We start from the raw sequence: 103,417 nt of genomic DNA on the forward strand, positions 1-103,417 counted from the left end.
TAAGTCAGATAAGGGAACTGAGCCAATAAAAATACAAACAAATACACCTTCTTTTTTGCCAAATCAGCTCCCAGTCTGAGGATGGGGGCAAACAAAATAACCATCCTGTTTGCAGGAAGATTTGTACCTAACAGGTCTGAGCTGAGGTGTCCTTAACTCAAAGTGCCTATTTCTCTTCACACTCAACCAGTACATGTTCTTAGACATTCAGTTATGTATGGCTGATAACCTGTATGGTCTCTCTGGCCTGCATGGCTGGTCCTAGAAAATGAAGTAGGGCTGGTCGTTGTCCAAAATGTTGCGCGAAATCATGTGGCTGATGGACGCACCTCTGTTCTAGGGCCAGTCTTCAGTTAGAGTGGTTTGTCCTTCTGTTTGGATCTGCAGGAGGGCCAAACCCCAATATCTTCTGCTTCATCTGTCAGTGTCATGCTAAACTTTCTTATTCCAGAATGGTTGGGGTGTTTATCGCTGGTGGGATGAGTCTCCACGAGAAATCATGAGAGATCTGTCCATTGCCATGCCTCTTTCCCAGCACATTAGAGCTATAGGAGGAAGCCACAACATAGCAGGATATTTCTACAGCAGAAACTGGGGATGAAGAAACACGCTCAGCAGCTCTGTACAAACAGACTCTGAATTCACAGAGGATGAGGAAAATAGGTTATTGGTCCCACCCACAGTCTAGAAGCTGGAGACAAGTAGAAGATGGGAGAGATGGGAAATGCTCCCCAGTACGTTGTATTTTGTAAAGGGGACGACAACTTTTGAAAGAAGTCCTCTGGAAGAAATCTTCTGGGAAAGAGCTCAGGGACGTTAAGGGAAGAGCAAATCATGTATGCAGTTCTTGCAAAATGACTTTCAATTAGGCAGCTGCACGTCTTTCTTTTCCCCTTAAATATTGCATCATTCTTAAACAGTAGCTTTTAAACTCCAAACAAAGGGAGTTCTCATGCTATGCAAGCTTTAATCTCAAGCTGTACTCTTAGTTCCAAATTGTTAACCATTGTTAATTTGAAGTTATTTTTACTTTAGTGACCAAAACAGCAAAGACAGGAAAGAATTGTAATTTTGCATATCCTCCAAGACCAATCCCAAATGCTGTATAAAAGTCTTCCTACCAGCACTCTGACTCATAGCTATAGTGCTTGGGGCAAAATGCTAGCAGGAGAGGATGTCATATTACTATTGATATTAAACCTCAAACCTGCACTATATGTGGCACCTTTTTCTTTAAGAAGACATTCTTCTGTTTCAATAATAGTATGACCAACTAATACAAGAACTGGAGAGTGAACAGAAAAAAGCTTATTCTTTTTAACCCCCCAGAAAAGTGAGTATTCCCATTTAAAAAACCCCTGGTTTTACCAGGGCTTTGGGATAGCCTGTGCCTTTGTTACATGAGAGAGACTTAGCAATTCCCACGAGATTCTCAGCTCACTGAGATGTCACTGGTGTGTTTCCAAAGACCTTGTAGTCCCTGATGCATCCTACTTGAGGAAGTAAGTAAGTGAAGAATTATTATTCCCTTTTATGAATAAGGAAATAGAAGTACAGCAGCATTAACTGACTCACCCAGAATCTGTCACAGATGCGAGAAGGGATTTGAGTCTCATTTCAGGGTCATTCATTCTGCTATCCTTCCTTCTTTAGGTGTCCACATGACCCTATTAGCCATAACCATGGCCCATTTTCTACTGGCAGAACTTTAAATAACACGGTAAAGCTTTCACTGCCGTGTTTGCAATCCTATCGTCTGCAGCACCGAAAACCAAAGAATTGATTTAATTTGAAAAAGGCTGCAGAGAAGAGTGGTACTGACAGATCTCTCTTCATTAGCCGAGAACAAACAGCACAAAAAAACCCCAAACAGCCAAGATGGTTAAGGAGATGTGAATTACCTTTTAAAAAGCCTTCCACTTCAATAATTTAGCATATTGCAAGGAATGTAAAAAAAAAAATTTGTTTCTTTGAAAAAAATCCTTATTTATTTAAGCCTGACACTAATTCTGAATTTTTCAGACAGAAGATGTCGTCAAACCTAAAAATACGTGGCAAAAAGGCCTACAGCAGCAAATCAAAGCTTGTGAATTAGCACTGGAAGTTTGCTTTATCGAATCGGAGGAAAATCTGCAATGCTGGTGTGGCTTGATAAATGCCATTATTTAGATAATTTTTTTTTATCTTAAGTTTTCATATTACACCCTATCACAGTTGTACTTAGGTCATTTTTTTTTAGATTAGCTCTGTCTCTTCTCTACCTCAGAATTATCTCTGTAAACTTTTTTTTAGACTGAAGAGGGCATTGAAACAAATAACTTCAGTCAAAAACTGAACCTACATGGTTTTTCGCATAACCATGGCATCTAGAAACCTGAATCAGGATCGTGTTGTACTTGATGCCATCAACCCCCCAAATGATCGATTATCCCACAGAAGTTACATACATTTTGTACATCCTTATGGGAGGTAATGAAATGTCTGACCTTTGAGAAAGAACATATTTTGTGATTGAAATTCTCCATCTGAGTGCTGTCCAATAAAACAAATCTGTTGACTGCCGAAAGTTGAGCAAAATGTCTCGTTTGCAACTCTCGCTGCTGCTTTAGCTGTGGCAGCGTCCACCAGCAGGCTGCATTTCTCTTTTAGGGCTGCATTTCTCTTAGATGAGTTACAGAGTCCTGCCTATGGTATATAAACCTTTGTAATACCTGATGTCATACCCGAGTCCAACGATCAATTGCTTTTTATTTACTCAGTGCTACACGGTGCCATGTTCCACCCACAGCTTTGGGAACTTTGCCTTTTCTCTTGCAGTCCTTACGGAGTACACGAAGCACAGCGAGACATCCTGTAACTTCTGGATCGCGTTCAGCGTGTCCCCACACGGGTTTACCTCCAGATCCTGGAAAGCGTGGTGCTCCCTAGTGAGCTTCGCGGCCGGGCTGGGGAGAAGCCTGGCTTGCTCTGCTGAGAAACCATCTAGGGATTTTAAAAGAAGCTGCAGCTTTTTGTATGGTGCTGAAAATAATCCCTTCTGATTGTCTCGACAAACAGCTTCAGGTAGAACAGAAGACACAGAAGAGCCAGGTAGGACAATTTCTTCATTTCTCCTTCTAGAAGAAAAGTGTAAAAACTTGCATAGAAGCCCAGATTTTGGCTGTTTTTTCCTGTGTATTTTTTTCCTTTCACGTACCGGATTATTCTGCATCTGTAAATGTTGGTTCTTGACAATGGGTCTTGTGTCTAAGTTTTCTTTATGTAGTGCCAGCTTTCATGTGTCAGTGACACCCAAAGATAGAGTGAGTTGGGACCACTGCAGTGAGGCTTTAGCAGAGCTCTCCAAATTCGGTGGGAAAGCACACGTCCATTTTACTGGCTTTGGACCTAGGCCCCTCTTCTCTCTCTGTTTAAAACTTCTGAAGGGAGGGCCAGGCTTCTCCTTCTCTGTGTGCTTAAATCCAGAAGGTGCTCCGAGCTCTCCCTATCCTTGTTACAGGCAATCGCATTTTAATTTAACAGTAAAGGCATGAAACACGGGAATGTCTTGCCTCCATCATAAAAAGATTTGCATCATAACTGACTGTCTCTGGAGAAGATGTGCTCTAGCTCAAACTGGCAGGTGGGCCAATTAATGAGGCTGTTGTATACCAAGTTATAAATGGCCTCACTGCCTTTAAAACTGGAGGGTGCGGGACAATAACGGAGCGTTTGCACCGCTTGCTTAAGACCCTTATGTAGGTGTCACCGGCCATTAGGTTTCACCTGGATGTGCTTTCACTTAGCACGGTTATTTTTGTTTCATTGAACTAGTATGTGCCACACTGTGCAAAAAGGTGAGGCCAACTCATGGGTGCCTGAAGACTTTATGAACGTGGACAACTGATTAGATGGAACGTGTCCAAAATATCTTCTGTGCTACAGAGAAAAATAACCCCTTCCCTCCCAAATCCTTCCTTATCCGACATAGGAATTCTTCCATCGTTCCCTCGTGCTAGTTTGACTCTCAACCAGGAGTAAGGCTGGTATTGTAAGTAAGGCCGTGTATTGTGAGTAAGGCCATGTATTGAAGGAGGATTTTCACCTCAAAGCATTGCTCTTCTCTCTCTGCCCACGAAAACATGACTATTCAGGTATCCTGACTCAGGCAAAAGTCCCACAGGAGCCAGCAGGAGATTTGCTAAGTGAGGCCACGAGGGGAAGAAACCTTTTTGTTTTAGCTAAAGTTAATTTGCTGCACTAACATTGATGTATACCTCTGCAAATGATAAATTAGTTCAAAAACAGTATTGAAAAGAAAGGTTAAGGCCATATTATTGGTGATAGAGGCACTTTATCTCTTAGTGTTACTTGCCTGCAAACTATCAGAGCAAAATAATCCGCAGTTCACATTACAGAAGTAACTGTTTATTTCCTTTCAGGCAAATGGCTTATTTTTCTTACTGATAAAATCTCTCTGTGGATCTCTTATTTAGTCAACTGTGTGACTTCTGCACTTCAGCTTTGGTTCTAGTTGTTAGCTTATTCATGACCCACATATAGTTTAGCATCACTGAAAGTCACTATTCCAAGCTTAAGCAAAAAAATAACTGGAAGGAAGGGAACAGTACGTTAATTTGCTGATACCAAAGTAAATCTTACTGTTTGCTGGGAGTATGACTCTCTTCAAGTCAGCCTGGAAACCTGCTTCCAGTTTCACAGGGAATAGTCCATCACCATCGGACAAGACAGATCCCCAGGGCAAGACCAGCCAGTTGGTTGTCTGCGTTAGAGGGACTACTCTGCTCGCTGGTGACCCACCTTCCACGCACTCAGCATGGCAGGGTTTAGTCTGGATAGCCATCCAGTCCCTCACACTCATGGGTCCAGTCTGGGACCCATAAATGTTTGCCTGTGCTCAGCATTGGCCCCAGGAGGAGCAGGATTAGGTTCTTGCACGTGTGTAAACTGATATAGAGGTGATGATGAAAAGCCACCTGAGTCCCCAAGACTCATACAGCAGGAAAGCGCAAAAAGGTGAGTTCTGCTCTACTGTCTGTAGCTACTGTATATATGTAAATATATTTTTATATATATTTGAAACTGAATTTCCCATCTGAAAGGTTGAATTATGCGGTTTTAGCAGTGCTTCCAATGCCGTACTCCAAGCAGGAGCATTGAAAGGAGGAAACACAAGTAGATCACAGTCCATTAAAGACTTTGCTTTTCCAAGTATGGTGCAGTGACAGACAGCAGTGTGAGATGCTTAGACTGAGGGTTGGGCAATACTATGGTGGATGCAAGGTCAAAGGTGGGTGCATGCCTTGTAGACAGGGCCAATAACTCTGATCTGTAGATAAACAGGACTCCTTTTCCCTTTCCCGGACTCACTCCAAGGGGCTGTGCAGCTCCCTGCCCACCTCCATAGGTTATTCAGTGTTATTCTTTCATTCATTGCTTCCTTCCTACTCCATTGTTCATGTGATCCTGAGTTTACTGGGACTTGCAGCTACTGCAGGTTGCAATTTCAGTGGCCACCTGGATTACCTACTAGTTTAACATTAAGACCTTCACTTTCTTTCCCCTGCCCTTTGATAAGAGCTGTGGTGTGCAATTTATACCGTTGTTGTCGTCAGGACTGTTGCCAATCCTTTCCCCACCTGCCATTTCACTTCTTGGACAAACAAGATTTAGTTTACTTTTCCATCGTAAATCTACAGCTTTGGCTTTACGACAGTACAAAAGATATTGATACAGGTGTGAGGGGAGTGAGAACAATGGTTTTGCTTAATTTATGCTTGGTTGCAACAGAGTGCTGCCTTGCATCCCAATTAGGATTGCTCTCTCTGCTCTTCTCTTCTAGACCTGCCCACCCTTGGTGCGGTGTCCTTGTAGACTCTGGGGATGTGGTCTCTGCCTCAGAGTGTTTCTTTCCAAGGGCTCTGGCTCTGCTCCGGGGTGGGATGGCCAGAGCGGTAACTACCTCACGCGGCTCCTGAAGGCTGCTCCCCCATAACAAAGCCATCCAAACTGATGTGTATCTCCTCCCGAGTTGCTCTAACTTGTAGGAACTGTCATGCAAGCATAAACTGAAATTGATGCTGATTTATGTTTATTTGCGGGGCTGTAAACCGTGACTACTCTGATTAACATCCTCTTCAGCTGTATCTGCTGCAAGACCAACCAATGCCTCAGCTGCCTGTGTTAGACTTCCCAGGTACCTTACAGGAACCCCCAGGCTCCACTCATAGCAAATGTAGGCATCTACCGGTAAGCACATTAAACTGACTGTTTTCCAGTGCTTTTCATTACCATTATATCCATCAAGCAGTGAGTTTGTCTTTCAGTTTAGGTCTGACTCTAGGGCTGTTTCACTTCATCCTAGTAAGCTCCTAAATTTTCTTCTTTTCATATGTGAATCCTTTTGCTTCTGCTGCTTGGCCTTCACAGCTCCATAAGTGCCTTCCTTTTTCCTTGGAGTCTTCTCCTTCAAGTGCTGTCAAGTGCCTCCAGGGAGGCCCCTTCTTGTCTCGTTAACAAACAGAAGACTGGAAACAGAAACCAAAAATAGACAAACCTGACCAAAATTGTAGGACACTTGCAAGCTTCCAAGAAATAATTCATTCAAAAACTTTCCACCATACCAGGTATTGATTAATGAAGCGATACACGCTTTGGTCTATTTAAAGTTCATGCCTCACTGGTATGATTGCCTCATGTCACAAACATTTTTGGGAGTCTCAAGGTACAGACATGCTACCCACAACTTTACTACGTGCCAAAGAGGTTTCCCAGCTACAGCTGGTCACCAGACACTACTTGTGACTCTGGCTGCTTGTCAGAGATCATCATTCTCTGGATTGGCACCACAGTTTCCCTTCTGGTCAACCCTTGCTGCAAAGCTGTGCTGCAGGTGGGCTGGCCAGGCTAACATGTGCTTTCCTTTATTTGCTGTACTAACAAAATTTCTTCTCAGCCTTTTTCCTGGAGTAGTGTAAATATGCTTTTCCCAAATATGCTCCACAAACTCACTTGGGACACTGCCTTTGAGGAACCCCTTTGTGTCTTATGCTACTTTTTCTCCTATGGCCAAAATAGCAATCTGACTGTAGGAAAAAATTCATGTCCATGCCTTTCTGGGCAGACACAACCTGTTGAGCAGATGGCATCCAAAGAGACACTCAGACCTCTGTCTGAGCTGTTTACATCTCTCTACCACGCTCACCCCTCAAAGCTAATCCAATCTTGCTTTTTCTAAGAGGAATTATGACTTTCACTTACTGACACGAGGCATTTATTCTGTTCTGATTATGCCATCGTTGCAAAGGTCTTTAGGGATTACTTGTGTTTTCTACTACTTTGCGTCATTCCAGGGAACTTGACTGGATACCAAAGGTCCTTAGCAGACATTTCTTCTTCACCCAAGCCCTGCAAATATTAGCTCTCAAACTAGCCTACGCAGTTACATGGGCAGCTGTACACTTGGGGTACCAGTAGCCTAATGTGGAGCTGATAGGCAGAGCATTGCAGAGCCCTGCTTCTGAGATGTGCCACGTCTGGGATGAGGAGCGCTTTGTCACTTGCCAAGATTCAAGGTTGTAAGAAAGCTAACAACACAGATTTGGAAATAATGGAACATGGCATAAAAAAGAAGCTTAAATAACAAGACACACCCTGAAGATTATGCTTAAGAGTACAGTTTTTCATCAGCTGCACTAAGCCTCATGTAGCCTCTGCCTCTCTTTCTATTATTTTAAGTTGGGATGTCCTGTCATTATCTGAAGATTACCTATCTCCTTGAGGGGAAGAGGCACCGAAAAAAGGTTGAGCTTTTATTTCTGTGCCACACGAAGCCAGAGGGCCATAGGTTTTGGGGGTTTTTTACTTCCTTGTTAAGAAAACTCCTTTCTTTATTTCTCCTGACTAGGCATTTGGTGCCACACAGTACTGCTGAAACCTTACTTAATTCCCTTTCCTCTCTCAGAGTCTTTGATTAAATTTTTTGTTGTGTGCCTTCATTAGCACATTCCTAGCTTCAGGCTGTGTGTCATTGCCTTCTGGAGATACACCAGTAAAACCTTGATCACTCTATCAGAAACAGCAAACGCTGTCTTTTCTTACGGGGCCCACAACTAGTTTTACCCTGCAAGCAGCACATGAAAACCAAACACGGTATGACAAATTGTAACACTGGGAATAGGGTGTTTAATTTAAATACCTGCCTCCCTTTCTATATATCTCCTCGATTTTAAAAGGATCTTCTGTGATACTGCATCACACCCCAAGAGGTGAAATGGCAACAATTAACCTCAAATAAGAGCTATACCCCCAGCATCCTTGTGGCTGTGTGCACTGCAGTACCCTCGCCCCTGCATTTCTCACCGACTTAGCTGCTGCTGCCTTCTCCCCCTCCAGGTTCTCCTAAATTATTGTAGTGCTTTTGGGAGAATAACATGCCCTCCTTAAGTCTGCCATCAAGTCCTGAAGGCCCTGTGCACCCATCAGGTTACTCCTCTCTTTCATATGGCTGCAGAGGGATTTATGTGCGTAACTTCCATTTAATGGGAATTTATCGTTTAAACGCCCAACTGTCCATGTGCACGGAGATGAGAATAATACAGGTCTTTGTTCTCAACTGTGTAAGTGCAGAGGAACATGCATTTCTGTTAAACACCTGGAGAACAGATAAAGGAACAATCTAACATAAAATAAACTTGCTCTGAATAAAAGCAAAGGCTGACAGTGCCAGGACCTGGCATGCCTGTGCTGTGGCTGTGCTGGCGCAGCCGCTGTTATATACGGCTTATTTACTGCCAAGGTGATGTTGCAACTGAAGTGCAAACTGTTGGTAAAAATGTCATGCAGTTTCCTTGGGGAAATCTCCAGGGAAATCAATGGTTTAATGCCTATTTATGCCAGGTTGTATTAGTCCAGACATTTTAGATCTTTGGTTAATTAGCTAAAATTTGATGTTTCAGAGGGGAGCCAAATTCCCTCTTCTCGATACATTAGGCTCCCTGGGCCTTGTTTTATAAGACGGCTATTTTTTTTTTCCTGTCTCTGTCCTGACCATGCTCCTCTTCCACCAGGCAAAGGTTTCCTTATTATTCTCAGAGCTCACAGAACTTGAGTTATGACAGGTCAAGAAGTCACCCAGTCCCAGTCATCAGTGCTAGAATAATATACTCACACGTGCTCCTGTCCCCTTTTGGGACCATGCTCCTGCAGAGATTCTGGTGCTGCTGCTCATCCCTAAAGCAAACATCAGTCAGTCACCCCTGAGCTCCCCCTGACCTCTCTGAAGTGGGCCATCTTGTCACCATCTAGCCAGCAAAAGCTATAATAATATAATAAGGACCTAACGCAAAAAATACTACTATAAAATATACAAAAGATCATTGATACTAGCGAGAATTTCATGGAAAGCAGCAGGTTGCCTCCATATTTTTCCTGGCAGGATAGATGTGACTGTAAACTGGAAAAGAGACAGAACAGATATACATGCACATGGTGTATTTAATTTGGAATTATGGTTGAAGTGTTTATGAGCATAATGGATATGACATGATATTTAAAGGAATCCTCTCAGAATGCCACTGAGTTTTCATCTGAAGGATAATTGACTGTCAGAGCAATATATAATGCAAACCGTGAGGGGCTTAAAGAAATAAATCCCAGATCTCTTGGGTGATGCTGTAGGGAATGCAGAAGCAATCCGCTCCCTGCAGATGCAGGGATCGCCCATCCTCTCCACACATGCTTAGTGCAGAAGACTGTGGAAGTGGCAATGGGGGACAGGGCTGCACTGCCGCAGTATGAAACAGCCTGTCCAGTGTGGTGGACACTGCTCCTCAGCGTCCCCTGTGATTACCATCTGGAAAACTGAAGGGCAGGTCTGTTGCAGCCCTGTCCTCCTTGGCCTGCTGAGCTCTCCTAGCACATCTGTTAGGCACTGGTGCTTGCTCTCCCTTGGCAGTGGAGTTTACAGAGAGAGTACACGGGCTAAGCACAACCAGGGCTAGAGCTTCTCTGGGAGGCTGCAAGAGATTAAACATTGTTTAGCCATTATACGGCCCTTTGGGTGATGTTATACTGGGCCAAAAGTGCCATTTCTCCCGTGAGTGCAGCCCATTTTTCCCATATGCACAGCTCGTGGGAACACTCTGTAAAATGCTGAGGCTTTCTGTTGGCTCTGCATGGGTTGGATTTCCTCTGTGTGTTCAATCACGGGGTCCCACTGAGGGGTATCCTAATTCCTCAGTGGTATGAGCTGGGTTTTTTGATGTGTATCTGAGGAGCATGCATGTGACAGCGTTTGAAGTGTCACCAGATACAGCGTATGTGTTTGTGGCAGCTACCGCCTTGCAAATAACAGCAGGAGGTCTTGTGTAATATCCGTGTTACAAAGGGCGCTTTAGCCAGAGGCTCTAACAAGCTGGGCTGTTGCTTTGCCCTCAGCTATTGATTTTTCTATTCACGTAGGCATGATTAGCTTTTAACGAGCCCTCCCAAGCATCCCCCCTGAGATTCCACTTTGTTCACTGATGATGATTAGGAAATACGTGCTAAAAGCAGTGTGGACACATCTGGGGTTTGCTGCAGCGGCTGATTAATCCCTGTGCTTTCCCCATGCAGTCAGGCATGTGCAGTGTCATAGGCAAATGAAGAGACACAGATTTATAGTCCAAGAATGTAATCCTGAGACAGGTGGATCTCCATCAGCTCCCATTGATTTCTGTGTCCATCAAATCACCTAATTTCTCATGGGATTGCAGCTGTCCTGGTTTCGGCTGGGATACTTAATTTCCTTCCTGGTAGCTGGTACAGTGCTGTGGTTTGGATTTAGGATGAGAACAAAGTTGATAACACACCGATGTTTTAGTTGTCACTAAGCAGTGCTTACACCAGTCAAGGACTTTTCAGCTTCTCATGCCCCGCCAGCGAGAAGCTGGGAGGGGGCACAGCCAGGACAGCTGACCCAAACTGGCCAAAGGGATATTCCACACCATACAACATCACGCTCAGTATATAAACCGGGGGGAGTTGGCCAGGGGGCTGTCACCACTGCTCAGGAACTGGCTGGGCAGTGGGGGGTGAGCAGTTCCATTGTGCATCACTTGTTTTGTATATTTTATTATTGCTATTATTATTATTATTATTATTATTATTATTATTATTATTATTTTCCCTTCCTTTTCTGTCCTATTAAACTGTCTTTATCTCAACCCACGAATTTTCCTTTTTTTTTTTTCTCTCCGATTGTCTCCCCCATCCCACTGCGGGGGGGTGAGTGAATGGCTGTGTGGTGTTTAGCTGCCTGCCGGGTTAAACCACAACAACAGCAAACATTTCAGGTACCCAGGAGACTTCCCCCCTTGCAACAGCCCCTTCCCTACCAGAGCAATGAAATTTTTGGTCAGAAGGGAGTTCGTAAACACAAGATCCCGAATCTGGTGGGAACTGGACCTCAGAGACGAGATGATCGTGGGCCTCATTCCCCGCAGAATTGAGCTCAGCTTTATCTCCCCTTCAGTGTAATCTGAGCAGCTGAACCCAGATGAAAGCTCTTTGACCAAAAGGTTTTCGGCTCTGCTCCGTCTCCTATGGGCTGCAAAGGGGATGATTGAGAGAGACTATTTTAATTTCTGTTTTAAAACATCAGGAGGTGTTGGTGCCAGGAAGATGAGATCAATAGTCACCAGAGCAAGTGCTGCTTTCTTTTTAAAGGCAAGAGTCTGCGCCTTTGTGGATTTCTTGCCATTTTCCCCAGCTGATCATTGTTTGTTAAGGAGTTGTTTTGTCTGGAGTACTGGGCAAGGGGCTCTGACGGAGACAGGGAATTTCTAGTCATGCATCCTTCCTTCCCTGCTGCAGGTAAGTGGCACACCACCGAATCCTGATCAGTATGAGTCACGTTATTCTGCACACACCCACTGAAACTATTTTCTGACCATTTCCATTTGGCATGTACCTTACAGCACTGTGTCGGCTCCCAGGTGCTGGAGTAACCGGTGAGGTATGGGAATATTTCTGCATGAACCTGCAGTGCTGAAGCTGCACACTTCAGTTCAGATCATGCCCAGGCAGATGGATGCACATGGGTAGGAATCCAGGGCATCCCTTCAAATTGAGTTACTTTGGATTTCTACCAGTATATTAGTTCCTTGGAGGAGCAGTTAAATGAATTTGGCTGAGTTGCTCCCAACAGGCAAGGACAGCCCTAGAGCAACTGGTCACTTCGTGACGTTGCTTCCTGTGTCCATTTCATTTTCCTCCCACAGTCTGGTCATGATAACAGGAACATGTAGGATTTCTTTTTCCCTTCCTCTGCAGTGTCGTGGTGTGCTTTCTGCTGCCAGTTGGACAGTTTCACCTGCCACATCCTCCACAGGGATCAAGGACACTGCCAGTACACTTCATCTTTCCTCACCTGTGATACAGTATATTTTGGGACCTTTGGTCTTCCGTTATTCACTTTATGATTGTGCTGGTGTTTCCTGGACTATGGCAATTTGCAAATTGGATGTTCCTCCTACACTATATTTTTTAAACAGCTCTCTGATATTCAAGGGGTGGGCATCAATGTCACAATTTGTTCCTTTCAGTCCTGTATTTCTTATGCATCCTACACTGACTTTCGACAGCAAGAGGATGCAGAAAGTCTCTCATAGCAAGGGCAGTTGGGACAAGATGCCCATCTGACCCCTTGTAGCCATTGCAGGTGCTCATAGCAACAGATGTGTCAGTCGTCCCCAAAGTGAGGTATGCTCCTTATCCTTCCCCTACACAAGGAGTTCCTCACTGGCCAGGACTAGTCAGGAAAGGGGAGAAAAGTTGGGATGAGGAAAGCATAGGCTGAGGGAGGAGATTCGGTCGTCTAAGGCTGACCCTTGGTGGTTTGTGAGGAAACCCTTCAGCACCATGTAGAAAGGCTTTCTGGAGTTGTGACTCCCATGGTGAGTATGAGCAATGAGCTTGCCTTGTTTTGGGAGCTGGAGATGATGTCGTTTGGGTGGAAATGATCCCTGGACATTGCACCGGTTCTGGGTGTGGGGGGAGCCCAGCTTGGTTCAGTCAGCCACAGCTGCTTCTCTGCAGTGAGAGGTACCAGCTGTGGTGGAGCAGATCGAACTTCAAACCTTGCAGTTCACGAGTTGCAGACTGGAGTTGCAAGACAGTAAGGGAAAGCAAAGATCATCAGTGCTCCTTTTGAACCATCTAGGATGTTTGGGAAAGCATCTAAAGTTGACAGTAATTTTAAAAATAGCATTGACTCCACAAGGACTGGAGTTTAGTTTAAGTCTACACTGTGGGATGCTCTATACTGTGGGATGCTCCAGGGTGTGCTTCTCTCCTGTTTCTCCCCTATCCTCTAGTTATCCTCTCCAGTTGCTCAGGGGCATGTTAAGCCATTCAAAGCCTTACTAGGTCACCAGGCATGTTTGGGTCTTGTGTGCTCCAGAGAGGGTCCTCTGCTCTCTCAGCTTTGCTGTTTGGAGGAAGAGCGAATGTGGTCCGGAGGGTGGGCTGAGGGCATCCCTTGAACATCAGTGTCAGTAAGTCTTCAGTTTTGCTTCTGATTGTAGTTGAAAGCCAGCACAGGCTGAACGACTGGAAGTCATTCTCCCAGATACAGTCCTAGGATAAGGTCTTAATGGCACGAATTTAAATCCATCCCACTCTAAGCTAGCCCTCTGTGACTAGTGGGCAGTTGGGAAAGTGGAGGATTCAGAGGTGAAGCACCATGGTTTGGAGGTAGCTGCCTGGCCAACAAAACAGCTCATTTACTGGAAAGGCAACAGACTAAACTTCTTCCCACAACTATGGGTCACAGCAAACTCACTGCTGCCTTGCTGCAGCCAGTCACCTAAACCTCTGCCCAAACCATGCTGGCTGCAGTGGGAGCTCAAACACCCAGCATACACGTACACCCTTTATGAAGGCACTGAAATTTAGGCAACTGACGTTGCAGGCTGCAGCCCTCCCCGATGTGTTCAGCAGTTTGCAAAGGAGGATGCAAATGGTGTGAGTATTGGGAAGATGCTACCCAGGGACCAAAGTGTAAGACAAGGACAAGAGACCTCAGAGCTGAGTTCATAACACTGAGTAACTCCTGCTCTTCTGAGTGCTTCCACATGTGCTGAACTTCCCTACGTGAGCAGGTTCACTGAAGTCCGTGGGGAAAGCATAGCTGAGGAAAAAGTCATTGCCAATGAGGTAGATTTCAGTGCCAAGAAAAATCATTAACAAAACAGCCTACCCAATTTTTAGTTATTTTAAAGTCTAAACAAGCCCCAAGGCCAGCTGATTTTATGGTTGGGTTCACTCTCATGTCAAAGGAAGGAGATGAACCTAACTCTAGGAAGGAAGAAATGACTGTGGCCGAGGTCAAAGTGGTAACAAGCAAGTATAAAGACAGCAGCAAAGAAAGTGGGAGTAGCGTGGAATGAATCATCATTAGCTAACATATTAAAATGGTGGGAGGGAAAAAGCAGAAGAAAGTTCTAAGAAGAAGGAAAACTCCAGAATGAAGCAAGAACAAGGGGTTCTCCAAATATGCTGAAGGACTGAAATTAATCCAGATCCTTGTACTTTTAGTTGCAGAAAAAAAACGTGATACCTGTGTGTGTTGCTGTTGAGATGGGGTGTGGGTGGTGGGAACATGAGAAATGGCTAGTGCAGGGGAAATTCCTTCTCAAGTTAGATGCTTTTCAGTTCAAAATCATCTGAAAATGACCTGGGTCTTGAGGAGATTAGTGCTACATGTCATGTCCCATGTTGCCTGTTTGTATGGGTTCTTTGTGTTGGAATTAGGAATCCAGTTCAATGAATGTTGTCTCAGATAGGTGTAACTTGGAAGAATAAATAACCCTGGAGTCATCGCAAAGGGGCATAGGCTCTCGTCTTGCTTATGGTGCTACAGGGTCCCCTTCACGGCCACCCTGCACTTCAACCTTCGTGACCACTGGAGTACTACCATTGCAGCATCCAGGGTCCTCCATAGCTTTTCTCTTGAGAGGACTTCAGAAAATTTCACCTTCTAGAAAATACTCTTTGGCAAAGCCTTGTGTCTCATGTTACTATAATTAATCAGCTGATTAATGCATGCAAGTGTTTGTGGGGAGGTTTGAAATTAATTCTAACAGTGTTCACATAAATCCAGTGGGAAAACACAGAAGATGAAGGAAAAAACAGAGATAAATACATATAGAAATCTTTTATGTTAAACTTTCTCTTGCTGTCTGCAATAAATGGGCACGTTCCTGGCAGGCATTACTGTCAACACAACTTAGGGAAATAATATGGTGATCTTAGAATAATTGCAATTCACAGGTATAGGGACGCAGAAGGTGGATTAAAGTTGTAGTTGGCCCAGTTTTAGTCTTGTAGTGTACCTGGAAGGTAAAATGCCAGGGGACTGGCATATAGGAGGGCACTGTATTGTGAAAGGTCCCAGAATTTGGGAAAAAAAGCGACTGTGTGGTTCGTTGAAGGTGGCAGAAAGAGTGGGAAGGTCGTGAGGCTCACGAGAGTGCTGAGGGTTTTTGGTGAGGAGGGTGCCCTTGACAGCGATGAGGCCAGGCGGGTGTCCGAGAGACCAAGGGGAGGTCATGCTCTCAGGGATGAGCAAGCCCTGATGTTTTGGTGCCGAAGCGATCCTCCGGCTGGCTGGAGGAAGCTCTGTGGTTGAGTTATGCAATTGTGCTCTATGAGGTTTTTCTCTGCAGAGTTTTTGCTACTCACAACTGTTGGAAAGTGGATGAGGTGGAGCCTTGGGATCAGCTTGTAGGACAGTGTCTCTGCGTTTAAGGAGTCCTGACGGACTTCAGCATTACGGATGCAGAGAGAGGGGCTGCTGCTGAGGAATGGATCTCTTACCAAGTTCATCCTTTTTTAAAGCAATTTGATATGTTGGACTCTTTTACTCCCTTGGTTTCCTTTTGAAAGCTTCCGCGTCGGCCGGAGGTAGGTAAGGCGAGCAGCAGTTGCCTCTGGAATTAATTGGGGTGCCCCAACCCTAGGTGCTCTGCTTTTCTGCTTTACACTTTCGCAGCTTGTTGTGCTGAAGCATTTTATTTTTAAAGGAGCTACTACACTCTCCCTATCTACAGGAAACAGAATTAAAAAAAAAAAAAAAAAAAGAAGAATTTGGCCAGGAGCCAAGGCCAGTGACTGAAGTAAGACGTAGGGAACTTGGAGTAAGTTTAGTTACCGGGACATTGCATGGCAGAGCGGGTCTGCGGTGGATCTTAAGGGGCTTGGAGACAAGCACGCGATGCCCGTTTCACAGCGCAAAGAAGCTGTGCTTTTTAGATAAATGTCCTGGCGCTGCGACTATGAGCGACTCTGTTGGTCTTGGGAGGGGATAAACCCGCGTGTAAATGAGAAGAGAGGAGTGTACCGGAGTGCTATGGACGGCAGCAACTTTGTTGCTGTGACTTTTACAAGCCGTCAAGGGTAAGATTTAACGCTTCCCTTCCGCTTGTTTGTTTGCTGTGTCAGTTTTGGGGGGCAGGAAACTTGCCATTTTTTCAGACCCGAGAGCTTTGCGAAGCTTAATCAAAGTGCTTGGGGTTGAGCTTTTTCTGCGGGCGAGCCGATAGACTTCTGGGTGGAGTGAGCTGAGCTGTGCATGATTTCAAGCAGCAGCAGCCGCCCGGGGAAGCTGCTATTGTTTGCATTGTTTCGGGGGGAGCAGACGGCATTTCTGTTTGGGAACTCGCTCTGCCACAGCTGTTGATCGGTAACTTGAGCATTGCAGCTAACTTACCCAAAGGAGCTGAATGCAAATTTTTGACTGCCATTCTGGTGTCAGTTTAAAGACTGTTTTAATGAAGACAGATGGAGGATATTGGATCATTACTTTAAAACGTGGCAGATAACAGACTGAGTCTGTTGCCCAGCAATTACAGCTAATTGCATTGGCACGTTTGAGTGTAGGGGGTAGGAGCACAGAATTTCAGGAGTTTCTGTATGTGTAGCTTGGAACAGCACCAAAAAATAGCTGGAGGGCTGGCTCACCTCATCCAGGATACCTCTTCAGGTATTTAAAAAGCTGGGGAGGTTTCAGGGATACTTTCGAAGTCTTTGCACTGAGCTAGTAGATTTAAATCAGAGTCACGGCTCCTTTTGTAAACCCTGATGCCAAGAGTGACCATTTATAGCTTCTTAAACTTGTTCCAGGTTGAATTCAGGCAAATCTGATTCCAGCCCCGAAAGAGTGTTATTCTGGGATTAAAAAACCACGTTTTGGTTGTCTGTCCTGTAGCTCGCTTTCTGTGTTTCCCACTTGCAAAGCAGGGAGTGCTACAACACATGCTACTCCCTGTTTTGCTCTTGAGGTGTTCAAACACAAGAGGATGTAAGGAGGGGTGGAGAAATACAAATGCTAATGTATTTCAGTGTTAAAAGATGATTAGTACTAATTATTTCTAATGGCTGAAATTTTTGTGTTTGCTTTCGATAGGGGAAAGCAAATGCATCATACTCTTTGGAACCAAAATTTGAACAATTTGACTGAAACAGTTAATACACCAGAAGTTTAAAGGGGTCCCTTTGCAAACGTGCCTTTGAGTGGCACACTGCAAGGTCAGTCCATGCCAGGTGTGCCAGGCCTTTACATTGCTCTTGCCAGGGCATTAGCAAACACTGCACCAACTGTGATGTCCTCCTCTGCGATCCCTGGGAGTGAACATGACTCTCCTGATTTAGCCCCTGACATTGTGCACCCCCTTAGCAGGCATGCAACTAAGGCATGGAGAAAACAGGGAGTTTGGGGACCTAATGTATTTTAAACCTTTAATATTTTCCCAGTTGTGCCTCCAAATCTAGTTTAAAGTGATACACGTTCAAAATCTGGGGACTTAGATTTGGTTCATCTCATCATATTTAACGGCATTACTCCACCAAGAGCACTAGGCAGCACAGGCAGTCTTGAACCTTGTCTGTCACAATGCCCAGTGCTTGGGATCTGCTTTCTCATATGCTGAGCTATTGGTTCGATATTTAGTACTTTAGCATGAAAAAAAAGAGTTCTAAGACCTGTGGGTATTTGTGATTGTTACATCAGCTGAATGTAGATTAAAAAAAATTACCTTATAAATCTTGGTGAGTGAAGGCATGGCATGCTTTCTGAATGTTTACCTGGACGGGACTATTTAAGCTTTTTAGGGTGTATACATACCACACTATGTTTGGTGGCCAAACTGACTGGAGAAATCTTGTTCTCCTGCTCAATTCCCCTGGACTCTGCATGCTTGTTTCTAGTATTATAGCACAATTCACTGCCCCTCAGATCTCCTAAAACCACTGCTTGGGCAGGAATTTCGGTCTGTACCAAACTACACCCCATGATCTGGATTAAAATAACCATTCCAAAAATGATTGTATTTACCATGGATCATTTCACGAAGTCTGGGAACAAGGTGATGGGAGCAGAAGCACCAAGTATTTTCTATTCCATATTTATCATTGAATCTGATGGATCCTGTAGCTAAGTCCAAAGAAACGGGGCCAAGAAATTAGCCATGTTTTCCATCTGCAACATCTGCTCTCCATTCACCCGAGTTGTGCCATGTCTTTTCTCATTTTGCTACTCATCACTGCGGTGGTGGGAAGTGCTTCCTTCCACCTCCAGTTTGCAGTACAGCCCTTAGCGAGCCGTGGTTTTGGATTTGGCTGTAGCCTTTGCAAATTCCACGTTCCGTAGATCATTGCAACCTGCCCCTCACGCGGGAGGAGCTTTCCAGTTGTGTTCTCAAGCCAAAGCTGTCTCTTGTCTTTCTTAAATAAGGCTGAGCTTGGTTTGTGAGAAAGCATCCCTTCCCTATTCCAGACCCGTCAAAGTAGGTCCTCGCTGTGGATATTGAAGTGCTCAGAGCCCATGATTAAACTGTCAGTAGCCATAAAGCAGGTGGATTTTCTTTGCAGAAGTGTAAGCTGTAGCTAGATAGTTTGTAGAGCACTGTGGATACAAAAGCCTTCTACAGTGAGAAGGGGTAATTTATTCGTAGCTTATACACCCAAATCCCCATAAATGAGGAACTGGGAATTTGATCTTTAAGTAATTTTTGCTATAGGCTCTGGAAACATGGGGAAGTAACACATGTCCTGTTAAGCAGAGGAGCTGGAGCTGCGTGATTACTCAAGTACTGTGAGCCACGGTTCATTACTGAACAGCGCAGGGTACCTGGAGTAAACAGAAATGAAAAAAAAAAAAAAAACCCAAAATAATTGAGTGGAAAATGGAGGAGCAAAAAAAAAGTCCAGAAGGGCTGACACAGGCTGTGGAAGGCAACTTGAGGAGATTCAAGCAGTGCTTCACTTTGCATCTGAAAATAGCTGGTGCCAGGGAAAATGAAGGCAAACAGGAAATTGCCTTTATTCTGACTATAGAAAGTTTCCATGTGTTTTATGGGTTTTCAATTAATTCAGGAATAGGAGGCTGTGAAATTGTCTTACCAAAATTTGAGAAGTACTTCATGCCACATGAAAATGAAACATGAGAGAGAGCATTTTTTCCAGAAAGCGCAAAGGGAAATTAAAACCATAGCAGTGTATGTGAGTGATATGAGGCTGAAGACCCATAATTGCAATTTTGGAAGGGAAACTGAATCTCAGATTTAAAAAATTGAGTGATATGTAAAGAAAACTGAGCAAGGACGTGAATTTTGATTACAAGTGGAATCTGGGAAAAAAAAATACCGAGGGTGATTGTTGATGGATAGAAGTGCAGAGGTGTTGGACCCTGCAGGTAGGATCTAGAGTCCAAAATACCCCAAGAAAAAGACCTGGGACTGAAAGGCAGGCAGAGCTAAGGTCAGCCAAGAGACCACATCTGACACAAACGGCGGCGGCAGTACCTGGAGCACCACCAAAAGGGACAACTCCACCATCATTTGCTTATGTTTGTTTTCACACTTGCAGCCAACGGTCAATGAACTCTCAGACTGAAAACAGACACCTGGAAGCGTGAAGGTGTACTGGCACAAACTGGGCTGTGAGCAGTCAGGCACACACAGAAGCTATACCCAGCGTGAGAGTGGCTTGCTAGGTAAAGGAGTATGAGGATTAGATATGTGAGTCAACAACAAAGCAGCAAAGGAAGATACTTGTAATATTATGAAAGTAAAGGGTACACCTTAGTGTAATATGGGTGTGTCAAGCCCTTAATGCCATCGTGTGAGTGCCCATTGAATACTGACACATTCTCAAATGACATTGTGGTTTGGGCAAGCCAGGAGCTGAGCTTTGCATAAAGGATCAGGTCAGCTTGGGAAGGATTCGTAACTCCTGGGCTTTAACTAAGTAAGCAGCTATGATAAATCTGTATGATGGAAATGTCGTACCAGAGAGGTAATTGGTACAAACGCATATGGCAAAGTTATCACCACATCTGCCCTAAAAGGCAAGGTTTTATGGGAATGGTGAGCCTGTAAGGATATTTGTGCTGGCCATGATGGTAACTTAAATTTGCTGCTGAGTGAAGATGTTCAATGAATGCAATCCTAACCAAATGGGCTGAGAAGCTGAAGAAATTAAAGATGCCCTCCATGCCAAAATAGTGTATTGTTACAGTCTTGTTGTCATACTGCGGTCACGCCAGAAACCAGTGATTAAAGAATCACAGTAATTAACAAAAGCCATGTGTCAGAGCTGAAGGAAGCTTCAGGTTTTTGTTTGTGAGACACGGATCTTAATGCCATTGTTTGTTTCATGTTACTACTGCTGAAAGAAGGCTTATAGCCACCCTCTTCTCCGCTCCCCCACAAATATAAACATCCTTTTTTTCCCTCTGCTGAAATTATATGCCTTGTCAATTCAGTACACAGCTGGGAGAGGTTTAGTAGTTGCAGATAGTCTTTCTAAAACATTTGGCAACTACAGCAAAATCCGGAGTTCAGCAGTATAGCCATATGATGATTACAACCAGCCAACCTTTTGCATCCTTGTGCTGCCGGTGGACTGTGGTTGTCAGATCTGTGGCTCCTGGTGCTCTAGGAAACCTCTAAAAACCAGGTCTTTACCTCTGGGTGTGTGTGTAGCGTGTCTTGCTCATCCCACCAGTTTATGGGGAATTCTCAGTCCTAGTTAGGACAGTTTTGTAAGACATAATAGTAATTCTAAAACATGGAAGAAATATGTTCAAAATGATAGACTGAGGTCAGTCAGGGATGGAAAGTAAGGTTGGTCAGCAGGATTGAGAAAGCTTTAGGTTGTGACATTGAATATTGTTAACTTTAAGTGGTTTAGCTCTATGGACAGAGGAAATTTTGGGGAGAGGTGTTGCCAAAGCATTTGTTCTGGTGAGCAGAAGCAATTGGATCTACATGAGTGAATAGAAAAAGGATCTCTTTCAAGCATAGCAGGCACAGGGGGGTTCCCGAACGCCGCGGTGAGCAGCAGGGAGCGCCGTGCCAGGGCTGCGCTGTGCTCAGGGTGTGCAGCACTTAGCTGGCTGGCTGGCGTTTACCTGCTGCTGTTTGCCTTATCTCAGGCTCATTGAATTGCAGCTGCTAAATATAGCTTTGCTTTAGCATCTGGAATAGAGACCTGTGCAGAAGCGTTTGACCTATGCAATGATTGTAGAGTTTTCCTTAAAGTTTACGTTCATTTTCTGAAAAGGCATGAAGCCCAAGCTTGCACTGGGCATGGTCCGGTGATGTTGTATCAGGCTTGCATTTGGGCAGTGACATAGGCTGTATTTGCATTTGCGTGTTTCCAAAATATGATATATTTGCTATACTTGTCTCCTTAGACACCCTTGCTCTGCACAGATAGCATAGGATAAAGTGCAAAAACTTCATTCTGTCACCTAGAAAACTTGTTCTAGATAGATTACGATTCCCTCAAATGTCTCAGTTTGACTCCACTGGCCAGTTAAGCGACTGGTACAATGTTCCTGTTGATTCAGGCTCCCGGTCAGCCAGGCACACCGGGCAGTGCTGGCTTTTCCTATGTTCACGGATCTTTGCAGGCTGTCAGAACCAACATCACATTAAGTCCTTTAAATAAACTGTCCGATGCTTGGAACAGCAAAAGTTTCATTACTGACACATTTTGATGTGATTTTGCTTAACGCTCGATTCCTCTGCACATCAGGATATATTCAGTGCCTTAAATGCATTTCTGGCGCCTGGCTTTTGGCTTCTGGGCCAGGAAGTTTGCAGCCAGCAGGGGAGAAGTTTTACTCAGAGCCGTACAGGCTAGTCCACCCCAAACATGGAGGGTGACCAGCAGATGGACAACAGCGTGAGCCAGCACATGTTGAGCACAGACAGATGTACAGGAAACTAGTGTTTCCTGCTGCTTCCTCCTCTTCAGGGAGGCTGGTCTTGCTCTGGGTAGTCACACAGTTCCTCTGTACCTTAAGTACAAGCCTTGTGCGTGCATTTCTCCTTTTCATGTAGGGCCAAGGTAGTAGGAATGTCCTTTTCAGTCTCTCCTCCACCGGTCCCTTCGCTGTGCCATGTCAGATGAACAGATCAAAATGTCCAAGGTAAGGTAGCCCACACTGACGCAGTGCAACTTGCAAACCTGAGATTGTTTTGCATTTTAAAACACGCTACGTGATGAACTGTAGCTGTTGGCCACGGTGCTTCGGAGTTTGGTTCTCCCACTTTATGGGCACAGAATTACATGCGAGTGGTGCATCGTGCCATGCTGCTGGACTAGAAACCCCCACTGTGATTTACCTTCTCTTTTCTCTTGCAGAAGTTCCATGGAGTTGGACTAAAATAAAGTTTTGGGATGTCTCTATTTGGATTGAAATTTGGAAAGAAGAAATTGAAAGGTGAGTGTGGTCTGGCAATGCCATTGTCACGGGTGACAACCTAAGGAATGTAAATACAGCACACGTGCGAGCCCTTGAGAGCGTGCTTGGGAGCATGCCCTACACCTGCAGAGCAGGCGGAGGAAGGCACACTTTCTTTACTTTTCCTGCATTTTGTACTACCTCGGGGGCGTGCTGCAGACTGTGTGCCAGAGAACGGGGGGGACATCTGAAAGAGAACAGGCTGCAAAGTTTGTGCTCTGTCATGGCACGACTGGCTTGGGGGAGCTGGGTTTTGGTGTCTTTTCTACAAGGATCTTTTGGGGGAGAGGGTGGATGAGCAATGCACAGTGCCCTCTTTCAAGCTGTTTCTAAAATACGCTAGAAGCAAGTTAGTGTAAAGGTCTGATGCAGACTTTTGATGATGAAATGTGTTAATGGCAATGGCCCGGATCTTCCCTTCAATGAGAGGTAGGAAGAAGAGCAAAGTACAGAGATGCACCTGAGAGCACCCCAAAAGCTCCTGAGGGCAACACTAACTCTGGAGGAGAAACCAGAGCCTACATAATTCCCTCCCTGTGAGCTCCATGTGGCACCCAAATAAATGGGTGTGGAGATAGGGAGCAGCCACCCTCTGCAGCATGATCTTCACCGCACTTTGCAGCAGAAATCCCTGTGGAGATCAGTGTTTGGAAGAAGTCCAGCAGGAGGGCTACTAGTGTACCCTTAAAGTGGGCCAGCTTCCTACAGCCTCTTAGGGCGCATCTTCACCAGGCTTTGCAGCAGCGTCGCTGAACTGAGTCTTGTGTTTCATCACTTCACCTGCAGGCCCAGGGTACGATCTCTGCTCAGGCATCCAGGTCCGCAGACGCTGGGAAGAGGGAAAGTCTCTAGCCTTTCCTTTCCAGGGTGTTCCTCCCTGTAGTTGATGAACGCAGAGATTAGTGCCCTACTTGTATTTTGACATGAAATTATTTTTTTCCCAACCGCTCTGAGCTCAGAAGACTGAATAGCTTTTTCCCAGGGGTTTATTTTTGCAATTGTGCTGCTGTTTCCCCTTCCTGGTGCGGGGCAGACTGTGAGCCCTAGTCTTAAGACAGGGGCATCCGTTTGCTGCTCCGATAGTCCCAGGAGAAGGAGGTTGTGATTGCTCCCGGGGAAGGATCTCTGCCAGCCGGAGGCCTCTTTCTCCGTCTTGGCTTTGGAGATGAGGGAGCACAGGCTTGCCTGTGAGTCGCCATCCACCCAGGGCATCCCCACTTGTACAGCAGTAGTTATTCTAATTATCAAAAAGATTATGTTGCTATATTAGGAAAATTTTGTGTTTTGCATGGCCCTGTACCTGTGTTTTAGCAGAGCAGTGTTCAGCCCCCCCTTCAACCAAGTGCCTAAGAAACTCAGATCTTTCTAGATATAAAGGAACATACTTTATAGGGAAAAATAATTTATTTTCACATTTTATGTGCTTTTGATCACCAGTTCAAAACCAATGAATTCAAACTGGAGGAAGTTCAGAGAAGGATAAGGGAAGCTGGGGTGATAAGGGAATGAGGAGCTTCTGTAATAGGAAGCTAAAAGAGCTTTTCCTCCTTTTTTATTTTTAATTCTTTTGCCTTGCAGCCCAAAAGCTGAAAGGGCTATGATTGCTCCTTGCAAACATTACACTGGAGTAAATGCCAGGTTTGAAGTGCTATTTTAATCCAACAGTTTATAAGCCTTTGTATTTGGAGAAGGCTGTAGGACTGTGCTGCCTGAGAGCAGATGAGGCTCTTCGGGGAACATCCCATGCACTCATCTTGGAGGGACAGTAATGTTCATGGAAAGACCAAATTTCCATTCCAGGAACAAAGCTGGATGGCAGTTAACCTTACTGAAGAGCCATGCTTTTGGTATGACTTTCATGGGAGAGAACGGATTACCTCAAACATCAGCTCTTGAAACAGGGATCGGGATTACCCCAGTGAGAACCACTAATATTTTGCAGTTTCTCCCCAGCAAGACATGGCTGTTTCCACATGAGCTGAGATGCAGGCAATATTAGGAGAGTGTTTTCAGGATAAGCATAACTTAACAAGACAGGTTACATGGTCTAAATTTCTTGGAGATGAGAGTCAGTTTTTTATAGTTTTATGTTCTTTACAAGGAATCAGGGCTGTAACCAAAACTCAGCTTCACAGAGCAGTAGCATGTGGTGCCGTGTCAGACATACAAAAACTGTTGCAGGAAACCAGTTCCTAGATGACCGAACTTTAGTGAAGCTCTTCAAGCCCAAGTGGGGAAGTACATCTCTTAGATAAGCAGCAGTAGCGTTTCTGTGGAAAAGATGCTTGAGATCTTTTACACCGAGGTTTAACCTACAATTAATATTGACAAAACAGAGAGGAATGGTGAGGCTTTCGATTCGTGGAGTGTGTGGGAAGAAATAAGGATCATGCCTTGGCAATAGTTGATAAATGTGGAATATCTCTGATCACTGGCTTGATCCCATGGCAGCTTAACTCAGCACTGGAGCTTCATAACTTGAGGATGGGGATGGTCAAGTACCATCTATGAAATGAACAGAAATAGGGAACAGGGAGAACTCATCTACACAAATAACCTTATCCCAAGGTGTGTGGTTCCAGTCAATGGCAATAACAGTCATTGCTGCAGCTTCATTTCCATAAGCCCAGCCTAGGGGCACTGTGAGAGGAAGAGGAAGGATATAAATTGAGCCAGGGCTTTTGGAAAGCTCCATTGGGTTTTCCTTCTTCCTGCTAGGGACAGCCTGCTCCAGGGCAGCTGGTTTTTGAGCAGCCAGGCTCCGGGCAGAGCTTGGCGGGGTGAGCAGCTCCCTATAGAGAAGTGTCCTGGTTTCGGCTGGGATAGAGTTAATTTCCTTCCTGGTAGCTGGTACAGTGCTGTGGTTTGGATTTAGGATGAGAACAATGTTGGTAACACACCGATGTTTCAGTTGTCGCTGAGCAGTGCTTGCACTAGTCAAGGACTTTTCAGCTTCCCATGCTCTACCGACTGAGAAGGCTGGAGGTGCACAAGGAGCTGGGAGGGGGCACAGCCAGGACAGCTGACCCAAACTGGCCAAAGGGACATTCCATACCATGGGACGTCATGCGCAGTACATAAACTGGGGAAAGCTGGCCGGGGGGGGCCGCTGCTCGGGGACTGGCTGGGCATCGGTCAGTGGGTGGTGAGCAATTGTACTGTGCATCACTTGCTTTGTGTATTATTATTATTTATTTATTTATTTATATTTCAATTATTAAACTGTTTTTATCTCAACCCACGAGTTTTCTCACTTTCACTCTTCCGATTCTCTCCCCCGTCCCACTGCGGGGGGGGGGGGGGGGTAAGCGAGCGGCTGTGAGGTGCTCAGTTGCCGACTGAAGTTAAACCATGACAAGGCGGCAGCCCAAGACTGGCCCTACAGACTTAAAGCTTGGCTGCCTTCTTGGACTCCTGTTCAGATCTGATAGGAAATGTCTTACCACAACAGACATTGAGTATGAAAAATATATTTATTTTTACATAATCTCCCATGAGGGAAATAACTGTGAATTGAAAAACTTCTCAAAGTTCGTTTCAGAGCTGTATTTATTTTTATGATTTTTACATCACTTCCTATCACTGTGTATCACCGTTATTAACAACATGTGCAATTGTGTCAAGCTGTGGCATTACCAGCATGTCTAGGAGATACTGTTTTCTAGGAAAGGAAATTATATGTGCCAGCCAGTCACTGTCAGACTAGTTTTTAAAATAAAAATAAATTACTATTTCAGCTACTTCATTTGGCATGCTGATATTGGTCAAAATATTGTGAACTACTATTACAAAAAACAGCATACAAAGTGATATAAAATTCTAAACCAAATTTTAAAAAATAAAATTTTCAAAATTAAAGTTTTCCAAAATGAAGAAGAGACGGAATTTCCACTGCTAATACATTTGAAAAATGCATACTTTCATTTTGAAGTGGACTGAAAACAAACATGAAAAGAGGTAGATGCTTCTTGAGAAATAATCTGTTGCAAGGCATTTCTGAGACGTGGTGAGTCCCCACCCCTTGCCCAGAGCCAAGGCAGGTGGGTGAGACATCGCCGGGAGGAGGAAGCAAAGGACAAACCAGGACGGGTATTATTGCAGGAGACGGGGGAAGGGAGAGACGAGGCAGCCTCTGCCCCTTCCCAGAATAACCTAAAAGGGAATGTTTTCTGTTTTAAGGTTACCTAGCACTTCTTCCAGGCCTGTGTCCCAAGAGTGCTGTTTGACCACAAGTGTAGTACACGCTGGGCAAAGCCGAGGCATCCTTTTGGAGACCTCTTTTCTTCTTTCCTCTCTCCTTATGGTGATAATATCAAATACTGCTTTTAGAAAAGGGCAGGATCTAATATTGAACTTTATCTTCATATTAAAAATTTACTGGACCTCAGGCAGAAATAACTCCAGTTCACCCTCAAGGTTTTTGATTTCAGACCTTACATCTGATGTATGAAAATGGAGATATGTCAGTACATCTCCTAAGTGGGCCCTCTGATAGTGATACCGGAAAAAAATTCATTTTGTATTAATACCTGGTCCAGGGACATATGAAATGTTTTACCTGTGTTGGCAGATTCCAGTTGCTGTGTAGTGTTTGTTTAGTGCTGAGCCTAGTACCAGGCACAAAAGACACAATCCATGACCACAGAAGTGTATTTCTTGCATTTCATTTCTTCAGGAGGAAGGAGGATTCTTGTTCTTTTGAGGCAAAAAGACATGATAAAGAAGTTCTTTATTTAATAATGGAGGAACAGGCAGGAGGGAATAGGGCTAAACCCATTTATGGTGGTGTATCTGAATGCTCTTGCCGCAGGTTGTTTTCTTAAATTAAATCCCTCACACTCAGTACAAGCTAGTCCACTTCAGAGATGAAAATGCATGTGATTGCCAGCATAAATTCTCTCCAGCCACAGCAGCCAGAGAGGCTCCATGAAGGAAGGGGCATCTACACGTCAAAAATGTGCGGTTTTGTAACATGGAGCCCTGGAGAGCCCCTCCTTTGAGTCAATAATAAAAAACCACTTTTGTTTGCCAGGCAGCTGGGCACGTTCCTGCTCCGAACAGGGCTTGGCTGTGACCTTCCCCTTCCCCGTTTCCATTCCACCAGGTTCTCACCGCTCCTCCTGCCCCAGCTACGCTCGCTGCACCCTGCCAGGCTCTGGCTGCGGTTCAGGGCAGGGATGGGCTTCGGTTTCGTGCTGCAGAGCAGCTGGCACGCCAGCACCAGGCAGGTTACAGCATTAGGTTGACACACGGGTAAGGAGGGTTCGGCTTTTGTCTGTGTCCCAGACTGGCTGTGAAATGTAGATATTTAACCAGTGCGAGCCTCAGACCCGGCTCTTCCCTTCACCCGCGTATCCTGTGATCCATATTAAATGTGGAGCTTGCTGGGTAAAGATCCCTGGCTTTGGTTTTGGGTAGAGTTCGCTCGGTGCACCTCTGATCCCAGCAAGGCACTGCTGTATTGTGAATGTGAAATCCTATGATATCGCTGCTATAAAATACAATCCTGTTGTCTTTAACCCAACAGTAGGGACTCTGCCCTGGTACAGTGCCTGCAAATTGAGAAACTTGGTGCATGGTTCCTTCATCTCTCATGATTGCAAAAAGGAGCAGTTGTTGCTTTAAGGTGAAAGGAGATTTTGGCTAATAGCTTGTATAATAACCTCCGTAGGAACAGCAATTTTAGTTGCCTAATACAGAATACGACTTGCGCTCTCCCATGGAGTTGCCTTTCAATGGACACTGTAATTCTCTTTTTTGTGGGGGAGGATAGAAGTACCAACGCACCACGGCAGATTTCAGTTAGTTGTGCACACAGAGTAACAGTCCAGCAAAGACCAGAAAAAAGGGCTAGGATTCTCTGCCTGTGAAGAGATGGGTGATCTCCTGTGTGCTGGATGCGAGGTGGCACTTGTGCCACTGCTGAGAGGTGATACCAAAGGCTGGGTCACACAGTGATGATGAAGTGCCCATGTTGCAGTGTCAACAAAAGTAGAGGGGAAGATGGAACAGAGGGGAAGGAGGCACATCGTGAGATCTGAAGCAAAGAATGTGCTGTGACCGGTGGAGGTCTTCTGAGTTATAGCCTGTTGTGGGGGAGACCTGAATCACTGCTGCCTGAAGAACAGGCTCAGGAAGGTCAGGTATATGCCCTTGGGAGCAGAAAAACCGTGTTACAGCTTTCACAACTTGGTAAGGTTGATAGCTTTCCCTTCTGCAAGGGAAGCTGGGGAGAGGGGCCCAGCTCCTGGATGCCACTCCTTGTAGCTGGTCCAGGGCAGCGTTTGTGCTCTTGAGGTCGCTTGTTTAAAGGGTGGAGTAGAGATCATTATTTTTGCAGAGTTTATGTTGTCTCTATTCTGTTGTCAGGCTTAGTTATGCTGGCACTCCCCTAATTGGTCTGTGTTCATTTCACGCATCATATCAGGCCCTAGTTTGTATATGACTTGGCAAAACCACGCAGATCTTAACCTCCTCTTTCTTGGAGCCACAAGACCTAGTACCTACAAAACTTTTCCAACAGCCAGTTGAAGCATTGCTCTTGGCACATGCTCCTTAGCATAAACTAGAAACAAATTTCCAGGCTGTCTGACCAGATCGTGAATGTAACCTTTTGCAGGACTTTCCTGTGCAGCAGTCCTAAATGGAGAAAGCTGGTGGCCTGGCCAGTTACATTTATAGCTGATTTTTGGCATGGGTTTAATTTTATTAAATACAGATGTTATTCTGTGGTTTAGCTCCTAAATCTGTCTGCCTGAGAAAACAGCCACTTTCCCAGTGACTTGGTCTCAGTGGTTAGACCAAGAACTGGGCACTAAGCCATATTTATGTACACTGAGTTTCCACTGATGAATAATTTAAAATAGTTTTCAATGGCAGTGAAATGATAACTTGGAGCACAAATCCCATTCCTTCTTTCCAGTGATTTGTGGCTGCAGTTTGCAGAAACAGAAAGTTTGAGTTGCTTAGAGATATAAAAAAGTTTCAAGAAATGAAAAACTTCTCATCTGATAGCCCTTCAGGTTTCCCCTCCCTTTTTCGTCAATGCTTTCAGAATCAGCAGGGCATGATAAGACATGCGTGCTTGGATCTACAGCCAAAATACCCGCAGCTGTGGTTTCCAGGTGAAGCTGGTGTAATGCTTGACTTTTCCCTAACTTTTTGTTTATTGTGATCATCTAAGAGGCTTCATCTCTGTACAAACAGTTCCAGAAACAAGTAAGAGTTGTCTGGTCTATGATAGTTGAAAACTGCTGGTTTAGGAGGCACAGCAGTAGGACCTCTCGGTCCTCTGTTGGTAAAAATAAAACCACTGAGCCAGTGTTGCCCTGTGCATGTGGTCAGTGGTGGTTCTCCTTTGGTGTATCCAGAGGACAGAAAGTTCTGCTTGCTGATGTTTTTGGATGAGGCACCCTTTGCAGTTCGTTGTGGTTGTTCTTGCTTTAGCCAAAGGTATCGGCTGTTATCCAGTAAGGAAAATTAAAATCTTGCCACTAGAGATTAGCCTCGTATTTTGGCCTTTAGGGTCACCGCCTCTGAGAGGGATGGATGGCTGTGGCAGGCCAGAGACTTTCCATTCAGTTCTGAACCATGTTCATAGCTATCTGGGGCCTTCAGAAATGGGTTGTCCTAGAAAACCTGCCCTTAGGTACCATATGATCAGGCACAGGAGGGCAATGCCTTGAGTGAGTTTCACTTGCTGTTCTGTTTCACGTCCCACTGCTTCATGTTTCTGTGCCATCCCTAAGCTGTTTGCAGCTATTTGTGTGTCTGACATGCAAGCCATTCCTCTTGGAGAGTGCATCTCTCACCACGGTGAGAAGCCAGGCTCCTTTCCTTACTGGAGCAGATACATGCGTGGTTTCTTTCCAGGAGCATTTGAGATCCTTGAATTCAAATGCACGTGTCAAGTGCCTCTTCCCTGGCCACACAGAACCTGGGGGCAGGCTGAGGAAGGGGGATGGCTCCTCACTCCCCCAGTGAGCCCTGGGAAGAGCAAAGGAGCTCACAGCATGTCCAGCTGCTGCTAGCAGCACTTGGATTTCTGTTTCTATGTGCAGTCCCCTCGAGGGCTGCCCTGCCTATGAAAAACAGAAAGTCACTGAGGACTTTAGGGCCTCTCAGAAGCTGCCATGTAACCCTGAGGCTCTGCCATGTGCCCTGTGTCTCACGTGCTGGCAAGGGAATAGATCCCCAAAGGGCTCCAGCCCAGAGTAGCAGTTCTGGATGTCCTTGTGCCTCTCCATCCATCACGCATTTCCATAGCTCCTTCTGGCGAGGCAGCTGGGCAGACCTGCCGGCTGTGAGCAGCATGGACAATGTTGTCCCCTGCGAGTATTCAGCCTTTCGTTTCAGGGTCGCCGCAGGTCCGTGGCTTGCTTGCGCTGCTCCACATAATGCGCGTGGTGCATGCAAACAGCTCTGCCCCTGCCTGCCGGTTCCCCTTCCCAGGAGCAGCACGGGCTCTGTGAGCGTGCCTCTGTAGCCCGGTATGTTTTCAAGCTTTGTCATCTATTTCTGTTTACATTAAAGCCATTTATCTTTTCTGTGGCATTATTCCAGGGTTAGACTTGGAGCCCCTGGGGAGGGGATAAGAGTAGCACTTACTGTATGGGAGGAAATGTGCGAGTGTTGGGAAGTTCTGTTTTTAACAAATAGCTTTATCTTTCGTCTGCTTTGATAATACTGGTTGTTCTCAGGAAAATTCCTGAAGGGGCACATAACACAATAGCTGAAGCCCTGCAAGCCTGGACCTCTTGAGCTCTGCTTCTGTTTTCCTCTGGGATACCAGACAATTTACTCTGATCTCTCTGTACATTGTTCTCCCCATTGTGAAAGATGAGAAAAACGTGTCCGAGGAAAGCAGTGAAGGATTAAGCACTTTGAGGGTCTTGAATGAAGCCTCTGTGGTTGGTCTGAATCACCCAGTTGGGGCAGATGGGAGCTGATTCGAAAATGCTCGACACAGCTAAATGTGCCTGAAGAAAGGGAAAAGCACATTTACCTGCTAACATAGCTTTACATTAGTAATTAGAGGGCTTGATGAAAAGAGCCCACAGAGAGAGACAAAAAAAATGGAGATCTGAAAAACGGCTTAAAAATTAGGGATGCTGTGTTATTTATAGGTTTATTGGAAGGAAAGGAGGAAGGATAGCAGTTCAATGCACTGAATAGCTTAGATGCTTGCTAAGGCAAGAGTGAATAAACAGGAAGAACTAGATGTCCTAACACATCATTTAATAGGTGTGATAGACACGTGCTGGGATAACTCATGAGGCTGGAATATTAATAGAAAATAATAAAGCTTATTCTGGAAGGGTAACAGAGGTTTTCCTTGTATGTCCATGTGCTCTGAGATCCAGCGTGAAGAAAGAGATGAACAAATCGCAGATCTCTGAGTAATGCGACAAGGGTAAAGAACACAGGCATAGAAAACTAAGAAGGGCAGTCTTTTGTGGAAAAAAAAAAAAAAATAGTTTTCTGAGAGACAGGGCATGGTGGTAAATGAAGAATTCTAGCTATGCAGAGGCAGAGTTGGAGAGGACCATAGGGGAACGTGACCTGTTCAGCTGGCACAGTATTTTGGTGCAGAAGTGGGTAATTTTTTGGAGCTAGAAAGGAGCCTGTTCCAGAACTGATTCCCTCCAACAGGGAGGAGCTGGCTGGTCCTGTGAAAGCAGGAGGGAGTGTAAACGGGAATGATTATGAAATGACAGTATGATACTTAGGAAAAAGTGACAATAGCGAAGTGTTCAAAATGGATTTCAAGAAGGAAATCTTCAGTAAATATGAAGAACTAGTAACTGAGATCTCATGGGAAGGAATCGGGGCTGGAGGAGAATTAAGCAGAGCTGTCGTTTCCTTATATAGTTGATATTAAGGGCACAGGTATAAGTTATCATCTTTCAGGGAAAAGCTCAGAAGGGTGAGTGAAATGGCGAAATCACAAGCTCGTCAACTCACTTCAGGCAGAGGAAGGATGCCTCTAGAAGGTGCAAAGCAGCTTGTTTTATCCAGCGCAAACCGTGTGGCAAAGGCTCAAAGTGAGAAAAAGCTACTGAGGACAATAGGCAAAGGGCAATAAAAGTTGTTCTGTAAGAGTTGGGATCTCTGGGGTTCTGTAACCCTTCTAGTAAGACAGAGATCAAAGACAGTTTATGTCTGCTACTCAGTGAAAAAAGCCTAGCAAATAATGCTAAGAAATCTGGTTTGGGGGTGGGGTTTGGTTTTTTTTCCAGACATCTAAATAACAGTTGCCAGAAACAGAGGAGAAGGGGAGAGGTTTTGGGCTGGAACAGAGAGGGAATGGGTTGGCTAGGTAAGGCAGAGCATGGCCTGGAACAACGCTGCCTTTGAGAGTTTCTGGTGCACAGACAGGCAAAGTTCAGAAGACTGTGAAAAGAGCAAGCATTGCATGTATCTTGAAACGGGAAAAAGAAAAGCTGAGTGATTATCGATGTATTGGCTTCACTTCTTGGGTAAAGGTTGAAACAATCCAACAAACTACTTCAAAATAACTAGAAGTGTGTGTGTGGGGAAGAGATGATTAACAGTCAGCAGTCCTGAAAAACTGCATCAAACCAAAATTAATTCTGTATTAGTGGTAGCCAGAGGGCTAGTGAAAAAGCCTTAGATAACTGTCATGTAATTTGACTGTCACTTATGGCATTTTTACAAGTAAACTGGAGATACATGCTTGAGATAAAGTCACCACACAGTGAGTGCCAGACTTTTCAGAAAAAAAATACACTGACAATAGTTATCAATGACTGATTATGAAACTTGAGAGATTCATCAGGGATGTATTCTGAGTCTGGTATTCAATATTTTCTTCTACATCTTGGCTGGCAGAATAAAGAACACACTTAGTAAATCTGCGAATGGTACCACGCTGGCAGGAGCTACAAGTGCACTGAAAGATAGGATTAGAGTTGACTAGTTGGAGAAATAGTCTGAAAAAATTTGGATGCAGTTCAGCAAGGGCAAATGAAAGATTTGCATTGCCTGATGAGGCATTGGCTCTGCCAGAAAGGATCTGCCAGAATGGATCATATTCTGGAACACCGTCAGCCACATGCTGGTGGTGCATAAGGATATTATTTTAAATTATTTCTAGGTGAATTCCCATGTCAAATATGCATTGTCTACAAGATTGGTAGAGTGTCCCTTGTGCTCCGGTCAGCTTTGGTAAGGCCTCAGCTGCAAACTATGGCCCATTTTGGCCACTGTACGTCCAGAATGAGGTGAACTAGCTGGGAAGCCCACTGGAGAGCAGCAAGAGTGATGCTACTTTGACAGACAGACCCATAAGAAGTGACTGAAGAAACTGGAGTTGCTTACCCTTGGGAAGAGAAGACTACAGTAAGGCATAACAGCCTTCAATACATAATGAACTCATCTGTGCTCTGCATCCTTGGCAAGTAGAAGAAGGAACTGAGGGGGAGCAGAAGAGCACTGTTGACCATCCCAGGAGAAGATATAATTTGTTTAAATCAAAGTAATGAGTTTTATGTCAGATAATGAGCAAAAAACTCCCCCAGGGGAAGGACACTACAGTTCTGAAATAGGCAGTCTGAAGAACCGCCATCACCGGAGCTTTCTAGGATATTCATTGGGAGTGACAGGCATGACCCTGGCTTGAGGTAGAGGATAGATATGATGACCTTTTGAAATCCCTTCCAGTAGTTTTTGATTTCATGATAGCTATGGTGGTGATGTCCCATCTGTGGGATGATGCTAGGAGATGCACTTGTACTGGAGGAAGGGCGCTAACGGTAGGCTGATGGCAACAGCCCCAGAGACTTCAGGGAGAAGAGATGGAGCAGGGCAGGAATAGTGAGCACCACTAGTTAAGTGGTAATTCTTACCCAGGAGAAGGTGAATAACCTGTAAAACCAGTGCTGGCATTGCAGTGGGTTGTGGGCAGAGGAGACTTGGAGTATGGACTTAGAGTGCTATGGTACCAGTCCACAGTGCTGCTCTATCACTGTCACCAGCCTTTTCAATTCCCTGACATGGGGCGGTTAGCCCAGAGCACAGATTCCTGGTGACATTACCTTTTAAGCAGCTCTGCTTGTGTTTTCTGATACTTCATTCGTATCTGTATTGACTCTGCTTACCTTCAAGCATGTCTGATGTGTTTCCTCTTCTTTACAGAGGAAGAGAGACAACTTCAAGCAAACAACCGGGATTTTAATCTGCAGTTTGAATATGCTGTAAGTAACCAGCATATGTTGTTTCATGCAGATGTAGTCACAGATGTAGCTGCATCTGCTTCATGTCTTGAATGTTGTTTCAAGAGGGTGACGTGACTGCATGCTAGCTATGACTCTGCAAACAAGGCAAACATGTGCCAGATGAACCATCAGAGACGGTTCACTGTTGAGTCAACCACAGGGAGCTCTACCTTTGGAGTCAACCCTGCGAATGGGCAGTTGAAGGAGAACTAATGCTGGAAAAGCATAACACAGTGACTTTACACACTTCCAGAAAATTATTTGTGAGTCAAAGTGTTTGTGGGATCAGGCTCCAAGGCCTTTCAATAAAGGAACCTGTGGGGAGTTTTCTGTTGGAAACATGTCTCCATTTAAAGTAAAACATGAAAGGAAATGTGTCAGTTCCTCAGCTCTTGCAGTGAAATCCTCTCTGGCAGGAAGGTTTTGAATCTGGCCTTTCTGGCTTCCTGACAGCTTTATTTCCAGCTCCTTAACAGCCTACTTAGGTTCACACTGTGCCATGAAATCTGTGACTCCAAGGAGCATCATGACACGGCCTGGCTGTGACCCAGGTCTGCCAGGCTACGGTGCCAGGCAGCCCCTTTGGCAACTTGATTTCCAAAGCTTGTGGACCATTTGCTGATGCTGTGTGCAGAGGAGGGCTAGCTCAGTTGCTAGACCTGTGCTGCCTGGCTGCAGGGTCATCTCTTCCTTGAGGTGATTCTGAAGCTGCATTCTTCCAAAGCGTTTGCAGCTGCCAACTGATAATTGAAATGAATTTTGTGAATTTTTGTCTTCTGCATATCTGAATTCTAGTGGTGAAATTCATCCTCCAGTTTTACTCAGAGCTCCTTTGAATCATGTTTTGTTTAGGAACATCACAAGTATTTTCTCGGTAAAGAACTGGAAAAACTTGAAATTTCAGATCACTGTAATTTCTCATGAGATAGAAAGTCTGACTTGCCAAAAGCTTTGACTAAAGATCTTAATGTGGCTGATCTGTTGGCAACATGAACTGGATGGTTTTCAGTGGTCACCTTTCATTCATGAACTAACCAACACAGGTTAGAGACTTCCTAGGTACAGAGCTGCTGCACATGTCCTGAATATGAAATGCGTTGTAGTTAATATATGTAAAGGACTATGCAGCACGAATGCCTTATCAAGCCTGGTGATTTAAGACTGGGAAAGCACATTTGATTTGCACAGAACCTGCCAGTAGAGAACTGGGATGGGTATTGCCACTATGTACGGATTTGTGATCTTTCATTGAATGACTGCAATGTAGACTATGTGCAGCGGTGGGTCAGGGAAGCCGGAGGGAGATGCACAATGATGTCAGGATAGAGACAACAAGTAACTCTTCTGTTTCTGAGCCTATTTCTGTGAAAAGCCATTCATAAGGCTGACTTTGCATGTCACTGCTTCCCAGCTGACTGCTTGCCTGCCCAAGGATTTGCAAATAACCAAAATTAAGGAGAGCTCTGGAGGGTTTCCATGAGAGTCTATTGATTAGGTGTGAAAATAGGGGCAGCCAAAAAGCCAGCTCAATATAATCTGTTAAAACTTGGCAGTGAGTTTCAGTAATCCACCCCCTCATTTTAGTCAGCTGTGGCTCATGATTTCTGGAGTGCAGTGTAGACTGAGGCTTAGGGAATCTAGAAGACTGTCCAGAAAGAGCCAAGCCTTGAAGTGATGAGTGGGTGGTGAGGTACTAAAAGACTTTAAGTGGTGATGCAAGCACTGCCTTAACTGTACGGGGCTGCACATGATGTCCTGGGCTGCTTATTTCCGGTAAGTCCTGGCAAAAGTTCAGTTTATTAAACCCACATTATCATGGTGTATGAAAAGGACTAACCTTGCTCATAAATTACTTCAGATCCCATGCTATAGACTGCTGGGTGCATCTGGAGATGCCAAAAAGGGACATAGTCTCCCGGTATCCTCCCATCAACATATGCATGATGCTCCTGCAAGTTAGCTCTGCTGGTCCTGTAGTCCACTGCAAGGGTCAAATCTGGGCCCCTTCCTCACGCTCAGATTTGTCTGAACATAGTGGGGTTGCACTGCTAAGCACTAGGATGTGGTCCAGGGGGACCAAGACTGTCCGAATGCCAGAGCCTGCCCTAGGGTGCTCAGGCACAGCAGCTATTAGGCTCAGTTGTCTCTCAACATGCTGACATTTTCTGGACAGAGTAATTTCTATCGCCTGCAGTCACAGTCCTCCCTCAATGTGTCTTACCACCCTCATGTATTTAATTTGACCTGTGTACAAGCAAACAACAGAAGTGTTTGGACTGTCTGTGCTTCATTGTGGTGCTCAGCTCTTTGGGACATGAGAATCGGCATACATGGGCAGCCACACGGTGATTTGAGTCTTCTTTATAGAGCCAGAAGGAGAACAGCTGTCCTCCAGCTCTCGGTCCCACAGTGAGGACCATTAGTCCTTGTCCTCCCGCACAGGAGTCTTGTCTTCTCTTGAAGCACAAGGAAGGTTGCACCAATAGCTATTCCAGCCAGATAAAAGGGACAGCGGGCAGAAACTGGAAGGAAACCCAGCAATAAAACAAAGCTTAGAAAGTATTGTAGACAGTGAAAGCCACAGGAGCGAGGTTTACTTTACTTGGTAACTTAAGGCCATGTTAGCCATAAAACCTATAGAACAGGTTCTTGTAACAAGAAGTGAGGCGGTAAATGTTTCCTTAGGGTGAGGCAGTTGCTGAGAAAGGCCAGTAAGGAAAAGAAAGGGAAATGCAAACAGAGGTGCAGTGTATTGCCTTACTGCTGCAGCCAGGCAGCAGTTGGTGTGAAGGTTCAAGCCTTTCACTAAGAAGAGAGTGTCTATTATGTAGGCACAGGTCAACAGAGATGCTTTATCCTCCTTTAGTCTCAGTGAGAACAGGGAAGTGGGAACATACAATCAGGGGTGGGTGTGTTGTCCCTGAATAGTTGGTGGTTATCTTCCCTTCCCAGTACAAAGTCTACAGGATATCTGTGAAGGGAGAAAAGAGGAGCTGAGAAAGACTTGAAAACTCTATTGTGTGTGGAGTCTGACAGAGTCTGACATCAGCTCTGGCAGCTGCTGAAAGCTGGTCCTCCTGGTATGAAGCAAGACTCCTGAATACGCTCAAACCAGCTTTGCAGGAACCTGACGCTGCACCGTGGAAAGCCGTGTCTGCCAATGCATGCAAGGGCATGTCCAGATCCATCACATGTCCTTGGACTTGCAGGAGACTTCAGAGGGCAAATTCCCTCCCAGAGCTCATCAGAAAATACGTGAGAGGCCAAGCTGCAGTCTGTCCCTGCCACACTGCTCCAGCCACGGAGCCTCTTTAGCTGAGCACCGGCTGGGCAGGAGGGTTGGACAGTGCGGGAGACTGGACTGGTAGGGTAGGATGAGGATAAAAAGTGGATAGGAGCTGCACGTAGTGGAAATCCCCTTAACACAGAGGCTTCACGGTGAGGCCAAGGGACAGTTTCAGAGGAAGAACTGAATGTGCCCTGTGGGCATATGAGATGTGTCATGTAGTGGGCTGGAAGATCAGGGTGGTCTCCTTCATCTGGGTGAACAGAGGCAGTACAGACTGAGAGGGAAGCGTCTCTTATCTGAAGAAGCCTCTTACGTGTCTTCTGATGATTTTTGCTGTGATTAAATAATAAGAGGTGCCTGTGGTTAAGGGCAGCAGCTTCAAGCAGTGGCAGTGCTTGGGTAGGTCAGGATTTATTTGGACTTAGTGTGAAGACTGAAGCTGAAACTAGAGCTCTCAGACTGGTGCAACTCCAGACATCCTTGGCCTTATCCTGCACAGCAAGAACACAGTAGCTCAGAAAAATAAAACAAACTTTAAAACGAAGTGCTGTGCAGATCTGGAAGGGCTGAGTGTGAAGGTAAGTACTACCCACCAGCTCACAAAATTAGTTAGGAATGACTCAGAAACCAAGTGTGAATGAGTGGCATGCAAAGGCACTTAGTGCAGCACAAAAACGGACTCAATATAGGTCAGTAAAAATGAAAAGTCAAGTCCTAATCCCGTGTTTATCCACACTGCAGACAGGAAGATCCTTCCTGACTTCAGTAAGATATTTGCCTGTGTAAAGACTGAAATAAAGTGAAAAGCAGGGTGCCAGATATGGTCCAGCAAGATTTAAGGGCTTTAATCAAGGTTCTTACGTGAGGCAATTCAATCTGGCTGCACTCTCCCCAGTCTGTCTGCACTGTCCCAAGCACAGCTGCAGAGGGGACTGCCCCGTGTGGGTCCACAACGATGGGCTCTCTGTCTGTCAACACTCTGGAGAAGAAAATATCTTCTGAAGGCTTTTAATGTTTGCTCTGATCCCAATTCCTTTTTATTTCTTCGCTTTCACATTGGAATTTAGCACAGCTGCACTGGGACGTCACGAAGGGCTGTGAAAACAGCTTTGAAATTGGCTTTCAGACAATAGGAAAGGAAATGTAGGGCCCATGAGTCAATGACAAATTTCATCTTGGATCAGGATCTAGGGTCAAACCAGCATCCTTTCTGCAGGACCAGCAGCGACTGGTCTGCTTGGACTCTGCTTTTGTTCTCCCTGGTTGCCTGAGGGATTCTCTAGTGAAATAGGAGGGATGTATATAACTTCTTATGGCCAATACACATTGCCCTGGGCTGGATTGGCAGCTGGGTTCTTATCTCTTTGAAATTTAATCGGAGAGCAAGGAGCTTCAGTAGTGGGCTCGGACTCTTGTCCACACACACCTCCTCCGCTTGTGTGCTTTGATCTGAGAAGGATGCCTGGTGGGTTATCCTCAAGGGCCTTGTCAGTGTGGTCAGGATGGTGGCAATGGCTGCCCTCTCCTCCTGTCTCAACCTGCAAATGTTTCCCAGTGTTCACCACGCTCAAGGCTGAAGGGAGTGTAGTCTGATCATGTGAAAAGTGGTCTGAGTAGCCCCTGAAGGAATAGCTACAGCAGCAACCTGCCCTGCTCCTTCTGCATTTAGGAAGCTGTTAGCTGGATTCATCTGAAGACCAGCTGAGGCACTGTCAGGGAGCAGCCAGAGCAGGGCTGCCCTACGGGAGCGGACAAGCTGGGAGCTGAGGGTGATCCCAGCATGGGCAATGCCTTCACTGACCAGGGTGCAGTCCCGCAGCATTTGGTCGGGGTGGACAGAGCAGGATACTAGTAATGGGGCCCATCCTGACCATCCCAGACAAGGTGAGGTGATGAACCAGGTCCAGGGTCCATCTAGGGAGCCCAGTCAGGAGCAGTGGGAGAGGGGGCTGAAGACAAGACTACACCATAGGTCCAAGGTCCATCCAGGAGGCAGAGCTGGATAGGTCCATCTGGGAAACTAGGACAGATGTCAGGCTGGAGACTGGTACTCCTACAACATAGCTCAGGCAAGGACTGAAGGCCCATGGCTGGGCTTAAGTGAGCTCCTGAGCCCTCGACAAGAGTTGTGGATGGAGACGCCAGGTGAGGTCAAGGCCCTTAAGGCATATTAGGGCCCTGACAAGCACAGAAAAGTTGAGCTGTGCCAGACATGAGCTGCAGTCAAGTCCATAGACTCCTTTGGACCAAGTGCTCCACTCGTCATCTTAGCTTAAACCTCATGGAGACAAAACTCCTACTGTACTGGTTGGGAGTCTGGTTGTGTGAGACCTTAATGAACAGGGTATGGTGGTTTGGAATTTGCCTCCTCTGCACCACTCAGCAGTGCTCTGCCCTCCCCTTCCCTTCTCCTCTCTGCCTGGCAGCAGCTTCAGGTACTGAGCTGAGCAGGAGAAGAAGGCAGTGTAGTTGAAGGAGATGACTAAGAGACAAGATCTTCAGATCCTGTACTTGGCCTGTCTGTGAGTGATGGCATGAGGTCTTCAAGCCATGCCACCTCCATCTGCCTCTGTGTCCTTCTCTGCACCACCATGATGAGGACACTCACCACAGTGATGACTAACTGCTCTGTAACAGGATGACACCAGGCAGAAGGAACAGCATAGGAAAATACAACCAGTGGCTACATTTTCCTAGAGGTTTTCCTGGAATACCCAATGTGTGATGGGATCCTGGAACTCACTTCATTACTGCTGCCAAGAGGGGGCTGAGGGGTTACATATGTAAGAAATTCCCAAAGATGTTAAAAAGAAAAAAAAAAAGAAGAAAAAAGAAGAAAGAAGAAGAAAAGAAGAAAAAAGAAAGAGGATTGTGGGTTGGATATAGATCTTTTTATTTCTGGTGTTTGGCCAGTCTTTTACTTCTGGGAGTCAGGATGAGGTCTTTACAGGGACCAGATGAACCCCATCAGCATCCTGTTGGCCTTTCTCAGTCTTCTGTTGAGTTGGGGCTGCTGCCCACCATCAGGAATAAGGCAGTGAACTTGGTAGGCTTAAAACTGATCTGGTCTGACTATTCTGTACTCCGTATGAAAACAAAGCCTCCGTGGCACCACATGGCCTGTTACATGAGTTTATTAAATACACCCTTGAGCACATTCACAGCCTGATGGTCACATGCTCGGCATGCCAGGCGAACCCCCACCCGGCCTCCCTCACCTTCCCGGTTGCCTTTACACAACAGATATGGGGCCCTGGAACTTGAGGGCCAGGCAAACGAGGATGTAGACGAAGGTCCATCCGGGGGGTCACCTAGGGTGAGGCAGTCAGCCCCACGCATTATGACTGCCGCTGCTAAGAAAAAAAGGAGGGTAATTGTCATAGGCGATTCCCTTCTGAGGGGAACAGAGGGCCCGATATGCCGACCAGACCCATCCCACAGGGAAGTCTGCTGCCTCTCTGGGGCCCGGGTCAGAGACATCACTAGGAAGCTCCCTGGTTTGGTACGGCCTTCTGATTACTACCCGCTGCTGGTTATTCAGGCTGGCAGTGATGAGGTTCCAGAGAGAAGTCCTGCAGCGATCAAAAGGGACTTCAGGGCACTGGGGCGACTGGTTCAAGGATCGGGAGCACAGGTAGTGTTTTCCTCTATCCCTACAGTGGCAGGGAAGGATACTGAAAGGAACAGGAAAACACACCTGATCAACACGTGGCTCAGGGGCTGGTGCCATCGGAGGAATTTTGGGTTTTTTGATCATGGGGAGGTTTACATGGCACCGGGCCTGCTGGTGACAGACGGAGTCCAGCTGTCTCACAAGGGAAAAAGGATCATGGCTCATGAATTGGCAGGGCTCATTGAGAGGGCTTTAAACTAGGTTCGAAGGGGGAAGGGTATAAAACCAGGCCCACTAGAGATGAGCCGAGGGGTGGCGTGCCGATGCCGGGGGCGAAATCGATAGCCCAGCTCAAGTGCATATACACCAATGCACGCAGCATGGGCGGCAAGCAGGAGGAGCTGGAAGCCATTGTGCAGCGGGAGAGATATGACTTAGTCGCCATCACAGAAACATGGTGGGGTGACTCTCATGACTGGAGTGCTGCAATGGATGGCTATAGACTCTTCAGAAGGGACAGGCGAGGAAGGAGAGGCGGTGGGGTGGCCCTGTATGTTAGGGAGTGTTTCGATTGTATAGAGCTCAACAATTGTGATGATGATACGGTTGAGTGTCTATGGGTAAGGATGAGGGGGAAGGCCAACGAGGCAGATATCCTGCTGGGAGTCTGTTATAGACCATCCAACCAGGATGAAGGGGCGGATGAAGCGTTCTACAAGCGGCTGGCAGAAGTCTCTCAATCGCTAGCCCTTGTTCTCGTGGGGGACTTCAACTTCCCAGACGTCTGCTGGAAATACAACACGGCAGAGAGGAAGCAGTCTAGGAGGTTCCTGGAGTGTGTGGAAGACAACTTCCTGACACAGCTGGTAAGTGAGCCTACCAGGGGAGGTGCCTCACTCGACCTGCTGTTTACAAACAGAGAAGGACTGGTGGGAGATGTGGTGGTTGGAGGCCGTCTTGGGCTTAGCGACCATGAAATGATAGAATTCTCGCTTCTTGGTGAAGTAAGGAGGGGGGGCAGCAAAACCACAACCATGGACTTCCAGAGGGTGGACTTTGGCCTGTTCAGGACGTTGGTTGAGAGAGTCCCTTGGGAGACGATCCTGAAGGGCAAAGGGGTCCAGGAAGGCTGGACGATCTTCAAGAAGGAAGTCTTAAAGGCGCAGGAGCAGGCTGTCCCCATACGCCGTAAGAAGAACGGGTGGGGAAGACGACCGGCCTGGCTGAACGGGGAGCTTTTGCTGGGACTCAGGAAAAAAGGAGAGTTTACCACTTGTGGAAGAAGGGGCAGGCGACTCAAAAAGAGTACAGGGATCTCGTTAGGTCGTGCAGAGACGAAATGAGAAAGGCAAAAGCCCAGCTAGAACGCAATCTGGCCGCTGTTGTTAAAGACAACAAAAAAAGTTTTTACAAATATATTAATGATAAGAAGAGAGCCAAGGAGAATCTCCATCCTTTATTGGATGTGGGGGGGAACATTGTCACTGAGGATGAGGAAAAGGCTGAGGTACTCAATGCCTTCTTTGCCTCAGTCTTTAACAGGCAGACCAGTTAGCCTCAGGGTACTCGGCCCCCCGAGCTGGAAGACAAGGACGGCGAGCAGGATGAACCCCCCGTAATCCAAGAGGAAGCAGTCAATGACCTGCTACGCCACCTGGATGCTCACAAGTCTATGGGGCCGGATGGGATCCACCCGAGAGTGCTGAGGGAGCTGGCGGAGGTGCTCACCAAGCCGCTCTCCATCATTTATCAGCAGTCCTGGTTAACGGGGGAGGTCCCGGATGACTGGAGGCTTGCCAATGTGACACCCATCCACAAGAAGGGCCGGAAGGAGGATCCGGGGAACTACAGGCCTGTCAGCCTGACCTCGGTGCCGGGGAAGATTATGGAGCGGTTCACCTTGAGGGCGCTCACAAGGCATGTGCGGGACAACCAGGGGATCAGGCCCAGCCAGCACGGATTCATGAAAGGCAGGTCCTGCTTGACCAGCCTGATCTCCTTCTATGACCAGGTGACCCGCCTAGTGGATGAGGGAAAGGCTGTGGAGGTGGTCTACCTGGACTTCAGTAAGGCCTTTGACACCGTCTCCCACAGCATTCTCCTAGAGAAGCTGGCAGCTCACAGCTTAGACAGGTGGACTCTGCGCTGGGTCAAAAACTGGCTGGACGGCCGGGCCCAGAGAGTTGTGGTGAATGGAGTTACATCCAGTTGGCGGCCGGTCATGAGCGGTGTTCCCCAGGGCTCAGTACTGGGGCCGGTCTTGTTTAATATCTTTATCAATGATCTGGATGAGGGGATCGAGTGCACCCTCAGTAAGTTTGCAGACGACACCAAGTTGGGCGGGAGTGTTGATCTGCTCGAGGGTAGGAAGGCCCTGCAGAGGGACCTGGACAGGCTGGATCCATGGGCCAAGGCCAACTGTATGAGATTCCACAAGGACAAGTGCCGGGTCCTGCACTTCGGCCACAACAACCCCATGCAGCGCTACAGGCTTGGGGAAGAGTGGCTGGAAAGCTGCCCGGCAGAGAAGGACCTGGGGGTGTTGGTCGACAGCCGGCTGAACATGAGCCGGCAGTGTGCCCAGGTGGCCAAGAAGGCCAATGGCATCCTGGCCTGTATCAGGAATAGTGTGGCCAGCAGGAGCAGGGAAGTGATGGTGCCCCTGTACTCGGCACTGGTGAGGCCGCACCTCGAATACTGTGTTCAGTTTTGGGCCCCTCACTACAAGAAGGACATTGAGGTGCTGGAGCGTGTCCAGAGAAGGGCAACGAGGCTGGTGAGGGGTCTGGAGAACAAGTCTTATGAGGAGCGGCTGAGGGAACTGGGGTTGTTTAGCCTGGAGAAAAGGAGGCTGAGGGGAGACCTCATCGCTCTCTACAACTCCCTGAAAGGAGGTTGTAGCGAGGTGGGTGTCGGTCTCTTCTCCCAAGTAACAAGCGATAGGACGAGAGGAAATGGCCTCAAGTTGTGCCAGGGGAGGTTTAGATTGGACGTGAGGAAAAATTTCTTTACTGAAAGAGTGGTGAAACATTGGAAGAGGCTGCCCAGGGAAGTGGTTGAGTCCCCATCCCTGGAGGTATTTAAAAGACGTGTAGATGCAGCACTTAGGGACATGGTTTAGTGGGCATGGTGGTGTTGGGTTGACGGTTGGACTCTATGATCTTAGAGGTCTTTTCCAACCTCAATGATTCTATGATTCTATGATTTCTGCGTATGGCATCTGCGTGCTTTCAAATTGCACTGCTGCAGTTAAGCAAAGTGCCATTGAATTGCGCTCCCGCCGCCTCCTTGCAAAGCTTTATCAAAGCACCTGGGAAAGCCGTTTCTGCTTCTCAGCTGCTTCATCAGTCTGTACCTTGTGCTACACAGGTACCTTGTGCTGCACAGGTACCGGTGAAATTGCCAGGTGTTGTGGCACAATACCTCCCTGTGGGATCGCGAAGGTTTTGTTAAAATTTGCTTTGGGCCAGGTTGTCCAGCTGCTAGAAACTAATATATCACTGAGACATGGGTATAAATTCAGATGGTCAATACCCTGCCATACCCTGCCTTTTCTGGGTATCACCCTTTAGCCCCTGTAATCTAGCCACAAAAGCAGCAGTGCCTCCTATTTCCAGTGACTTTTATGGCGAGATGATTTGTTTGCTCAGCGAACAAAGGTAGGAGCCATCTGCTGAGCATTTGCCTGCAGTCGGACGTCACAGGCGGGCTTCTGAAAACACCCCCAAAATAACAGCTCATCTGCCAGATCTGGACTTGTGTAACTGTGGCGCGATGAGCACTATTCTTAGGGACAGCATTTCAGTGGAGTCACACCTCCAGGAGGTGTGAATCTAGCCCCTGAAAAGAGCAGATGAGAATAATCCCTCACCCACAGACAATGTTGCTCTTGTGTCAAGCTTTGCATCTGGAGAGCTTGAGGCTGATGGTGGGCAACCACTCTCGAGCCTATTCATTTAGGACACGGGCGCACGTGGGGGCTGCCCATGGTCAACCAGAAGTCTAGGGCAGATCTGGGAGTAAGTGTAAAGCTCCCAATTCCCATCTTTGTGCTTGGCCCATAGAGCTGCTTTTCTTAGATGTTTGATTTCTATAAATCTATAGGAGAACCAGAAGTTCCTGTAAGGCCTCTTAATAGCTGCTTCAAAGATATTTCCTCTCCATCACTTTTCCCATATGGGAGTCTCCCTCACTGAAGGCAGAGCATGGGGGAGGTAAGGCAGATGACGCGTTAGAAGCATTGCTTATAAAATGATGGCTGTCTGTGCACTGTTTAACACACTGCAGTACTGCAGGTTCTTGTAGTACTCCTCCTACCCCAGAGTCAGGTTCTGGTACAGCTCTAAAGGAGTGACAGTGTGTGATGGTGTTAAGCATCACGGAGTAGGATAAGATCAAAAGCAGAGGCCAACTGAGATTTCCCTGTAGTCAACCGAGAGCCCGAGCTGTCAAAGTGTGCAGGCCTGGAGTATTGCACGAAAACATAAATGATACCTTACACAGGGCTTCAACTGTATCTGTGATGTGGGAATGCAGAGCTTTGAATTGGAAAGGCTGAAGTTTTCCCCAGTTTGTTTTTATCATTTAATATTGATATTCCTTTAGCCCCTGAGGGCCATGAACAAGTTAGTTGTTGAATTAGAAATCTTCATAGTGATTATGAGGAATTCTTTTTTCCTCATTTCCTTTTTAATTATAGATTCTAGACTAATGAGAAGATCCACTATAATACTCCCTGTCCTTACCCTGAGGTCCCAGTGTCCCAAAAGACAGTGTGTATCAAACAATATCATGATCCTGAACTACTACGGAGAAAATATTGGATGTCCAGATTCCTGCAGTTAAGCATTTGGAAGCTGTTATGTCTGGGTTTTTTACCATGCCTAATGGCAATAGGAAACAAAATGAATGGCTCTGGTTCATTGAGTGGTTTTCCTGACGTAACTAATAGACAGAAATAGAAGGCAGGAATTGAAATAAACCACTCCTATTCTTTTCTTATCCCCCTCTGAGATTTTTGCAGGCAAAGATCTATAAACTTTATGTGAGTGTTTACTGAGTAGTTTTTCCCATGTTGTATGTGACCCTCCGAAATCTGTTGACGCACAAAGGTCGGGTCCCCTGTACTTACTTTTTCCTGCAGCTACTGTCTTCTATTTTTTTAAGTAAGTGGCCGTGATATTTTTTCTTCAGATTAGTGGGCAGGGAGCATCTTTAGATCCATTTTTTATTAAAAAATCTGCAGGACTCTCTGTCTGGTGGACCCAGACTTGTCAAGCAATTTAGTTCCCTGTATGTTGGGTTTGCAGAGGATGCTGCTATTCCATTGCTTCTGTCTTAGTAGTGTCCGTGGAGCCTGTGTGCAGCACATATCCCATGGTGAAGAATTTTGAAATAAACCACATTAACTATGTGTCATGACATTTAGATCACAGGCAGAGTTAACCACACCCGGAGATGGCTACATGATGCCAGGAGACAGGCAATATTGTTTATATGATGATCACTGATAAACATCTTTTCTTGCTGGAGTGCAATCAATGGGAGGATTTGGCTAGCTCTTCCATGAAGGGCGTTTCCATCTCTGCTCTTTTAGAGACTTGTTCATTGGCTTCTACAAGGGATAAAACATGAAGTTAATGCTGAAGAATGTTGCTGTACTTTGTGTCTGGACATACCAAAATCCAGTAACTGCCTAAAATGGAATAGCTTCCCCCATACACACCTTACGGTGGTAATCTTACATAATCAGTTTAATGGTGGAAAGATGCTGATGTGTATCAGTTTAGGTGTCTGGATTAATGCATGGATTGGAAGTGGCCTGTGATTCATACCTAGTAGCTCCTGTCCTCCCACCAGCTTAGCAACATCTAAAGGCTATTACAATACTACAATCACCATTTTCTCTTCCATTGAACCAGCAAATCCATTACTGAATGAAGGTGCACTGTGTAATATCTGCCTCCTTGTGCTGTCACACCTTAGGTTCTCTGGGAGGGGGTTAATAGGCATCTTCTGGAGAGCTTCTAGGGGGGAAATTTTAGATGTGCTGGCAACAGATGGCATACATGCTTCCAGGACTGTCCTGGTTTCGGCAGGGATAGAGTTAATTTCCTTCCTAGTAGCTGGTACAGTGCTGTGGTTTGGATTTAGGATGAGAACAATGTTGGTAACACACCGATGTTTTAGTTGTTGCTAAGTAGCGCTTACACTAGTCCAGGACTTTTCAGTTTCCCATGCTCTGCCGACTGAGAAGGCTGGAGGTGCACAAGGAGCTGGGAGGGGGCACAGCCAGGACAGCTGACCCAAACTGGCCAAAGGGACATTCCATACCATGTGACGTCATGCTCAGTACATAAACTGGGGAAAGCTGGCCGGGGGGGCCGCTGCTCGGGGACTGGCTGGGCATCAATCAGCGGGTGGTGAGCAATTGTACTGTGCATCACTTGCTTTGTGTATTATTATTATTATTATTAAATTATTAAACTGTTTTTATCTCAACCCACGAGTTTTTCTCACTTGTGCTCTTTCAATTCTCTCCCCCATCCCACCGGGGTGGGGGGAGTGAGTGCGTGGCTGTGTGGTGCTCAGTTGCCGACTGAGGTTAAACCACAACAAGGACTAAACCTGGATGAGTTCTTGAAAAACTTCATATGAAGAGAAAGTCTAGCACACCTAAAACCTGAAGGGACAGCCCAAGCTGGTGGGCTCAGTGTGATGGATTAAGCCTGTCTTATCAGGTAGCAAGAACTGGACCAGAGTGCTCTGATCTTCAGGGAAGAAAACACCCAGTTCTGTAATGTTGAGCTTGGGTCTTTCTCTGGTTTGAAGAGGGCAGATAGGGGAGCAGCCATCGCTTGTGGCTGGAGGGGCCGTCTGCAGTCAGAAAAGGAAACTGGAAATAGGGAACAAAACTGCAACTCGCTTACTGAAATAGTGAGTTTTTATATTAGTGGCTGTTTGCACACCACCACATTCAAGTGATCTTTGTGGAATAGAAACAAGCCACCTCTCCAAGTTGCTGAGCTGAGAGGCTGCTGAATCAACTGAAAATAATGTCATGTTCTGCTCCTGGGAGGACCTATAGCTCCTGTGCGGTCGTCCAGCCAAATGGTGCTTCAAAGTCTCAGACAAGTTATAGATAATTGGCCTAGTGTGTGTTTTCTAACACTGCTTTGTAGATGCTACCAGCAAAATTGTTGTGTCCTGGTTAGTTTTTAATTCAATTTGTGCATTGCATAAGTAGGAAGGCTATTAATAAAGGGAATATGCATCTCTGTTGGTGAGCGACTAAATGTACCTGCATCTACCTGCAGTTGCACTGACAAACTGAGCATCATGTTTTCACCAGTTCCGAGAGGAATTCTGTTTGTTTGTCCAGGCTCAGCATGATTGTGTGGGGGAAAAGGAAATGTTTTTTGAGCTGCTCTTGGAAACAATGCTATTGCTAAATATAAGCAAGTAAAAACACAGTTGAAATGGGTTGTGCTGTAATTTTGTTTCCTGTTTTACCAATCCTATTTATTTTCCTTTTTTCCCTACAGAACAATTCAATTAAAACATCGAAATACAACTTCTTCACTTTCCTGCCTCTCAACCTGTTTGAACAGTTTCAGCGAATAGCCAATGCTTACTTTCTTTTCTTGCTGATTTTGCAGGTATGAATTCACTGCGCTGTTTCTAGCAGATTGTGTTGTCTGTTATCAAAGCCGGTCTATGTATCGATAGTGGTAATAAAGTGCAAGCTATATCCCTGTTATGAATTAGCGTCTTAGTAAAACATTAGAGTAGATAGCAAGTAGGGCAGAAGAAAAGCAATTTCCTCTCTTACCTTTGGATACAAAGGTTTGAACTAAATTAAGAAAAAAAATTAATTAAAGTTTTCAACAAATTGTGTACCTTTTTCATGCCCTGTCCTACTATCCCTTTGTGTCTACATCTGAGTGCTCCCGGCCGTCCTTGGATTTGCATTACTTATTCCTCCTGTAGCACAAAAGGAAGTCGTCTCTCAACCATAGGTTTAAAGGCAAATTCCACTGACAGTCTCAAAGGAAACAGCAAGAAGAACAAATTTGTAACCTGTACTGTTTCCCTGGGAAGGAAGGAGTTAACATGAGGAAGGCTGAAGGTTGGAGTTAGTTTGCATAAAGCTGAATATTGCTGCTCCCTGCTCAGGAGGGTGAGGAAGGTGTCTAATATGGAGCGTACCAGACACAGGCAACACTATTGAACCCTGCGGCTCATAATGGCATTGAGTTGCACTTTGCCCATCGCTGTTGGCAATACTACTCTGTCTGAAAGCTGAACGCACCAGGGAAATTGATATCAGGATTTCTGCCCCTTTGCACTTTGCTAGAATATGGATAAATGCAGTGTACTCTGTTGTTGCTGAGCCATACTGAAATACACGTTATCGAAAAAAGGGTATAATTCTGATTATGTTTCAAGTATGACATTTTAAATTTGACCATTTCAGTGCACACACGTTTGCAAAATTACCTTTTTCAAATGCTCTTTTTCAATTCAGCTCAAAAAAGCATAGGCAAAATTTTGTTAAGTCTCTGGCAAACTACATACAATCTTCTTTGCTTATTTACAGGGAATGAAATTGGGAAATTTCAGCCCACGTATATTTTTCAAGAAACTAGTGAAAGTGCCTTTCCAGCTAAGCTGACAGCACTGTTCCTGTGTTGTTGTACTGCACTCTAGCTGTTTGTCTATCAAATTCATAGTATTTCAAACTATTTGCCTGAAATTATTCTGCTGTGTCTTTTGCTGAACCATCTAGGAGTGACTGTATATAAAAGCATACAGCTTTTTCTGCTACCTGCATCAAGGTAGGCTAAAGAGGGCAGCTATTAGTCTTTTACATTTACATGTTCCTCCATTTAGTTTTTGCCCTCTTCTGCCCACTCACTCCATCCCTGTAGCACTGGGAGTATCTCTTCCTGCATCAGGAGTGGATGAGATGGGTAGGCTGTGGGGACTCTGCCTCCCGACTCCTTTGGCGCAGCCCAGTAGGACATGCTTATTCCCAGTTAGGTGAGAAGGTAGCAGTTACATGTCTCTGCAGCCTCCACAACTTAGCGGGGCTGTGCTTGCCTCTAAACATCATTCCTCCTGGCTGGGTTTGGTGGTGCCTGTAGGATCTGGGTTGTCACAGTGCAGCGGAAGGAGCAATCTCAAAGAACAGCTCTCCACCCTTAAGCAGCTGCTTTAGTGGCAAAAATGTCAGCTTCACAATGCACATGGAGTTGACACTGCCCACATCCACTCTGATGGACACAGTGATGCTGGTATCACATCGCTTCCATCATTAGTGCTGTTCTTCTTGAGGAAGGGGAGAACTATGCTGGGGTAAGACATCTCTGCATCACTGAAGGCATGACAGAGTCACCTTCAACTCTTGGGTCCTCTCACTGTTAAAGATGTGGGAAACAAAAATGGCTCTGTTAATCTTGGAAGAGCAAGGTCAGCCCTGGCAACAGCTGTGTGTTGTTTATTGATAGGAAGTTTACTTCAGCAAAATGTGAAGAGTTACTGAAACAAAAAATAGGAGCGTTTGAAGGCTCTGCACAGCAGGCCTTGCTCAGATAGCTCTGGGTCCCTCACAGCAGGCTTGCCCATGTCAGTGCCTCCAGAGAAATCCACTGGGGTCTTTGCAATCTTAATGTTGCAAACAACAAGAAAGAACAACCCACAGCACTTCCTGACAGCTCCGTGTTTATATCCTAAATTACAGCTTGTTTTGTAAGCAAAGCGTGGGTTCCCTGGCTGTCCCACCTTTGTGGGGTCACATTATATGTGATAGAGCTGCATTTCTGTCTTTATTCTGTATTCAGATATCATAGAAAAATGTTATCTGCAGCTTCCACAGAAAACAGTGTATTATTTCCATCAGTTTGCTGAACTGACAGGAAATTTCTCAACTCAGATCTTTTCTTCCTACAGTTGATTCCTCAGATTTCCTCGCTGGCCTGGTTTACAACGGTGGTGCCCCTAGTGCTGGTGCTGGCTGTATCGGGAGTCAAGGATGCCATCGATGATTTTGTAAGATCTGTATTGCTGACCTGTACTTTGGAGTTTGCCTGTGATTCTTCAGCACAATGACTAAAGCAAACCGCTTAAACACAGCCAGTGGCAGGCAGTTGGAGAACTGGTCTGTGGCCAAGATGGGCTCTGAGATTTGATCCCCAAATCAATGGTTCATTACCTAAAAAGGAGCTAGAATTTCCAAATTGCTGAGCAGCCCAGCAGCTCCACTGACTTTGTCTGAAACTGTTCAGCATGTCTGAAAATGTGGTCACCGATAGGTATGTCTGGATGCATGCACAAAAGTCTATTCTTAGGCCTCCACTTTGGAAAACTCATCTTCTGCCATCTAGCTGCAATGTAGGCAGAAAAAACATTTGGTAGAAAGTAAGCATACAACCTGTGTGTGATTTTTCATACTCGCACAGCTTTGGCTGAAGTCTGCTCCCATCAGACTGTCAAAGCCCCACTGACTTCACAGGGTGATGTTAGAGCTGAGTTTAGCATCTGATTTTCTCTCATTAAATAATTTTTATGCTCTATGGAGACTCAGTGCAATTTTCCAAGTAGGCAGGTGGGAGGTGGCGAGGTGCTCTCCCAGGGAGCAATGCCAGAACATCTGTGGCCACTTCCCATATCAGAGCAGAGGAATGGATTTCTCTGGGTGGTTAGCTTACACAACTGTGACGGGCAGGACCAACACCAGTTGAGTCAGGACTGTGCTCAGTGACATGTAAGGCTCTACCCTCCTTCTGCCCTCCAAGAGCAAGCCCGGTGTTGCCTGTTGCTCTTTGCAGTCTAGTTATGCCCTATGCTACTAGTGTAAACATGGGCTCGACTGTGACTCAGTTGTGACTCTAATCTGCCTGACCCATTCACCCAGCTGGGTGAAAACCTAGAATGTTAATGAACTGCCTACAGCTCTTGTGTGCTTGGTTTCCTGGAAATGCCTTTTAACGTACTGATCCAATTTTCAGAATCGACACAAAAGCGACAAACACGTCAACAACCGCCCAGTCCAGGTCCTGATCAATGGCATGTAAGTCCTTTTTCTTTTGCTGTAATTTTGACTGGGAAGAGCATTTTATTAATAATAATTTTTTTCTGTGTGATTCCCAAGGATCGCTAAACAATTTAAAATTGAATTGTCTTTCACACCGTTGGTTCACCGTGTAGTTCTGGACTATGTGTCTGATTAATGAACCCAAGACACAGTACCACAATCAGTGCAGACGTTATGGCTGTGACCTTGCACTGACAAAAAGTAAACTCTTCGGTTCCTGGGTATATATTTTTTTTAAATAAGTGATACTTTGAGAGTATTGTATTATTTTACTCCTTGCCCTAGAAGTGACAGGCAAGGCTATCTTCCCATATCCATTTATATTCATAGCATTTATTTCTGCATTAAGCAAAACTAGGCATTATCAACAAGTTATTTTAAATTAAGAAGTAGGAATAGTTTCCTCATACATGTCGTAATACTTTGAGTGTTTGTAGCACTTCTGACTTAGATGTGCTCAAAACATTTCAGCTGTGTGCTTTGGACGTTGTACTGCTAGCACTGTTCTTTCCTGCAGAAAAAATAGCAGAGGCTTTGGCTTTTGTGGCAGGCAGATGTGCTGTTTACTTGCGGCTCCATGGAGCCCAACTGTGCATAGGACATAGCTGTAGACAGCTGTGAAGTTTCTCGTGACTTTTTTTTCTGTACTATAGATAGCAGTATGTTGTGTAAACTCCAACACATGATCAAAGAGTTAAAAACATAACTGGAAACTGAAGAATAGGAACGTACTTTTTGTGCTTTCTTCTAAGTAAACCAGTTTCTTAGTTTACTGTGTATTAGTTGCTGTGTCTAGGAAACATACATTGAAATAGAATTTTTCTAATGTTTTGCCTTTGTTCAAAAACTGGAAACCATAGGTCCTGCCCAACTCTGACCCACATTGAAAAAGCAAGGCTGAGCTGAACTCAAGCTTGAATACCCAGCCCTGCTTTGATATAGCTCTTGATATTTCTTACCTCTAGATTTTGCATATACAGCTATCGTGACTCGGTTACGTTGGTGCCTGCAGTTTAGCTGGCTGTCTGCATGCACATCTTGCTTAGTGCTGTGAAGGCCACTGCAGACGTGGGCGTAGCTAGGCACATGCACAGCCAAAGCACCCGCATTGACCTTCCTGACAGCCAGGCCCACACAGGATCAGATCTGTTGCTCTGGCCCTTAATACCACTTAGAAAAGCTAACACAACTGGCAATTTTCCCAGGTGTTTGGGAAGTCTGTTACACAAAGTAGAGGGTTTTTTCTGAGACAGTGTGGCCCTTTAGGAGAAGGAAGGGAGTAGTCAGTCCAGACAGAAGGACAGTGCACATGGACTGTGCTGCTGTTGTGGGGATAGGTCTCAACCCTGCACAGGTCACCCCAACCACTCTTACCGCTTTTTTGTATTGTGGTGGTCCCTTAGTTTAGTATGGATCAGGCCACATCATGGCAGACCCTGCTCCATCTTATCAACAGCCCAAGTCCTGATGGCATCTACAGTCTAGCTTCAGGAGCAGGGCCGAGTATCCTACTTTCCCAAGTGGTGTTTGCTTTATGTGCCTACTTACTAGGAGTTTTCTTGCAGGTTAAAAGATGAAAAATGGATGAATGTCCAAGTGGGGGATATAATAAAACTAGAAAACAACAACTTTGTGACGGTGAGTACAGTTTCTCTCCATCCTGCTCACAGTTAGTCTCTGTAATTACTCTTACCACTCACAAGCAAATGAGTCAGCAGTGATGATAACTGCTTCAGAGACCTGCAGTGTGCAGAAACGACAAGTAGCATTGCAGTGCCATGCCCTCTGACTGTGTGAACTCATGCCAAGTCTGTCTGTCCGTGCTCAGGCCGATCTACTGTTGCTGTCGAGCAGCGAGCCGCACAGCCTGACATACATTGAGACAGCTGAACTGGACGGGTAAGTGAGCCGGGCCCTCGGGTGCAATCACTGTTACCAGTGCAAGGCCAAATCTTCTCTGGTGACCCTGGGTGCTGCAACCTTAGCTTTTGTAGCAAGAGTTTCCTAATACATAGAATGAACTTTGGGTAGGTATCTTGAAAATAACATCTTCTGGTGGATACTTTTGCCTCTTTCAGTGCAAATGTCTTGTGAGGAGGGGACTTTTCCTTTTATTTTTAGTGACAGTTCTTCTAACACTGAGAGTTAGTTTGAAATGCATTCCTGCAATATCCCAGGTCACTGGCAGAAGCTTTCTGTTTCTTGTGTCTCCCTTAGTCTTTTCTCTTAGCCAGATTATCTGGGTGAGATAATCACAATGAATAACTCCAGTAATCTCCTTTGGACTGCTATACCATAATATTAATGCATGCCCACTGCAAAGGCTTCCAAACGTTGCTCATGCCAGGGCACAACTGACCACAAGTCAGAGGGCTGCAACTAATTTGTATTAATTGGAATAAACTGGATCTGACCTCATCTTTATCACTCAATTTGCATTACCTTTTCTGCATTGCCTGGAGCTAGCATCAGCTTGAAGGACTAAGCAAGACCAGAGAGATCAAGAAATCATGTCTCTCCCAATACCCTACAGACAGCCCTCTGGGCTTTCCCTGTCTGATTTCTGCTGAAAATGAGCTTGTAGTTCCTGTACATGCAAGTGCCAGGAGGCCGAGAACAAATGCAGTGTTTCTTTGACATTGCGTTTCAAACTCCCCAGCTAGCTAGTCCCAGGACTTGAGTACTCTTCGGGACCAGAATACCATGGGAGAAGATCCAGAGCTCTCCTATGTGCTCAGATACCTCAGGGTTCAGTGTGGTACGAGTGGCAGGACAGACAGCGAGCTGCTCAGCGAGCTGAGATGCCTGGTCTTGCACTTTGTCATGAAAAGGAGAAGACAGAGCCACCTCACTCTCTTTGGTAGCACGGTACCATGTCCAGAATTCCTCTGGCTTGCCTGTCTTTGCAACTGAAAGAGACAACCACACCCTTTGGCCAGGTAAAAAAGGCCGATGTCAGGGTCCATCAGATGTCTAAGGAAGAAGTCTGTCCTCAAGAGCAGAAGTGACTTTCAGGAAGAGCTTTCAGTTCACAGAAGACTTTCAGTTCATGTTTTTGTCTCATGTTATTTGTTACAGTGAAACAAACCTGAAGGTGAAGCAGGCACTGACAGTCACTGCAGAGCTTGGAGAAGATCTTCAGAAACTGACAGAGTTCAATGGTGAGTCTACATGGAAAATTCACTTTCCAGAGGATTTGCCCAAACACCAGAGTCCAGAGAGTGCCCGGGAGTCTTCCTTCCAGGCTGTCCCCTGCTCCCTGCTAGGAGTCGTCTGGATGCACCAGCAGGAAAACAGAATGGGTGCATTGCGGTCTGTACAACAGATATAAACCACGTACATGGAGAAAGAGAGCCCCCTTCACTTGCAGGTCTCGGTGCCGTGCATGACTATAACCTGAAACTGCGTTGGTGGGAATTCTCCTTCTCGCTGCACACTTTTCTTTAGCATCTGTCTGTACATGTTGAGACTAACCACCTCAAACTTCAACATGAGAGTTCATGTAATTGCACAGTGGAAACTGTTCTCCCAAAACTGCATGCTCGGTTCGGATCTCAAAATATATATCTGCACTTTTACATTGATGCAGCAATGCTGATGCATCAATTACATTTAGCTTCTGTGCAGTGGCACTTTCCAGACACCGTGGAGACCTGAGGACTAACTGTGCACACAGGACAGGTGACTACTTCCCAGCCTGAAGCCTTGCCCTGCTGGCATTTCTCTCCTCTCTCGATGCCACAATAAAGACTATTTTAAGATATTTAAAGACAAGCGGTGCAGATGTGGTTAACAGGCAACATGTCCTTTCTTAGCACTTTTGTATATCAAATATAGAATAGAATAGAATAGAATAGAATAGAATAGAATAGAATAGAATAGAATAGACTATTTCAGTTGGAAGGGACCTACAACGATCATCTAGTCCAACTGCCTGACCACTTCAGGGCTGACCAAAAGTTAAAGCATGCTGTTAAGGGCATTGTCCAAATGCCTCTTAAGCACTGACAGGTTTGGGGCATCGACCACCTCTCTAGGAAGCTTGTTCCAGTGTTTGACCACCCTCTCGGTAAAGAAATGCTTCCTAATGTCCAGTCTAAACCTCCCCTGGCACAGCTTTGAACCATTCCCACACATCCTATCACTGGATAGCAGGGAATGTATAGCAGGACATACACAGAAAGGAGCCAGACCTGTCAAAACCAGAATACTCCATGCTCACACATCATCTGTCTGCAGAGAGAGTATGGGGGAACAGACCAAGTGGTGTTAGTCACGCTCCTCAGTGCCCTGCTGGCTTAGGTACGAGGGCAGGATTACGAGAAGAGTCGGTATGGAAAGGGGTGGAGTGAGTGCTGCTGTCCTTGGAACGTCTCAAGGACTGCAGGCTCTCAGGAAATATTTTTAGGTAAAGAGGAAAAATATTTTTTAAAAAATTCTCTTCGAAATAACTAGAAGATTCCAGGACAAATGGTGGGGACGTGGCAGAGAGTTAGCATAGCTGCGACTGTCTCTGGTAGAGTCATCCAAAGGCATGGGCTTGGATGGGCTTTTGCTTTCTACATTGAGGTTTTATGAAATAACGTGTGTGGTCTCAGCTGAGTGTCAGCTCAGTACATCAAGGTTTCTCTGAAGTGATGGCTGAGGTTCTGAGTGTTTTAGGTCTTGAGAAATAGGTTTTTACAGGTGCAGTTAGATGCTTTATGTTAATAGTCAGAGTGGCATGCCTTAATTATTTTCCTGAAGAGGCTGCAGTGTGTATCAATTTGTAAGGAAAATCTTCATCTTAAATAATCTTTCAAGCATTTTCTGTGTAATGCTTATCTAAGGATACTGCATTCCTGAAACTGCATAATTAAAAAAGTGTTTCCAAATATTTTGGAAAATGAAAACTTTTTTAATCAAATATTTATTTGTCCTTTAAATCTCTATTTTAGTTATATTGTAAATAAAAGTGGCCTCTTCACAATACTTAAAATTAATAAAATGTTTCCCAGGATGATTTATATTTGGCAGAGTACTGGGAAGAGTGCCTGGAATCAGACCCAACCTTGCATTTCCCCAGCAAACCTCTGTAGAAGTATTTAAATATTTATGTAACTCTTTACCTAATTACTTCTTAAGACAGGAAGAGAGGAAAGGGTGGAGCAGCTAATACAGGCACTCAGTGGAATGCTTAATGTGAGTTATGATGTTTGTTGGCATCGCGATGGTTCAGATAAGGAAGATGCTTGCAAAATGCTGAACTTCTTTATTTGATTTGGGGAACTGGAAGATGAGAAAGGAAACAGTAGTTTTCGGTTACCTACTACTTATCACAGGTAGACTTGGCAGTATTTAACTCTTTCAGGTGAATCACATTCAGGTATCGTCTTGCTGTTAATGGGAGGAGGAGACAGGAGGCACGGTGCCTTGCTTGAGGCATCTTCAGCTGCAGAGTTACTGGGGCCAGTGCAGGTGTATTGGGTGAATCTCTAGAGCTTCTCGCTTTTTTGTGATCGGTCTGATTTGGATTAATCTTTTCTGATCTCAAAATCAGCATATCAGTAACCCAGACCCACCCGCTTACTGGAAAGCAGGTGTGGATGTTGACATACAAGGTGCTCACACGAGCGTTGTCCCACAGCTGGCACGAGAAGGGGCACAGTCTTCCTGGTGGGGGATGGTGCCCTGGGTTTCGTTCACCAAAGTCTCGTTGTGCTGTGTTTCAGGTTGCGCTGCAAGGCCTCTGTTTTCTTTGTGCTTTTCAAGGGGTTGCAAGGGCTGCAGTGAGATGGGTCTGGTTACTGTAGACTTTTAGAAATGACGGAGTACAGGTCTGATTGTTTTTGGATTAACTAGCTGATAAAGTAGAAGATCAGCATAGTTGTTAATATGAGCTCTGATGTCACATATGTCACAGAATTTCCTAATTGTTTCACCTTTCAAGTCTGATGTTTTGTCTGCCCCAGAGTAGAACTACTTTTCTATGAAAAGAATGAATCCATTCTTGATTTTAAAATTTGCAGTGGTGGGGACTACCGCAATACTTAAAGTTGTACTTTTCTTCTGGACTTCTCTGGATTTTGTTTCCAGTCTCTTGAGCCCGGTGTGTTTTATCTGAGAACAGCTGGAAGAGCTGTATTCTTTGCAAATGTTAGTCCTTCTGTAGGTATTTGCAGCCTGTGATCAAAATAACATCAATGTTCCTGTTGATTAACTGAACAGACTGAACTCTTGGATTCCCTTTCAGTAAGGCGTATTTGTATTTTCCAGTTCTTTTCAATACATCCACAGGGCTCTGCTTTGAATCTTTAGATGTCAGGTGCAAAAGTTGATTTAAATAATCATTTTTATACCGAAGTATCTGTGTTTCCAGTTTTGTGTGAACATGTTTTATTACAAGAAATAAATGTAAAGTGTGGAAATAGAAATAGAAATAGGCTCTCCAATCATTCACAGTGTCAGCTGCATGGCCAAAGAAGGTAGCAGTATCTTTTTTCATGTGCCACTGGGACTTAAGTTATAAAACAGATGAAATTAAAAAACAGTGAACAAAGACACCTCACTTAATTACTCTTTTGCAGCCTTCAGGCTATGATTTTTCTCGCTTGGGCTTCTGCAGTTTTAAAGAAAATGGAATAGGAATTATGTGAGGTCAGCACTTTTAGCTAAAGTTATCCAATGACATCCTACCACTATGAACTTGCTGTGAAAGGATTATAAATATGTTGCTGGTTCAACATTTCTTCTCACCCACATAAAAGCTGTGGAAACTTTGCTTTGTACTCTACCAGTAAAAAATTGCCATGTTCAAAGAATAGGATAAATCCAAGTTCATTGTTGTTCAATGGACTATGACATGAATATGGGGAAAGAGCAATACCCCAAAACATCAGTAAATATAGGACACAGGATGGGAATGACAGAGTCAGGAGTGGACTGCAGCTACAGTGTGAAATATTCCCTGTCTGGAGAACAGCTGAGAATGCCATATTGACTGACATCTTTCTGGGCCAAGATTTCCATTTTTGCTTTTACCTTCCTTTTACAGGTGAGGTCAAATGTGAGGCACCAAATAACAAACTGGATAAGTTCACAGGAACTCTTACTCTTCAAGGAGAGAAGTATGCCCTGGACAATGAGAAGATGTTGCTGAGGGGCTGTACTATTAGGAACACAGAATGGTGCTTTGGTCTCGTTATTTATGCCGGTAGGTAGAAAAATTGACGTGTGAATTGCAGAGCACAGCAGCACTAGCATGGAAGTACATCACACCCAGTATGCACAAAAGAACCAAGTATTTTCCTCTTCGGAAAATATGTTTCTACCAGGTACAAGAACAAAAGCAAAACAATACATGAGATCCCTTGGCTTAACTCTAGGCTAGAAATTATGCACATTACAGGGGATTTTAATCTGAGATTTTTTTATAGCCGTCTATAAGAGAAAGCTGGATTGCAAATGCTACATTACAACTTCCGTCTTGATTAAGTGCTTTAGTAAGCAGAAGTAGCCTTTTATTTCAGAAATGCATACAGCAAAGTACATGAGAGAAGTCTTGATCAATCAATAAGAAAGAATAGAAGAATTAAATCTGTTTAAGAATTAAAGCTGAATTAAATCTGCCTTTACTGGCCCACACTGGGCCAACTGGAGTCCTTCTCTCACCAGGCTTGTTCAAAATTTTTCACTCTTAAGTGTATTTGATTAAAAATTCCACATAATTTCTATGTGGAATTTCTATGTCTATGCTTTTTATGAGCACAGACCTTCTATTGTTTCTATACTGCTGTAGACATGTGAGATGATGTATAATATGTCACCAATAACACAGCAGTATCAGGTATTCTGTGAAAAGTCATTAAACCTGAAAGGGAGGATTGACTGTTGAAAGAAGAGAGCAGGGTCAAAATCCAGAATTAACAGCTTTATGTGACTCCATATAATCTAAGGCAAGTGACTTAACCTTTTACTGCCTAAGTTTCCCACCGACACTGTAAACTGTATGTACCTGCCTTCAAGAAAGCTGTGATGGGTATTTATGCTGTAAAGCACAGTGGGGCCTCAGAGCGAATCAGCTTTGTAACAGCTAAGCTTTATTACTAAAATTCACGAGTGTGTTTCATCTCCAGGGCCAGACACCAAACTAATGCAGAACAGTGGAAAAACAACTTTTAAACGGACAAGCATTGATCGGCTCATGAATGTCCTTGTGTTGGTGGTAAGTCTGATTAATGTGTCTTCATTTCTTCAGATGTATTCATCATTTACAGATGCTCCATCTCTTTGTCCACACAAATGAGAGAATATCAGAAGTGGCTAATGATAAAAAGAAAAATTATGTAATAATGTATTAGCAGCCTGAGTTCTGCAGCGCCTCTGCCAGCCCATCTTGCAAAGCAAGGCCATTACATTGACAACATTAAGGACCTTTCTTCTGAGCTTTTCATTTGCTGTGCTCTCCCTTGCTCTGCACTTTTTTTTGTGAGAATCACTTTGAAGCCCGCAAATGCCTTTTTTCCCTAGTAATTTTGTCATTTTCTATTTAAATAAACATTAGCAGTTCTCCCTCTTCCTCCTTTTTTCTTGGCATCTCTGGTGATATCTGCATAGGGGTTGGTAATTGAGTTTGTTAATTTACATGATGCCAGCTTCTGACTTAACACATTAGGGTAAAATATTAGACATGGTCTCATTAATACTCGGAAACTGGTGTTTTTAGCAGCTGGGAAATTTGAGAACACTAATCTTATATAGCAGGCACTGTCCTCAAATTGGAAAACAGATCTTATTTGAGGGTTAAGCTTGGCAGTGGTTTTAACAAATGGCAAATACTTCCAGGCAGAGGCAGTGATTCTTTCACAGACTCTCCCAAGATTTTATTGCTTGAGTTCAAAGCCACTCAGGGAAGGAAGACATACACTCTGGCACTACTTTACTCAATGATGATTGAAGAAAAGCTCTTTAGTTTCAGGCTTTTATTTTCCTTTGGGTGCAAGTTTGTCATGCTTTTTCATGCATGCTGCACCACCTTCAGTTTATGACACTGGGAAGGTCTGGTGGCCACTGTTCCCTCTTCTTCCCTCCTGCCCTTGCTCTCCCACCCAATCTGACAGCCAGGCTGGGGCCAGGATCCATCCCCAGGCGCTGCAGCAAGCCCTGGAGAAGGTGTCCAACAGCAGTCTGTCCATCACAGCAACGCTATCCTGAGCTATCCTGAGCTGTCCCTGCTCTCCATGACTTCATGCCTCCTCAGCACTGAGGCTTATAGCACAAACGTCTCCAGGGTGGCACCACTGTCCAACCTTGCTACTTTATCGCTAAACTGGAGAGGTATGGATTTGATGGGTGGACTGTCCAGTGGGTGAGGAATTGGTTGGATGGTCGCATCCAGAGGGTAGTGGTCAATGGCTCAACCTCCAGATGGAGATTGGTGACGACTGGCATCCCGCAGGGGTCTGTATTGGGACCGGTACTGTTTAATATCTTCATCAACGACATAGACAGTGGGATCAAGTGCACCCTCAGCAAGTTTGCAGATGACACCAAGCTGAGTGGTGCATTCAACACGCCTGAGGGACGGGATCCCATCCAGAGGGACCTGGACAAGCTGGAGAAGTGGGCCCATGTGAACCTCATGAGGTTTAACAAGGCCAAGTGCAAGGTCCTGCACCTGGGTCAGGGCAACCCCCAGTATCAATACAGGCTGGGGGATGAAGGGATGGAGAGCAGCCCTGCCAAGAAGGACTTGGGGGTACTGGTGGATGAAAAGCTGGACATGAGCCAGCAATGGGCGCTCGCAGCCCAGAAGGCCAATCGTATCCTGGGCTGCATCCAAAGAAGCGTGGCCAGCAGGTCGAGGGAGGTGATTCCACCCCTCTACTCTGCTCTGGTGAGACCCCACCTGCAGTACTGCGTCCAGCTCTGGAGCCCTCAGCATAAGAAAGACACGGACCTGTTGGAGTGGGTCCAGAGGAGGGCCACGAAAATGATCAGGGGGATGGAACACCTCTCCTATGAGGAAAGGCTGAGAGAGTTGGGGTTGTTCAGCCTAGAGAAGAGAAGGCTTCGGGGAGACCTTCTTGCAGCCTGTCAGTACTTAAAGGGGGCTTATAAAAAAGATGGTGGCAAACTTTTTAGCAGGGCCTGTTGCGACAGGACAAGGGGGAATGGCTTTAAACTAAAGGGGGGTAGATTTAGACTAGATCTAAGGAAGAAATTTTTTACGCTGAGGGTGGTGAAAGACTGGCCCAGGTTGCCCAGAGAGGTGGTGGATGCTCCATCCCTGGAAACATTCCAGGTCAGGTTGGACGGGGCTCTGAGCAACCTGATCTAGTTGAAGATGCCCCTGCCCATGTCAGGGGGGTTGGACTAGATGACCTTCAGAGGTCCCTTCCAACCCAAACTATTCTATGATTCTATGATCCCAGCCCCTGTTCTCCTGCTTTTTTCTCAGGATCCCAAAAGCTCTTTAGGTGGGCCCAGGGATGGGAGATATTAGTGGACAGAGCCAGTTGTGCCTCTGTGAGACTGAAATTGTACCAAAGCAGCAGTGGTTAGCCCAACTCCCAGAGCTGTGAAGCAATGTTCTGAACATCTACATATGCGTATTTGCTGTAAAGCAGTGCCACAGCACAGAAAGCCACTCCAGGGTCATCTTCAAGCACTCTTGAGTCCTTGCCCCGTGTACAGTAAGGACATGCCCTTGACTTTAGTAACCTTACACCAATCTCCGCCAAGTGAAAATCTTGATTATCATCATCAGCTTGTTTTCCTCAGTGTTTTCTTCCCTTGCACTTAAGGGGACAGCAAAACCAAAGAAGGTTTGGGTCTCTTACATTAAAAATTTTGCAAGCATTTGAAAAACTTCACATTTTCTTAGGTGTTCTGCTATGCACTAGCCGGAGAGCAGGATGGGCTGTGGGGTAGGGCTGTGGGGGATCCACAGGGCACAGAAACGGAGTAGAGAAAAACCGTATAGGGAACTCGGAATTTAGCGTTCAATTAAGATTTGCCAAATCTCCTTTCAATAGTCAAGGGTCCCACCCAGAGCTTTCAGTCTGTTTGGCCTCCCTTCATGAACACAAACGAGATAAATTTACCTCCTGGCTCTGTTTTAAAAAACTGAGCAAGTTGCAGACGATTGCATCAGCCTCTGCCTGGGTTCTTGGGCACTGATGGAGCCAAGGGTGTGTTTTTCTCCTTTACACGTTTTTAAGGCATCTAACATTTTGGTGTCTAAGAAAATCTCTGTCCCACCCTAAGCACCAGGCTCCTTGCACACTCAAGGGGATGTGGCATCAGGTCCTTCCAGCTCGCTGGGTGGTCGAAGGTTACAAAGCACGGTCATAAAAAGAGGCAGTATATTGCATTCTTGAGTTTGGAAATACAAAGCAGCCACAGCTTGCTATAAATAGTTCATTTTAAGTGTAATTAAACTTGTTCCATGTTAACACTGGCAAAGCTATTTTGTGTTTAATTGTCCATAAAACTTCCAGGCACAAAGCAGTGTTTAAGCAGGGCTCGCCAATGGAGTCCTGGTTAAATGTTGCCCTGGTCTGTCCCAACAAGGGTTAACCAGGGGTGAACCTTTCCAGATGGCAACCATAGCTGGTTTTTCACATTTGGAAGTGTTTCTCAGGAATCTGAGAGAGAAGTGAATGTTCCTCCACTGGGGACGCACCCGCCAGCTCCAGGAATGCTTTTTCCTCCAAAACTTGCTTTTTATCAGGCTTGTGGGAGCATGTTTTCAGAGAAATAGGGCTGTCACCTTCACCTCTTAAACAACTTATTGCTTCAAATCCTGGAGGAGAACTGAAAGTGCCAGTAAAGAAACCAAGACAGTTTTAATTCACAGTCCAACAGGAAATGTTTGTCAAAAGTCACCTCCTCTTTACAAAAAATCCTACTCAGTCCTGCAGAGGATCTTTTGCAGGCACCGCATGGGCAGGACCTAGAGAGGATGTTCACGCTGGGAAGCCCCATGAGCATGCACAAGCCTACGATCAGGGTTTTTTCATGTCCTTCTCTTGCAGAGCTGTGGTTATGATTACAACACCCTGCACACAGTTGTTTTGCTGCACAGAAATTAATCTCTGGGGCTGCTGTTAATGGCTCAGTCTTTTACATTTGTCTCAAAGCAAACAGCATGTTAGTGAACTTTGAGTAAGCACGAGTATCGTACACAAGTTGAGCTGTTAGGGACGAGAGCGTTGACATGCAAAATGCACATAAAGCAAAATGTGCATAAAGCAAGTGCAGTCGTAGACAAGAGCTGCTGTGATATGGGAGAGTTCAGTTGCTGTCTTGCCCCATGTGTATTTCTGTTGCTAAATCATACGTTGAATTTCCTACATGGATTGTGATATTCTACAAACTGACAATTTTTAACCTGTGGGGCAGCGAGGAGTCATTCAGGGTACAGTGATAAGATAGAATAGCCAGCTGGCTCTTCTAATTAATTTATTTTACCACAGACAAGGTCTGCAGAGAGAAGTAATATCTTTTACTTGACCAACAGAAATATCTACAAAAATGGACAGGCTTGTCTATTTTCTCTGTCTATGTCTATTGGTTTAATAAAGGACATTACCCGTCCCCAGCTCACGCCTCTCATATGTCCTTAAGTCATGATGATTACAAATGCACAATTCAAAGTCTGTTTTTACTGCTGGTCACAGAGGTTTAAAAACACTGCACCACATTCCTTAACAGCAAGCAATATTGTCTCCATTTCACAAGTGGAGTAACTTATTGGGCCTCCCACAATTAAATAGAAAAGCTACTACTGATGTGGGAAATAAATGTGTCCCCGGAAACTCAGCCCAGCACCTTTACTTAGTGCAGTCCCCTTTTAGCAGCTTCTTGGTATCAAAATTCAAGTTGGACGTATGTGAACTTTTCATCAAGTGATTCAAATCACTCCATAAAAGTATCCTTCCTCCTCTCACAGATTACCTCAGCAATACAACTATCAGCTTTACCAGCAATGTTTCTATGTTTGTACCTCAATTATCGTTTTTTAAAAAGGTTGATTACAGTTGTAATGTGATTGTTACTGGGTGGCCTTATACATAATGGCCCAACTTACTCATATTTCCTCCCTAATGACCATACTTGCAAGAGATTATTTTTAATTGCTCTGTTGTGCAACCTGATGATTCCATATCTTTACATTTTTATGAGGACGTTGGTTGTTTTAAGTTAAATATTTGGAGAAGTCCATATCAACAGAACCATTTTTATTACCATTTGTCCAGGAATGATGTCAAGCTAACTTCAGTTTATCTTTCCCTTGATCACCATTTCTACCTTTCAAATATTGGAATTGTATTAGCAGATTTTCAGTATGGTGGAGCTTCCCAGTTTTCAAAGCATTGCTAAAAATTAACCTTACTGGTTAAAAGAATTTCTCAGCTAGTCCCTCTAAGCTTTCATATTTAAATTACCTGGGCCCACTGGATTGAAAATGCTTATTATTAGCCACATGGTGTTCCTTGTCACAGAAGATAATCTGTCTTTTCCATCTGCTACATCATATGGGATAGATACTTCCTTCTGCTTCCTTCCTCCTTCATTCATGGATGACTGTTGTCTTGAACATGTCTGCCTTTTCCATACCTGCTCATGAGTTTACTGTTTTCTTTTCTTGATATTTTATATGACTATTAGATATTCATAGTTCTCTAATTCCTTGCAGTTTATATTAATTCCTATAACTTCCCTTCTTCCCCTTCTTTTTTTATACTTTTCCACATAATTTTATTGCTATGTTCTTGTTTTCTTTTAATCAAAAATTCTTTATGACGTGTGTAATGTTTTTGTGTCTATTACATGGTGTTCCTGAGCAAGTCCCAGTTTTCACTAGGGTGTCCCACTTTGAAATTCTCTTCCCAGTTGCTGTCCCCCTGATTGCTTTAGGCTTCAGGAAATAGGCTTCTCTAAAGTCCAAGGATACACATCACTGATTAGTGTTGCTTTCTGTTTGTTCAAAGGAAATGTAACCAGATTGTGATGGCAGGTACCAAAGCAACCATTTGTTCTGAGTCAGTGATTAACTCTCCTTTAACCATCAGAATGATACCCAGTGCTGAATTCCAACCTGCACAGTGCTGGATTTTCTGTGTTAAAAATTTTCTGTAGTAGTTTTTCAGAAATGGTGAGGAAAACTATGGTACATCCAGCAAATGGCCAGGTAAAGTCCTCCAGGCAGTTTCTATTCCCAAGTGTGCAGCCAGATGTTTGAGGACCCACAGCTCAACTCACCTCTAACGAGATTTGATGTTCTGCAGCCAGCTGCCCGTGAACACCCTGGTTTAGGTGTCTGCTTGGGACTTAAATCCCCAGCTGTTTGAGGTCTTGTGATTCCAAACTGCTAGACTCCGCACTGTGTAATTTTGTCCTTGAGGTAAAAGTGTCATAACTTTGCTGTTTCTCCTCCTTCACCGCTAGGAACATTTTCCTGTAATTCAGGCTGTCCAACCCTATCTAATTAGTTTCTTCTGATTAATCTGTACATAGTAAATTTCTTGTTTCTAAAATGCAATATTTTTGGGTTTTTTTGCAGATCTTTGCATTTTTAGCACTGATGTGTCTTATCCTAGCCATTGGCAATGGCATCTGGGAGTATGATAAGGGCTGCTACTTCCAGGTCTATCTGCCCTGGGCAGAAGGTGTCAACTCTGCCTCCTACTCTGGCTTCCTCATGTTCTGGTCATACGTGATCATTCTAAACACGGTGGTGCCAATTTCACTCTACGTCAGGTACGTGCCAGAACCTCCTTTCATGTTTCATCTTAGGAGAGGTTTAGCTTTTGCCTTAGCTGGGAGCAGCATTTTCCCTAGACGCAAATGCAACCCCATTGTGGACGATCGCAGACAACCACAGCGATGCTTTTCTTCTTTCTGCTGCCTTCGGAGGTCTTTGTCGGGGCTGGAGTGGGGACAGCAGTGAGCCCTGGAAGACAAAAGGCTGATTCTGCAGTTAAAGGGGAGGTGTAGGTGTAGGATGCTATAGGAGTAAGACTGGAAGCCTGTTACTGGCAGCGTCTTGCTCTCTCCCACTTGCACTGCCCATCAAAGTCAATGGCACGTTCTTTGAGGTGGTTGCAGGGCTCACGTGAGGAGTGGATTGCCAGGTAAGTAGGTGTAATCAGGTTGAGGATCCAAAGTACTTGGTGCTATATGAGCAGAGTGAATGTCGCCACTTCCCAGAGAACGTAGTGCTATGTTAGTTATTGCAGATAGGCAAGCTGGGGTAGAGTAGGCAATGCGTCCATGATGCTCTCAAAACCTTGAGGTTGGGGTGTAGACTGAGTAGGCCTGTATAGTTTATCATTGCACCTAACTCTTCAGACAGCTTTGCTACTGGGACGCTCTTTTGTCTCCCATTCCTGTCCAGTATGTCACACCAGCGGCAAAGTGGAAATTCATATTGTCTGAGAGCTGATATGGCTCCCTGGTTGGATTGAGTTACACAATGACTCCCTTGTTGTGGAGCTCTGGGTTGTTTGAGCTCTGGCTGTGCTCATCCCCTGGCACCTGGCTCAGCCCAGCCCAGAGCCCTGCTGGAAACCGTCCCCATCCGAGTACCACTCCCAAAACTGCACCAAGTGAAACCCACTGCTCCTGCCTCGCTTTTCAGTCTGAAAACTTCTGAAACTTTTCAAATACATTTTTAAGATGTTGTTTTATAAATAAAGGAATTTGCTATAAACCTAACAGATCATTTCAGCGGGACTTGCTTCAGCATTGCTTACCACAAGCCATTTAAGGACAACCTGATGAGTACACCCTGTCATTACCTTCAAAGTTGTCTTCTAATTGCAATCACTAATGGTGGTGCTGAAGATAAAGATCTTCTCCCTTAAACTAATGAATATTCCATCACCTTCTCTTTCTGTTTCACCAGTGTAGAGATTATACGCTTGGGTAACAGTTTCTACATTGACTGGGACCGTAAAATGTATTATCCGCTGAATGACACGCCGGCTCAGGCCCGTACCACTACACTCAATGAAGAGCTGGGGCAGATCAAGTACATCTTCTCAGACAAAACAGGAACTCTCACTCAGAACATCATGTGTTTCAACAAGTGCTCCATCAACGGCAAATCCTACGGTATATTATCTATTTGTCTTATTCTCTGAGTTTTATTCCATTGTATGCCTCTTCATCCACAGAGGCTAAATGTGATACCCAGAAGAGAGTGTCTTGTAAGAAGCTGCAGTGATCAAGTGCAGGGCTGCCCATCAGTGATGCCTGGACAGCCTTGATTACATCATTTGCATATCTTAATATCATTCCCCTGTCCCTTGTTTCCCCTTTTTGCCACCCTTTTACCTCCCTTTTTCTGCCCCTCTTATCATCCCAACTAAAGAACCTGCACCTTATTACTTTTTCCTCATTGGTCCCAGTTTTACTACATCTGTACTCAAATTTGTTTCTTTCTGATATCACTACCTAGGTAATCTCAGCCTTTTATGGTATTATTGACATGGTTACCCGGGTATTGCTAACCCTGCAAAACACAACACATAACTCACATAAGTAACTTCCTCCTAACCACTTGTGAAATCAGCCATCCCTCATGGGGTTATCTGCAAATTTTTTCAGCTTCTCACACTGTTATCTCTCACATTCAGCAATTTCTCATGTCATGAGGAGCGGTTTTCCACATCCCGTTCAAGTAGCTGAATCTTCAGTCAGCACCTAGTCAACGGCCTGGTCATTTGTCTTTAGCCCTGACATACTTCACTTACCAGAAGAGAGAAATATTTGTAGGGGTTTGGAAAAAATGGGAAACAAAAGTTGTTAGCAAAAAATTGTTACTGTCAATGTAACAGTCATTGACTTAAAAGGCTTGCTCATTGTATGGCCCCGGGCGGTTTTCTTCATACTACTCAAGAGGTGCTAACAATTCACAAACTGACTAATTGATTAACATCATTAGATTCCCCCAGAGAAATCAGTCACCCCTTATTTGTAGATTGATGCTTGTTTTGCCTGTGTCAGACCTGCTGATGGACTAGTGTGCCAGAAAGCTTGTCTTTTTTTCTCAGTGCTGTCAGGTGGCCTAATAAAAGAAGTTGTTTCTTCCTATAAATCTTGTGTTGTGTATATTTGGAGACCACCGTATCTCAAACAGCGCTACTATGCTAGCCAACATCAGTGCTGCTAAACAGTTTGAAAAATACTCATTCTGTTCATTCATGTGTCCTTAGTTGACTTTTCCGAAGTGGATGTCACCACTAACATAGATATAGGGTGTGGGTTCAAGAAATGAATGGGAAATATGCAGAAAGAAGGCAGACAGTCTATTGCCTATAGTTTTCTAAATGCTTAGTTTCTTCCTAGGAATGTACTTCTTCATATTTGCTGCTCAGGGGCATTTGGGAAAGCCATGCCAGAAAGGATGAATTAGTTCTGCTGCCGGGGAAGGTACTCTGGAGGCTTAAGCTTCCCATTGGGAAGGAGGTGTCCAAAAGCCTCTTGGTTACAGTTCTCAGGGGATCAACTGATGTGCATCTCAGGAAAGATGACTTCTGAGTTTCTTCTACACCCTCAGGGCTTTTGTGAGGGAGTACCAGCACCTACAATTGACTTTGGTCACAGCTGAGATTGCTGGTGCAGGTATGGATCTATCATTCATGTAATTCACCATATTTCAATCTTATTTTAATGAATTGTTGAATCTGGCTGGGCTGGGCACAGTCCAAACCTTCCAAGTGAAATTTTTCTTCAGGCAGAACAAGTTTCAATAGTGTTTCCTGGAGACGTCTTCCATTTTTGTGACCAGATCATCAGTTCAGGGAAAATGAATAGAGCAGCCTTGCTACCTAGACATAGGAAGAATGGGCTTTGACAACTCCTCCTCTGTGGCTGTCTGGGGACTGTTGCAAACCCAACATGATCCAGGAGCTAGATTTCATTTCACATTCTGAAGGGAAGGTACAAGAGAAGTCATCCCCTGAAAGCACCTTCGCTTCCTACCTAGTACTATCTCCTTTCTGGGTTCAGCTTGACCCAAGTCTTCTTTACCCAAATGCCAGTCATTTTTATGGTAACTGCTTTGTGTTTCAGGCATCTGTCAGTCTCTGGATTTTGTCATGGATTAACATAGAAACTGATTGATACGAATCATCAGTCTCCAGTGCCCATGTCAAGATAATTATGCTTACTGAAACTTTTTAATTAGATACTAGCTTCAAAACACTTTAACCAATTTTTGTGGTAGAGAAGCTCAGAGACTGCACTGATCCGGAGTTTGTGGCTATAACCTCAGTCTTTCTTGCTTGCAGGTGACGTGTATGATACGTCTGGGCAAAGGATAGAAATAAATGAGGTAAGTGCTCAAGTGCTATCAGGATCTCTGCTTTCAGTGAACCTGCCTGCCTAAGTGCTAGTGGACACAACCCACCCAGGCGCAGGTCATGCTCTTGACCCTGCAAGAGCTGATGTTCTTGACCCTGACAACAGGGATGTGTGTTCTTGTGGATGTCAGAGGATTGCCAGAGTTGCATTCCCTTCCAGTAAGCCTGGTTTAAACCTGCAGGTCGGGTAGCCTGAGTGCCCACTGTTCCCTCAGCTTCACATGACATCCTAGTGCATGTAGAGCTCCTCTTGAATACTTGGACATTGATGTTTGTTGGAAACTTGGACATTGGTGAATTTTATTATCCTTGGCAGTTAATTAAAGCTTTGGTGGGGAATCAGCGAGTTCAGTTCATATCCATAACAAGGTCACTGTCAAATTCCCCTAATATCTGGACACTGAAAGTGTGAAAAAGGGTGACTTCTCCGTTTCTCACTAGCCTCTGCTTGCTGGCACAAACCCACATGTCTTGGATTTCTAAAATGTCTGAAAACTGCTTGCAGTAATCCAAGATACAAATGGCAAGATGATGATGAAAATTCCACTCCTCATTCCAATGATTCATTTCCAGGCCTTTTAAAACTTAAATTACCCACTGAAATGGGCTATTTGTGCCGAGTGCTGTGCCTCCAGACTGCCCTCGCTCAGGCAGCAAAATGCAAAGGGCTGACTTGCTTGGGGACACATGCTAATCTCCTGCCAACTGGCTGCCCGGCAGCTCTTCCTGCCCATGATACTCACCGGAGCAGCGTCCTGCTGCCCACACATCCACGGTGTTGCAGTCCCTGGACCTTGCTGCGCAGATGAGCGTGTATGCTCTTGCAGTAAGTGCTAAATGTCAGCTTGCGGAGGTCAAAAGGATGACTCCCATCCTGGAAACTCTGAGCTCACTGGGGATGGGGTGGGAGTCGGAATTGTCCTGGGCAGGCTCGGCAGCGCATTCCTCCATGACACATCATGCTGTGAGCTTCTGGCCATTTTTCTAGTACTGCTTGGGGCTCCTTGTTTTTAGATAAAACAGGCAGTGCCTGTGGAGTTGAACCTTTACATCACTTGTCTGTCATCTTTTTTCCATATTAGGATTTTTTCTTGCTTTGGGGGAATAGGGTGGAGAACACAGCCTTTTGAATTGTTTTAAATTGGGCTTCCACATTCCCCTATCACAGGCAGCCATTGACATCAGGAGCATGATGCCTCCAAGCAGGCATGTGTTGAAGGCAGGCATTTCTTTGCTATAGAAATCCTTTGGCGGGGATCCTGTAGGAGCATTTGCTGTCGTACAGAGAGCTAATCAGGTTTTCAGCCTGAGTGCTGCTCTGAAAGGCACCTCAAGTGTCTGTCCTCTCCTGTGATTCAGTAGCTTTCATGAACTCCCACTTACTTTGACTCACCAATCTCTGTCATGAACAGCCCTGCAGGAGAGGGCCCTTTGTAAAGGTAATGAAGAGAGAGGGGCTATGATGGGCAGTCATTGGTGTACAGGCATACGACACAAATAACACCGAGCCATATTTTTGCAGAACACAGAGAAGGTTGATTTCTCATACAACCAGTTAGCTGACCCGAAGTTTGCCTTCTATGACCATAGCCTGGTTGAAGCTGTGAAGCTGAGTGATGTCCCGACGCACAGGTTCTTCCGGCTGCTCTCACTCTGTCACACAGTGATGCCAGAAGAGAAGAAGGAAGGTGAGGACTGTTGAAGGCACCAAACTGAGTGGTTATGTTCACCCTGCAGCACAGTATGTCTTCTCTCCACAGAAGCTGTTATTGGTCCTTTTGGCTCCCTGGTGATTTTCTGTAGTATATGGCAACACACAAATCAATGTCTTTGGAGATGCCACATGGGAAGAGAAAGGACCAGGGCTTCCACTCCCTGTGTGTTCCTGTGGTGGAGCTGACGCTACTGCAAACACCACATCTCTGGAGTGCAGAAATTGCAGGTGCCACAGCTTCCCTGAGGTGGCAGATGGCTTGCCCCACTCTTTCTCTACTCCGCACCAAGTCCCATAAAGCAAAGAGCATAGAGCACCTATCCACTGGAGACTTATTAGCTCCACTCACCCAGTGTTCCCACAGGTACTGGGTCAGTCTCATCAAATCCCAGACAGGGTGAAAACTGTGCTTTAAAGGCTAGAACCATTAATTGACACATGTAAGGTGAAAATACTGATGAGAAAAATACATGCAGATGTAACTAGAAGGGGTTAAACCCAAGGAAGTTGTCCTCTCAGTGAGATCTGTTGGACTCCAAAGAGAGTGATAAAAGACCCCAAAAGAGTCTAGGAGGCCTCTTGCACTGTCCTGGAGGATGGGATAATGGGACTTGATGGAGACGTGTGGACATAAGGTGCTTTTTAGTGCTGCACCTCTGGGGATAGACAGAAAAGCAAAGAGTTAACTGCTATATAATGTCTTTGATTTTGTCTTTGTTTAGCCTCAGAAACAAGGCATAAGCCACACTGCTTTTTTTTTTCTTGCGTGTCAGGTAACTTGGTTTATCAGGCCCAATCTCCTGATGAGGGAGCCCTCGTCACTGCTGCCAGAAACTTTGGTTTTGTGTTCCGGGCTCGCACACCAGAGACCATCACTGTCGTGGAAATGGGAGAAACAAAAATCTACAAACTCTTGGCTATTCTTGATTTCAACAATGTTCGCAAGCGAATGTCTGTTATTGGTATGTTCCCTTTGCTCCCTTCTTTCCTTCCTGACATTTTAGGCTTTCAAGTTGGCCCTCATTCTACTCCGATGCCTTTTCCTAGGAGACGTCCTTTGCAATGCTTTCTGAATAACATTTACTTCTGAGCACTTGAGATGGGCTGCCTTGACTTTTCAATTACACAGCAACAGTGCTAGATAAATACTTAACTTAGGTAGGTGGGAGAACATCTTAACATCTGGACCACAGTGATGGAGCAGCCTCCTGAAGACACTAAGCTTTTTACATATCTTACTTCCCTCATGACAGTGCAGGAAAGACCTTCCTTCTAATCAGCTTTAAAATTATCAGCAAAATCTCAGAAAGTGGGAAAGGAGAAAGCAAGGACGAGTAGAGAAGCCAGCTTTCCCAAAAGGAAAATGGAGAAATGATTCAAGAAACCTCGTGTAGCCTTTATTAACCCTCCAACATCCTCAGATATTTCAGGAATTGGAATATCATAACTGTAGCCAGAGAGTGGTAGTACCTATACCGGTAGGAGCAGTAAGAACAGCAGAACCAGTTCTCTAAGAACAAGTTGTTCTTGACTTTTGAATGCAGATGTCCTGCCTGAAGTGCTGCCTGTAGGAACCACGTAGTCCAACAGAGCATCTGCTCAGACCAGTGCAATCTGGGTACAGCTGCCTGTGCTGCTACCACTAAGGTGGAGAGTAGTTGCATTATCTTCTTTTCTAAGCAAAGCTTGTCTTGATTCCTGGGAGTTTGCCAAAACTTGGTGGAGTTTGGACACCTCTAAAAACCATTCTTTGTTTTGATGATAGTGCTGTGAATCCCAAGTGTCTCAGTTGGGGATTTGTAGCATTTCTTTTCCTCTTCCTCGTAGTGCGGAGTCCAGAAGGTGACTTGACTTTGTACTGCAAGGGGGCTGACACCATTCTTTATGAACTGCTTCATTCATCCTGTGACTCTCTCAAAGAGGAGACCACAGAACACCTGAATGTAAGTGTTTCCTTCTGCACAACATCTCTGCATTGGATGGTTTCCTTTTCTCCTGGTGTGGAAATGTACTTTGTATTGAGACAAAAAACAGATTTCAGAAGCAGCACCCAAGCACTAGGTTTTTAATTTTTTTTTTCCATGAGGAATGGAGAGGAAAATAAATTTACAAAGCCTTAAAGGTCTCAAATCAGTTGCCTAAGCATGGGCACCAGGTGCCATTTGAACTGCTCTAGGGTATCCAGGACATCTGGACACAGATGGCAAATGCAATGCAGGACATTCAGAAGACCTGTATTCCTCTGGAGTAGGAGCTGGAAGCCAGGCAGGATAGGTGAAACACCTGAAGTGGCACAACGCATCTGTGTTTTGGCAACTAAATTCCATCCAAGTCTGCTATTACTCTACAATGCACGCACCCGATGCACTCAAGCATGCCTTGGATTGGGATAACTTGGGTGATCAGTAAAGGGCCACAGAGGGGTTTACCTTCTTGAATACAATTCAGATTGCAGTGATTGTGATCCAAGAGGTGTCAGTCAGAAGGGACTGGGCGGGCACTGGGACATACCCACCTCCCCTTCTTCCAGACCATACAGGGGCATATTGACTGGGCAGCAAGGAAAATGTGTCACTCAAACTTGTGGCCTTTTATATTGTTGATGGTGTGCAGCGGGAGGTGGTTAGTCACCTAGCTGGATGTTTTGGCCAATATTTACTCCCTCTTGCGATGCCAGATGCTGCTGGTACAATGCAGAGCACGAGATAACAGAAAGTTTTGCCAGAGGGGTTGTGCAGTAGCACAAACATCTCTGCTCACTGCCTGGGGGAGCCAGAGAAAGTTGCTGGCGAAGGAGAGGGCAGAGCAGAGCTGTGGATGTAGCCTGTTCCTGATGCACCCTTACTTCAAGCCTGGGGGAACACCTCCGTTTTCACAAAGGGATGTCTGTTATTCCTCCAAACACTGAGAGCCATACCATCAATCATACCTCTACAGAAAGCACAGTTACAAGGACTTGCTGAGGTGTCATGACTGACTGTGCTCACGCTGTGCACTTCAGCCAGCATTGGTACCCTAAAAATGTTGAGCCCAGGTCCAAAATTCAAGGCTGTGTTCAGTGTTTATTTAGGTCTCATTATTCTGAACCTTATGTTGAGAAATACAAATCTGGGAAACAACTGCCTGGTTTAATGTAAAGCTTTAGAGCCAGAAAGTAGGAAAGCTCTTTTGAATTTGTTCTTTGTAAGGAGTATGGACGGCAACAATAAAGTGGTCTGGAACTAGTTTTTAAAAAGTACCCCAAGGTTTGTGGCCTAAATCATGATCTTTTCACCTTTCCTCTGCAGACTTTAGGCAAGAAACTTTTACAAACAGCTGTTTGCTTTCCGAGGGCCCTTTGTAAGCCCAGGTGAGCAGACTGTTCTTCTTTGACCTATTCTGCCTCACCACTGTCTCACAGGAGTTTGCTGGTGAAGGTCTGAGGACACTCGTGGTGGCCTATAAAAACCTGGATGAAGACTACTTTCAGGACTGGATCAGGCGTCACCATGAAGCAAGCACTGCCTTGGAAGGACGGGAAGATAAATTGTCAGAGTTATATGAAGAGATTGAAAAAGACCTAATGGTTGGTGTTTCAGGGAATCTGGGCCAAGCTCTGGGGGAGGCAGCGAGGATGGTGGTTTGTCAATAAACAGCTCAGTATGACTTCAGTAAACATTGCTCTGCAAACAGCCCAGTGGGTTGTGTGATGGGAGCGGATAGGAATATGGCAGTCCTGGGTTTTCACTGGCACCTCCGTCAGGAGCCCATAACTGGGGTGTCAGCCACCAGTGCAGGGGAATGGTTTTATTTTAACTCACGTGGGTGTCGGAGTAGCTTTCTCGTGATGAAGTGACATACCAGAGCCTAAGGGAGATGATGTGGACACAAATATTTCATAGCTATCCTTTGTATGTGCAAATGGCTGATCTATTTATTTTCCTGTCTTTGAAATAGCAGGCAGTGAATAATCCCCAGTGCCCCTCCATTTCAGAGAGCATCTTCTTTGTTCTTGCAGCCCTGGGCAGGATGGGGAGGCGATGTCCATGAACATGTTTGTGTCAATTTGAAATAGGGCCAAACTGTGATCTTCAAGTCGTTCTTCTCTCCCTGAGTGTTGTTACAGCTTTTTGAATGCTCTGGGGGGTCTGCCTGTGTTTTAGAGCTGTGAATAATGAATAAAAAGGATGTGTGGGATCTGAGGGGAAGCAATTCAGCTTTTGCACTCGCAGCAGTGCTTTTCTGAAATCTCAGAAATTCTGGGAGCCGCACCGTTGCTCCTTCCATTAGCTGTACGCTCAGGATGCCACAGGGCCTGGGAAGAAGCAAGTGTGAACCAAGGAGATGCTGACCTCTGGAAGTTGCATAGTCCATGGGGCAGAGCCTACTGCCCTTCTGGGTCTCAACAGAGGAGCAGAAAATGCTGATCCTCCAGTCCAGAGGACTGTGTGACCGACATTGTGCAAATGCTCTGTGGGCCGTGTTCAAAGCAGGAAAGACATGGAGATTTAGGAAGTTAAGGGGCCAGCTGCTTTGCAAGAAAGGGTTATGAAGCTCATGGCCTGAGTAGAGAAAATGTCATGGGCTCACAGTAGGAAGAAGTGTGGCTCAGAAGAAAACACTGTTTACACAAGACCCTTCTCTGTACTCTGTACAGGAGTGACTTTACTTCCCGAAGGTGCTGTGGGAAGAACAGAGGGTGGGTGTAGGAAAACCTGGCTTGTGACAGAGAGCGGGTGTGACAGCCAGAGTCAGCAAGGCAGTAGATGGGTCTTGTGGAGGTGTAGAGGACTGCCAGGTATCATAGTCCGGTTGATGGGCAAGAGCGGAAGCCCCTGTGTGTGGCAGGCTCCTGCTAGGGGCCCTTTGGAGGGAGTAAGGATATAAGGACACAAAGGGGTGGAACGTGGTTAGATTCACAGAATAGTAGTAAAAATACTATTTATCATCGATTGACCTAAAAACTAAGGAAGATCCACAGTCAGGAAGGCATCACGAGTGTCCCTCCAGCTGCTCTTACACCAGATCATGGGCAGACAGGCAAAGGCCTGTCAACAATACTATTGTGCCTTTCTGCAGCTCCAGAAAGACAATGGCTGTGGGGAATGCAAGCCCCTCTTCCTGGGCACTTTTGACATCAGTGTCCATCTTTGGGCTTCCAGCTCAGACTCAGGCTGCCAAGGACGAGCAGGTGCTCCCAGGAGGTGGCTTTGTATGCTACAAGCATTTAAGCTCTCGCTAGCTGGACCAGGGACTACTGCTGTAAAATGTGGACTGTGCAGTTTTGAGGACCCTATAGAGAAGTTCTGTCAGAGCTGTTGTCTACATTGATAACACTCATAGCTCATGAATGGTGAACATCCCAGGAAGTCAAAAGGGATCTTGGGCTTAAAGCCAACCTCTGAATTTAGTCTCCCAACAGCAGGAGGTAGGTGGTAGCAGATGCTGTCTAAACCTGAGCTAGCAGTGAAACCTTCATGTCCCTTTGATGATAGGTTAAAGCCACCAAGTATCTCCAAAATGCAGAAAAAGCAGTAACTTTAAAATAACCAAGGTTTGTGTCCTAAGCAGTCTGTGGTTTAGTTGTGTGACAGAGTGGAGCAGGGGTGATGACAGGTCTGTTATGGGCTAGAGAAGATGTTTAGCAGCCATATGACAGCTGCAGTACAATATAGCTGGGACCAAGCTCCACACTAGAGGATGCATATGGAGGTTTGGGGACATGGATCCACAGCTGTCTTTGTCCCTCAGGTAAAGCTCTATCTGCTGTGAAGGCGACACGTGGAAGAACACAGACCTGTAGGTCTGCAAACCTGTTGGCAAATCATTTCATGGATGTTCATGATCTATCTGAGCCTGGGGGATTAGAGACTAGAACATTTGCAGGATCAGGGCTCTACTCTGTACAGTAAAGTTGCTGAGGAAGAATGAAAATCAGTACAACCTTATTCCTGGATTTCATTTGTGTTTGCTTGAGTAATTACCTGGAGGTCTAATGCTTTCTCCTTTGCTAGCAATGGGAAGACTTACCAGTTCCCTGATGTTTTCTATTAAGCTGCTAGGTGCCACAGCGATTGAGGACAAGTTACAAGATGGAGTCCCGCAGACAATTGAGACTCTTGCCAAAGCCAACATTAAGATATGGGTTCTCACTGGAGACAAGCAAGGTAATGGGGCTACAGCTTTGGATGTTTCTCTTCTCTCCCACCAGTGGGATGGTTCTGCTAAGACCCATGTTCTCATTCTTTCTCCTTTGAAAACTGCACAGAAGACAAACTTACAGGGCTTTGCTTCATTGCCAGCTAGGCAAAACTCCAGTTATCTGGAAGTAGACCAGATAACTGTAGCTAGTGCCTGTTCTTAATTCTTGCCCTGAGGCTGGAAGCAGTGTGAAGGCAGCATCCTTTGCCTTTGGAGAGGTGACAATGAGCATCCCATAGTCCCTGTCATATGCTGTAAAAAGGTGTCACTTTACTACAGTCGACCATCCTGGTGAAGAAGGTGGAAAAAATCTTGTCCTGCTTTCCAGGAACTTTAATCCTAAAGTGGATGTTGGGTCTGTTTCAGTTTGATCCTGGCATTAATGATCCAGAATAGAAACAGAGGAAACATAGGCTTTTGGAGAAAGCATTAAGTTGGAAAGAATGGTAAATAGACTCCAATGAATTCTTTTGGAGAAACAGTAATTTCACTGAAACAATGGTGTTTCAGGGAGGCCAAAAGTGTTTGCAAGTAATTTCATCCAAGAAATGAGCAGAGAATTATTGAGAAAAATGAAACATTTCATTTTGTCATGTTCCAAATGTAATCGTTTTGCTTACGAAATACCAAAATACTTTTTTTTCAGAATTTTCTGAACAAAATGTCTTGATATTCTTCTTCAGAACTATGGTTTGGGGCTTTTCTGGGAGTAGGGGGAGGGAAAGTCAAAAATCCTGAAAAAATTTTTTTGAATCAACATGAAATGTTTTTTGTTGCTCCAAGTATATTGGCCAAAGGGTGTTTTAAGCTTTTTCATTTTGGTATAATTATTTTTTTCTGTGGCCTTGTGAAGCCCAATTAGGGGAGATTTGCTGCTACGTCCATCAAGGTGACTCTCCTGGCTCTCTTAAACTGTTGACTCTGAAAGGCTCAGAGCTCTTTTGAGTGAGAAAGAGAGCTTTTGTCATGTGTGTAAAAAGGCCACAGAGACGGTGGGTGAGTTTGGGGCTGCTAAGATGGGTCATCCTCCTGGTTTATCTTTCCCAGAGACGGCAATGAATATTGGTTACTCCTGCAACTTGCTGAATGATGACATGGAAGATGTTTTCATTATTGAAGGCAGCACATCTGATGACGTACTTAATGAGCTGAGGTAAATGGCTGAAATATGCAGCTTCATTGCTGTGCACTGACACTATTTGTATTTTGTACTATTCCACCTTTTTCTCCTGTGGGCTTTACTTGGTGCAGTTCATTCAGAGACCTTAGATAAGGACTAGCTGGCTCCCTGGAAGATCCAGCAGCTAAACACAATGTAGAAATCTCCTCTGAGGATAAACCCTGAAGCTTCTTGATCCAAGAGGTCAAATCTATATAAATGTATAAGAAAGCAGAGACAGGCAGGTAATATCAGCTGACATTCTACAAGTGATCCGGAGCCACAAAGCCTTTGGCTCCAGGCTTGAGCTATGCTGTTGCTCTACTGCTATTGCCATTCATCCACACTGTGGTCCTTGGTCTGGATATGGTGCTTTTCTAGCATTATTTGGAAATCTACCTTCCTCCCTCGCCTCCTCAGTAGACATGAGTTCTTAGGTATAGATGGAAAACGGGCAAGTTTTTCAGTCCTTTTCTCTTGAAATAGGTGGTTGCCGGACAATATGCACAGAAAATTGGTATGCCCTTTGGGATACTGCCCTTCATGACACTCAGATGATTTGTTTGACTTTAAAGCAGCACAAGTTTAGCACACACTTGTTAAGCATGTGGATGATCCACACAAACAGCAGTGGCTAAACTATGCATGTTGTTGTAGGGATACAGGGAAAATTGAACAAAACTATCAAAGGGAAGCATTGATTTTTTATTTTCATAAAGTTGATTTAATAAAACATATAAATCTTTACAAGCTTTTCATTATTATTCTGGATTTTTTTAGGAATGCAAGGAAAAAGATGAAGCCAGACTCCTTTCTGGACAGTGATGAAATCAACATTCAGTTTGAAAAATCGTCAAAAAAACCAAATGTTATGCCTGATGAGCAAGCAAATGGGGTGTACGGTCTCGTTATCACTGGCCACAGCCTGGTAAGGAAGGTTCAGAGTCATGTTAGGGCTGAGTTCTCTGAAGAACTTAATGTGATAGGGACATACTGGAAGTCTGAAAATGCTTTAAAAATTTAGCTCTAGAGGAACGGATTTTTTTTTTCCCTAATTGAAGATTAGGTTCAGTGGTTATCTGAGACATCAAAGGTGATGGGCGAGGTTTCAGAAGGCTGAACAGGGAAGAGATGGCCCTGATGTTAGGCAAACAAGAGGGGTAGAGTAGCTGGATCAATTTTCATTTCCAGAAAGATACTAGAAAAATAATCAGGCAGTTTCTGGATGCAGCAAGAAGGTAACATCAGACATGGGTTTCAAGTATGCCAAGAACATATTCTACTAAATATATCTGATAACAGATATATTTAACAGATAGGATATATGTCCTATAACTTAATTAATAAATTGTTTGATGCTCTCTCCCGTGATGTTCTTCCAATCAAACTGAAGTAATACGGTCTAGATGAAATTGTTAAGTGACAGATGCAAGACTGCTTGGAAAGTATGGCTCTTAAGGGCTCACTGCTGATCTAAAACAACAGTTAAGGGGCATCTGCAGGGGGCTATCCCACATCTATTTGATATTCAGCGTTTGCATTAACTGCTTAAAAAAAGAGCAGATAACACCAGGCTGGGATAAACTGCAGGCCTGATGGAGTTCAAGATTAGACTTGAAAACAGTTTAACAAATTGGAGAAATACATGGGAAAAATTGAGAATGCAATTCAGTAAGAACAAATGCCTTGTTCTGCACTTTCACATAATCAACTACACACATACAAAATCAGAGATATGTATGTAAGAACATCATCTGTAAGAATTGTGAAGAAAACCTCCTGCTTCATTTGGCATCAGTAAAGTCTTAGATGAAATAATTCAACTTATTTGGGCCATTTTCTTTGAGAAAATGTAGACCAACTAGAGGGAGTACAAAGAAAACTGTAAGAACAGTCATGCATGATCTGGAAAGCATAGGGGAAAACTGAGAGAGACAGGATTTCTGAGCCTGGAGAATACTGATCAGTCTTGGTAATACCCTTCAGATAATAACAGGTAAACAAAGTAATGGCATTAAACTAGAGATAAGAGAGTTTTGGGTGAAATGTCTTCCTGGTGAGAATAGTGAAGCGCTGAAATAGATTTTCCACCCTTGGAAATTTTTCAGAACAGGTTAGAGAAAAAAACAATGTAGATACTTTTCAACCTGTCTGGGAGGAAGGCTTAGTCTAGATCAGGTTTATTTGTCTATTGTATTTTGCTTTCCCAGATTGCAGGGGAAGCAAATAGGTAGACGTGAAAAGAGCTGGGAGGCGCTGCCTTTCAGAGACAAGATGCTTCTGTTTCCTGTTGCTACCTCTTTTGATGGCAGTCCAGCAAATTTAACTCCTAGCTTTATACCAGCCCAGCAAATTACTATTAAAAAAATCTCATCTTGCTCCATTTTTGGCTTGTGTGCCATGTATACAGACCCTGGACTAGAGGGGACACTTTCAGGCAGTGTCTACATTGTCAAGTACCCTCTCTCCCTCTTTTACACTTGCTCTCTCTTTAACTCCAGGGCCTTAATCCCCTTTAAATCCCCACTGCAAAACAGACAAGAGCTCTGTCAAGTTTGGTGCATCTGCACGGGCGAATCCTCTGACATCCCAGCTGGCTGCAAGCCTCTGCCTGTTCCTATTCCATCCCTTCAGCCTACAGCACAGACCCCAAGTGCTGCACTATAAAAGCACCACTGGCAGTGGTGACAAAGCTTTCTTTTTATTCCTGGAAAACCACATACTCACCCACACCCTGGCAAGGAGATATGTCCCAGAAATTCAAATCTGTGCTGTGTGGGAGCAGCCAGCCCACATAGCCTGCAGCAGAGTGGACACAGCCAGTCTCACCAAGGCCATGACTTTCTCCTGGGTGGGGACCACAAGGACAGTGTGGACAAAACTATATGTTATTTATTTCTGTGAACCTAGAGCTTGAACAATGGTAATAGTGCTGATACCGTCCCACTCAAACACAGCATCTGTTCAGTGCCGTATCCTTACGTGTAGATAGGTGGGATGGCAGCACTGGGGCCACGCACACATGTGGTCTTGCTCAAACAAAGCGAGTGAACAGAAGCACATCAGCATCTGTAATGGCATCATCGTACTAGTTAATTTGTGTGCAGTACCATTAATACACTGTGTGATAACATTTTGCTAGTGCTGTGCAGCAAGGATGTTGTGGCAAAAGCCATCTCTAACTGCACTGACCAGCTGGTAGTAAAGCTAAACCATGAAAAGGTCTCCCTTGTTGAGCACGCCTGCCTGCCACTGACGGGAGGGAAGCGGGGGCGCCGGTGACTCACAGCTCGCTCTTTCAAGAAGAAAGGATATCTGGCCTAAGGATTGTCTGCCTTACACAGAAAGGACAGTGGGTCTGCTGTAATGGCTCTGTGGAGGAGAGAGCCCCATAGATTCCTTCCATGCATGTCTACTGAGAAGAGACACCCTTATAACAGAGTCAAAAAGCATGATCTGAAAAAAATATGAAAAGCTGACACTGCTCCCTCCTCCTCATGCAGAGCTGGAGGGGTGACCAGACATCCAATTATCGCTGTGCTTCCCGAATAGAAATAACACGGCTGACTGATTTAAAAGTTCAGCACTCAGGGCAAAGTTGCCTTCTCCCTGGCTTTGTGTTTTGCTTTGTCATGCCCACCTGAGCTCAGCTTTTTCCATGTTTTTTTTTAATTAAGTACTCCCAAATTGAAATCTCTTCTATTAATACCACAGATCTCCCAGAGCTTAAAAAATAAACCAAGAGGGATGAGCAGAGACTCTCTCGCATGGAGATACACAAGGCTGTCTCAGGCCCAGCAGCAGCTTCATTGATTTAGTGCTCCTGTTGTTTGACACTTCTGCTGCACTGCCAGGTTACATCGGCCAGAGCAGCTGTTGTGCGTATCCAGCTGTGGTGCATCCAAGGTGCAAGCTCGCAGGTGCACGCTGCGTGGCATGGTGTCGTGCCGCGTGGATGCTCCCTGCGACTGAATGGACGGATTCACTTGGGGTATCTCATACCTTCCTTCTGCCAAATGGCAGAACTAGCTCAGTTCTCATTTCCTTCCAGCTGCATCCTCTTTGTCAGGCCACGAGTTGCTGCTAGTCTGACCTGAACACCCCCTTTGCTCCTTCTTCTCAGGCTTACGCACTGGAAGGGAATCTGGAGCTGGAACTGGTGAGAACAGCCTGCATGTGCAAAGTGGTGATCTGCTGCCGGGTGACTCCGCTGCAGAAGGCCCAGGTGGTGGAGCTGGTGAAGAAGTACAAGAAGGCTGTGACCCTGGCAATCGGAGACGGTGCCAACGATGTCAGCATGATCAAAAGTGAGTGATGGCCGACAGCCGGCATGCTCTAGCAAACCGACTCGCTGATGTATTTGCTATCTATCCGAGGTGGCCTAGCAGCAGGAACACGTATCTGAGCGCCTTCTGTACCACCCTCTTTGTGGCACCGAGTGGCTGTGTCCCAAGTTTTGGCAGGTTTCTACAGAGCACTGTCACTATAGGCTACTCGTGTCTCCTGCCTTCCAGGACACACAGGAGGGCCCTTTGCTGTCCTCCCACCACCAGGATCGCAGGACGCTAAGGTTGCGCTTATTTCTTATTTCTCTGTTTCTACTTTAGAATAGACAAAAGCCCGCTGGGGCTGTGAGATGTCCACCTGTGTGTCTGCATGGCCACTATCACAAGGGCAATAAAAAGAACAAACAAGTTTGTTTCAGAGAGGGCCTGTCTGCAATGCAGAAAGAAAATCTTCATGCCTGTAAATAGTCTGTATAATGTTACGTGATTTTTTTTCCACATTTCCATGTGGTAGGGCCATTTGTCAATTATCTCCCTTGAGTTATACATCACGGGCTTCTAGGCCCCTTTGTCCTTGAGCATCATTCGATGCTGCATTACCTCAGTGAATTTATGAAAAAAATCCCCTAACTAGGTGTAATTAAATTAAGGTTATTCAGAAGGGCCTATTGCTAATCTTCCTTGTGTTAATTTGCAAGAATTGATTAACTGGAGCCTTTTAATTGAGAAAGAAAAGGCTTAGTAGGCAGCTTCAGGGGAGATAAGTCAGGCAGTCAGTAAAGAAAGGATAAGAAAAGTTAAAGTGTACATGATAATTAGAAACGAACCCACTCCCCCCACGAGAGGGTTGGGACATTGGGGTTTTATCAATTCACTGTTCCATGGAAGCCTCTGAATCTAACCAACCTCCAGCCATCAAGATTGTTCTCCTTAGTTAAAGCTGTATAATTAGCTGTCACATTAAACTTATGTCCACGTTTAATAAACCCAAGTTACTATTAAAAAAGGTGTGACTCTTCTATCTAATTATTTGATTGAACTTATAAAGCCTAGGAAATGTAAAAAGGCTACAGTCTGCCTTATAGCACTGTGTCTGAAAAACCTATACGGTATTTGAAGGTTTTGCTTGTCTGGAGCAGTATTTTAAGGCTGCTGGAAGGACATGCATGCATGTAAATACAAGTCACATGTCAATATAAATTAAAGTTATTTTTTCATAACAGCAGCTGTTATGAACAACAGCATTTACGCTGTTGGAAAACATTCAGAAAGAAAACACGAATTGTCACTGAGGGTGTAATTTCATTCAAATAATACAAGCCCAGTTACTGGAAATGTATCACCACAGCCAAAATCGCAATGCTGCTGAAAGAATTAGTGCCAAAAAAAATTTTTTTTTTTTAAAATAACTTTACACATGACTTTTTATGAAGTCTAGGAGGGAATTATCACACTGTCCCAGTGCAGAGAACTCATTTAAAAAATGGGGTAATCAAAACTCTCGGTGTAATGACATGATCAATAACCTTCTTGTTGCAGCTGCCCATATCGGGGTTGGTATCAGTGGCCAGGAGGGGATGCAGGCGGTCTTGTCCAGTGACTTCTCCTTTGCACAGTTCCGTTACCTGCAGCGCCTGCTCTTGGTCCACGGCCGGTGGTCCTACATCCGCATGTGCAAGTTCCTCAAATACTTCTTCTATAAGAATTTTGCCTTCACGTTAGTGCATTTCTGGTATGGCTTCTTCTCTGGCTTCTCAGCACAGGTAGGTCCAGCTTTTGTTTTCTCATGGTCATGTATAGCATTTTCAAGTAAAGCATCTGGAAAAATTTTGAAAGGAAATAAGCTAAGCCATCCCGCCCCCCCCTTACTGAACGGCACACAGGTCTGTCTTCTTCAGCTGTATGAGTATAAAGCAGATGCTGCTTCCTTCATTGCGCTGCTGGTAGAGGACAGATGCCTGAAGACATTTAGGTGCATTATGGAGCACATGGGTACCTCGTGGGATTTTCGAAAGTGTTCAAACTGACAACAGGCATCAAACAAGGATACAGATTACACAGAGGCCTGGCCAGTTTGGCGCAGATCTGTGTAAGACCTGTGCTTGCCCTATTAGCACATTTGAAGCAATCTGTTTAACCCCAGGTGTGCTTCAGCAGCTTGCAAGAGGAGCAAATCTCCTGCAGCGAAAAAGCTGGTGTCAGTTTAAGACAAACCAATCTCCAACCCAGCCCAGACCCTGGGAAGCGCAGATAGCGTGCAAGTGTTAGCCCTGGGGCTGAGGGTGCAAGGGTGCGGGCAGGACGGTTGCCATCCGCCCCTGCCCACGGGCTGCCTGCTGCAGAGCGCTGCCGTGGAGGGGTGTCCTGCTCTGGCTGTGGCCGGCAGTGGATGCTGAGCAAACAGGGCTAGCATAACGGGATCCTTCCCCCGTGTATTCTCACAGCTTATGGTACGAACCGTTTAGGGCTGCTGAGCTTGAGTCACCTTACACTTTTGGTCTCAGTAGTGCTTTGAACCAAGATGTTCCAGCATTTAATTGCATATACTTTTGAGGAGATGGAAAAGGCAGCCTTTTGCTAACTCCATGCTCTGTTTTTTTTTCTTTAGACTGTCTATGATGAGTGGTTCATTACGCTTTACAATTTGGTATATACCTCCCTCCCGGTGCTAGGAATGAGTCTCTTCGATCAGGTACTGTTTCTATCACCGTTTTTATAGGGGTTTTATCTCCAGGTGCTTTGAGCTGGTTCCATGGAGCAAAAGCAGCTGACTTTTTGGCTAGCTATTGTGGTAGCCCCCAAAATAGGTTCCTGCCAGTGAGAACTGAGAGCACAAAAAAAGGATGCACCAGGGAGGAGATGGTGTGTTACCCTGATTTGGCCTGTGGGTTTCTGTGTGCAGTGAGACTTTTGGGTTAGGCTGTTGACTACAGTAAAAGCTGCCATTGCAACACTCCCCTGAAGTAGTCACATCTTATTAGCCCTGTTCCTGAAGCCTGACAAGTGACTTTTTAATGACCACACAGAACAATGAATGAACTAGAACTCCGAAGCCAGGTTTTCCAGGTTCAGCCTTTCTAGTGGAAGTCTTCCTGCAGTAATTTCACATACGCATTTCTACCTCATATGCTGTTATTGTTCAGCAAGACATAGGAGCAATAAAGCTGCTCCTATATGCCTTTTACAAGTTAAATAAGTAGGAACTTGCTGTTCCACAAGGGTTCACAGTGTTCAGTTCTGGACACTTAAGGGTCAGACAGCCTTGCCTGTGTGTGGACCCAGGGGAGGTATTTTCTATCCCTTAGCTTCCAGGCAACTCTCAGGAGAGCAGACCATGCAGTCTGCTAAGATGAAGTGTACCTTCATTTTTTTTGCAGCACTTGTCAGCTTTCTCTGCACAAGAAAGGTGAAATTCAACACGGAAAATGTGTCTAGGTGACCTTGGCACGTGGCACACTCGTCAGCACAACTGAGTGAATTGTGTGCTAAGCTTTTTCTCATGGAAATGCATGTCACAGGGACATGGCAACCCTAAGTGGTCTTGTGTGGTCAGCTGGGTAGGTGCCAGCAGATTTGACCATCTCCTGTCTACTTTCAGGATGTCGATGATCGTTGGAGCATGCTGTTTCCTCAGCTATATGTGCCTGGCCAGCAAAACCTCTATTTTAACAAAATGGTGTTTGTCAAGTGCATGTTGCAAGGGATCTACAGTTCCCTCATTCTCTTCTTCATCCCCTATGGGGCCATGTACAATACAATGAGAAGTGATGGGAAGGCCATTGCTGACTACCAGTCCTTTGCACTGATGGCCCAGACATGCTTACTGATTGTGGTGTCTGTACAGGTAAGGCATCCCAGGTAATATTTTTAGGAATTAGTTGTTGTTTTATGAAGACAGCATCTGGAGGGCCACTTGGGATCTTGATAGCATTGTATTTGCTGCTGCATCTTGCATTCTTGCAATAAAAAGTCTCTTGACACCAGATTACTCTCCTCAGTTCAACAGAACAACAGATTTGTATGTTACGAAAGATCAGGGTGACAGGAAAGCAGAGTCTTTGCCTTGGGAAGTTTGCAGTCATAGCAGACAAAACAGTTAAGGCTGGGAACAGAGGAGGACTAATTCTATTTATGGGAAGGGTTTGAAGCACAGGACTGTCTGTCTGCTATCAGGCAGTTATTTATAGGGTCTGAATTATGGGGCTGTTTCTGTAGCCTGGACCCATGCACGATGCAGATGCTAGGCCTGCACTTGCTGGAAGAAACAGCTAAGGCTCGGGTGGTACAAAATTCAGATGGTACTAGCAGGATGAGAGAAATTTCTTAAAAGAAAACCAATCAATCACACCTCCCTAGATAATAGTTTCTGTTGTCTGAGGTCTTGTAGGCTCCTTCTCCTAACTTTCAATGCTAGATCACAGCTTGGGGTGGGGACATAAGCTTGGCTCATTAGTATCCTGTCTCCAGTACTGGCCGCTGGTGAATGCTTGAGAAGAGGGCAACAACAGGGCAAACATAGTAATGCTTGCCTTGAATGGTCTCACAGCATCCTGTGATCTGTGGCTTAGTATTTCTTGAGATTTGAATGAATAACAGTCTCAGGGGCAGGTGTACAAAGCAGAGGACAAGCTGTGTTCAGCACAGATCTGCTAAATAATTAAGGCACTGACAACAGCTGTATTGCTCCATTCTTTCAGATTGGCTTGGACACCTCTTACTGGACAGTTGTGAACCAGTTCTTCATCTGGGGCAGCCTTTCTGTTTACTTTGCTATCACCTTCACCATGTATAGTGATGGCATGTACCTGATCTTCACAGCCTCCTTTCCCTTTGTTGGTAAGCCCCGGGACAAATCTGGATTGCACTCAGCATGGGCATACTGCGGGGCTTAAATCTGTCGAGTATTTCTAGTATTGATATACTGATTGCCTTTTCTACAAGAAATGCCAGGGTACTTCTGAGGGCTGCTGGGAATGCTTGTTTTGAATCCCATCCATCCAGCTGAAGGTGTGCCACATTCACTTCCTTGCATAAGAATGCACACCCACATGCAAGCGCAGGAATGGTCCTTTAAATAAACCTACTGAGCTGGCTGGAATGCTTTCTGCTGCTCTTTTATATTCCGTTTCCAGGTGTTCAATTCTTACAGATATGTAGGAGCATTTTGTTTGCAGAAGGATGTGTGTTCTTTTGTAAATAAGTTAACATGTTGGTATAGGAAAGCATAGAAGCACAACATCCAGTTAGACAAGAGAAAAATGCCATGTGATTATGGTGAGCTTTCAGTCAGGTTAAATGGCAAATTCCCAACAAAAAAAAAATCCAGAGATGACCAGGTATTTGGAGTTACTCTACATAACAGATTTCTGAACACATGCAAAAAGTGAAGGATAACATAAAAATGAGTCTGTCTCCTGAGACTTTGATCAGGAGGAAGATGAAATCTTAGCAAAGTAATAGTATTGGTACAGCATTGTTACGAGACTCTACTTCTGAAATCCCAACACTTTTTGTTTCAAGTCTCAGAATGGTGTATTAATCAATGCCTTTACTTCTGGATGAATTGTTAAGTCAAACTTGTTCTGCCCATCTTCACTGCAATACCAAGGTGCTTGGCCATTTTAGAATTATCTGAGATGCAGGTCAGTTGTTGCAACGTATCTTCCAAGCAGATGGTCACATCCACTGTAAGATGGCTTTTAGTATCAAAAACGCTGAGTGAGAGAAGACAGAGTGTCTGTTCAGTTTCCAAAGACAGGTGGTAACTCACTTGCCAGGGACATCTCTATCTGCTGCTCTGTTGGTACTACGTAGGTCAACGTAGCCATAATGCTGAGGGCCGCTTAATAAGGTTTCAGTCTGAAACCATTTTTAAGGAAAGTGTTTCTAGTCCGGACTCAGATAACTTCTTTACTTTAATTTCAGTGGAGTTGTATTACAGCAGAATTTGGCCAACTGAAAAGAAAACATTCAGCAACTTTACTGCCAACAACAGCATCATTAAGCCCTGTAATGAGGGTTTTGCAGACTGTTTGTTCTATCTTACTTTCCTTCAGTTTTGGAGAAGCCAGAAGTGAGCACTTTGGTTTCAAAGAAGGTGGCAGTGTCACGCCACCACATGGCAGTTGCTCTGCCAATACACCCATTAGGCTACGCTGTCTGTGCAGACGCCCAGAGCGACACATGCTCGTCTCGTAAAGGGCTGTGATCCTATCATCCGCTGGGCAGTCAGAGTCAGCACTCCATATGCTTCAGGAACTGGTGCTGGAAAGTAAGAAAATAGTATTCCTCCTTTTGCACTAGAGTCCTGGCAAAAGGTGAGAGGGCTGGACTGCTGCCGAAGAAGGTCTCCTGAACGTTTATATCAATCCTTTGCAGTGATTTGACTCTTTGTAAAGAGATGTGGCATTCACTCTGACATCCTTGTCTCCCTGAGTTGTTGCTGCAGTTGTGTCCGGCCGTTGCATTTTTCTTTGCTCGTCTCAGCGATACTGGTATTGCTGTCCTCTCTGCAGCAAGTTGGTCTCACTGTTGGACATGGTGTCTGCTTTATATTCTGGTCTGTTTGCCAAGTGCTTTGGAACCACAGAAAGTGAAAGGTTCAGGTGAATGATGGTGAGAGGTGCTGCTGTTACGGTTTTAATCATGCTTTTGTTTTTCAGGTACGGCTCGAAACACCCTCAGCCAACCAAACGTGTGGCTAGCAATCTTCCTCAGCATCACCCTCTGTGTGCTGCCTGTAGTTGGCTTTCGATTCCTGAAGGCTCAGTTAAAGCCAACTCCCAGTGATAAAGTAAGGAGATACCTTATTAAACCAGAAATGATGCTTATTACCACCTAAGCTTACCGTGGAGCCATATTGCATGGGCTTGGCATTGCTCAGAGTGTACGTCCCTGTAGGTGGAAGTGCTGCCATCCGTCTGTCCCCTAGTCCCTTGAGAAGGAGGACTGAATTCGGGTTTTGGCACAGTTCAAACCATCTGCAGCTGGGACCAAGACTGAGATTATTTAGATGTGGATCAGATTGCACTGGAGCGAGGAAGCCGCACTATTTTTAGGTGCAGGGTTTAAGTGCTGTGGCTCAGTGGCAAGGGAGTGGCGTGTTCCTCCTGCCCTGCTGCCGTAGAGTTTTTAGCCTGGCAGACCGCAGCCCTTCACCCTCCACCCAGGCGTATGTGTTTGCTGGGGATTTTTTTGTACTTCAGAATTTACTTCATTTGTAGCCAATGGTTATAACCCCCCTCTGAAACCAGCTGCCCTCCCTTCCCCAGGAATATGAAGATAAGGCCACTAGTGCAAGGAGAGGCTGGGAGAGATGGAGCGGGCAGAGAGCACGCAGCTCACTACAGCCAACGGGCCCCTCAAGAATACCGGCATAAACACAGCTACCCGGGCTGGCTTTCGAACGAGAGCATCTGCTAAATGCTGCTGCCACCTGGTGCTGCCTTCCTCTTCCTGCACTGAGCTGCAAGACACGAGTGTCTCTGAGCACAGTCCCAAGGGCATGCACCCCACTGCTCCTCAGTGACTGCCCTGATCATCCTTGGGATGTCTGTGAAGCTCCCCAGGTGCTCCAGGACTGTTGGAGAATGAGTGAGGGGGAATTCTCAGCCCTTGCAGAGGGGGTTGGTGGATGCTAGAGAAGACTGCTAGGTAGGGAAGTCCTCAGGACACAGGGGCAGTTCAGGTGTGTAAAAATGGGCTGAGTTTACCCTTCAGTTGAGTAGAAGTCTGACGCGGCTGTGGTCCTGAATCCCAGCCTCAGTGCTTGGGTTGAGCATCTCTAGTGCAAAAGCACTTTACTTTTCTACCTCTGGGAAGCAAATTGTCACAGGAAAGGAGTGTTTGGGTTTCCTGCTGTACAGAGATCCCCAACCAGCAGCATGAGAGGAACTTACAGGCCTGATGCTTGAAGAGGCCAAGTACCTACATCTGTCGCTGTCCCAAGCAGGAATGACAGGGGTCCGATGGCTGGGGATTCTGCCGAGCCACTGGCACTCAGTACTGGCCTCCTGCCTTTGACAGCCCCTTTCCGAAAAGATGCCTGCCGCAGATGATCTCGGTGGCCACGTGGGAGCAGAGAGCCCACTACCTGCAAATAAAGTGCATTATTTCTTTCCCTTCTGCCAAGGAATATGAGAATTTCTTGATCACCATTCTCATCATAAAAAGCTTTTACGTATCGGAGATCCCCTTCAGTAGTCTGTTTTCTAGATTAAGTAAGCCAATTTTTAAATGTTTGTTTTCTGGACTTTTGACTATTGTTGAGACGGTTTCCACATTTTGGGTTATTTGACTGAAGTGCCTAAAAGAGCTGCAGCAATACCCCGACCGAGGCATCGCAAAACTGTGAGGAACGATACACTGAAATGATCCCCTCCCATGTCTCACAGATGACACTCCCATTAATGCCTTTTAGAGTAAGATTTGCTTTTCCTTTTACCAGGCTGCCACCCTGTGCTGCCTGTTCAGTTCTTGCTCTGCAACCCCTCCTGCCATCCTGTTTTGTCAATCATTTTTAGCTTTGGACCCCTGCTTGTTTCCCTTTCTTTGCTTCTCGTTTACCGTGCTTGTGAATAATGATGCACTTCCCACTTTTCCCATCTTATTTTCTGATTTCAGGTGCTGCTCAAGATCAAAGAAGCCAAAAAGAGGCCACCTCCACCCTCACCCAAGAGACGCCTGCGTCGGACCAGCACTCGCCGCTCCGGCTATGCCTTCTCCCATCAGCACGGCTTTGGAGCACTCATTATGTCTGGGAGAAACATGCGGCCAAAATCACCTTTTGCTACAACAGGAACATTTTCACCAAATAGTGACAAACATAAACACAAAGGACTGTAAAAAAAAAAAAAAAAAAAAAAAAAAAAAAGCCAAGAAAAAAAAACAACACAGCAAACCAAAGTAAAGGGCTGTCAGGAGAGGAGGCTGTGCTCCCTGCAAAGCACCGAGCCAGTGGCCGCCTAGAGGTCTGCCCTCCGGGCTAGCAAATCAAGGACTTGGGCCTTTCCTTTCACCCACGTGCACCCTCTGACTTCAGCTTCTCTTCCAAAGACGTGTGCTGCTGCCGGGGAAGGTGGGCAGGGTGAATTAGAGCTGTTGTATGGTATCCCAGAGGGCCTCCCTGGAACAAGAGAGAACATGCTGCGGGAGGCATCTCTGCTCCCTGAGATTGTTCGTAACGCTATTTTTTTTTTTCTCCCTTTAACTACATACCTCAGAGCAAAGAGAAGTCCAGGCTGAGGAAAAGGCTGAATTGGCAATGTCTTTCTCATTCACATGCCTTTGTTTCTGTCATGAATCCACTCTGGGCCGTATTACTGGGGTGACAGCATTGACCCCAGCTGTGCCTTAGGTCCAGCCATACAACCCCCACATCCCCAATCTTTGTAATATGTGTAATTTTGTAGCCTTTTGACTGTATACAGGCACTTTGGAAGGCACGAGTTGGAGATAACCTCCTTCCAAACTAACGGTTAATCCAGTTTCTCAAGAGATGGCCAGTGCCCAGTCGCCACCCTCTTCCTGCATCTGCAGTGGGGAAGTGCTGCAAGCTCAGAGAAACCCTTAGTTGGTCAAGGGACAAGGACTTGGCGTTCATCAGCCCGTCCTGTTTTATCTGCATTGCAAATCTGCTCTCGTAAAAGATCATTGCCCTCAGAGCCCTCCTCAGGTTTTGTAGCCGGGCACCAGCCATTTCATTTAGACTTAAAATAAAAGGACAAAAGCAGCTCAGGCTCCCATGTGATCAAACATAAAATCTGGCCCTGAGAAGCCCCTGTTATGGTTAGGGCTCATCTGAGCTGCCAGCACCAGGTGTCTTTCCCACCATAACAGGCTGAGGCACACGCACATCTGACTCGATGGAAATCACACAAGCAGTATCAGAGGCAGAGGTGCTATTTCACAGCTAGCGCAGGGTGTCCTTCACTCTACCGGTGCCGTCTCTCAGTGTGAGGGATGAAGCATGACCTGGTGGGTCCCTCACTCCCTGATGAGCGGTGTGGTCGAGGTTCAGAGGAACGTAGTGAGGGCTCGGGGGCCTCTGCAGAGTTTCTCTGTGCTGGCTAATACTTTATTTGGGAACGGCTCATCTGTGAATCGTGAGCAGCAGAGAGCTGAAAATCCTATCGGTCTGGCTGCCAGCAGAGGGACCTAAGATGCACAGGCACAGCCAAAGACATGGTGATCCTGAGGGACTGGGATTTGCTCACTGTTTTGTCACACCAGCTCCACAATCAGCGGGGTTACTGGGTGGAAGGCCAGCGCGGCAGCGTGAGAGTCTGTCCTGCCAGCACTGCTGAGCTCTCTAAATGGAGCTTTTTTGTGCAGAGGACTAAGCAGCGTTGGCTGCTGTATTTTTTTCGGCTCCTTTATACAAATTTAGACTCCTTCCTTGTTTTGAATTGGACTTTTTTGTACAGTAACCACCTGGTATTTATTGGGAGCTCTCTGCCTTGAGTCTCTGAGCTGTCGGTGGAGGCAATGTATGATGGCAACTGGCCAGCCATGTCCCCATTTCATCCGGTCTGCGTATGACACCTTGCTGCCTGTGGTCCCAGTTTCAGCAGTTACTGTGTAAAATTGTTTAAGCTCTAATAGAAGGTTTCATCTCCCTGCCTTTATCTCAGCACAGAAAAAAACAGTCAGTTGCACCTGCTGCTTTGGGAGGCTGGTTGCAAACTGTGGTATTAAATTTCAGCATAGCCAGTGCAAAACTAGAGCTGGGACTGGATCCAGACTTCAGCGGCCAGGAGCTGCTTGCTAGGGAAGGAGAAAATTCTAATCCGGTGATCTCCGCTGCAAGGAGATACGTAAGTAAAGTGAGAGCCTCCACCCTGACTGAGGAAACCGCTGTGATTGTTAGTGCCTGCCACAGCCTCCTGATTTACCATTCAGTTTGCAGAGACAATCGTGGCTTTCTGATGAGGGTTATGTCTTTCACAGTCAGCCTCCCCGGGGCTAGAGGAAAAAGGAGAATTTATGCAGGTAAGCAGACATCCCCACGATACCCAGACTGGGCTGTGGACCGAGAGTCCTGTCAAAGCTGTTCCTAGTATGTAATGCAGCACAATATAACGCAGAGCAGCGGAGGCAGACCTTTTGCTGACAGAGCAAGGCAACTTTGGGACTGTGTCACTCTTCTCATATGGTTTACGTGCAAAACAATCACCTTCTGGCTGAAGGGGACTTGTAAATGTTGCATAGGACATGCAGGGGATAATACAGCTGTTGGTGAACTTGCGCCAGATAGAAGTATTTCAGTGGTTTGACAAGATCAGCAGTTGAAACATATCAGCTGGTAGTGATGTCTGTCCTACATCACTCCTGATTTTGTAAAATAATTTTTTTTTTTTTTTTAAATAAAAAGAGAATATTGGGATGACCGATGCCTTGCCAGTCTGCTAACTGATCAAAGGAGTTTATAACCGGACGCGTACGTTACTCCTGGACCTCCTACAGCGGGAGGATGGTCTGTGGGAGGACGGCTCCGAGACGACAGCGCTTTTCACGCGGTATCCAGGTTTGGGAAACAATCGAATTCCCAAACTTTGGAACCTGTCAGGGATGTTTTAAGGGGGGGGGGGGGGGCGGGCAGTGCCGAGATCCCGCCCCGCCGCCCGGCTGGAAGCAGCGGAGCGGGGCGGGCGGCCGGTAAGGGGCGGCGGGGGGCGGCGAGGGGCGGCGGGCGGCGGCGAACGCCGCCGCCCGCCGCCCCTCGTCGCCCCCCGCCGCCTGGGAGGGGGGGGAGGCCGGCTCGTCCGTGTCCGGAGCGGGCGGCTGCCTGGGGGTGTGGGTATTTCTCGTGTGCGCGGTGCTCTGCTCGGTCCCGCGGGGGGTGTGGGAGGGGTGGGTGTCAGACCTCCTGTCATCGGCTGGGCAGTGTCTGAAGAGGGTAATTTAGACTTCTATGAAGCTCTCGTATTTGACACATATGTCAAAAATTAATCCCTGAAATGTGTTTTGGTTTGCCCCCCCCCCCCCCCTTTTTTTTTCTCATTATTCCATAATATACAGTTCATGGTTTGAACACAGTTTCAGGATCAGGAATGGTAATGCTTTGATGATAACCGGTGATGATACGGTTAATTTTCTTATACCGTAGCAGAGGAGGACTTAGAGCATCTCCTCTCTCCCCTGAATCCAACCGGGTGACACGGAGCAGCCTCCGCCGCCAATAGCGTGGGGCATCGGGTGCTTCTGGGCAGAGGCACCTCGAGGGTGTTTTAGGTGGCCAACTGCAACACCTGCATTCCTGCTAGGCTGCCCGGTGGCTCCCACTTCACCGGGGTGCATCCACACAACTCTTTTCCACTGACCTGTAGCCTGGAAGTCGTTACTCGTGAGCAGCTCTTGCGGAACGGGAGGGCAAAGTAGTGCTGCATGCTTGCCCTAGGTTCTGCAACTGGAGTGATCCCCAACAAGGTCTGTTGTAAGGAAGGAGCCGTCTGAATAATGACCTGTGCTAATTACCAGATGGGAACAAGAACAGGAGCATAAGGGAACTCGGATACCTGTGGGCAGAGGTGCTGTGTCCTATAACCCCATCAGACCACTGATAAAACTTCATCCTAAAACCAGCCGTTCCAGCTGGAAAGCTTCCTGTTCTGATGATTCCCCCCCCCTCCCCCTCTAATTTTCAACCTAAATGTGTTCACAGTGCATTTATTCTTTTGCTGTCATGCCAGCATTATCCTTTTGCTTCAGCAGTTTTGTTTGTCTCCTGTGATATATTTAGAGAGCAATCCTATCCGCTCTCGGCCTGCATTTGGCTAGGCTAAACAAGCCAGGCTCTTAAGTTTCTTCTTGTTTGATAGGTTTTCTGTTTCCCCCAGGCCCTTTCTGCACCTGTTAATTTGAGTTCATAATTTTTAAATGTGGGTGACCAGAATTTTTTTTTTATGATGCTCCTGTCATCAGTGCCTGCACAATAGCACTGGTATTTCACTGCCTTGTCTAGACTGCTTTTTTTTTTTGATGGCCTCATCATCTCTGTGATTCCCTAATGCAGCTTTAGTGGTTATTTTTCCTAACTTTACTGTGAATATGCACAATTGTTAGATAAATTGTGTTAGCTAAATAAATACCTCTCGTCTCTTACTGTCTCATGCCCAGTAATGTGGGAAGAAGCTGAAGTCATCATAGCGCAAGTCTGTGCATGTTGATGCTTTAAACTGGTACCTTGTCCTCAGGGGCAAGCTTTTTCCAGGAGGGATGGCAAGGGCTTTTTACTGCATCTACTTAACGTGTTGGCTGATGTAAATATGCTGGAGTGAGGGAGCTTTCATTCCTCCTAGCAAAGACGAGTTCCCAGCCTCGGCTCCCTCTCCGGGAGCCACCTCTAGCCCTGTTCCAGTGATAGGGGACTGGGTTGCTGCAGGGGTGGACGTGATGCAGGGCTCAGAGTTAGGGCACAGAGCCCTGCAGCCTGGGCTTGACCTGCGAGTGCTTCTGGCTGTAGCTGCAGCTCAGCTGCTCTTCAGTTTTTCCAAAGCTAGTTTTCTGCTGCCCTACTTTTTATAATTCACTCGGAAGTAGAGAGTGTTTTTCTCTGCCTGGCACTGTGGAGGAGCAACCCCTCTCCCGTTGCTCCCAGCTGGAAGGGAAGCAGTTTTCCTACCCCCCCGTCTCTATCCCCAGCCTGCCTCTCCTGCTGGGTGGAGCTGGCTGTACTGAGCTGTCAGCTCCCTGCCTTTCCGCACAGCGCTGAGCCCTCTGCCAGACTCTTCAGCTATAAATGGATCTGGCCTGTCCCAACCCCCCCCCCCACACACACACACACCAAGAGATGTTGCGGGAAATTGGAGCTGGGCCAGGCTTCCTCTGAATTAGGAAAACATAGGATCCAACCACTGGCTTTTCGTAGGTTCTCTGGAAGCATCCTGCCTGGCTTTTGGGGGGAGCTGTCTGTGCCCCGGTGAGGGCTGTGCTGCTGAATTGCTTGTTTGCACTGCGAGAGCGGTTATTCCCAGGCCTGAATGCAAAGCTGGGGCAGACCTATAGGTGCTATCTCCATGCATCACCCCACAAACAAAGCACCGTCTGAGCTGAGCGTTGTGTCTCACGGGGAGGCCAATGTTTTTGTTACTGACTGCATCCTGCTTCCACATCCGTATCAGGCACTTAATAAAAGAAGCCTGGCTTTTGTACGTAATGAACAACCCTGTTTGCCTCCCTTAACTTTGGGATTTATGGCAGAGATCCTGGGATCTTTTAAGCTTTATTGCATTCCCCTCCCCTGAGAGGCAGGGAGGATCAGTATCTTCTTGTTCAGCAGGGAGCTGGGGCTTGAAGTATGCAGACCAAGGTGACTCAGGGAGTCAGTAGCTGCCCTGAATTTTAAACTGAAGTCTTTTGTGTCATCTGGAGTAGAGTGCTACCCTCCATCAGCCCTGCAGGCATCCAGGCCATTCATTCCATGTAAAGTACAGGTCTGTATTTAGAAAACTAATTCGTACTCTCATGTTGAAAAATTGTAGTCTGAAAGTCTCCTGGTTCATGTGCTTCATAGAAGCTGCTGGGCCAGGTTCCAGTCTGGTGACCTTTCGCTGGCAGCAGTAGGTTTGCATCCTTTGGGCTTAGATAGCAACACCTAGAGCAGCTGCTTCAGAGGCTTCCTTACCTCCTGGCAATCGTCCCTCAAAAACCTTCAGGCTGTGAATAAGGGAACATACAATATTCGAAAGGTGCAAGCCTGGCTTATGGTTTCACAGTATTCTGCCTGTAGTTCTGCTTCTGGTTCAGTTTTTGCCGTGGCAGCAGATGCTGTCTGACACTTTTTCCTGTGCAGGATGCCTGGCATCCTGAGTTTGCTCTGCTGCAGTGGCTTGGTTGTGTTGCCTTTTGGATGGGTTGGTGGAGCTGTTGACTGGGCAGTGTGTGATGGGCAATGTGCAGGAATACATCTGTTCTCTTTTTATGTGAGCTGGAGAACGTAATATCCCAGACCAGGATATTACATAGGGGTTATGGTTCACTGAAACCTCCTTTCTGTCTTTCTGCGAGGATTGCAGGCATTATTTTGTGTGAAACAGATGAGGGATAGATGAAGTGCCTCTTTCACCCTCCCCCACACCATCAAGCTGCTGTGCGGGTACCTTTGAGCTCTGGAAATAAATGAAATTAAGGTATTGTGTGTAGTTGTAGCTGACTGATGTTCTTTCCTGTGGTGAGCTCCGCTGAAGCTGGGCCAGGCATCAGATCCTGCTGGATTGCCAGCTCAACTTGGAGTGCTTCAGGGTAAACTTGGCTGAGAGGAGTTTTTCTGCTTGCCATATCCCTCCCAGATGTTCAGGGAGGCTGGTTACACCAATTCTGCTTGGCCTTATGCAGCCTGCCTTCTGCTGAACACTTAACTCCCAGTTCTTCACCAAAGCCCTGGACACATAGCAGGGTGTTTTCTGACGTTTGTTGGGTATAGGTCTCTGTTCCTCTGGTTCTGGAACGTGAAGCCTGGTTGGGGTTTTGCTTGTGATATCTGCTGCTCATCTAAAGCCCAGTTTCTCTCCCTGCTCTTCCCGTTCTTGTGTGTGCTTGCCTGGACTGGGAATATTGGTTTCCACAATTCACATCTGTTGTGCCTGGGGCGGGTATTTGTTAAGCATCTTTGTAGCCCTTAAGCCTTGCCCTGGACTCTGCACAGCCGACTGAGTCCTCAGGGGAGCGGTGGATGGGAGCGTGGCTGTCACCTGACAACGAGCACACAGACACGCTCTTTTAGGGATCCTTGGCGGAATGATGACAGCACTAAATCGTAGTTACAATTAAAGCTTTATTTTCTTAACAGGTTCCTGGCACCCAGGAACCTTGAGGCCGGTAGGGAGGAGAAGAAGAAATCTGTTTGGTTTGTCTGTTTGGTGCACAGGACCTTCAGGGCCTGAGAATGAGGGGACGGGAACGAATACGTGACCCACTTGGTCACAGAAGATGGCAGCTCACCTCATAAAACAGCATTTGTCTTGCTGACCACATTGTCAGGGGTCAGGAGCAGGGGCTACCGGTCACACCGCGTCCTCCTCAGGACCACTCCTGTCTGAACAGTCTCTTGGGCTGCTGTTACAAATGTTCTGCTGGCGCCAGTATCTGTCTGGCTGTAAAGGCTGCTGTTGGAGGACACTGTCTTAGGATGCTTTCAACCTCTCTGCTAGTTCAACTGCTTTGCCGAAAACTATGCCCTACAGTGGTGGTGTCTCTTGGGCGACTCGTTCGCGTCCTTCACAAGAAGAACTTCTTATTGGCTGGTTTCACAACGGCGGGTTCAAACTGCAGCAGAATCCTCCACGAGTGCCAGGGCAAGACAGTGGTTCAGACGGTGGTGTGTGAGCGCAAATTTGGTGTACTGCTAATCTCATCCCAGCAATGGGATATGGAGTGTGCCCATCCTACTGCTGTAACGGTTGTGCTGCCATTTACACGGCATTGGGACTGTGCCTGGCAAAGCCTGTGGAATATCTGGTACAAATGTCTACTTGTGCATGGCCCTGTGCCAGCAGGAGTTCGGGTGCAGACCACGAGCATTAGAGCTCCACAGCTCCTTGCATCAGGCCATGGTGGCATATCCCACTGAGACGGAGCATCCCTGGTCACTGTGCTTGAAGCACTCCTTGTCAAATGCTGTGCTTTGCAATGCATCAAAGCTCTGGTACCTGCAACGCCGGGGTCCCGGGGGGATCTCTGTGGAACACATGCTGTGCAACACATCTAGCTATGGTTTGAAAGACAGAGTGGAAACTATAATTTTCTGATGATTCTAAGTTAGTCAGGGTAGTTGTTTGAAAACTGCCTGAAGAATTACAGGAGTGTCTTGCAAAACTATTAGCATGATAAAACAGCAAATGGGATTCCATGCTGATAAATGCCACAACTTTATGCATGTAATGGCGATCTGTGAACAGTTTCTCACTGCCTACAAGGAGCCCTTTGGCGTCATTGTGGATCGTTATCTGAGCACATCAGCTCAATGTTCAGCTGCAGCCAAAAAGGCAGGCCTCATACTGGAAATAAAGAACAAATAAAAAATGCTGGTATATATTCTTGTATACTTAGGTATACAGTCATGTTGTGCCTGCATCTTGAGTACCACATACAGTCTAGTCACCTTCTCACAAAAAGAGTGGCATAGACCTGGACATGATACAGAAAAGGGGAATGAGGATGATTAAGGGACTGGGATAGCTTCTGTAGGAAGAGAGATAGTGGGAAAGAGTAGAGGCCTACAAAATAGTGTACAGTGGGGAAAAGTTGAGTAAGGAATGACCTTACTCAACTTTGCTATTTCTTACAGCACAGAGGAAGCACATCCAGCAAAATTATTTATCAGGCAGGAGGTTAAGGAAGTCCTTTTTCAACACAGTTGGTTTGCAGAACATGTTGCTATGAGATGGCATGAAGGCTGAAAATACACACAGATTCCAAAAGGAACCAGATACCTCAGTGGCAGAGATGTGTTTCAGTGGCTGTTAAACATGGTGGTCAGCATGCAGCCTCTGGCTCTAGAAGTTCCTTGACTGCGAATTGCTGCAGGCTGGAAGAGTGTGGCCTTAGGAGAGATCACTCCATACTCTGCGATATGTATATGCCGGTGCCAAAATGTTAAGGATAGGGCACTAGACCAGAAGAATTCTTGGTGTGACCCAATATGGTGGTTCTTGTTACCAGAACACGCTGAAACACTGGAGTGAAAATGAACTGATTTAGTTTTGAGCACTTCTGGTCTAATGGCTCTCCTGTGGGAGTTACGCACAGGTCACCACAGATTTTCTTATATCTTTTATTAGCAAATCTGAAAGCACTTGCAGGAGAAAGGGACCGGTGCAGGCATAGCCCACCAGCTCAGTGTGCCAGACACTGTTGTGGTTGTTGCAGGGTATGCCAGCTCAGTGACTACTGCCCAAGCCAGCCAGCTGAGATGCCTGGCGTTAGCTGTCTGGTCCTATCTTTGCTCCTCCTTGGCTTCTGATTAGGGTCTGGTTTGGTTTATGTCCTGATGGAACAAAATCTGGATTCTTAGAGCTGCTTGTTCACGTAACTGTGGGCGTTACTGTTATCCATCCAAATGTCTCGTCTTACAGAGAGGGGAAAGAGCAGGGTATTGCGAATTCTATTGTGAATTCCTCTATGGTTTCCAAGTCCTATGTTGCAATTTCCTTCACAGCCGAAGTAGCAAAATGTCTCCATTTGCCTCCACTGGGAACTGGGAAAGGCTGGAACCGCACTGCCTTGAAAAGTCTATTTGCTGATAATGGAGTGCCTTAGATACTCACTTCAGGAGCAACAGCAGGGGCCACTGTTATTTACCGCTCACCCTGTTGAAAACTTAACAAACCAATGGGTTTTTTTGTTGAAGCTGGCTGAGGCTGTAGCAAAAACAACCAGACAGTAATGGGCATATGATTTTTGTCTGCCATTCAGCTTGCTGCAGGGGCGTTCTTAACTGCTTAAGCCTGAGCATGGTATCGCAGTGAGATTTTGGGAACACTGGACTCAGAATCCAGTCATAATTTTACCTCTGCCTTGTTCCTCCAACCCAAATCTATACACTCACGAGCTCTGATGTTTGTGCCTCTTTCAGGGCGATGGATAAAGAGTTTAAAGCCCCTGTTGTGCTGCCCAGTTCCCAGCTCCCTGCAGAGGAAAGAAAAAAAAGTCTCCTGGCAGCCTCAAGCTGTTTTTAAACGAGACAAATGCCGGGGGTGCCTGT

The 103,417-nt window shown here is 45.6% G+C and overlaps 1 protein-coding gene across 3 annotated transcripts; it reads left to right on the top strand.

Annotated features, from left to right (window-relative positions):
• The first annotated feature begins 2,818 nt into the window (after positions 1 to 2,818).
• Positions 2,819 to 96,088, top strand: LOC143172350 (phospholipid-transporting ATPase ID-like). Of its 3 annotated transcripts, none has more exons than XM_076361680.1 (28): positions 2,819 to 3,090; positions 22,693 to 22,771; positions 34,949 to 35,007; positions 49,475 to 49,588; positions 51,882 to 51,980; positions 52,940 to 53,001; positions 54,591 to 54,663; positions 54,854 to 54,924; positions 56,104 to 56,186; positions 60,059 to 60,217; positions 61,140 to 61,228; positions 67,574 to 67,770; positions 68,918 to 69,126; positions 71,307 to 71,350; positions 72,901 to 73,066; positions 73,866 to 74,054; positions 74,920 to 75,035; positions 76,493 to 76,657; positions 79,127 to 79,238; positions 80,320 to 80,425; positions 81,212 to 81,359; positions 84,555 to 84,738; positions 86,257 to 86,480; positions 87,326 to 87,409; positions 88,316 to 88,561; positions 89,415 to 89,553; positions 91,380 to 91,510; positions 93,340 to 96,088. In XM_076361680.1, the coding sequence occupies exons 2-28, from the start codon at positions 22,729 to 22,731 to the stop codon at positions 93,559 to 93,561; spliced, it is 3,534 nt and encodes a 1,177-aa protein (XP_076217795.1). In that variant the 5' UTR covers positions 2,819 to 3,090; positions 22,693 to 22,728; the 3' UTR covers positions 93,562 to 96,088. The 3 variants fall into 3 exon arrangements, with proteins under 3 accessions (XP_076217795.1, XP_076217796.1, XP_076217794.1); XM_076361681.1 differs by lacking the exon at positions 2,819 to 3,090 and adding an exon at positions 15,692 to 15,945; XM_076361679.1 differs by lacking the exon at positions 2,819 to 3,090 and adding an exon at positions 16,180 to 16,437.
• Positions 96,089 to 103,417: the final 7,329 nt, after the last annotated feature.

The sequence above is a fragment of the Aptenodytes patagonicus genome, chromosome Z (assembly GCF_965638725.1).
Source record: "Aptenodytes patagonicus chromosome Z, bAptPat1.pri.cur, whole genome shotgun sequence".
In the NCBI taxonomy this organism is placed as follows: Eukaryota; Metazoa; Chordata; class Aves; order Sphenisciformes; family Spheniscidae; genus Aptenodytes; species Aptenodytes patagonicus.

What these genes read in the sequence shown, in the direction of transcription:
- LOC143172350 (XM_076361680.1), top strand. Translation starts at nt 22,729, where the DNA reads ATGTCTCTATTTGGATTGAAATTTGGAAAGAAGAAATTGAAAG. An exon ending in TGGTCTCGTTATTTATGCCG is followed by an intron (nt 60,218 to 61,139) that starts GTAGGTAGAAAA and finishes TTTCATCTCCAG; the next exon opens with GGCCAGACACCAAACTAATG. An exon ending in GCCAGAAGAGAAGAAGGAAG is followed by an intron (nt 73,067 to 73,865) that starts GTGAGGACTGTT and finishes CTTGCGTGTCAG; the next exon opens with GTAACTTGGTTTATCAGGCC.